General features: G+C 42.1%; 7 protein-coding genes and 1 long non-coding RNA gene across 11 annotated transcripts; 3 read left to right on the top strand and 5 right to left on the bottom strand.

The window, feature by feature from the left end:
- Window positions 1–301: 301 nt before the first annotated feature.
- On the bottom strand, window positions 302–38,924 carry stag2b (stromal antigen 2b). Of its 2 annotated transcripts, none has more exons than XM_035411290.1 (34): window positions 38,725–38,924; window positions 20,993–21,129; window positions 20,707–20,785; window positions 20,456–20,614; window positions 19,243–19,339; window positions 18,863–18,939; window positions 18,083–18,287; window positions 17,663–17,814; window positions 16,644–16,717; window positions 16,075–16,198; window positions 15,860–15,958; window positions 15,375–15,454; window positions 15,157–15,264; window positions 13,631–13,742; window positions 12,598–12,715; window positions 10,357–10,460; window positions 9,893–9,985; window positions 9,568–9,657; window positions 9,246–9,449; window positions 8,930–9,000; window positions 8,756–8,843; window positions 8,480–8,560; window positions 7,708–7,800; window positions 7,418–7,592; window positions 6,989–7,128; window positions 6,792–6,893; window positions 6,405–6,553; window positions 6,124–6,252; window positions 5,539–5,744; window positions 4,938–5,196; window positions 3,619–3,729; window positions 3,194–3,320; window positions 2,774–2,851; window positions 302–2,361 (listed from the first exon to the last, which is right to left on the bottom strand). In XM_035411290.1, exons 2-34 carry the CDS (start codon window positions 21,034–21,036, stop codon window positions 2,338–2,340), a joined length of 3,852 nt encoding a protein of 1,283 aa, XP_035267181.1. In that variant the 5' UTR covers window positions 21,037–21,129; window positions 38,725–38,924; the 3' UTR covers window positions 302–2,337. The 2 variants fall into 2 exon arrangements, with proteins under 2 accessions (XP_035267181.1, XP_035267182.1); XM_035411291.1 differs by lacking the exon at window positions 38,725–38,924 and adding an exon at window positions 38,334–38,617.
- Window positions 38,925–41,056: 2,132 nt separating this feature from the next.
- On the bottom strand, window positions 41,057–50,262 carry xiap (X-linked inhibitor of apoptosis). The gene is made up of 7 exons (XM_035411292.1): window positions 50,111–50,262; window positions 44,515–45,298; window positions 44,050–44,149; window positions 43,864–43,942; window positions 43,461–43,500; window positions 43,083–43,268; window positions 41,057–42,002 (listed from the first exon to the last, which is right to left on the bottom strand). Exons 2-7 carry the CDS (start codon window positions 45,257–45,259, stop codon window positions 41,809–41,811), a joined length of 1,344 nt encoding a protein of 447 aa, XP_035267183.1. The 5' UTR covers window positions 45,260–45,298; window positions 50,111–50,262; the 3' UTR covers window positions 41,057–41,808.
- A 1,092-nt stretch (window positions 50,263–51,354) lies between these two features.
- Window positions 51,355–52,113, bottom strand: LOC118223204 (protein FAM243A-like). The gene has a single exon (XM_035409445.1). The coding sequence runs from the start codon at window positions 52,111–52,113 to the stop codon at window positions 51,355–51,357; it is 759 nt and encodes a 252-aa protein (XP_035265336.1).
- A 5,158-nt stretch (window positions 52,114–57,271) lies between these two features.
- nxt2 (nuclear transport factor 2-like export factor 2) lies at window positions 57,272–61,431 on the top strand. Its single transcript, XM_035407624.1, has 4 exons — window positions 57,272–57,416; window positions 57,574–57,660; window positions 60,055–60,199; window positions 61,145–61,431. The coding sequence occupies exons 1-4, from the start codon at window positions 57,402–57,404 to the stop codon at window positions 61,327–61,329; spliced, it is 432 nt and encodes a 143-aa protein (XP_035263515.1). The 5' UTR covers window positions 57,272–57,401; the 3' UTR covers window positions 61,330–61,431.
- Window positions 61,432–61,484: 53 nt separating this feature from the next.
- On the bottom strand, window positions 61,485–88,242 carry acsl4a (acyl-CoA synthetase long chain family member 4a). Of its 3 annotated transcripts, XM_035407621.1 has the most exons (16): window positions 88,089–88,182; window positions 83,564–83,588; window positions 75,450–76,078; window positions 74,681–74,858; window positions 74,469–74,578; window positions 73,061–73,199; window positions 72,591–72,741; window positions 72,292–72,415; window positions 71,970–72,041; window positions 71,054–71,193; window positions 70,366–70,538; window positions 67,706–67,780; window positions 67,149–67,340; window positions 66,090–66,204; window positions 65,813–65,970; window positions 61,485–65,143 (listed from the first exon to the last, which is right to left on the bottom strand). In XM_035407621.1, the coding sequence occupies exons 3-16, from the start codon at window positions 75,798–75,800 to the stop codon at window positions 64,986–64,988; spliced, it is 2,136 nt and encodes a 711-aa protein (XP_035263512.1). In that variant the 5' UTR covers window positions 75,801–76,078; window positions 83,564–83,588; window positions 88,089–88,182; the 3' UTR covers window positions 61,485–64,985. The 3 variants fall into 3 exon arrangements, with proteins under 3 accessions (XP_035263512.1, XP_035263511.1, XP_035263513.1); XM_035407620.1 differs by lacking the exon at window positions 83,564–83,588 and having other exon boundaries at window positions 88,089–88,242; XM_035407622.1 differs by lacking the exons at window positions 83,564–83,588; window positions 88,089–88,182 and adding an exon at window positions 86,616–86,635.
- Window positions 88,243–89,516: 1,274 nt separating this feature from the next.
- Window positions 89,517–94,670, bottom strand: pin4 (protein (peptidylprolyl cis/trans isomerase) NIMA-interacting, 4 (parvulin)). Its single transcript, XM_035407625.1, has 4 exons — window positions 94,541–94,670; window positions 94,056–94,126; window positions 93,241–93,360; window positions 89,517–90,888 (listed from the first exon to the last, which is right to left on the bottom strand). Exons 1-4 carry the CDS (start codon window positions 94,575–94,577, stop codon window positions 90,730–90,732), a joined length of 387 nt encoding a protein of 128 aa, XP_035263516.1. The 5' UTR covers window positions 94,578–94,670; the 3' UTR covers window positions 89,517–90,729.
- LOC118222220 lies at window positions 90,802–93,239 on the top strand. The gene is made up of 2 exons (XR_004764246.1): window positions 90,802–90,938; window positions 92,811–93,239. It is a non-coding gene; the product is annotated as an uncharacterized LOC118222220 (long non-coding RNA).
- Window positions 94,671–95,412: 742 nt separating the features above from the next.
- On the top strand, window positions 95,413–98,983 carry nek12 (NIMA-related kinase 12). The gene is made up of 4 exons (XM_035408475.1): window positions 95,413–95,992; window positions 96,353–97,559; window positions 97,684–97,884; window positions 98,335–98,983. Exons 2-4 carry the CDS (start codon window positions 96,383–96,385, stop codon window positions 98,487–98,489), a joined length of 1,533 nt encoding a protein of 510 aa, XP_035264366.1. The 5' UTR covers window positions 95,413–95,992; window positions 96,353–96,382; the 3' UTR covers window positions 98,490–98,983.
- The last annotated feature ends 12,646 nt before the right edge of the window (window positions 98,984–111,629 follow it).

Below are 111,629 nucleotides of genomic sequence, written 5' to 3'. Positions count from 1 at the left end.
AGCCATACTCCAGCTCCCCATGGTCATTTCTCCCTTCGGTGCTCTCGGACAGCATCTCCTCGGTTCCTCAAGCCCTTCACTCAAGGGTTAATTTCAGGTATTTTCCGTCCGGGAAATTGGCAAGTATCTTTTCAAGATTATAATAAAAAAGGTAATGCTTGCTAGCCTAAAGTCTAACCTGGAAATGGAGATTTAAAAAAAAAATGATCCCAACCATGTCTCAGTCAAACGGAGTGACAGAGGGAGTGGGTTACAAGGGCACTGTAAAAGATTTCAGACAAACCTTGCCGCACTTCAGTCACACAGTTGAGGAAGGTTTACTTTTATTCAAAAAGTTACTGTCTCCAGACATAAATACAAATCAGAAAAGTACACTGGACGACAGAAGGTAGAGAAACAAAAGGTTAAGATAATATACTGTATATATATATTTATATATGTGGGTGTTTTGTGTGTGCACGTGTGTGTATGTACATTCATACACAAACAAATGTGCACAGTCCTTTCAACAGTTCTGTCAATGCAGTTCGGAGGGACAGAAACACTAGACAGTTATTTTCAAAGCATGATAGAATTTACTTACGTAAATGAATTACGTAAAAAAAAAAAAGGAAACAAAAAAAAACAAAACAAACATATGCCGTTTATCTACTTTTTCCTCAATATTACACTCAACTTGTTTTATTTTATTTTTAGTGGCTGAAACAGCCCAATAATTAAACTTTTAAACATGACTGTTTAATTTACTTAAACGGAAGATTCCTGCATCAAAACAAGTTCTGTATTACAAGCATGTTAAGGCTAAGGCATGGAATGATTATAAAGAATATACCTCAATAGACAAAACATTTCATTAAAATGTACATTTCGTACTATAAGTTAATGTTAGACTTAAGCTTTGTCTAGCTGCCCAAGCACTGCAGAGTAATATTAACTTCCCGATAGGAGTTTAAAGATTGGCTGTATCTTACAGGCTTTCATATCAGGATTTGTGAAAGGACATATTAATATTGGAAAACTTAAAGCTGAATTTCATGTATCCGTTTGTGACTCTTATTGAAACTCATTTACACATAGGAAAAAAGATATAGAAACCTGAAGACTTTGCAAAGACAAAGAAAAAAAAACAATATAAAATACAAATTTAAAAATCTCTCGATGCATGACTACACATGCATTTTTTTTTTAACAGTTTCTTATACATTTCTGGAACCTTGCAACTTTAGGTCGGAATTTGAAAGTAAGAAAAACTAACTGCACAATTATAAAATCAGCACCAATTTATATATAACTTTATTTAAAAGGTAGATACCTATTCCAACACTCTAATAAGCTGTATATCTGTTTTGAGAAAATTATTTTCAGCAAACATACTATACCAAGCTCTGCTTTAATTAGACACAATACAGTGGCACAACGGGAGAGGTTTCCACTGGCTTTCGTAAATATTAGTCTCTGAAAAGGACCGGCAAACAGTTCAAATCTTTGGGTAAGCTTTGTGACTACCGCAATGTACCGACATTCTGCTTCCTGCACTGCGTGGAGATCTTCAGAACTAGCGGGGATTCCGTGTTGCAAGTGATTCAATGCAGAAACCCGCCCAGAGACTGCCACGCTCTGGGGCCTGGCTATTTCCTCAGTTGCACAAGATAGTCAGTGGGGTGGGGGGGTGGGTGGAGGAGGAGGGGCTGGGGGGTGGTTGTCAAAAACACAAACGAAAAAGAACTGGAGACTTCCCTCCATTTTTCACACATCAGATAGATCAGAAGAATAAAATATTTTGATACGCAACTATGATGAGCAATAACCTGTTTATAAATTACTAATTTACACCTAATTACTATTACAAAGGGCTATACATTAAACAAAGTTTTTTTTTTAAGTTACAAAAAAAAGTTTATCCCCTTTTTATATTTTTATTTCAATTTTTTTATTTTTTAGAAAATACCACATTTCCGAAAGATCCCAGGAGAGTTCATTGTTAATGATGCCTTTGACAATAGATGACATTTATCCTCACTTTTTAAAAACAAATTTAAATATATGGCTGCAGACAACCCTAGATTCCATAGCTTTCAAAACTGGTCAGCCACCGTGTAACTAAACAGATAAAGCTTACCCAATGATTGCATGTTTTAGTAGATTTTTTAAAAACTTTTTTTTTCTTTTTTAAGTTTAAACAAGTCCCCTTGTAGGGCAAGCAATGCTGCCTCAGGTGCAGTTTAGTCCATAGAATGTGTGTGAAATATTCTCCACACAACACACCTGCACAGCATCGAGAGGTTTATTTTAACAACACAAAAAACATCCTCTTTCCATACACCTTCCAACATTAGCTTAGAACATGGAAACTCCGAGGACCTACGAGAGAGGGAGAAAAACTCAGCGTTTGTTTGCATCGGACACAGCAAGTTCAAATCCTTTTTGCTAACCATTTCAGCTCTGGCATTACAATTTTAACACAACATAATATACCTAATTTAATGTAAAGTTAGTTCCTGCACATTAATACCCCATCCTCATTATTAGAATTAAGACTTCAGATTTAAATTTCTGCACCAATTAAGCAATTTCTGCTTAATCTACTCTTTCATAACATTTAGTGCCATCTTGTGGGGATAAGAGTGTGCACCTAATGTACACACACTCTGGAAAACCCTCACATCAGAGAATGTGTTTTTGAGAGAGAGAGAGGGTTGTCGGCTAGCTAAATTCAGACAGGCTAACTGCACACACGATAAAGTGAAATCGGGTTAGCACACAGAAGACTTACAGACTCATCCATGATTGAAGCCGGGTCGAAAAAGTCAGGCTTCAGCTCTGATCTCTCCCTGCGATTTTTTGACGGTGGCTGTAAAAAAAACGTAAAAAAAATATATCAGACAGTGAAAAGAATGAGAAGGATAAATAATGACTATAATCCGTTTACAAACAGTAAAATAATAAAATGTTCTCATCTATACATTGATAGCTCCTTTGCTAATATATTCAGGCATGTTTTCATTTGAAGCCACATTTGCATCAACACAACACGCTTTGCTTTGGTTGGGTTGCTATGCGGACAGGACAGGAAATTCTTACTGGCTGTCAATGATTCTATAAAATGTATGAACGTGTGTGTGCACTTTTAACAAAACACAGACAAAGTCAACCTCATCATCATTCAAGGTTCCTTCAGAGTCGCAGATCATACCAGGTCAATATCCATGGTGTCAAAGTCCATCCCTTCATTGAGGTCCTCGATCCTGCCTTCAGATGACATCATCACATCTTCCACAATTGGCTCCTCGTCATCCTCCATGAGTCCGGTTCCACGGCGACTGGGGAAACAAGTAGGCGAGCGGTCATCCATACAGTAACATGCTGGTTTAACTAACATTGTGACAAACCCAAATGGAGGGCAGCTCTGGGGCAGGTGTCTGAAGGCCCATCAGTGGTCCATATTAACGCTCCCTGCATACATTTGTAACTCTTACAAGGCCGACTGATAAATTGCTGACGCGTATAAACGAATCGCACTCCCCAATTGTAATTTTCACAGAGGATTCCTGGGTCGGCCATTACTGGGTTTTGGGCCGTCTGCACGCTTGCGCGTCCACGGGGGGAGGATGCCCTTACATGGCGTGCTGCAGGTTACTCCTCAGTTTGGCGTAGTTCATAGCCGCTCGCTCCTGCTGCTGTCGGACCTCCTCCTGCTGTCTCTGGGCGAGCATCCAAGTGACCTGGGTGCTGAAAGCAGACAGATGAGTTACTAATCAGCGCTCGTGTCCATGGCTACCAAACACCTCTGTTAGCGCCATCTTCAAAGACCTAATTACGTAAAGCTGGGGCCACTGTATTTGTCCTTTATTACTACTTCTGTTATTTACTTCTACAGTTGGGTATTGAATGAAAACAATTCAAGCTTAGTACCTTGCTCAAAGGTGAAACCTTTTTACACTCCAGAGCAATTTAAAGAAGAAAAAGAAGTAACGTCAACGAGAGTGAACTCACAACTAATGTTGTGGTGGTCCACATTTATGGCAGCTTTACGTTTAAAAAGTCGATATCTAATTCTTTTCATCAGTCTCACTCACTGTTAAATGTCAGTACATAGAAATGCAGCCTGGCCACAATCGGCTATTTTATACATTCATTTAGCATGTTAGCTTACCAAGTGGGCCTAAAACTGGGGCAGCGATGCTGGCTAGCAAAGCTGGTTAATAATGGTTAGGGACAGGGGTAGAGCTAAAGGGGTCTAACAGGAAAAGCTTTACCGAGCATTAGTGGGTCTTTAGGGAACTCGGCTTGTGACTGAGGCTGCTGGTTCAACTCCCAGGTGGGGGCACTGTCATTATACTTAACTAGAGCAAGGTACTTAAGCTGAATTGCTTTAGTAAACATCCAGCCATTATTAAAGTCACAGTAAACAAAGAATGTAAGTCGCTCTGGATAAGTATGCCTGCAAAACGACAGAAAATGTAGAGCACTGACACACAGCTATAAAGAAATGCCAAGAGGAAGCCCATGTTGTCTAGGTTGTCTATTTAAGTTGCAAAGGTGCTCGAGTAACAATATTAGATTTCCAATCCAAAAGGCCAATACAAATGGTAAAATACATCATGTGTGTGCATTCCACTAGTGTAAATGCTGTATTTCAATTGCCTTTCTGTACCTGTACATTATTTATACCACAGAAATGCAATGCTAAGTTGATGCCGTCTCCTAGATCACTCCACAATTATATGATTAATCCGTAAATATTACTGGCATGGAGATTTTGTGTGAAGCAGAGCCATTACTATAATGTTCTTTGAATAAAGCTCTACGACTTTCATACAGTCGTCTGGTGCAGCTTTAAGGCATAATCGAGAATAATGCTGCCTTATGCAGGAGTGCTGTCTGTGTTTCTGGGCTAGCCCTGCAGAGGTCCCACGGGAGTGGCAGGGAATGCTTACTTGTAGTCCATGGGTGTTTGATGGTGGTGTGGCTGTGGGGCCTGGGGGTGGGGGTGCTGCTGCTGCTGGGCCTGCTGCTGCTGCTGCTGCTGGTCCGGGGGCAGGGCGTACACCCCCATGTAGCTCTCCTCTGGCCGTATCCTCTTGGGGTCCCTCATGACGGTGGAGGTGAGGTGCGGCGAGGGCATCATGACCGGGGTCTGCATGGTCTGCTCGCGGTTCATCCACATGCTGTCGCCGCTGCTGCTGCTCTCCTCGGCTGCGGGGGCGGAACGGGGAGGGGTTAGCCGCGGGCGTCCTCTCGCCTGTATCGCCAAGCTCTCATTCGCTCAGAGGAGCCGTGAGAAGTTCTATGGCCTACTAGTGTTGCAGGCCATTAACCCTTTGAAGAGGTTTTTTTTTTTTTTTTGGAACGTTTTTCAAAATTCTAAGTCAGTGTTCTAGAATTCTATTGCTTTCAAATACGAGTAGTGATTGTGACATCAGCATTAGAATGCACACTTACAAACATTCTAATCACACATTTGTGATGGTACACCTTAAAGGGGTAAACCTAGCGACACAGCCCCAGTATCTGAGAACGGGGACTACGGCCCCTCACCTTCGGCCAGTTTCCGCTTGCCGGTGGCCGGCTTGGCCTTCTTGCTCCTGACGGTGGAGCCGCGGCTGCTGATGCCGCTCACCACCGACATGGTGTCGTCGTCCCCGCCCGCCTGCAGGGAGTTCCGGTAGGAGATGAGCGGGAGCCAGCAGTCCTCCCTCTGCAGCGCCATCTGGAACGTCATGAACCGCTCCAGGTACACGTGGCTGTTGGGACAGACACACACACACACACACACACACACACACACACGCTCATTAGAGCTCATCAGACAAAGAATACAGCTCCTCTCAGATTTGGGTAAATGCATGTGCAGCCATGATAAAATCTCTCTCACAACTGCCTGAAGCGCAACAATCCTGTGGCGCCCAATGAGATTTACTCCAATACGCGATTCCCTATTGCTCCCTACTGCGTGGGCTGAGCGATACTAAGTTTCTCCTGTGCTTGCACTTGGGTTGCTTGTTAGGCACTTTCCACGCAGAGATAAAACGGTAAACGTTTCTCGGTGAAGAGCCTTCAGGCTTCACAGCGGCTGCGGTCCCTGAACAGGGCTCGTCAGCAGCGCGCGTCCAGATGGCTTACACAGTGCGCTTGTCCTGACGCATCAGTTTGGAGGAGAACTCGCTCAAGATGTCCAGGAAGGCCAGGTTAACGGGCGGGTGTCCTTCTCCGTGCGGACTGGGCTCCTTGAAGGCAAACTCGATGCCGTCCCTGGAAGAGAGAGAAACGGAGATTGCAAGGTTTCCATTCAACGTCACTCAAACGGAAATACACGCTTCTGTTCTCTATATGAACTGACCCAGCTTCAGGGCAGTTCAAAGCCCAACAAGGCTGAGGCAAAGGTGCGCGTAGGGCTGACTCACTTGTGTAACATGGCGATGGCTTCCCTGGTCTTGAGCTGGTCCAGGCCGAAGGTGAGGGAGAAACGGCGGGCGAGCTCCTTGATGCCGCAGAAGGCCGAGGACGAGCGGTCAAAGTTGTACCCGAGGTCCGACAGCATCTCGTTAAACAGCTGCAGAAGAATTACAAGTGTTCATACATTGAGAAGATAACTGCTACACGTTCATACACGACTGAATTTATGCACTTATTTATCTACTTCACATCTAGGCTATGACAAATTGGTAGTCACTCAAACACGAAAGAATATTATTCAAGGAATTTATTCAGTGAATTCACTGGTTGCGCAAACAAGAATTTCACATTTCACCTCAAACGTGCAGGATCACAAACTTGGGCACCGCTCTTACCTGCTGCAAACTCAAAATGAGGGTCTTCGCACACTGGATCTTGTCGATCTGCCTCGTTTTGCTCATGGTTTCCTTGATGATGTCCCCGTAGTCGTTGTAATACTGTTAGGAGGACAGAGAAGTCACGTCAAAGGGGAAAGGAACGGGAGCGCAAACGGCGAGCCCTAAAAGCAGACAGACGGCGAAGGCCCGCGTACCCTCATGTATTGCTTGAATATGTCGGCCCCGGTGTTGATCTCCACCACGTTGTAGATGATCAGTTTGCAGTAGGCCGCCAGCAGGTTTCGCCTCTTGTGCAGAGCCTCGATCTTTCCCGCCTCGTCATCCTGCTGACCATCTGCTCCGAGCGCAGGAGAAAGAAAGCCGTCACAATCCTGCATCGCATTCATTATCGCGTCTGCACCGTTCAGCGCAGCGTGTCCATCATACTGCCTGCATTTCACAAGCACAAATCGCAGGCGTGCTGAAGAACGATTTGTCTCCCTCTAGTGGTTGGAAGGGATTACTGCACAAACCAATGAGCACACAAAACAGGCCGTTGCTTCAAATGAGAGGTGGCGGGTCAGTAGGGCAGCTGTTTAAGAGATCTATGGCCTTGAGCTTCGGCTCGTCCCTACACGATTCACCTGCGCTGTTGGTGTCGTCGTCCTGGTCGATGAAGACGTGGTCCAGGATGAAGCTGAGCAGCTCGGACTGCAGGGAGGAGTCCGGCGTGTACACCAGCGGCTCCAGGACGTCGCGGCCCCCGGCGACGATCTGGTGGCTGAAGATCATCAGCATGTCACAGAGGATGGTGAAAGCCTGCGGGAAAAACCGGGGAGCCAATCGGTGAGCGCGCCCGCTCGTTGCCGGGGGCGACCGGCACCTCCTCCGGAGAGAGGCTTCGACACTGGAGGACACCGAATCCGATACAGACCTGCTCTTTGACGGTGGTGTTCACATTTGTTAGGTAGCGCTGGCACATCAGAGAGAAAGCCCTCATCTGCTTCCTGAGAGTCACCATGTCCTCCTGCAGGGACACGGGGACGGAACGAGCCAGGGATTAAACAGAATCCCTCCTCATCAGCTCACCCACACAGTACCGTTCATTAAAAGGTACCAAACAAAAGTTCTCTCAGACTAGCATGCACTATCCCGGAGGGAAAAGACAAGAGACTGACAGCTTCTCCCAAATGACCTGCAAGCAAGTTCTCTTGCTTTTCCTTTTTCGAAATGCTATTTTTACATCCGATAGACGTTTCTGAGACGCGACTTGAAGACCATTTGGCAGAGGCCGTCTGTACTTTTCCTAGAGCTGCTATACCTACTTAGGGCAAGTAAGCGTTACAAAACGGCAAGTAAAATGTCAATGCAAGTACAAACTGTAGACACCTGTAACATTATTAAAGGTTAAACGAGATTTAGAGGTTATCGCTTGGGAAAAGACTAAGACATGTAATTACATAAGCCACAGTGTTCCAACTACACATAGTACAAACCGACATTGTTAGGGCTACTGTAATTTTGCCGTACTTACAAAAGTAATTTGCCATATCAATTAAAGTTGTCACTTGGAAGTTGGACACACATCTTGAACGTCACAGTAGTCACAGTAAGCTGTGTTTAATAAAAGACTGGTAAAAAAGGAGAGGGGGTAGGCCAGCTCGGGGAGCTCACAGAGCAGCACCGTTTGTTTGAGCAACACGCACCTTTTTGGAGCTGCCCTCCGAGACCTTGGCCAGGTGCCAGAGGATGACGTAATGAGCGCACTGCAGGGCGTGGATGACGATCTGGAGAGAGAGAGAGAGAGAGACGGTGTTAGAGACGCACTGGCGGAGGGCTGGATCTGGGCCCTCAGAGGGCGGAGAGGGGGCTCCGGACCCAGGGCCTCAGAGGAAGGAGGGGGCTCTGGATCCGGGACCCCGGAGGGAGGAGAGGGGGCTCCTGGCCCTCAGTGGGTGGAGAAGGGCCGCAGCGCTGCTCACCTGCTCAGGCATGTCCCCGTTCTCAATGCCCGTGTTCAGTAACTTGTAGTTGCTGGTGAACAGGTCCCATTTGGAGAGGTCGTGCGCGCTGGGAGAGAGGGGACACGAACCAGGTCAAACATCAACCGCCCGCTTGAAGACAAAATGGCGGGAAAATCGGTCACTCTCTCTTACTTGTGGAAAGCGGTGATCCTCTTGAGCGTGGACAGGACCTGGTACGCATCGTCCTCATCGGGCTCCTCCCCCTGAGAACCAAATCAGTCAACATGCAGCCCGTTCACCTCGCTCAGCTCCTTAGTAACCCCCCTGAACCTTAAACTGAACCACTGTCACCTTAACACACCCCCAAGACACATACAGCTCTAACAGTGGCACTTACACACCTAACTACACAGACACATAAATCTCAGTCCATTCGGTTCAGCATGAACACAGACACATCCTAAACAGCTTCACTATCATGTACGCAGATTCATACACACACACACACCTCCTGCAGGAAGTCCTCCAGCAGCCTGTTGAACTTGTCCACCAGCTCGTCCAGCAGCTGGCTGCGGGCGATGTCCACCCTGTTGAAGATGGTGAACTCCTCGTTGCAGAGCGCGTGGTAGGTCTTGGAGCAGGCCTCCAGCACGTCCGTGTCCGTGTGCTTCTCCACGATCTCCCTGATTTGCCGTAACAAAGACTCCAGGTGCTGCGGGGGGGGAAAGACGAGAACGCGGGGCTCGTGGGTAATCCGGTAAAGACCTTTAAAACCGCCGCGCGCCAGGCGAGGTCACGGGTGGGGGGTGCTGTGGCACGCCCGCGCTCACCTTTTCTAATCTCCCTGTGGTGTATATTTCCAGGTCGAAGAACTGAGGAAGATGCAAAAGATTGGTCACCTTCTCAGCATCTACAGAGTACTGGAGAGAAAAGAGAAGAGGAAAAAACATTATAAAAACCTGTGTGCATTTTAGAAGATAAATAACCAGTTTAGACACACTAAGTGAAGGGATGACAATAGCAGTTTTCACTATTCAACGACAGGCATGTATGGCAGTGTACTGAACAGGCTCCGTACACTAGCCGGCTAACTGTAAACCCTGGAATGGCACACAGCGCTACACCCTTCAGGTCCGGTCAGGGGGAAGCACACACCTTGGCTAGCAGAGGGGGCAGAGCCACGGAGAAGAGCTCGGTTATCCGAGTCCGGTCGTCCAGCTGGGTTTTTTTTTCCTTCGCCGTCAAAACCTGAGGAAGAGATTACAGCGAGATCAAAGGAACCGCCGCGCAGGTGCGGCTAACCGCACGGGGCGGTTTACAAAGCCAACATGCAGCGGGAACACCCCAAGAGCAATGATGGGAACACCCCAAGAGCAATGATAGGCACCAAAGTCATAATTACAATAAGGTGCTATTAGGCTGAGGAAAAAAAAAAACATCTAAATGAGATAAGTTTATAGCCAAAAAATGATCCTGATAAGCAATACACTTGTCTGAGCTCAACACCGATTGTACATATAATGTTCTCAGTTTAAGGTGTTTAATGGAACAGCGGTGACTATGTACAGTGCGACTCTGGCGGCGGCCCACCGCGCGGCGCTGCGAGGGCGGAGTCTCACCCGTTTGCCCGTCCCTCTGCCCACGGGGGGGTGGCACTCTGCCGCCTGGCGGATGGTGCAGAGCATGATCTCGATCAGGGCCGTCTCCTGCCGGTCCGAGAGCGCTGGGACACAGGGAGGGGAAGCTTCAGGAAAATCTGGCAGGCAGCTTGCAAATGCCACCCGCCGCTCAGCCACTAAAACCCGTCCAACACTGGCCACACGGAGGCGCTACAACACGGCATTTTACATTTTGGCCACTCTCTCACAAACCCCGAGGCCAAGGGACAGATTCCTCGAGTCGAGCAGAATCCAACACTTGCAATGCCAGCGGTTTGACAGATTTGTCACAATATTTGGGACTCTGACGAGGGATTCTGACCACAGTTTCTTTGCTTTATAGCGCCACCTTCAGGAAAGGTACATTTTCTGTGCATTTTTTTTACCATAGCTCTGGCATTCTTAAGCCGAGATTAAAATATGGCGTCTACACACTCAGTATAGAGGGCTGAATAAGATTTACACAGTTAATTTGCCATGTTGTTTTCCATAATTTAAAATACTGCGGTCCACGGCCAAAATGAACATGTCCGAGATCGATGGGCGAAACGCAGGATTCAGACCCCTTGGATGCTGACGTACTTTAAAAAGCTGGGGCGAATATGAGCAAAAAGAAAGCGATGCCTAACCTCAGAATAACAGGGAAGCCCCCTGAAACCCGGTTCTAAATGAGGACCAGTCCTAAATGAGTAAAACCGGGAGTATTCATAAGTTCCGACTGTTATTGGTTCTGCCATCGGTACTGGAAAAAGTACTGGAGTGAGATTTCCATAACGACAGGTTTCATGGAATTTACAGAAATATCGCAAACATAATCTTTCCGCTTTCTCTCACTGCCCCAGTTCACACCTTGCATTAAGATGCATTTTTCAGTATCCCGGTAAGATATCAAGGTACAGATAGCATTAATGGGATCTCTCTCCCACCCTAATTTGGAATGACCAAATGCCCACGGCCTTAATGGAACAACTCCGCTGCACGAGACACAAGCGGTCTCAAGTGTGTTTACATTTCACTTGAGCTGATGACGACAAGGCTTGCTGCCACAAATCTAATAAAACAACTGCCAGTAAGGGAGGCAAAACAAGCGATATCCAAGCAACCAAACAGATTTTTCAACCGCTTTGCTCGCAATCCTACATTTCTCATCCACTGCAGGTATGTTGTACGCATAGGGGCAAGTACAAAATTCACTAGGCTAATAACGAATTATTAAAAATAGGCCAATGAAAGAAAGCTAATTATTTTGTTAGAAACATATTTTAAAGATTTGGCAACTCATCGTAGATTGTCAGGCCGAAGCTGCAGCCACCGTGACCCAGCCCACCCCTCCTCCCTCTACCACCGGTCCAAGCCAAGTTCAAAGTCCCTTTGTGCCTGCAGCTATTGGGAGTGGGTGGATGACAGAGGATAGCTAATTTTCTAAGTTCTGCATTCTGTTTGTTTGAACTTCTAACCTTCTCCTGTAAAAAAAAATACTGTTTATTTTATTCATTTGTTGTCAGTGAGATATTAGAGTGTCTATAATAGTGACTTAGTTAAACCACTGCTGCTGCCCCCCTGCAGAAGAATAATTTGTTATTCAATTCTTTATTGTTAAAAATAATTTGTCTTTTTTCTTCCAAAGTAATCAAAAACCACTGATAAAAGAATACCTGATAATACCACTGATAATAAGAAGTACCAAACCAAAAGCAGTATTGATAACAGTAGTAGTAGTATCAATAAAAATACTAACGATACTCACCCCCACTGAATAGCGCATGTGACCTGGACGTGACAGTCCACAAAGCACACTAAGCATAAATAGTTGTGGCTCCATAGTGCCACCATCAGATGAAGCATGCATTTTTCATATTTTTAACCAACTCCTCAGCTACCTGGATGGCATTTAAAATCCTTCCATTCCAAGATCGATCAGTTAGGTATTCTGTGTCATTCATTACATCCTGACAAATGATACACAAGACTGTGCAGTTATGTGTGATTTGCTCAACCCTGCTTGGACCCTGTTCACTCCTGCTGGCAGCTATATCTGTTATTAGTATTATTATTGTAGAAGAGTAAGACTGGATCCAAAGACCACTGGACAACGCATCTCAGCTGCAGGAATAACTGAAATCCATCTGTACAAAGAGGCTGGAATATAGCATGACTGTGCGCGACTGGGTGAATCACGGTGGGTGACTCCTGTCCCATTACCTTCCTCCCCGGGCAGGGGCTCGTCCAGCAGCAGGCTGATCATGCACTCCCAGTCCTTCAGCAGCTCTGCCGCGCAGTCCCACATGCTGTCCACCAGGTAGGCCGCGTGCTCGTGGAGCTGCAGGGGGTCAGGGGTCAAGGGCAAGTTAGCACAGAAAACCTCACCGTTTCTCCAACAAGCAGAACGGCGCATTAGTGCAGCATTTCTGCAATCTGTGCACTCATCAACATTCCAACAGGAAAAACAGCATGTTAGCGTGTTGCTGGAATCTGAACGCTCATCAACACTCCCACAGGCAGAAGCGTGCATCCGTGCTGCCCTTACTGCAATTTCTAAACTCAACAACTCCCCTACAAGGGGAACAGCCTATTAGTGCTGCATTACTTTTATCTGTAAAATCTCATAAGAATGTTAGTGCAGTGTCTGTGACCTCATCAACGCTGCTACAGGCAGGATAGCACGTTAGCGCACCACCACAGCCATACACATCTGTCTTCGGCCTCAATCCTTCAGTTACACTGTTCTAACATTACAAGCCTCTCTCTACAATTGCCCTTTTCCTGCTACAGACATTCAGTTTTAATCATAATCAGAGCAAAATCGATAAAATACACACACACACATGCCTTCTTTCCATATGTAGCAAAGTTTAAGCCATTAGAAATGGTGGTGTAAAGTTGAATCTGTGACCCCCTGAACCTACATTTAAACAAAACAACCTTTATCAAAACAAACGAACGCTGCCAATCGCCAACGTAAACACAGCAGTGCACTGAACTTCCTACACGATGGCCCAGCCTGGGTTCATCAGTCTCATGGCTTACCAGTTCTGCTACAAGAGGATCCCGCCCCCGAATGCGTAGCCCCACCCCCGCACTTCCGCAGCACAGTCACGATACAGAACGAGCAAGGAGGTGATGGCGGTTGTCATAAAAGAGCAGTCTCGTGACAGCACGCCGAGACGTATGGAATGAGCTTTTCACCCACACCCTTTTGAGAGCAAAGCCAGTGAAGAGAAGCCGTTAGCCATACCTCGCTCTCCAGGAAGAAGAAGACCGTAGTCTTGATGAGGTTGGCGTTGGGGCTCTGTCTGCCCCTCCTCTTGGGCATCCCGTCCTCTTCGGGGTCGCGCTGACTGAAGAGTCTGGGAAAGACGAACCGCATCGCGACCGTGAAGCACGAGTCGACCGGGCCACAGCGAACGCTCTGACCTCAAAGCTGCATAGGGCAGCCAGGTCGTATGAGTAACACTCTGCCGATCGCGGTGACTCCTCCTCATCATCATTTACTGTTTTTTTTTTTTTAATTTGTTTCTTTTTTTTTTTAGAATGCCCAATTTTGTATTTGACTTGGGTTTTTTTTATCAGTTAAATGAAGAATAAAAATAATGAAGTGCTGCTTGCTTGCCTTTAGAAAGTCTCCCACCTGCAGAGCAGGAAAATAAGGCTAATTTTTTTAAAATTAGAAAATGGGGAACAAAAGCTAAATGCAAACTGCCAAATTCAATTGAGAAAGCAGCTAACGCAGCTATCCAGATAAGCGAGCCTGTTCACAATGATTTTCTCAAACTTTTAATGTTATTATGAAAAATACACCTCAGCTGTCTGAACTAAATAATGAATGAAAATGATAATATTGTGCACGGTTACGGTTTCATTGAATATAGCAAAGCTGACAGACCATTTGCCCACGTAAGAATGGATCATGGCTGTGAACGCATCAATATTATTCCAAGCACAGTTAACCAACTTTGTAGACCAGATTTAATGATGAAACTTATTCATGGTTAACCTATAAGCAAGCGCAAGCTAAACACGCAGCCCCGTTCAGGGCCTTGTCCCATTAGGGCAAGATACAAGAGCTGCTGAGGACACTGACTGAAATGCACCCCCTCTGACATGTCTCGAACATTTTAGGGTACATCTCTGTACCAAGGCCCAGAGCTTCTGCACTATCCAGGGGACCCATTTACAGCTTTGTGCTGTGTGGCAGAGCTCTTCAAGAGGAGCTCTGCCACAGAGCACAGAGCATTAGTCAAGATGCCTGACGCTGCCTCTGCTCACCCAAACTCAAACACAATCTGGCAACCTGCCCTTGCATCTCAAGCAGCCAGGCGTAAAACCCTCACTAATTGGGGGAGGGAAAAAAAAAAGTTACTTTGATCTTTGTCTTGACGGGGTTTGGACCCCATCCTCGTGCCTGAAAATTAAATCCATTTCGCTCGCAGCGGGAAGATCCGCGGGGGCGTTCTGCACAGCCCAGCGCGCTTTCGCCAGAAAGACAAATCTCCTAAACAGCCTCCAGTGAGCACGCTCCCCGAGTTACCTCTGAGGATTCGCTCTCTCTCTCTCCGACTCCGCCCTGTCTCCGCCTCCTCCGCCTCCTGCCTGCCTCCGCCTCCCTATCTTTATCTACCTTCTCTAAAGCAGTCTGTTCTGGGGGGAAGACGAGGAAACCTAGGAATGAGGAATCTCATTTGTTTAAGACCACCGTTCGTCAAATACTGCCTCAGAAATGTGACTGTCTGTCGGAGAATAAATGTCAAACACGCGACTCACTTTTTGTAGAGGAACTCCCCCGCCGCCACAGCTACTGGCCGGTGAGCGGAATACACGAGGTGGTACACACTCTCGCAGTCTTCCGCCGTGAGAACTTCATCGCTGCTACTGTGGGCACAAGGCAAAATGGCGGACGCTCAGCACGCGGCCGTCGAAACGAAAGCCGCATTTCCCAAACGCACATTTCACGCAAGTTCCCGGAAGCCGCGGACACTTACTGTAATACCAGGGTAAGAAGTTTTATTGCTTGAACTGCGACGTCGTATTCCTTGTCCAGTGTCATTGAGACGATGCGGTCCTGTTCAGGGGAGGAAAAAAACCTTCACTCGCTGCACGCTTCAAACATCAGTCAACATGAAAAAACACTCAGAAACGGGTCACATTAAATGCAACTATATCCACTGTTCAGTAAGGAAAAGAGGACCTCCACGGAGATGTAGAGTCATAATGAATACGGCTGACTCATTTTACATTAATCCGACTGAGAGATGATTACACCGCCACACGGCAAAAGACACGCACATCGGCGCAGACTTAGCGCGGTGTACAATGTCAGCAGAGATAAGGGCAGACCAGAGGCTTTTCATTTCAGCCATGGCCCTGATAACGCTGTAGCGGAGAAGGGGCAGTTGGGAGAGCTTTGAGGAGGTGATGCCGCTGTCGCTGAGGAGAAAGGAGGCGGGGGGGTGGTGGGGAGGCTCACCTTGAAGCGGCTGGTGAAGAGCTCAAGCTTGGTGTTGAGCTCGCGGTTGTAGTACAGGCCCTGGAGCGCGGTCAGACACTTCAGCCTCACTTCACCTTGCTGTAAACAGGAGAGGGAGACGGAGAAAGAGAGAGGCCCGTTAGAGCTAACGGCTTTAGGGCTGCGGATAAACGTGCGCGGCGGGGCGCTGGGGGAGGGGCTAAAGGATGACTCGCCTTGTCGTGCATGGTCCACCCCACGTACTTCAGGTAGCTGTCATTGAGAAAGGCGTCGCTGTACATCTTCATCCACACCCCGATCTCCTCGATGCAGATCGCCCGGATCTCTGCGATCGCGTCGCTGGGGGGGGAGGGGGAGGAGGAGGAGGAGGAGGAGCGTTCTCAATGGGTTTTGAAAATAAACGCCAGCACGGCTCCCCCTGAAAAGGACTCTTCCCCCGGGGAGTCGCACCAAAAACAGACTAGCGCAGAGGTCCCACTCCCAATATGCTGACCAACTGAAAGTACCACAGACGAAATCCTCATAGAACAATCTTTTTAAAAGTTTACGTTAAATTTTTCTGCATTTAAATACGACTACATTATGCGGTGTTATCATCAGAATTGACTAATACACACATACCAACACACATAGGGCAGGTAAAAGCATAGATCTCTGTGTGGCTGTCTGCTTGGGCATCAGCATATAAACTCAATCTATTATAATACATCTATTTTTAATACGTAGACAAGTACAATTAAACACAACGAGAGAAAGAAAAGACATTGCTGGTGCCGACACATACCGGTATCTATGAACGAAAACGCCTTTGAATATCGCATTCATCATGTTTTCAATTTCATCCTGGTTTTCTTGAAGCTGAAAGGAAAAACAGATGGCAAGTCAGTAAATAATGCCAGATAAACCCATCCCCCCCCCCACCTCTCTACCTTGCATGCACACGCACACTACACCTGCCAGTATTTTCTGACATAACTCACTTCATACAGGGCCGGCTACTCTGGTTTTGTCATTCACAAAAAGGCTTAATTGGATTTCCAGCGTACGGAAGAGGAAGAGAATCAAGCGCTCGTCGTTAGCAGGAGTTGAAAAAGATTGCGGGCCTCGTTTGCGCGATAAAGACCTCGCGCACCGCCATCCTCCGTTTCATAATTAAAGCAGCCAGCAGATGGTATCCCAGCAGGCAGCGTGGTTATGTAACTCAACGTTAATTAACACTGCCAGCTAAACGCAGATACCGCTACGAGAAGCCCTGGCGCATCCGCACGCGCACGCCCAACACAAACACACACACTGGCCGCAGAGATCAGCGACGCGCTGGCAGGTGATCGGCCGGAGACTCTGGCTCGGTCGGCGGAACGGGTCTCATATTTGACGCAGTGGCGCTGGGCTGGAAGGTCACACTTTCTGCACTTCAAAGGAAGCGGCTACTCCTTGCCCGATACCTTTGATTCAAACTTTTGTGGTGTATTAAGGTCATCTCCCTTTAAAAACTTCAAGGTGAATCGCTGATTTTAAACGCATTTAAAAGAGCCATGCGTGGAGATGAATAGCAAATTTAATCTCGGGATTAAACTCTTTGCGTTTGTTGGGGGAGGGTGGAAAGAGAAAGCACGTCATCTGAAATGTACGGAATCCTTACTATCCTGCGACTGAGATGCAGGCACACTCAAAACAGCATGTAGTGGTGTTCAGTGGGAAGGAGGCCGTGTGTGTTAAGCATGGGGTGGGTGGGGGCAGCGTGTGTGTGTTAAGCATGGTGTGTGTGTGTGTGTGTGTAGGAGCAGGACCGCTGTTCCTCACCTCTTTGCGTTTCTGCAGTAGCAGCTCCAGGCGGTCGTTGGCTCTCTTGCCGATGATCTTGTTCCTCTCGGTCTCGTACTGACGCTGAGTATTGTCCATGTTGATGCTTAGGTTCAGTGCAACATTCACCAAAGCCGTCATGAGCTTCATCGCTGCATGGGCAGGCACACGCACAAACACACACACATTTTAACGTCAGACCTGCACTTCACTAGAAATAAATGACAAATTCAACACAGAAGCCTTTCTCAGACACCCTTATATTAACATTTGAGGATTTTAAAGGGTTTTACGCCGATTCATTCTCCATCATTCTGAATTCATCATAAGATACCTAAAAAAAAAGGGTCTTTTGACTGACCAGACGGTAAACGAATAAACACTTGAAAATACGGAATGCGTGGGGTGGGCGGGGCTAACCTGCCAGGGTGCTGGTGTGCCGGAAGGCTCGGACCTGGGAGTCGGACAGCCCGGTGAGCAGCGAGATGACCGTGTCCATCATGTACTCGTCGTAGATGATGCTGTACTGGCACTGCCGCACCAGGACCCCGATGAACTCGCAGAAACTAGACTTGAACTTCTTCCACTGCGGCCCGGCTATGGTCAGGGGGTAGTCTCCGCTGTCCTGGAGGGGTGGGGAGGGGGGGCTGCGTTTAAACCACGGGCCACTTCGCGCAACTCCATTAAAAAATTTAACAAACACCGGGACGCTTAATTGCGATGGGACGAGCGAGCGGCTGGGGGAATCCGAGGCGCTTTCGCGCGAGCGGTGCAATTATGGCCGATCGATATCCCGTGCGTCGGATAAACAGAGAGCGGGCAGAGAGGCCCAATTAATTCAACACAGGAGCAGAGCCCGGAGCAGGAGGGGATAAATCAAGTGTGAGCACTAAGCTCGGACAGCGCTAATGAGACCACCGCAATCAAATAAACTGCAACAATGGACTATCGAAACGTTACCCCAAAACGCTTTCCGGCTATCGCCAAATAACCTGTCGTTATCCATTACGAAAATTACAACGCTTCAACATTTGGTTTGCGTGTAACATCTCTTCAGGCTGCCGGCGGAAGCAGAGGGGAATGAACTCGTGTCCCCGGCAGCCTGGAGCAGTACGCAGTGCAGTTTCTGGAAATCTATCGTGTTATCAAACACAGCCACCGATCGAGTTACGGTCAAGAGTCGGTGGTTTCCAAGGGTACCTCGTCAAACTCCTCGGTCATCTTGCGGATGATTTCAGAGTTCTGCATGTGTCTGAACATTTCCCCGCTGACCACCCCTACGATATGGATGAAAAAATAGGACAGACAAAAGACATCTCTAAACAGGCTGAAAAATTACAACAACAGCAATTATAACAGTAACAAGTAAACAAAACAAACAATAATAATATTTATCATTTACACTGCTAATTATAATTTTTTACAGAATAATTTCATCTCATTGTTACCACCACAACAAAAACCAAAACTACCTGGACACTGCCAAATTGTCCCAAAGCCATCTCATTACTTCCCTGTTGGTGTAGCCCCGGGATGAAACAAGGCCAGATGGAGTCAATACAGTGCTGACGGTTTCTTACCTTTACAACCTGAACACTGGATGAAGAAGTTGATTAGGTCCAGGAGTGCTATGTCTCGGTCATGCTTGTAGGACTCAATCCAGTCATCAACAACAGTCTATGGGCACAGAACAGTCAATAAGAATTTCAAAAGCCATCCGTCTCCACAGGGGAAAAGACAAATTGCTTGAAATGTACACACATCTTTTTTCATTAAATTGGCAAGGAGTAAGTGCTCAACTATAACACTTTCATACAAGGAAATGGCCATTTTGCAACAATGAAGGCAAAAAAATTCCCATTCAAATTGCATTTTTTTCATGAACCTTGAAAAAGAATGAACATACAATTCAAGAATAAAACATACAACTGCCACTCATTCTACTGGAATTAAAATCTTGGAATTGATTTAAATACTTCTTGAGATGTTACTTTTGCAATATTTTTTAAATCTGTGCAGACATAGTTGCGAATGATCCTGGCAGAGCTTTTAGCAGAGGGTTAAATGTACAATCCAGCCAACTGTCCAGTTCTGACTTGTGCGTGCTGATAGTGCCTTCTAGTGAGCCAGCAAGAAAGATGGATGCAGTTTTACTTCTGCAAAATATTTTTCACCACTTTGCTATGATCCTCAAAGGACAGCAGGGTTTGACTGATTTCCATGACTTTCATCCAAAATACAAACTTTCCACAACTGAGGGAAACCTGTGTGAGCCACAGAGTAAACTCAGTATCCTGAGACCAGAGAGAGAGGAAACTGAGACCAGAGAGAGAGGAAACTGAGACCAGACAGAGAGGAAATTGAGACCTGAGAGAGAGGAAACTGAGACCTGAGAGAGAGGAAACTGAGAACTGAGAGAGAGGAAACTGAGACCTGAGAGAGATGAAACTGAGACCTGAGAGAGAGGAAACGGAGACCAGAGAGAGAGGAAACTGAGACGAGAGAGAGAGGAAACTGAGACCTGAGAGAGAGGAAACTGAGACCAGAGAGAGAGGAAACTGAGACCAGAGAGAGAGGAAACTGAGACCTGAGAGAGAGGAAACTGAGACCTGAGAGAGAGGAAACTGAGACCTGAGAGAGAGGAAACATAGACCTGAGAGAGAGGAAACAGAGACCTGAGAGAGAGGAAACATAGACCTGGGAGCGTGGAAACAGAGAGCGGAGACCAAGGAAACAGGGAAGAAAGTGCACCAGAGAGAAAACAAAGACCCCAAGGAGTCATGAGTCACCAACCTGCATGGCACTCTTGCCAAGCTTCACCACCTCGAACAGCATCATGTTCTCCATGCCATTCTCCTGGTGGTGGCCGTTGATGCGCCCGAGTCCTCCAGCCTTGCCCGAGGCCGCACCCTTCCCCTTCTCCCCGGCAGCCCTCTTGCCCTTCTTCACGGTCTGCGGCAGAGAGACGAGGCGCTCGGTCAGCGTCCGGCTGCCGCGCACGGCTCCAAACACGCACGGATAACGGGGAACACACAGCTCCTTACCTTCCCCTTCCCCCCGGTCGAATTCCTGCCATCCGGATCATCGAAGTCCGTGTCAGAGGAGAAGTGCGTGTCAGTTTCCCTGTGAACAACAATGATTACCATAAATAAACAGGTACGGTAAATGGGAAACTTCAGGGTACTATGCGGGTCTACAACTTGTGTTTTTATGTGGGTACGTGATTAGGAGTTCACACTGGTCACGCTCCCATTTAAATGTCATGATTGGACAAATTTTGAAAAAAGTTAATTGGACAAGAGAAGGCACTGTGTAAAACGCAATTCTTACTGAGGGTAGTGAAACTCTGCTTGTAATTCTGGTGCTGCTATCATTTCTTTAACATCTTCTGGACCACCTCAACTTAGTAAGGACTTCTGCTCCTCATAAACCACAACAGAGGACTGAGATGGCTCTCCAGGCGAGACCTGAAACACAAAAGAGAGCACAAACAGAGTCACGCGAGGTGAAAAGTGGGGCCTGCCCAATGGGCTTTCAGGGTCTTAACAACCGCAGGGTTTTTTGCGTGTTAGCGGGCAGCCAAAAATAAATACACAATTTGTACTGCTCACTGAAATTAGTAAGTTACAGGAAGATGGAAGGCATAAAAATAATCAAACATGGAACACACTCAACTTTATTAAATGATCAATACCCCCCCCCCCCCCCCCCCCCCCCCCCCCCCCCCCCCCCCCAAAAGAAAATTCTCAACATTCGTTTTGTGAACACTTTTTACATTCTGGTATTGTTATCTATTGTTATAACAGTAATGGGCTTCAAATAAAGATTCACAGATATGTAGGAGCATTTTTCTAATTTGATGAATTATGAAAATTAAGTTATTGTATCAAGTAATTTTATCCAGCAAGTGTGCATACACACACACACACTTTAAGTTTCAAAACTTATGCACTCTACACATTTTCTTAACGCAACCAATTTTCTGTTCTATTCAACGGTTGACTTATTTCAGCAAGTCTGAATTTGCCCAATGAGTGCACATGTGGCACAAACGAAGCCTTCTGCTCCCGATCCCCATAGGCTACTGCCTCATACCGTTCTCTCCATTCATGTTAGTGTTTTATTGCCAATGTAAAAAAAAACAATGTGCACTGGCAGTGCTCTGCTTAATCTCGCTATATCTGAACGGGCACCACGACAATAACAAGCTTCAGAGGGACCAGAGTGGAGAATCAAAGCCGGGAAGTGCTGCCACTTAAGCGCTAGTCAGCTTACGGCCACTAGGGGAGCAATATTGCACTCCTTTTGAGCCGTGGTGCCTCGCTATCATTCTCTGCTGCTAATCTACACGCCGCATCCCAGGCTGTGGCTACAACCCGATTCAGGAGATCTTCTCTTAAAGCTACAGGTGATCAATTCTCCAGAAGCCCGCATGTGAACTTTTTAATCTCCTTTCCCATAGAGCAAAAATGAGATTCTGAAGAGATTACACACTTCACCATACATGTATAAATAATATATTTATACACTCACACATATATATGTATATATATGTACGTACGTATAAATCATTAAGCATGTGTACACAGAAGTAATAATATATATTTATACACTCACATTATATATGTAATTTATTACAGAAAGATACGCAACTTCATCTCCCTGTTAACCACATGGTACAATCTAATCTTTGTAGGTTAGGGGAAAGCCATTTTTTGAGTATGCAAAGTCTAAAACGGAACTTGTTCTCAGAGCACAAATTCATTACTGAACCAGCAACTCTGACGAATGGCAGTTACGGCACCATGCTGTTGTTCTGATGCCAAAATGCATATGGAGTACTCCCAGCCCATCCGCAACGTGCCAATATGACGGTGCCTGCGTCACTGCTGGCATCAGGGACAGCCGGAGGCGCATATACCGCAACTGTGAAAATGCCCATTTGTTCCACACAACTGTGTGCTCACTACTCATAACAGGTAAAGTTCTAGTTTTTTTAAGATTCCCCAAAAGACCCCAAACTGAGGAAATTTAAGAAGTGATGCACTTTGCAGTAATCCAAAACATGCATGTAATCAAATAACACTGACATACCAACTAGCAAGAAAAACTTCAATTCTATTAGCTACCCAAGTACAAACGTTAGCTTGTGGCAATCTAATAAGCAGCTCACATAGAAATGAAAAGCACCATCAGCTTGGTCCAAGATGTACAGCAGCTCACTAACTCAGTTATTTTGGCTTATTCTTGAACTGCAGATGATGCTGCTTCATTGAAACAAATGAAGTTTACAGTCTTATTGCTGTGTAATATCATGCTGAAGCTATAGAGAAAAGCCCAAGCTAAAGACTGCAACACCGCCACCCAAAACAGCGTAGTGGTTTTGTAGCCCGGGCAGTCAGGAGGGCAAGTAGTGCTTCTCAACGAGACTAGAAGCATATTTCTCTATCAAACTGGATAGAAAGAGAGGCAGAGAGAGAGATGGAGGTGGAACAAGTAGAGCTAGTACAGTAGCGGCGACAGTAAGCCGTCTTCCACGCTGTGTCACGCGCTTGGGAATCAGCTTCGTAGGGCGGTGAACATGAAGGGGCCCTGGGAACACACAGAGGCCAGGTGACGCGCACGCGGCTTTCACGCGCCGGCTTTAGCACTGGAGTGCTGGCGTAACAGAATATCCCAGGCCGCGCTCCTCCAGGGCTCGGGCTGGATGACGGACGGGCGGGCGGCGCAGGCGCATGGCGAGACCGCGTGCGTGTGCTGCAGCTTCGCCTCAGGAGCAGCGTCTGACTCGGTCCGCCGCTGCGTCGACAGCGCTACGGCTAAAACGACACAGGCACTCAGACTGTGTCACTTCGCTCTCCCGCTGCAGCCTGCCCTCAGGGGTCTGAAGCCTCAGGGACAAGACCACTCTCAGCTTTATTAGCAGACAGGGTCAGTTACTCCAGCCAGGCTCAGTCTTTTCACAGCACATGCTATCCCGCCCCATCCCCAGTGAAGGCTGACAGCCACAATGCAATTTCACTTTGCTAACACAGGCTCATTGCTAGTGTCGTTTTACACCCCGCGACAGCGTTCAGTTTCACTATCTAAACACGGGGTTATTATTTCATTTCGGCTTCTCTGTTCCTCTCATTTCAGTGTCCCAAGCACAGGTCGATTCTGTGATTTTATCCATGCAATACGAGATGATTCTTTTGTTCCTTCAGCCTGCAGGCACACTTTCAGCATGTACCCTGAGGTCTCTCCGCGGTGCCCTCGCCATGTACGTGTCAAGCAGGAACAGAAGACCGGACCCCATTCTCCCGAGTCAGGCCCACGCAGGACAAGGTTCAGCCGGAACATTCCGGAACGGTCACGAGCGCGGACGCCGCGCGCTCAGCACGGAGAACGAAGGAGGCAAATAGCACCGGCTACGGCTCGGCCCTTCCAAGCCAGCAAAACTGTGGCCGTCCTTTCAGATAGAGAGAGAGAGAGAGAGAAAAAAAAGAAAATAAGAGGGAGAAAAAAAAAATTTAACTAAAGCTTTCCGACCGCGAATATTAATCACGGCGGACGTCTTGGGGGCCCGAGCGCCTCGGGATGGAAAAGTCTTAACCGAGACGCTGGGTCGCAGGCGGCAGCCGCGCACGTGCAGCCTGCGCGCAGCAGAGGAGGAAAGGGGCCTGGTAAACCGCTGCGGTCAGGAGAGCGTGTAGCGCGTAACCACAGGAACGCAGGCCGGCTCGGCGGAGAGGGCCCCGTGCAGAGAGCGGCGGGGACACCTGCAGGGAGAGCGGGGCCACCGGGGGCCTCTGCGCCAGCGTAGTCTCAGACGGGCACACAGAAAAAACCCCTCCAAAACCCTGCCAGGCCTCGGGTTCAAATCCCTCGGGTAAGCTCCGCGCATTCCGGCGAATCCCCGAGTCCTCTTTCAAACGAGACGAACGGGCCTCTCACATACCAGCCCTGCCCAACCTCTGAGAAAGCCAGCGCTCATTACTGATCTCCTGCGACATAATTATTCATCAAAACTACCGCAGGAGGGAAGGAAGAGGGTTTCAGTGATTTAGCTGACAGACCTAAATCAAAGAAGGGAACAAGGGAATCCATCTTGGGCCATTAACCTCATTGTTATCATACTCCCTCTGGCTTCACCTTCCGCTGGACAGCAGCCTGCTTCCCGTTTCGTAACCGAGTACCTCCCAGAGATGCTGACTGACGCCTGGGACACACATTTCAGGAAGAGGCCAGCCACAGGACCAAGAGCCAATCAAAACGCAGAGATCAAAAGGGTAGCGGGCTTTGTGACATTGTGTGAACAAGCTATATAAAAACTCCCTAACGTCGTTTTAAGATACTGAGAAACGCAACGTGCAGGACCCCGCTTTCTCCCGTTTTCGGAGCAGTCGATGTCACCTGCTTTTCGGTCCGCCCCCCCGCACGGCGCTGGAGAACGGTACACCTGTGACCCACGAAGCACGCGAACGCCACCTGCCTTCATCAAGCCAACGAAACGGCGCTCTGCCAGGGCTCGGTCGCCGCGGCAGGTGCGCCTTCCGGCAGCTGCGGCTGGCGTCAACAGGAAGCGCGCACGGCGACACGCACAGCGCGCTAGAGGACGAGCCAGACGGTCGCGCGTTCCCTCCGACGCGAAATGGGCCCGCCGTTCTACGCATTTTCCAGCACGGACACAAACTCTTATTACTGATGCTTTCCTTACGAACGCTTTCATGAGCATCACCTCAGCCAGAGGTAATGAGGACTAGAAGCAGAAAGTCCCAGAGTCAACATCCAAAATCACAGCCTTCAAATTGGGAGTCCGCTCGGTGGGTTAAAGCCAATATTCTGAGAGTCAGTGCTAAATAATTAACTCTAGCATTGTTTTCCCAGTCAGCATGAGAGGCAGGATGGGGGGGAAATGAAGAGGGCCGGTGTGTTGACTAAGGCGTACGAGTAAATAATAAACAGAGCCAAAAAAAAAAAGCAAATGAAGGACACTCGACAAGATTGGCGGGCTCAACCGTAGACGCTGGGGTTACCTTGACTGAACTCCTCTGGCTTCTTTTCACCGCGAATAACAGAGCTTATGTCTGCCAGCTCACGTTTTACAAACGATGTCCCTCACCGAATCAAAGGCAATTAGGAAGGCTGGGCTTCAGGTAATTTGACTTGGACTCATTTGCACCGGCACGACGTGGGGACTACTGGGTAAGAGAGCGACAGCGGGACAGAGGAACCATGTGCTTCAGCTGGAAACACTGCAGCCTTCACTGACTTCTCAAACAACGAGCCCCGTTTAATGCATTTTCCCCATTAGCTCTGACTAACCAGCTTACGCGCGCGGTCCTCCCATTTCACAGGCACCAGGAGTCCGGCACTCCGCCAAGCAAACAATACCGCTGAGAAATGAAGACACGTGTCTTGATGCTCAGAGTTAAGGACAAAGTGCACCGCGGTTGGTTAATAAGAGTCATGTCATGACACAAAGCACATCAGCTCTTGCGTCTCAAATGGGCTGGGTCTTAATTTACATGGGATGACAGTAATATGCCTCAGATGGGACTCATTTCCCTATGAACACAGCCATCTCTGAGCTATGGAAAAGCAAGCAAATGAACACGTTCTACCGTTTCAAAAATTCACTGAATAAGAAATAAATTGTGAAGATTTTTTAGCTTTAGTTGTACACCCGTGTTTGACCAATTAAATTGCTTTAAATTCAGTCTGTTAAATGTGTACCAGCTTACCTCCCTTTGACCTCTGACTGCTCACAACCTTATCAGTCTCAACTCAATCAACAGATGTATTCATGCAGGTGCATGAATACATCACACTACTATCACACACACTTGCATGTAATCCAGACCACTGTTTACACAAACAAACAGAGGGTGCAGCATGGGTATATTCATAACCTTCAGTTAGTGACCAGCACCTGCAGCAGGTAAGTCTATACTGGTCAGGAGAGAGGTGCGCGACTACGGACATCCGCTTGCATGAAGGGATTGGTGTGTAGCCAGGGGGTGCTAATGGAGCACTAGGAACAGCAAAATTAAGCCCATCCCACTGTTGTGGGCCAAAGCCAACTAATTCCTGGTCATAGTTTGTTAATGGATCAAACTAGCAATATTTAGGCTAAAAGCAGCTTTTTCCTGCCACATTATATAAAATGGCACCAGGAATGTGAAGCAATTCTACTCAGTACGCACCGGACCCTCACAGTAAATGACAGAATACCAGTTTTATTCTGGGAAACTCAATTGATACAATTTGTACAGCGCAAATGGCTTTCAGCTGCATTGCCATGCAATTGCTGTTGCATTCTCAAATCTATGGTATGAATGCAAATACAAATTTTGAGCATGCACTGCATCAGGACAGACAGATTACAACCGCATTACAACCAAGGATTCTGAAGAAACAGGCGGTAAGACAGTGTAACAAACTCTGAGACTGGCTGGTTTAATGTTTTACCTGAACGATAATTTATGGAATAACGGTCACCTTAATATAACCATTACTTAACATTAGAGATACTAAATTACCTTGCTAATGGTTATGACCCATTCATTTCTGGATGCACTGCTAGTTAACATAAGCAAACTAATGTTAGTTTGTAAGCTATGAAATTAATTAATTTGGGAATTTATATAGCTCATAATTACCTACCCGATGGGGATACCTGAGGCGGGACTAAAATGTTTATCATTGTTTTTTTATATATATGTAAAAACACAACAAAGAAAGTAGCAAAATGCTTCAGTAATGTGAACTTTTTCATTAAAATGCACACAGGTAAACTTCTAATACTCATCATTCCATAGAGGTGGTCAAATGAACCAAAACTGATGAGGCTAAAGTATTACTAAAAACAGGAACGTTAAAGCATGCAAAAATTTGGCATCAAAATGTTTTCAGTTTTATTTACTAAACTATTTTCAAACATGAATTTACATGCACAATAAAGAGGCAACCAAAGAATTCATATTTCAATTAATATTTAATGAGAAATCACAAGTCAATTAAAATTACTGAATTGCTTACATTTAGGATAGGCACTGTCAAATAATCTTGGTAAAATTCTGAAATGTTCATATATTATTAATAATTAAACTAAACACAAAACATTACCAATCTCAGCAAGAACCTTTCCCTCCACCATCATGTAACAATCTACGCCTCGTCAGAACCTGGGAACATCAGAGCGCGACAGTATTAAGAGGTCCCTGTGAAAAGGCCGATTTCTTCCAGCCACTCCATTATGTGCTGTCCTCTCCCTCTTCCATAACTCCGGGAGACACAAGACCAACGCCGAAAGACATAATAGCTGGGCACATTTTGCCCATAAGCCCATGTTTCACAGTGACAGCAAAAAGACGAAATATATTTAAACCTCACTAAATACTACACAAGTAAACGCATGAAAGAGGGAACGTGTACTGTTAGAATAAAATAGGAAAAATCTGAGAGAAAAATACAGTGGCATGAGGTAGGGCCATTTAATGTATGGCAAGTATGCTTGCAGGCTGTGCCAAGGCCTTGTCCCTGATTCCAAACGTTTCAAAAAGTCAGATGATTTAATCTCTGAATAACACCAACAGCAACAAGAGCACCCATGATGGAAAAAGGCTTTATTGTACACGTGCAGGTGCAAGCCGTGAAGGAAAAGCCACTGCTTGAATTTCTACTGAAAAACGGAAAATGATTGTGTACATAATAGATTTCAATTTATTTAAAGATAAAGGAAACCGGATCTTAAATCTTGTAATCGTGTTATACTAGAGGTGTGTTCCGTCAATTATGTGAGACAGTCAACACAAGCAAAAAAAATGATCAACCATGAAAGCTTTAACATGAGATAGCCCTGGGGTAGAAGTTCAATACTGATGGCCTTCCTTTCAGGCCACACGTATTCTAGTTTGCTGGTCTTTCAAACCTTATAAGAATAAGGTGAATCATTATGGGTATATGGTTGATCTGGCTGAATCAAAATAAAAAACCTGCATTGGAAGATTAACCCTTAAAACTGGCCAAACGCATTTGATTGTATTTTGGGGCCTGTCTGACTTGATCCTGGTCGGCAGGATGGTGAGGGCGTTCCATTCATAATCACATCACATATATACAAAGGTGCAGTTGCAAGGTTGCACAATGAACAAACAATAGTAATTACAATATTTGTTCTTTTATATTATTTATTTCATTTTGGCACCATATATACTGATCCTAGGGAATCAAGCTCAGGTTAGTTCCTGTCTAGTTAAATATGTATTTCTATGGTCGTAATCATAGAGCATTAAATATACACGCATGTCTATGGTCGTAACACCTGCTAAAGCGGTATCGACTACCTAACAGTAGCCACTAGCTAAACTACCTAAAATAGTGCAGCTACTGGCATAAGCTCTGCTAGCTTGCTACCTACCTAGCAAGCATTACACTCTTACTGGAAGGTGTTCTTAACTAGCTAAAGCCAGTTGAATAATGAATAAAAAGTTAAGCAAACTCTTGAGTGCTGCATCGAAAACAGCACTGTCATTTGCTTGTCGCAAATTAAAACTAGCTTCTAGTTTCTGACTGTGTTCCAGGAGACAGCAATGCAGTCAGTTCATTGACCCTGGTAGCCTAGCCAGTAACTGTGAGTGGGAGGGCCAGCAGCATTAGCTTCGCTAGCTAGCAAGCAACAGGCTCTTAATCAAAGGTGTTCTTAACCAGTTCAGCTGATGTTTGCTAGGTAGTGAGCCAAGTGGCTAATGTCGTAATCCCAGGCTAAATTCACCAGTGTAATTGTATTCAAAGATTTTCATCATATTCTACCAATTTATTATCGTGAGTGCCATTTCTTTGAGTGTCTACTTTTCTTTTGTTTGACCTTTCTAGAAGACTGACTAACGAGGCATCACTTTACTTGTCATGATGAAGCTTAACGTGTGCATTTTGTTTTCACAACTTGCTTTCATTCCCATAAAGTATTTGTACTCATTCAATATTGTTGTGGATGCATTATTTATTATTTGAGCTATTTGCAGCCTATGTGGAGAATGAATGCGTGGGGAGTGGCTAGAAAAAGTAATAGCTATAGCCTCAGACCCAGGGCTTATCGGACTATACTATAATTTTAACATGCAGATTGATATTTTCTGTGCTGCTGCTTTTGCCAGAATGTGTGAACGACCAATGACCATGAGTAACCCCACCCCATTCTTGTTTCAAAAAGTCTCATTTTGACATGAAAACGGGTGTCTGGAAATAAAAACGCCATTTGAAAATAAGTAATTCGGGAAAGTGTCATTATGAAATGAAAAAAACCATTTGGAAATGCAACATGTAATTACGAAATTCAACAGGATCACTGTCATAGAACTCCATATTTTTCAATTTAAATTGACTGCATTTACATAGCGCTTTTATCCAAAGCGCTTTACAATTGATGCCTCTCATTCACCAGAGCAGTTAGGGGTTAGGTGTCTTGCTCAGGGACACTTCGACACGCCCAGAGCGGGGATCGAACCAGCAACCCTCCGACTGCCAGACAACCGCTCTTACCTCCTGAGCTATGTCGCCCCTATTTACTTAATTATTTCATTTTGGCACATTTAGCCTTCCGTAGATTTCCACATGCCAATGTGTCTGGTAAGTTGGTCCCATTCGCCAAACACTGACATAATCTACCCGCATTCGGCAGGTGGTCAGGTGCTAGTTTCAGACCCTGTTCATCATCATCGCAAATTCATCATATTCATGGCTGCTTATGCTACACTTAGCCAACTGATCAACTTGCAGGTCTGGCCATTTCCACTGCCTTTTGTGGACCATTTAGTGCTGCTGGTGTCAGACTGTTATGGGTGCACAAGATCAAAATTCTGATAATTTTACATTACAACACAAATTCAAACAACCAAGTTTCCACAAGTAGATAAGCATGTCAATGTGACTCATTTTAGCGGTACAACACAATTTTCATATATTGCTTTACTGTTAAACAGAAAGTAGGAGTCTACAGGGCTACCAAGTCTTTGTATAGCTCAGCTGAATTTGGCTAGTAAAAATGACTAATTAAACATAAATAAGAGGCTCAGATGACTGTGATTGGGCTACTTTTTTAACATTTTCACTCAATTTACAGCTTCGGTGTTGCATCAAATACATAGCTTCCTTGGCACACGTGTTGCATCATACTGGTCCATTATATTGGTCAGAAACTTAGCTTACCGATACAACCCCGATATTTTTGTACATCTACAAATTTTTTCCAACGTTCTTACTGTTAGATGTGTAGCTCACTACAATTTGAAACAAAATCGTGAGAGAAACATTTGTAATCCATCCTGTGCCATTAATACAAAATAACAGTTGCCCATAGAAACGACCTTGAACTTTCACAATTTGCATTTCATGGGTTTGAGGATCTGCCACAAATTTGACTCTCCAAGAATAGACAGCTTCTTCGGAAAATGAAGCTTAGCTAGATGAGGTCTTTAAATGGCTGGCTAATCGATGCAAATTGGCTGAAATTTTATTTTCTTCTGTAACAATATCATTAATTAAAACATGGAGCAAACAGTAAGATAACAAGCAACACTCTATGCTTGCTAGCAAGAGAGTACATATCAAGGGAAAGCAGAAACCACAGCTGTATTGCTAATAACTGAATAGCCTCATTTTGCTTCCTCACAGAAAAAGAAACCATTTTATAAATTGCATCAAATTAGCAAATACATGTCCCAGTGTTTGAATTCTAAAAATTGCAAAAAGGGCATGTGTATCCTTCATTCATCATACAGAAGCTCAAATGATTCTTGTATTCCATCTTTACTCTTTGGCAGGCTCAGAAATTAAAGGCCTAAGAAACTGGTTGTGCTTATATTCCCCAGAATTGAAAATTGTGTTCTTTATATTTATTTCAAGTGTTTAACTGAATTAAAACCATTAAATAGTAATAAACACTATTAGACAGTTCAGCAGACAAGGGCAGGGTGGGCGTGTATCCTGAGCTCATTAACATTCATATCCGTGAGACAGGTCATACGTAAACCGTTCCTCATCGCTAGGTTGGAGCAGGCTGCCCCATGCAGTAACATTAGACAACCAGACAACACGAAAGAAAGCAATATAAGCTAGGCTTCAACTGCAGATCAATCCATGTGTAATAAGGTTGTAACACTGAACTACTGTACAAAACATTAGACTAGACTCAAATTCTGGACATTACACCCAAATAAAGAAAGACTTCAATTCCACATATCCAAGCTTGAAGGCTATTTAATTATCACTAGCCAACGGGATGCCTACTTACCGATCCATCACTTGACAACTGCAACAACCGGGAGTATCACTAGCAGCAACAGTTCAGAGGGAGGTGAATGGAGGGAAGGTACCACACCATGCACCAGCACTAGCTTTTAAACAAAGAGCTATTCTTTTTGTAGATAGTAGTTTGTTTTGGAGAAGAAAAAAGCATCTTGGTTTTTCTGCATTCAGAGAAGGTGCAATGCCTAGGCGTTCCCAACTTAGCTTGCCTGCACCAAAGTGGCAAAGGCATCATTTACATATTACAAGTAAAAAGGATTTTGCCAGGCTTACCGTTTTAGTGACGTACATTGTGCCCAGTAATCCCACCCACTGAAAACCTGCCGTTTAGCCAAGGGGGAAAGCAAGCCTATCCCTGCAGAGGCTATTTTACATTTTTTTTGCAAGTATCATTTTCATTTTATTTCTGGGCCATTTGTGAATGTGAAAAATGACAAAAACAACACAATAGCAAAGAATTCAAATTGCAGTTTCCTGGATCTTTAAAGTCGTATTGACCAATGCCAACAGAGGTTCTTCATGCATAAATGGCGAGATGCTTCCAGGCCTTGTCCTCTCAAGACCACTGGAACGGCTATATTAGCAGGGTCAGGAAGTGCTATGGAAGGCCAAGCATTAACACCAACATAGTTGTTTTTTCTTTCTTTGCTTTTAAGTTTATAGGGGTTAGACACCAAATAACACTGCTCAATTCTTAGTTGGCCACTGATGGAGGAGGTTTCCGCACTTATGAAATACGATGACACATTTTAAATCCACGAATGACATGCAGATTAGTTAAATAACATTAGGTTTAACATAACCATCACTGGTACAAACTAAGTTCAATTCTCAGCTGTACAACGCTAACGTTAGTTATGTTGCTGTAACAGGACAAGCCGTATTAAGTTTGCATCAGTGAGAACATAATATAACAGTCACCTTCAATAAACCATGGTGATCAAACCACATTAAGTTGAACAACTGCAAGCACTCCATGTGATGTACATTGATACTTTTTCCAGTTACACAATGCACTAATCTTAAAATATTCCTTGTGTAAGATCCTGTAGTTATCTGTTCATAAGGGGGCAGAAGAGCAAGCCCACAGAAGTTTTTTTCTCAGCAGCAAAAACCAGAGTACAAGGATAACATCACCTCCTCCAGCAATTTAACAAATAGAGTGTTAGCCACCAAGCCCAGAGGTTCCCAAACTTTAGGTTCCTTTTTGCACATTCAATTATCACATTATTTTATTTTCATCATGTGCATGAAATGCATCACCTATCTGACGTGTATTTCTTGCGTAATCATATCGGCCACCATATTTTTCAATACCAATAAGTTTGATCTGAGCAATTTATTTCACATTTACATTGTACTAAACATTAATTTAGTATCGTTCCATGATATAATGACATCATAAGCAGCCACCGCATTGCAACATGTAGGAGACCTTGCATTAAGCAGTCAAGCTTCCATTTTATTCTGGTTAGGGCACCCAGGGACCAGAGGGGTCATTTTAAGGGGCCTGAAGATAAACGTTGGGAAAGCTCAGAACTAACCCACTGCTCTCCTGGAACAACTGTGGCAAAAAGAGACAAAGGGGGTGCCCTCCCATCCGCGCAGAGGACTGCACGCAGCAAAATCTGATTCTACTTGACTCTAGAGGCAAACACTATTTTATGAATTGGGCGTGAATGAGGTACTTGAGTTTGTCGTGAGGTGACTGTTCCAGGGAGAATGATCTGGGCCAATCAGAAGCTTGCGCTGGATTATTATCTGGGTGCGCAGCAGCAGTGGCAGGGCATGCTGCAGTCAGCTTCATACCTACACTCAGCTGTGTGAACTCCAGCTGCCCTCCCCTTTCAGCAATACAGATCTCCCTCCCTCCCTCGCTCCCTCCCTCCCTCCCTCACCAAGGAAAGCCACGCCATCACTGGGCCTTGTGCAGGGACGCACCGGGCATACTATTCCGCGAGGCAATGGCTGCAGCGTGAATCATGCTAGCTTGCATTCTTTAGGTGACTCAAATGTTTTCTTTCTAAAAAATGAGGAGCTACACACAGTGTGTCTCGTAGTATAGCGTAATGAAATTATGTGGGCAGAAGTTAGTTAACTGAGATTCCTGAATAAGATTTCTTCGATAGGACGTATTCTGTTTTCATGCTTTTATCGACCTAAAAAAAAAGTTGAGGTCAAAGACGGGGCTGACTGCTCCCAGCCTTTAAAAGACTCATTAAATAATCTTCACTGCTTCAACACAAACTTGTAGCTGGAATGCATCCATGGCTATAAAAATTTTTTTTTTTTTTTTTTTTAAACCAAGGCCTAACTAAGTATGTGTACCTGCTTTCTGTATATGACTATAAATCATTATATAAAACTGAAGCACCTACTTGAATACTGGTTTATTATAGTTTAAGTCTCAGAAACCTGCCATCTCAGGCTGTGCTTTTTTAGCATGTCATGTGAAGGGGCATCATTGTCCATTTCCAATCACCATGGGTTCAGTTTAAAATCCACTATTACATGTAGCTTTCGCTTGAAACACTTCGAGGGAACCCTTTGTGTACTCAAATTAACTGTATGTTATAAATGTATTGCTCTTTTCTTTGGTTAGGAGATATAAAATAAAAATAAAAACATGAACAATCAAATCTAAAACAATGATGATTTCCTTTGAAAATATTACTCGGGAATCAATGTCAGGAATAGTGATAGAACATTAGATAAGTTTTATGTGAAAAAATAGTACTGAAAACCAAAGGGAAGAAAATATTTTACACCTGCATAACACACAGCAAGACCCATTTACAAACTGAACATGAAAATCAGGGTCATCTGAACATTTGTTTAAAAAAAAAACTCATTTTTAATTCTGCCATAAATTTATTTGGACGTGAGTCGCAACTAACAAAATCTAAACATTATAAAATAAATTTTAAAATTGTCCACTTACAATGTTTTTGTAAGACCACTCTAAGTTCTAATTAATTTTCAGGATTTTAAGTACACTGATTTCTCGGGTCAAACTCAGACCTTAGTAATGAAAAGGCCCTTTTAATAAAGGCTTGAAAATAAAAAAATCATAGCAAATACAGAACACAGAAGAGCTTTCCACATTTTGACCTCAGTCTTCTTTGGGTACCAAATACTGCCTGAAAATACAGCACCAAAATCCTTCCGATCTCTTTTGGTACTGTGGTGGTGTGAGGAGCAGATAATGGAGCTTGAAACCAATCATTTCTAAACACGGATGATGAGAGACTGAACTCACAGGGATGTTATGTAAATCTCTGTGAAGCTACAAGACTTCCAATTTAGGCTGCTGGTTTATACTTTCAAACTTGGTCTACCAGACAAATCTTGTTCACTATTTAACTAAGACATTAGAATTCTGACTGTACCTAACACCTCACCTTAGAATTCTGAATGTATCTTCCAGAGGTGAAGTACTGCCCTTAAGCCTTTGAAGAATAGGGTTTTTTTTTTTTTAAATGTTCCTCCTCCCCCCAAAAGAATTTAACCAAGTGTTCTAAAACTCCTTTCTATAAACAACATCTGAATTAGAATACTTAAGTATGAACAGTCTATCACATATCTGTGATCTTAAAGTGTTAAGAATCAGAAAACAAGTAATTTAAAAAAATACAAATTTATCTGGACTGGCAGATAAAATACTGTTGTTACTGTAATTCCATTGTTATTTTAATACTGTGCTTTAATTGCACGATTATAATTACGGTTGTCGATGGTAGTAGTGCCATTGTTATTGTAACAATACTACTAATGAAAAGTAGGATAACTACTTGTAGATTATGACAACTAATTTGCGGTGCAACAAAACATTTTAAACACTATCATATCTGAACGTGAATCACTAAATGTAAAAGTTTGCATCAGTGCTCAGGAAAAAGCAGGAGTTCTCATCGCACGTTCATTACAGCCCATTAGTGAATGGTTTTTTAAAACACATCAAACCACTGGAAACGGCAGTTATGCTGAATGTCTGCATTAAATTTAATCTACAAATTTTCTAGCCTATAATTACACAGAAACAATGCAAATTTGATGTACTCCTGAGGTTAAATAGAACTTACACATGGTGTACAATTACAGGTTTGCTTTGCTTTAATGAAGTCGGAGCTGAGCGAAAGATAGCCATGGCTGGATATAAAACAGACGGGCGTGTTGAACGCCACTTCGCGTCCGTCACGTACTTCAGTCTGCTTATTGGCTTTCGTTTCCCCCGTTTCTAAGAAACATGGGACAATTGCAAGCGGCAAGTACTGCCTTCTAGCTCCAAATAAGGAGCTGCCCCGTAGTCCCTGCTTCTTCGCCTCAACCAATCACACGAAACCATTAATATTTGCAGACGTAAACAAGCCGAAACAGCAGGAGCAGCAAGCAACAGACTCCGGCCATAGCTGCTATAATGACGCATTTTAAAAGCAACCGGGAATTAAATATTATGGCGGGTATTTCTAAGAATGCACGCATTAGATGACACAATGAACAGGGATGAAATCATGCCTGCGCGTCAAAGATGCGTGTAACATTAAATCGGCTCAAACAACAACAAAAAATCCCGGTTAAGGAAGTGGCTGGGGTAAATCAACCCGCCTTTCCTAACGATGACCGTTTCAAAGCATGAACAGGGTGTGGCTTAATCAGAAGTCAAGTAATATGTATTATGACAAAGAAAATGCACTTGAAAAAGTAGTTGAATGCGTAAATCATTTCCGTCAAATGTGGATTGTAAATATTTAAGTATTTATAAGGACAAACAAGTGGAGCGCAACTTGCCTTGACACGTTGCCAAAACTTAAATCGAACCGAGATTAGTTGATTTCTGCATGCTAGCAAGCTAGTAACCTGCGAACCATGCAGATTGCTAACGTAAATAAAGTATCCCCTGAAAGCCTAGCTATGTAAAACAATTTTAAACGTACCTGGCTGCATAGCAATGAAATTAATCTGTTCGTATCTAGCCTGTTTATAAATAGCGGTGGGTAAATAATATCGAACTAACGTTTCTGTAACTTAGCCGAATAAACACTAGCTATCAAATGAACTGAGTTAATTAACTTCAGAGCATGCTGCTAAATAGACTAACGGCAACTGAAAGGCTTAAAATTTGACATAAAAGGATCCGAAGGACCCAAAGTTATCACTAATTTAAGGTAACAGACATACACTCCTATACTACTTTCAGCATATCAAACATATAAATGCCTAGATAGATAACGCTATTTACCTTATGCCGACGTGTTGGAGCATAACCTTATTCTACTGTAACGTTAGCCTCATGCATGCAACGTGCTAGGTTGAGCGAAAGGCATATTATTCGTTATTTCGCTACTAGGCATTCAGCGTTCATTATGTAAGTAGCCTTCAGGCTTATTGACGTCTACAAAAAAGAGACTTAACAAAAATAGGGAATTAATAGATACGAACCGCAACAACTTGTGTAAAAGTGGCGCCAAAAGCAACAGAACGTATAAGCTGAAGTATTAGCTACCAAGGGAACTTTAACAAAATAATTTATAATAATGGAACGTTACGTTTAGTTGCAGATTTATAGATAGAATGTTTATGGTTGTTAACTTTTAAGTTAGAATATGAAATAAGCTTCAGGCCTTATCTTCAAGCAAACTGCCAGGTACCTGCTTGCTTCATTGCTAGCTTGTTCTCAAAGCTAACATTGCCGCGATAGTCGGTGTAGACAGTACAGTTAGCTACCTGGCTAGCTATCAACAACTTAAACTAAATTGCTAACAGTTCGGCTCGCTAGTTGACGTTAGCTGGCAAGCTAATCTCCATTAAAATGACGGCTCTCCAGTCAGTTAACAAAATGATATACGTTGGCAACGTATCAGTCATTTTACTGTAATGTGGATTATGGGTTACAGTCAAAATACAGGGCAAGGCATGAGCAAAATTAGGCTAATCGCAATGCTAGCTACCGTTAGCTAATATTCGCTAGGTAGCTGAACCTAAGTAGCTAGCTAGCCAGCTAGCTGGCCAGCCAATGAAAACAACCCCCTCCATATTTCCTTTCAATAAAAGCTTATTTCTGGCGGTCCGCTCATTTCACCACACGGACAATCAATCAGTACGGTCAATGATAAGACCAATGACAAAAACGTCCACCGACTACATAACTGATGTTCAGGTTAAAATAATCAGAAAGTGAGGCAAAAAAAAATATTCTGGGGCTCAAATTCTCCATCTTGAAGCCAGCCCAGCAGCTGTTCTCCGATTCTCCATCTTGGCTCACTGTTAAATATTATTTGTTGGCCTTCTTTGCATACCGGTGTGCCAATGACAGTTTTAAAACGCAAACAAATACCGAAGTTGTTCGTTTAAAACTCCATAAATGATTTTCTTGACAACTCACACGGCAACCATAATTCCATTTTTAGAAAACATCTCGTCCTTGTGTCCTCCATCTTGCCTCGGAGTTGAGAGTTTCAATAACTCCGCGGCTGTCACGTTTGTAACATTTCCGATGCAAGTGAGGGGATAAATTATTTTTTTAAATTGAGGAATTGCCCGCCCTACAAAATCCACAATTTCGGCAACAGCTCCGGGGCACTTGTAAAAAAATAATAGAGCTAATTTTACAACGATAGCCAGCTAACCACACCGTCTCTCCCCGTTCCCCTTCCTGACACCGAAACGCAAACCTCCGACACACAGCTAGCCAGCTAAGCTAGCTAGCTTGCAAGCTACCAACAAAACACAAACCAACAAACTTCCAGAACGTTCTCCGCCATTTTACAACTTACCCTGTCGTTGATATCAACCCCAAAAGAGTCGCGATCTTCAGCAAATTTTAAATGCTTTCGATGCTTGCTTTTGTATTTTTTTCTTGGCTATTTCTCAGACGAGTTTGAAAGTGGCGGTCAGAGGCGGTTTTGGACTCTCTTTACCCCGCTTGCTCTGTTCGGTTTGTTGTTTCGATGATTGAGGAGAAGGGATACTTGCGCTGCAGAGGCGCCACCTGGCGACCAGAAGGAACGCAGCCTGTGTTCTGTGGACCGCCTGACATCTAGCGGAGACATGTTTCCACGTTATGTACAGTACGTCAAAGATTAATCTCGGCCATGTTCGAGGATTCAAAGCCTGTCATGTTTTTGTTTTTGCAAACGTGTTTCATAATGTGTTCGTTAATTTTAATATATACTCACTCAATTTGTTACAGTATTCATCAAGTTGAAATGAGTTTATATTGAGGCATTGATCAATACTGCGCTTTCAACTACTAGAAATAGGCTACTGCATATTTAATAAAGCGCTTTATTTTAGTGTTATGTAGGCTTCGTATTGAAGACGATATATTCTAGTTTGCACCTATACTGAATAGCTAGAAGCTAACCGTTTACATTGCACAGCTTAAAAATCTTTTTTACGCACTTACACACGCGCGTATTCTCGCGCAGACACACGCCGTTTGCGATAACCACAGGGACTTCCTGAATATGCCACATCAGTTTTTTTTCTGAGATTTCACTGCCATATTTTGACATCTGTTAGAAATATTTTTATAGCAGTGGATGTTTTCTAATATCCCGAGAGACCATTGCAGCCTATGCTTCAATGAGGCAAGCACGTGTGTAAAGCTTATCCGGCATATATATGAGCTCCATTTAATAACACGTAATGGTCCTTTGGCTCCACTGGGTCCCGGCAAACGAAACATCTAATTGAATTACGAAGGCGCAAGCGTGCAAATAGGTCGGATATATACATCTTCAGTATGACCTTTTAACTCGCTGAACTGGTATAGTTCAAGTCAATAAGCGATTGTTTGTCTGGCCTTTGTCTTTGTTAAAACCATTTATTCCTAATCTCTTTAGATTTGTCATGAGTGGTCACCCTGGCTGACAGTTTAAGGAAGCTGGTGTAGTGACGAAGCTGTACATGGTAAAGCCACGATTCAACATTACTGCGTTTATTGCAAACTGTTAAATTATTTCGTACTTGATAGCATAGGCTATCATCCCCTCACATGTTCAGTCGATATTGTTTGCAGTTCAATTGACCAGACTCTGTTCATTCGTAGTCAGATGTAGATGATGTGTATTCCCAAGGGCAAAGGCCTTATTCACTTTAGGCACTCCCATACAAATATTGTAACAAAAAGTATGTAAGAGATAGGACTTCAGTGGTTTCCCTGACCCAAATTTTCCTAGCCAGGATCGCAGAGGGGCTGAAGCCTATCCCCCCTAGAGGCACGAATACACTCTGGACAGCTCGCCAGTCCATTGCGCACATTCACTCACAAGCTCATACCTACGGGAAATTTTGAGTCTCCAATTAGCCTAACCTGCATGTCTTTTGACTGTGCAAGGAAAATGGGCCACTTACTGTATATGAAACCCACACGGACAGAACATGCAAACGCCACCCATAAAGGCCTGTCGGGATTCAAACCTGGGCCCTTCTTGCTGTGACACAGCAGTGAGACATCTGTCCAGTACACCTCCATACTGCCTGAGTTGGATAGTAAGTGGTCAAAATATGGCTACGGCAGTGTACAAGTCTAGAAATCAATGCAACAGTTAAATATACTAGAGTGTGAGTGACTGCAAGACTAAAATGTGTTGTGTGTTTATGCAAAGCAGACTGCCTTACCACCCACCAGAGGGGAGCAATGTTATTCAGGTAGCAACCTTGAAAAATCGGACAATCTTTACGCATATTAGCAAGCCGTTTTTTCTGTAATGGTTTCTCAGTGGTAAAGGTAGCTGATTCGGTTACACAATTTTGTCCTTGGGAGATCTGAGAACTGAATGAATACCCATTTTAATTAACTAGAAGAAGAAAGTATTTACAAAGTATCCAGCCTGGTATGGCGTTGCAAAACACCACTTATCCACTCCAGTTTGATTGAATCCGTCCATCTGGAGGCAGCAACAGAACAAGCGGAAACAGCTGATGGCTGTTGATTTGAAAGCAGTGAGGTCACACATGCATAAGAACCTCACACAATAATGGCTCCCACAAACAGTAGTGCAGTTCCTGGCCACACACTTAAGACCGTGTTCCAGTCTACAGAAGGGAGCAGCTCGTCAGAAAGACAGGGTCCATACAAAAAACAACAACAAATGAGCTGTCAAAAGTTTATGTGACTCATTTATTTTTGCCTTAGTAAACAGATGTCCTCGTGCCAGAAAGCTGAGAAAATTGATCACTTTAAACCTTCACCTTCAACCATTAAAATCGATTGCTAAAATCTAAGTGAACTATGTAAAACTGTATATAGTTACCTTAAATTTAAAGCGATAATTAACACAAAGCAAAGGCCACATCTACAAAACCAATATGCACACAAAACAGCCACACAAGATGAATTTAACAGACAACAGTGTGATGTATAGTGTATGAATCAAAGTTAAATTTGAAATATATCAAAAATATTATTCAGCATTATGCTTGATTTGGACATAAATAAATACAGAAAGCATCTCACATAATTACACCTCATTTCTAATGTTATTTACAACATGGTCCAAAAAAATAATATGTTCCCTGTTACTAGTTCAATAGCAGCGTTCCAGTAAGATGCTGTAAAGCAAAATAGAGCGCATTAGAGTCATGGATACCTCGTATAAGTATGACAAGGGGGATATAGAAAGCATAATCCTGGTAGAGCTCTGTGCTGAAATCCTAATGACATATTTCAGAGATTTCAATGTTTGTTTATTTACAGTGATTCTGAGCTTGAAAAATTAATAGACCTTAATTATATTTCCTGATTCTCTTACACCATTAGTACCAAAACAAAGGTTTATACAAACTTGTTTGGAAAGCAATCTTAATTCAATGTCAGGCTCTCAGCCCCACAGCAGGGAACTGGGCGAGCGGGTTCAGGATATGTAGGTCTTTATTTTCTGAGTTATGGCACCACAGCAGATGGGGCACTTCTTGAGGGGCACAGAGCATCTCTCGCAGGTGACCAGATGTCCGCAGGGGATGAAGACAATGGCAATGTCCTTGTCCATGCACACCTTGCACTGTTTTTCCATCTGCAGCTTCCGTAACTTCTCCAGGGGGTCTTCATCTGACACACAGGAAACAGCAAGCAAACAGATGTCACTGACCGTTTACTTCAGGCATCGGTGGTTATCTGCTGACAAACCATTGACCTCACACACTGGCCTTGTAAATATGTGGCCAGGTGTTCAAGGTGTTGAATGTGGAAACAAGCCTCTTATAATTTAGTTGCAGGTTGTAATAAGAAAAGAAAAAAAACAAAGGGAACCTGAACACAGTGTTACAAAAATTCACCTCACTTTTCATACAATACACACTGACATTTAACAAAAAACTTTAAACATTCATGAACATATATAAATGCATAAATAAATATCAGGTAAATGGTATGCTCCATGTTCCCAAAGTAGAGCAAGTTTAACCAGTTTTGGATTGCTTATCTGAAGTATCCTTATTGTCCACTAGGGGGGATGTCAGATTAAAATTTGTTATGAAAAATATTTGTAAGACTTCAAGGCATATTTCACTTTTAGTGAAATTTTTATTTTATCTATTTTATTCTATCTATCAAAAGATTAATATAACAGTGTTTACAATAATTAACAAATATCAGTTTTCATATTGTGCCAGTACTTCTTTTCTTACACACGCCATAGAAAATAGTTTAAACTGAAAAGATTAAACATTTTTCTGAAGTAATATACACATGTACAACCTCTGGGGCCTAACATGTAAATGCATTTAAGTGTATTTTCTTGCTTTATAAGCCATTATAAAGCCAACAGCCATTATAAAGCCAAAAGGAATTCTCAAATATCCTTCACTGCACACAAAAACAGTCAAATCATATCAAAACCTGCACTAAAACTAAATTAATATAACTTTTTTTGCATTCTCATATTTATAACTACCCTAAAACTAATGTTAGATTGTTCTATATGCGTGACAAGCATGCCATTTTAAATAAAAGTTACAAATCTCCAACTGATTTTTAAGCATTTATTTGCCTCTAATCTACTAGCGGTCTTTGTGCAGGTCATTATAATCAACGTGAGAAGACAAGCACATGTGTGGAGCACATGACTGAACTGTCCCCGGGGCGCTCTCACACACTGGAATGAGAAAGAGGCACCGCGAGCAAACGTACCATCGTCCTGCTGCGACTGCTCCACATCGGTCTCCATGGCGAGCACGTCCTCCACCAGCACGTCCGCCACGGCGTAGCCCTCGCCCGTCCGGCGGATCTTCTCCAGGATGGTCATCTCCACCTTGGCGGGGTCCAGACCCATGTCCACCGCCCGCTGGGCGATCACCGACTGCATGACGTTGTGCTCTGAGTGGGGGGGGTGGGGGAGCCCTATTAGCCTACAACTGCTCTACAGAGAACCATCAGACTGCAGCACAGCCCATTTATATACAAACCAACGCAGGCACCAAAATCTGGGGCTTTGCATTTCAATTCAGGGATGAAGATTAATTGCAGTTATGCGTTTTTTGGATTTTCAATGAAGAAGAAAATATTCACCCGTTTCGTGTCGCGAAAACCCATTCTGGTGGGACACAGTCTGCAAAATAAAGGTTGTTCTTTAGTCACCTGAGAGGTCAGTCCACGACAATACATTTTACAATCACCTCCACATGTTTGAAACATAATTTCACTTCCATATTAACTTTTGTGAGAGTGGCAAAGCGTCTCTAAACTGGTGTAATACATTATGTTCATGGGAGATTTTGAAAATAAAACGAGCATAAAAATGTAATGAAATGAGTTTAATTGACAGTGCTCTTTTCATATTCTTAATGCATTGCATTAATGCGCGATGCATTTTGATGACATTAATAAAACATTAGGTGAGTAAGTGGTGGCTGGACTTTGGAAAGTGTTAAAAGGTTCGCTGTGGAAGTGGCAGGTGCGTGTGGATTGTTACCGGGGAGCCCCGTCGGGGGTTTCGCAGCTGGACACTGTTCACAAACTCCTGGCCTTTCTCCTCCACCACAAATCTGCATCTGTTTTACATTGACACAGAAGAGAGGTTAAGACACATAAGCCTTTCAGGTTTAAATGCGTGATGCATGTTGTATGCAGTAGTGGGTCCAGGGATATTGGCAGTTACCCTGGGTATTCCTTGGCATGCTCTTCCCAAGGGTCTTCCTCAGGCTGCCAGTCTTTCAGGCCCCCTCCACACTTGAAGCACCTCACACGGTCCGACACACCTGCAGCGACACAGAACAATCGCCTGTCACTCATTAAAGTCCCAGTGACCACGCCCACATTTCTCTTTTGCCTTCCCCGCAGCCATGCTCAAGTGCAGCTACGGCAGAAAGACATACGCCGCCCTGTTCAAAACCGAATTGTACCATTGTCGGCACAGTGAAAGAAGGAAGCCATTTTGATTCCTGGGTTACTTCTATTGATGTTAGTTATGTTTCAGCTCTTGTCTCAACTGCTCTCTCCAGCTTTGAGTGCAGTACACAACCCTGGCTGTTGAACTGCACTTGGCAGAACACCTAGTCCAAAACAAGTGTGCACACGCTCGCCTTCTCCTGACAACAACTAGGCTGTAACGTCGGCGGCCTACCCATGCTGTAGAAGCCCGCCCTGGCCAGCCTCTCGGGGTCCACGGGGTGCGACACACCGCTGAAGCTCTGGAGGCGGTCCTCGAAGCACTCCATGGAGGCTTCCCGCTCGGAGGGCTCGTTCCCCACGTCGTGGCCCAGGATGAAGAAGCAGTTGGGGAAGAGCCTCTCGTGTTCTGTCCAGGCCTCGTCGCCGGGCTCCCAGTCGGCCAGCATGCCCCCGCAACAGAAGCACTGGACACGGTCCCTCGCCCCCAGGTAGTACAGCCCGGCCTGGGCCAGCGCCCGCGGCTGCACGGGGGCCCCGGGGGGCCAGGCGGCGAAGCTGCGCAGGCGCGCGTCCTCGCTGCGCATGTGGGGCGCCAGCGGGTACGTGGACTCGTCCACCACCTCGCCCGTGCGCAGGCGGTACTCCATGTCCTCGGCCTCCTCGTCGTAGGCGGCGCCGTTGACCGGGGGGATGGGGCCGAGGCGGTGGGTGCAGCTCAGGTACTTGCAGGCGGGCGAGGCCTGCTGGTGCCGCTCGGCGGGCACATCCTCGGTGCGCCAGTTCTCCACTGTCTGCCGGCAGCTGAAGCAGCGCACGCGGTCCGCGTCGCCCGTGAAGTAGAACCCCGCCCTCGCCAGCCTCTCCGCCGACACCTGCTGGGGGAAGTCGCGGAAGGATCGCAGCCGGGCGTCCATCCCGGACCAGTCTGCACAGTGGTCCGACTCCAGGTCGCTGTAGTGCTCAGAACTAGCCATCATAAGACAAGGAGAATGACAAGGACCAAGTAGATTTCAGGCCTGAAATGCAAGAAAGACAAAGACATAGAAAATGTCTTGTTATGTCACAAACAGAAAAAATAAATAAATGACCACAGTACACATTTCATGTATGAACGCAATGGAACCTGTAGTGTATATACTTATAAGGGCAAGACAATTTAACCTTCTGATTGGTATACAAAACAGCCATCGTGTCATATCCATACAGAAGTAAACTGCTAAAGGGGGTTTCATTTCAAATTCTGAGAAGAGGAATAATGGAGACATGTCAGAACTTTTAATTTACCAGCATTATAATATTTGGTCGAAATGGCCACGACAGCCCTTAAAGTTTCAACAGCACAGCAGGCCACCTGCGCACTCTCGCCGATCATGATTTGGGGCTACTGTTCCTTTAAGAGTCATTCCAAATTGCAGTCACATGTAAGCCGCGCCTGCAGCATGTGATGGGCGGAGAGAACATTCCGATCTCTGCTCCGGATTGGCTGTCATTTCAGCTCGGCAGAGGCAAACAATGGACGGCCGTTCTTTTCATCTCGGGTGGGTTACCGTCAAAGCAAGACCCCTGCTACACAAAGCGGAATGGAGCCGATTCTTTCAACTTGGCATTTGAAAGCTCGGGTCTCTTAATTGCTGATCGCGGTCTCTTTTCACATAAGCTTTTCCCGTCGATCCGCACATACTCAGCGTATTTGCGAAAGGGGAGCGAGAGGGTGTTACATAATTCCTGCTCGTGATGCAAGCAAAGAGGATTGGCCATGCTGCTGTACACAAAAGACTGGGAAGACTAGGATGTAGGTGTTGGCTCCGTTGCGAGTATGCGCTCCGCTGTTTAGCAGCCAGTCGAAACACCTTTACACACACACCAGCCCTTTGACACAACATAAAGGGTGCGGGTGATCAGCTAACCCATTCACTGCCCACAGTGTTGGCTAACTCTTGCACAAATTCATTCACCACAGAAAAAGAATAATCTCTTTGGCGTTAGGGGGGAAGGAGGTTAATAATTATATATTTCACACTTGTTTCAACTCTAATAAATACACGTTTAGCATTCTTAATGTGTCTATTAAATGTCTAAATTTAAATGACAATTATTTTGCATTAGCCTTTGTATCAGTCACCAGTAAATACAGTGTACATAATCTCAGGAACCTCTAAAATCCTGCCAAATGGGAAAATATTGCTTTGGGAGGTGGGGGTACTTCTGCACCCAAAACACCACGTGGAGGACAACAGAAACCACTTTACTTTCTATTACCATCAAAGGCCTTCAAGGACAGGATTAAGTTAGGCCTCGTTGGAAGGTCAAGGGCATGGATTGCGCAATGACGACACACAGTCAAAGGCTCCTAAACTCTGCAGCACAGGGTGCATACAGCGAGCACATTTATGTAGGTATCGTATACACGTGCAATTTCATTTTCAATTTCAACTACTACCACCCACAAAACAGAAAAAAAATTCCCCAAATTTCAAGGTGGTTATGAATCAAGTGACCACACAGAAAGAAAGAAAAAATCTTCTTGAATTTACAGAGAATTCAATGTAAGGGCTTCGTTTTCAGGAAACCCAGTTTTCACAGAGCATAGCCTAATTCAAGGTTAGTGGTGGTTCCCCACAGTGGAAAGGTTAGTGGTGGTTCCCCACAGTGGAAAAGGGAATGCAGTGCGTAATTCCCCTCACACCACTGCAGTTTCCTTTTCCCCTGGTCTCTCACCCACAGTTCGGTGAGGAGTAACCATGTGCCAGCGGGGCTGCCGACCCACGGCTGAGTGTGGCTTCACCTGGCAACTCAAACAAAAGGATACTGGACACTGGAGTGAGCCTGGTCCTGAAGGCAATGTAAATATTATGATTAAAGCAATATGGCTTGCTAGTCTATGGGAAACATAAAATATTGGCATCAAGTTAACGCAGCTTGCATAACAAGCATATCCACTTATTTTAGCTTATGTTGCAATAAATAGCTATTAAGCATTGAATTCAAAAGTATGAATATTTACATATATCCTTTTCTCATTTTTTTTGGTAGTCTGAATCCATTTTTGAGGTAGTGTGTAAAAATCCTTACGTGACAGGATCAACTGCACCCATTTTCAGGAAGCTTTCCAGCCATCAAACTTATGTAAATGTATTTAAAATACCTCTGCTTCATTTTCTGGTCATTTCACAGCTGCCGTTCTTTCCAGAAAACAAGTCTGACATGTGGCCAGCTAATGCTGTTTGTCATTCAAGAAGATCAATGAAATTGATTTCCTTACAACAATCTCCTTGGAATCAACAATCCAAGTATATTATTACCTAAAAATGGCACCCTCAAGTGGACTATGACACTTCTGTTGGTATCCTCCAGCAGGGCACCGTTGGTTAAACAGAAAAATGGCATAACCACAAATTTGATGTACATATTTCAGAATCTCCCAAGCGTACCAATATATCTTTGGTTTGTACATTACTACTAGTAGACTCTGAAATATGGAAATATGTATAATATATCAATTCATATGGTTTTTCTTTTAACCAATCAAACTTGGCCAAGGGAGTAGGGTGGAAAAGAACATAAAGTCAAATGAAAATCTAACTCCCATATTTAGGAAGGGGATATCAAGCCTTTGTGCGCTGGAACATCCACTTGTGACTGGAGGGAATATTATAAAACTTGGTCCCTTGCACAAGGATAAAACTTTAATTTCCAGGCTTCAGACCCACAGGCTTATGGGTAGAATGGCTATTCCCTGACAACTCAACTGTAGTTGAGTATACATTACACTACATTTTGGTGTTTGATTGCAGTTGAATTGAACCGTAATTGCTGGTAGGATATGAATGGATGAAGACTTAGAAACTGAACATGCACGACCACTGAAATACATCAGTGCTGATGAATGAAATGGAACCGACCACAAAAATTCCCTGTTAGAAAAGGCAAGTGTAGCAGACTTTCTGAGGAAGGTTTCATTAAGCATAAAAAAACACAGTTCACATTGTTCAGTTTCCTTATACAGTTTGAAATGTAATCAATATGGGAATATAAACTCAATTCCACAGTTGTCTGATACTGAACCCAGTCAACATGCATTTGAAACTAAAGAAAATTAACATGGCACTTTTTAATATTTTGGGTATACTGATTATAAGAGGGTATTCACACATTTACCTACATTTCAACACAGCTTACAGTGCAACAACAGCCACTACTTATAAACTTATAACATAGGCTACATGGTACTCAACCACCCACTTTTAATAGGCTATACAGCAGCCAGAACAGCTGTCTTAGATTAAGTTTCAATCGCAGGAGGCAACTTTAATTCAAATGAAATGAGAGGCAATTTAATGAGTTTGTACCTCAAATTTACTAGACAACTCCAAGGTCACAAATAAACCAAAATAAACAGTAAATTCAGCTCACTGTACAAAGTAGCTCAAAAATGTTAACGTAGTGCCCAGAGACATGAAATGACAGCATGCGGAGGAAAAATGATGCAGTTTAATACGTATTTTTATACGGTCTCTGTTTAATACACCATCTTACTTCACCACCACTCCCCTATGATTAATGCATATTTGAAAAATGTGACAAACACGTGAGATATGTCACGTTAGATAGCGCTACTCTACTGTCAGAAACACGAGATTTCAACAGAAGTCAATGAGGTCGTACAACGCAAGACAATTTTTAGGGGAAAGGCTCAGTGCTGTCTAGTGGAATGATTAGACGAATGTGAACATGATTAGATAGGACGATGTAACTTCCATAGAATTATGGCAGCGGTGAACACTCAAGAAAGTTAAAGACAATGTGAAGAATGCCTAGGACGATGTAACTTCCATAGAATTATGGCAGCGGTGAACACTCAAGAAAGTTAAAGACAATGTGAAGAATGCCTAGGACGATGTAACTTCCATAGAATTATGGCAGCGGTGAACACTCAAGGAAGTTAAAGACAATGTGAAGAATGCCTAGGACGATGTAACTTCCATAGAATTATGGCAGCGGTGAACACTCAAGGAAGTTAAAGACAATGTGAAGAATGCCTATGTCAATGCAACTGCGGCCATTCCTGCCCGGTGAAAGCATGATTGGAATTAAAACATTTTATACAGTAGTTTACGTAGCTAGTCTTAATGTCGACACCTTTCACAGCACGATGCATTATAAGCAGCCTTCATTCTTACGAAGGTATACTCGGGTGTCACTTTCTGGTCAGTGAACACTGCGACTTCTGAAGATAAAGGTGTAGGTACAACTTATAGGCGTAGCTGGGCCTGAAATGCATTCATGCAGAGATATTTTATTCGCGACGGAGCGTTTGACGGTTAGCATTTGCTAGATTAGGTACAGGCTAACTTCTACGGGTGTTACGTTGATTTTGCCTTTCGCGTGTAATCTGAAAGCGTTCTTGCAAAGAAAATTCTAGCTAAACTAGCATACATTTTGGATTGTTAAAAACGCAACTCCAAGAAGGCAGGAATGCACGACAACACACCGATGGCAAATACTGGTTACACATAATGGTAGCTAAAACAAACTGACTGACAGCTCAGGAGATCACGAACCCGAAACATTAACTATCTATATAGGTCGCAGGAAAACGCTACAATGAGGATACAATATAGCAAGCAGTATTGCGTAACGCATAAACTAAAGTTGTAGCTCACACTAGCTACTCATTCTCGCTTTACAACTAATTATCCAACAGAGCAACTAGCCAGCCAACAACGTGTTCAGTTCAGTTTCGTTTAGACTGCGTTGTGGCGACAAAGCAATGTCACTGAAAATACAACCATAACGAACGTTCCTATGTCACTAATTTGGTTACATACCTTCAACAGCTTGTACACACAATTGCTTTGCGTCCTTGCTTCGGGTTTGGTGACAGTGTAATAACACATAGGCCGCGACAAAAAGTCAGTCGTAGTACAAGATATAAAGCAGTGGGTGGAGCGGACAGGGAAGTGACGCAGGTATCGTTGATTCCCATTACGGAACCGCTGTGGTTACCATTCTTAAAATAGGGGGAATACCTTACACGCGTGCTGTCATTTTACTTGAATTAAAGTTGAAACTTAATCAAAAATCGATACCTGATCTAAGATGCCGCTATTCTTGTTATATGGTAAGGCCGTAAATGTTTCCTAAAAGTTGTACAGAAAAATTAAAACGAGACTGTACACAGCACTAGATTTGGATTGTCCTATAGCCTATATATCCAGCAACAATGGTACCGACGTTAATTAACCCTCAACTTTATTCAACAATTGCTTTGAGAATGACCGTGTCATATTTTTTGACTGGTTTTGTTACCTAGTTTTAACAAAAAGATGGAATCAGTGAGATATTGACACAATCTGGTGTATGCTCAATTCATGTGTGAGGTTATGGTTTTTGGACAAACAGCTTGACAGACAGTGCCGATTTTGGCCCAGATCCAGCCCGGGGGTAATTTGCTATCTGGGTTACATGTTTAAATTACTCTACACACTTTCTGGACCATATCATCTTCTTTGGACCTCTTCATTATTAATTTGAACCCCATCCTCATCCCTCCCTATTCCCTGCCATGCCTCCCGAGCCACAAATGTTGTCCTGCATCGCCTTGCTTTGGATAGTTATTCAATGGGGCTCAATCTTTCCCCTCCCTGTAGAGGGCCCAAAACCTTTCCAAAACATGTCATAAAACTAACTTTCACAAAGCAATTTAAATCAGATGTCATAAATGAACTTTTACTGGATCTGGCAGAGGCTTTTAAGCCATCCTTTACGGACAGTACTGTTTTCAAGATGATGTGTGTCTAGCTACCTTCATTTGTTGCTCCTTTAAAATCTGGATGAAAGAGTACATGCTTCTATAGCTGTAGGCAAATGACCAAGCTTTACAAAAACTTGTACCAAAATGCAGAAGTAATAAATTGCTGTAATTGCAAAATTGTGTCAGCTTATTGTTACATGAACAAGTCTAACAATCTATATAAATAAATACATTTCTGCTTGTATTCCTTCAAATAAATAGTTTAATGGGTTCATTGCACCATGAGGCAAATAAAATTAATGTTTTTCATTGCTGACATTATACGTTTTCTTTCAGGTAATAGTCTTCAGTCTTCCGCACTCTGGACACTGCGTCTTTCCATTTCCTCTTTGTCACGCTTTTCAATGAATCCTCTATCAGGTCTATGTAGAATATGTGTTTGTGAAACGTGCCTCTGTTATGCACTTCTTCACTATACCTCTCCCTGTTGTTGGAAATGAACCATTTGACTGTCCACCAGGCATTGGTGAGTGGGCTGAGATGTGCACATTGGACTGGGAGCTGTAGAAGCTCATGGCCATAGTCCTGAGCAACATCTGAGCGGCACACCATGGATAGCAGCTCGGTGGGTGATGAGGGTTGGTGGTGGAAAGCACTGGAAGCATTAGAGTCACTGCAGTCAGATGCCTTCCAGCTTTGTGCATTGGTCACGATCAAGCATTTCCCATAGCTGTCTCTCAGGTTGGAACATAGCTCATGAAAATTGTCTCCAGAAGGCTGGTATTTTATCTGCTCCTCGTGGAAAAATAGCTTGTAATTCCATGGAACCCATCCTCGAGCACCTCCTGCATGTATGATTGTCCATGATGGTCTGTGTCTTTGAGCATCTACCATTGAAGAAATATCTCCTGTAATTAGGCCTTCAGGAATTTTTGTTTCTCCTAGGTCAACTCGATAGAACCCTTCTTTCTGTAATTTCCGGATCTCCTTGATGTAGTATGTGTATTCACTGCCATTTTTAATTCTTCTGTGTGTTATTAGTTTCAGAAAATGTCTCAGCTTCAATGGTATGTTCATAATGATATTTCATATTGGTATGTTGTAGGTATGTTTTTTTAAGACTGGTGAAAATGACAAAAGAATGCTCTTATATTGACTTACTTTATTAAATGTAGTCCTATGACCTTACAATCAATGTAGTGACATCATAAGTGATTCTGGTACTCACATAGATGGCATAGAACATGATGTGTATGGTTCCTCATTCAATGTTGAATGTGCACTTATTTTTAAAACGTTTTGCATTAAATGTTCACCATATTGATTCATTTGTTTGTACGTCAGGATAACTTTATAGCTCCTCATAAGAAATAAAAGATTATTGTACTTCATTCAGTGTTAAAAAAATTGTTTCAAAAATTCTTTAAGTGTTGACCATTGTGACTAATCTGCTTGGTTTCTGCTGTACCTCAGTAGCATAGCAATAGCAATTTCAAGATGAACTCATCAACACTGATTTACTTTATCATCACCTTGTCAAATCATATTATTACCTGCACTATCTGAAGCATTTAAGATAACTCTTAATACACACTATAATTGTAATATCTCTTATCATATTACATATGACTTTTTTAATGTATGGATATTGATTATCATATCTGTGTAGCTGAAATTTAAACATGACATGCTCTGGCTGCTGGGAAATTTTAAAAAATGGGAAATGTTCAAACATTCCACTAACAGATACATACATGTTAAGCATTTCCCCTTTGGTACTCAAAGCCTCTCTCACTTCCTAAAATCGCCCCCATGGGTACTTCCTCTGTGGGTTGAAAGCATACGTGTTTAGGGTTGTATAACCCACATCAACAGTACAGGTTTTCGGTAGAGGTTCATATAATATAATTCCCAGTTCCTATTCCGGTTTCGCTGAATCTATAAAAAGTGTTTTTTTTTAAATCAATGCTCTTCATTCTGAGAACTCAAAATAAATCTATACTTGCAAAATTTTATAATTTTCATAAATTTGCAAAGAAATTTACCGAAATAATTACTGCTTTTTAAAATGTTAATCCTGACATACGAATATCTTGCATCTGTCTGGCAAAATTAAGTAATTTTCTCTTAAAAGATTGTGTCAAATCTAAAGCTTGTATTTTCATTACATTACTTTTTCACTTTTCTGCAATGGCTTGCAAAAGTGGAAATAAACGCTATTGTTACACTCATAAATATTAGTGTAATATCACCAAGAAGACAAAGAAAGTCTATTTGTAATTAATATGTGTAAAGTTCGCTGAACAAACCAACTAGTAAACAGAAAATAAAAACCACAACTAAGCTTATCCTTCCACAGCTATAACTATTTGCCCCCTTCCTGATTTCTTCTATTATTTCATATTTGTCACACTGGATGGTTTTAGACAAAATATAATATTAGACACAGGGAAACTGAGTTAACACAAAACCCTTTAAAAAAATCATGTCATTAATTTAATGAAAATAGTTATGGAACACACATATCAACAATGTGTTACTCAATTATTTACTCAATCAACCAATTAACCAAATTTTTATCAATAATTAGATTCAGCTGGTTGAACCCAGCAAGACTTTATTGCAGCTTGCCGTTTTAAATCTAAACTCACTCATATTGAACCTTACCATCAGATTGAAGTAGTCACCACAAAGTTTCTACAAGCACACTATGCCACAATCAAAAGAAATTCCAGAAGAGAAGAGAAAAAAGTTGTTGAAATATATATTTGTAAAGGGTTAGCTATTTATAAGGCTCCGGGACTCTGCCAAACCAAAGTGAAAACCATTTTCTCTAAATGGGGAACACTGGGAATTGTGGTGAAACGTCCCAGGTGTGGCTGGCCTGCCAAAATTTCTCCAAGGGTGCAGCAACGACTCATCCAGAAGGCCACAAAAGATCCCAGAAGACCATCCAAAGAACTGCAGACCTCTCTAGCCGCAGCTAAGGTCAGTGTTCATGACTCAACCATAAGAAAGAAACAAAATTATGAATGGCAAAAATGGGATTCATGGAACAGTAGTGAGGTGAAAACCACTGCTAAACAAGAATGCTCAATGCTCATCTCACATTCCTAAAAAAAAAGCACCCGATGTTCTTGGAATGATGTACAGCACTTCACTGTAAGGACATCATACCTACAGCCAAACATGGTGGTGGTAGTGTGGTAGTGTGGGGATGCTTTGCTGCCTCAGGACCTGGACAGCATGCTATTACTGAAGGAACCATGAATTTTGCTCTGTACCAGAAAATTCTTAAGAAGACTGACCGGTCATCTGTCAGTGAGCTAAATTCCACCACAGCGATGTGAAAGACTGAGAACAGATTATGGGAAGCATTTAGTTGCAGTTGTTTCTGCTAAAGGTGGTGGAACTAGTTATTCAGTTTAAGGGGGTCCTTACTTTTTTACATGGGTGTTATGGGTGTTTGATAACTTTTTTCATCAAATAATAATATTAATTAGAAGCAGCATTCTGGATGAGCTGCAGAGGTCTGATGGGGTACGGAATAGTCTGTATGCCTAACATATTGCCATGTTGTTCTCAGATAGTGACTGTTTGTTGTCGATTACATCTCAAGGGTTCTTGGCACATGAAGAGGCTAACACTGTGGCTTTATCCAGGGTAATCAAAAGGCCGGGGAAAAGCGGGGGAAGGTGTATATCATCTCCTTTTTTAGCTAAGGTGAGCTTCAGACAATGATTTGCGGTCCAGCTAGAGGTTTCTTGCAGGTAAACTGAGGTGTGCTTAGGCCAGTGCATTGGCAGTAGGACAGAGAACACCAAAGAACTGAAGACTACAGGCACTCCTCACTGATGGCAAGGAGGCCTACCTCTCTTGAGTAGGCAGCCCTGAAGGTAGACAGGTGAGGGTTTAGAAGGTCATTTGGAATGTGAAAAGTATGGATTGGGTGAAAACAGCACATTCAGGCAGAAAGACAAGAAGAGATATCAGGTGATAGTTTTGAAGCAGAGTGGGTTTTTGGACTAGGATCATCTTAAATCTCACAAAAGGTTTATTGATCAACATAATTTTGTCCATTTACTAATCACTCATTTTATGTCATATTTTATCCATATGACATAAAATATTTCCTTTGGCCCCGGCACCTATATCATCCAAGGCATCTTCCATAAACCAAATAAGTGCGGCCTACATATATTCACAATGGTAATGAACTTTCCAGTTCCAGCAGACAAAACTTTCCAGTTTGGGGCGCCAGGAAGGGATGTGGGATGCTGCCCTCTAGTGGATAGCGTCGGCCCTATACACAGCCAGTGTGGCAGCTGAAGTTTGTTTTAATTAGCTCAGCCCCTACCCATTGCCTAAACATTGGGCCTCATGAAAACGTCCTACTCCAAGTCCTAAGGCTGTTTTCTGGTGAAACTGCTGAGAGTTGGAGATTGGGATTTTTCTTGGTGAACTTTCTGACTTTGTTTGGACTGTGGCAGTTTTGGTGTGCTTTCTATTTGATGAATAGTTTGGCTATTAGTGTTCTGGGCCTAATAAACAGCAATCAGCCGATTATCTTTTTGTGTACCTGTCTATTCACCACATGATGCTACAGCCACCCCCAATCCTGCATCACAAGCATATTTTTTTCTGTGCTACAATATTATGATTTTTATACTAAAAGGGATTTTCCATGTGCAACAATGTCTTATAGGGTAAAATGCACAATAGTACAGGATGCATACATTAGTGCACAAAATGCAGCACCACAGAGCTCTATACTATGAGGTTACTTGCTAGTTTTCCCTCCAAAATATGCTGTGATAGGTGAAACTATTGATTTGCTTAAATTTGGTTTTAATTTTTGACCAGCCATAGTGTACAACATGATCCACAAAAAGGGCTTTGATGTCATTTGATACATGAGAGCTCTTTTCATACTTTGATGGCCATGCACACCTTCCTCATTTCATGTGCAAATATCTTATTTTCACATGCAAACTTATTCTCACAGGTTCCATTATGTTTGCCTTAGCAAGGACTTCCCCTATGTCTCCTTTCATACACGATTTGGCACTGAGCAGAATTTTGTGCCATTGTATTTGCAAGTACACCAAAATGATTAGCAGAACTGCAACAAATTATTCAGCTGAAAACAATGTGTAAACAAAATATTATGAGTTGAATCGTGTATTCACAACAATGCTTTTGACATTGCATTAGTGTGCTAAGAGTAAAAAATCATGTGAATAAGTTTGGGAATTAGAATTTTGTGTTGTCATTTTGTTTATATTTTCAATCAGCTTAAGCTGAGGTAGCAATCTCTAGACCTGATTTTAAAAAACGTCTTAGGGGTGCAAATCAATGACCTGCTTTATCACAATCCCTCTTCCTGTTACAAGATGTTATAGTTCTCTGATTCTACAGTATCTTTAAACCCACTATCATAATTTGGCAAAAGCTGTACAACCTATTGAGAAAGAACGCCCCCTACAGAAATGACACAATAAATCATAAGCAAGCACTGATTGGAAAACACAAAAAGGAGGGCAGAACAAAATTTATGGAGAAAATAATTAATACTGGGGTCATCTCTGTAGGCATCTCACACTTGGTTAACCTTTGTAGCTGAGACACCAACTTGTTCCCCATGACATCGTCTTTCCAACAGTACAAAACATGATTACACTGTATTATGAAGAACCTGGGTTTTACATAATGCTGATCCAATCGGATGTTTTGCAACTCAGCACTGTCTCTTTATCACACTTGCGGACTCCCTGTCAGCACAGTAAGCACTCTGTTTTCTTTTGGAAGTCTGACAAGGAGCACACTTCTGTAAACTGCCTTACACTACTTTTGGAGCAATTGCAATACTAATGCTATAGTTTGGAAGGGCCAACAGTATTTTACCCTCTCAGTGACCTCAAACATTTTAAAGAAGACAAGACGGTGTTTTTTTTTTTCTTTTCTTGGTAAAACATTTTTTAAACAAATTCATTAATCAATTTTAAGTTTTATCATCGTCTGATTTAGTATTACATGGTAGTCAGGATATATGAAAAAAAAGAAAACTTGGCAGGACTGTAAATTATCAAGCACGACGGGATAAGTGTATGCAGCTTACCCAACGTCCTCAAGATAAGCAGCGTGTTGGATGCTTAAAGCCATAGACATAAATGCATGTCTATGCTTAAAGCTAACGCATATCGTTGGGTGGCTATATCGGAACGGTTCTTTTTTGAGATGTTTCAGTGGGAACTTTATTGTAGGGGGACTATTGCGCATGCTGCGAGTGTTTCTGGGATCAGTAAAGCCAATTCTGAACTAAGGAATCGTTCGCTCAGTAATCATCATTATCGATTAACGAATAGATGGCTTCAACAGTTGTACGTTGTTTGAACATTTTTATCTTTTTTTTTTGTCGGCGCTTAAAGTTAGCTTGCTTGCTAGGTGCTAGCTGAATGACTTCTTAAGTTACATTGTATACTGTTTGCTAAAGCTAGCTGTGAATGACACATTGTTCCATTTCATTTTCATCCACAGGACTTCAGAACTCATGTTGACCAGTCCTGCAGGTACTCTGAAGAATTCGTCAATATTTACTACGATTGTATGGATAAGAAAAGGAGGGTAAGTGGTAGTGAATTCGCCTTTTTGTAGCCTTGATCCGGAGCTCTCAAACTCGCTGCTGGGTACCTGGCTTGTTTGCTTGTTTCTGTTCCAAAGGTTGATTCTTCTGCAGTTTAGATATAAAGTTGAAGTACTATTTACCCGATTGAGGCCACATTATGTAAATAAATATTCATACCATGAAGAATACATGTTTATATTCACATCCAAGGACTGTCAGATCAAATGATTTCGTTTTTTTTATAATGTGCTATGCTGTATTTGACAAATGATTCTATAGAAGGGCTACTGCTTTTTATCGACTAAGTAATATACTGTCAAGTGAAGTTTGTGGGATCCTAATAAACCATAAGCTATGTGGAAAATTAAGAGTTAATGACAAAGCAACTGCCTTTTGGCCAAAGCAGCATTATTTTAAAATACACTCACCAGCCACTTTATTAGGTACACCTATCGAGTACTGAGAAGGACCCCCTTTTTGTTCCAGAACAGCCTGAACTCTTTGCAGTATAGATTCAACAAGGTGCCAGAAACATCCTTTAGGAATTTTTGTCCATGCTGACTTGAGCATTATGTAATCTTTGCAGATTTTTGGTCACAAATTTATGCCATGAACCTCCTATTCCACCTCACCCCAAAGGATTGAGGTCTGTGTACTGTGTGGGCCATTGGAGTAAACTGAAGTCACTGTCATGTTCGTAGAACTAGATTCAGATGTGTGCTTTGTGACATGGCACATTATCCATTTTGAAGTATCCATTTGAAAAAGGGTAGACTGTGGCCATAAAGAGATGCACATGGGCAGCAACAATGCTTTGGTATGATGTGTCATTCAAGTGATGCTCAGTTGGTCTTAAGAAGCCTAATGTGCTAAGAAAACATCCCCACACCATTACACTGCCATCTCCAGCCTGCACCATTGACATGGATTCACGCTGTTTACACCAAATTCTGACCCTACTATCTGCGTGTCGAAGCAGAAATCGAATTTCGTCAGATCAGGCGACGTGTTTTCAATCTTCATTCGGCCAGTTTGGTAATCACATGCCCGCTGTAGCCTTATCTTCCTGTTCTCAGCTGACAGAAGGGTAACCCGGCACAGTATTCTTCTGCTGTAGCCCATCCTTTTCAAGGTTTGACTTGTCGTTCAGAGATTCCCTTCTGCTCACCACGGATGTAAAAAAAAAAAGTTATTTGAGCATTTGCAGCTTTTCTCTTAGCTTGAACAAGTGTGCCCATCCTCCCCTGACCTCTCACATAAACAAGGTGTTTTCGGCTGCACAACTGCCACTCACAGGATGTTTTTTGTTTATCACACCATTTTCTGTAAACACTAGAGACTAGTGTATAAAAATACTAGGAGGGCAGCTGTTTCTGAGATGCTGGAACAAGCGGCCAAAAAATTGGCTTTGCTTTTTTAAATTCACTTCTTGGTCTTGTTGAGAGACATTGCTCCCTAGCACCATTGCAGTTGGCTCCAGAATAGCTCTTTCATCTACCCGTTTCAGGGTATGTCAATGGTACCTATACGGTCAAAATACAAAGTCAATCATTCAATCCCACCAGAACATGTAGTTGCAATAGGTATTTTTTTCCTCATGTGCTAATTTGGTAAGTTAATGTATCGGAGACGGAGTGTAGCACAGTGGGTAAGGAACTGGGCTTGTAACCGAAAGGTCGTAGGTTCGATTCCCAGGTAGGACACTGCCGTTGTACCCTTGAGCAAGGTACTTAACCGAAATTGCTTCAGTATATATCCAGCTGTATAAATGGATACAATGTAAAAATAAAAAAAAAATAAAAAAATGCTATGTAAAAGTTGTGTAAGTCGCTCTGGATAAGAGCGTCTGCTAAATGCCTGTAATGTAATCATTTGGACAGTACCTTAATATTTTGTGGGTAAATCGGTTTGTGTTATTTGCAGTGTCACTGCATGTCATGAACGACCTGGACCGGGCCCAGACTTAATTACCATATAAGGGTCCCTCCTTTTCCCTTCCTCTGCTCCAATTTGTACAACATGGCGGGACACAAACTTTACTTTCATGGTTTCAAAACGCTTTTCACAAGCTGGTGGAAAGTCTTTTCTCTGCAGTCTATGTGCTGGAACCACCATGTCTGGCACCAACAATCATACCACGGTCAAAGTTACTTAGGTCATGCATCTTGCCCATTCTAATGTTTGGTTGAACAATAAACTTACACAACTTCTTCACCATGGCATGCTTTATATATTTAGTTGCAGCCAGCCACATGATTCGCTGTTTGGAGGAGCAGGCTATTTGCGTTAACAAGCTGGTGTACCTAATAAAGTGTTCGGTGGGTATAAGGTTAAGGGTAAAAAATGCTAGAATAACTAAGTTTGCTGTTTGAATTGTATGGATGCTTCTCTAGAACTTGACAAGGCTCTACCTGGACAAGGCTACACTAGTATGGAATGGCAACGCCATCTCTGGCCAAGATGCTCTCGGGGAATTCTTTGAATCCTTGCCGTCCAGCGAATTCCAGGTGCACACTCTTGATTGCCAGCCAGTACATGGTAAGAAAATGAAGCGCAAAAATGTATTTTACGTGTAAGATTTGAATGGGTGAATATCACCATATTCACCTTAAAGCTGAAAAAAATATTTTAAAAGAATAAAATAACTTTTTTGTAAAACTTTAAAATGAAACTGTAAATTGAACTTCCTATGCATAAGTGAGTTCACGGGCTATTTGGTATTGTTTTCAGTAGGTTCATATATTTTGAATGCTCAAATGGCTGTAACGGGCGAACCAGTGCAATGTATATTGCTGCTTGTGGACCTAAATTATGGAGACTTTGTATGTCAGAATATCAGCTTTTTATTTTCATTTTAACCACAATCTCAGCAACTTGATAGTGAAGCCGACAATGTTAATTTAAATGTGAATCACTCCATAAGTATTGTACTCTAATTATTTTTTTATGGAAAATAATTAACTTAAACCAGTCTTAATGTGATTTCCTACTTTGAACAAGCCATGGGATGCACACTCAAAACTCACCCCAAGCATTATCTAGCCCCTCTTTGCTGGTACATCGTTTTAGAACCCAATTCTTGATTTGCTTTGGAGCACAATTTTGGAACTAAAATGCGCTTATCTCGAGTCTGAAAGGTCTGTTTGAACATTGCCGTGTGAAACCTGCCGAGAAGGCTGGTCCAAAAAGGTAGTTACCTGGAGTAATTGCATGTTCTTCAAAATGCACCAAGAACCATTTTGTGATGGAAGTGAATCCAAGGAAATTTGATTGGATGCATCAAGCCATATACATCAGCTTTATAGGCAACATTTTGTTTGGCTGTTTCCAGACGTTTCCAAAAATGTATTGCGTTTTTATTAGGTCTAACCTACAGGTTATTAAATAGGTAAGGTTATGAATTCTTTTTCCAGAGGATATTGGTTTGCCTTAGATAGTCTAAAAGTTAAACCTTGTGATTAATTAGTCTTTCCTACATTTCAGAACAAGCGACACAAGGCCAGACCACCCTGCTGGTTGTTACTGCTGGCTCAGTAAAATTTGATGGAAACAAACAACGCTACTTCAACCAGAACTTCCTGCTTACAGCCCAGGCCTCCCCCTCCAGCGACCAACCTGTGTGGAAGATAGCAAGTGACTGTTTCCGATTCCAAGACTGGGCCAACTGAAGATAGAATTTTTTATTTTTTCTTTTCTTGAAAACTACCTTTTAAATTTGTATGACGATTGTAGAACCACTGTAAATAAATATTTGTGAGTTTCTTTGCAAATGGTGGAATTGTCCATAGATGCTTTTGACAGAAGCCACAACACGTTCAAAACATAATTACAAAAACACTTTATTTACACCTGACCGGCAGGAATGGTTTGTAACCACCCTGTACTTACACATTATACAAGCCCCACAGAATTGAATAAATATCAATGTATTTCTAAACGCTGGCAAAACAAAATAAGCACATATACTTCACATGGTGACATTTGGAAATATGACCTGCTATGCAGAAATTAATTCACTGAGGAATTTGTTTTTTTTTTGTTTTTTTTGAACCCTGAGGACAAAAAAAGCAGATGTATTCCACTTTGACAAGAAACTTCTTCATATAGATAATTACATAATCAAATTCACCAAATAAGTGCTCAAGTCTGCAGTGAAGTCATATACGTTACATTAGAACTATTCAAGGTAGCGGTACTGGAATGTCTTGAAACTAGAACTGTGCTAACAAACTTGCTGATTACAGAACCTGATCCAAGGGTAGGAAACAACCTCTGTTGGAAATATAGATAACTAGAAAATGTTCACATTTAGCCAAAGGTTTGTTCATGTACAATATTTAATACAGAACTGAATTTTATCACAACCCTGTAACCTGTTAATAATCAGATTTTTAAGTGAAAATCAGGTGTACTCCTACAGACTCAAAAAATGTAGTTTTAGAGTTTTATACTGATCTGTAGGCCTCTCCATTTTGGTTTGCTTTCACATATGTGCAACACATTGCAGAGAAATCTGTGTGGTTTGTTTTAGGGGTGGTGTAATCTTTACAAAGATCACAATCTCACATCAGACACATGGTTCAAACAGTAATGCTATACCTCATTGTACGAAATGGAGCCTATAAACCTCACGTGCATGCTACTTCCAGTACCCAGATGTAAACTTGTGTTGTCACTATGATAAATGTTTTAGATAGAAAGCTGAGCTTCTTTAAATTCCCACTTGGCCAAACAATTAAAATGTGAATTTGGCATTGAATAAGATGACGCAACTATGGGTATTATGGGTACCAAGCATATTCTAAACAGGTTGATACAGGGCGATACAGGGGTCACTCAGCCTTAGTTTTTAAAAATCTGATAATAAATATCCTTAGCCCTACAGTGCCTGCACATACATGTTCAAAACAGCTAGAAAGACAACTTCATCTTCATTTCAACAATAGAAAAACTGAAAAAGACTAAATTTGATCTTTCAGGTTCTTTGTCAGATTTAAAAGCAAAAATGATTACTCTGCTACCATGTCTGTAACTCAATCCAATCCTATAAATCTATGGCCAAGAAGAGCCATAGATTTATAGGAAGCTTAAAAACCTGGCTCAAGTTATCTACTTTGCGGGCAACATTCTGTAGGTGTTGTGGCACTGAGTCACTTCTCCCCAAATCTAAACAGAGGGCCCTCAACAGTGCTCCTTGAAATTTCACCATCAGCAGAAGAAACATCCAAAAATGTTCCAAGACAAATTACAGTGATTTCAACTGGTCTTTGACAAAACGTTAACAAAATTCAAACATCTATCAGTAGAAAATGAACTCAACTCTAAACTTTTCAACATTCTAGGGTTGCCATGGCTTTTGAAAGCTGTAAGGAAAAAAAAATACAATTCCTAGAAAGATGAACGTTCTTCAAAACATCACAAAAGTGTAAACATTGGACTGCACTCTTCTGCCCGAACCAGCATTCTATACATAAAAATTCAGCATTTGAACCACGTGGAACATTACACACTTTCACTTCTCGTGCACAAAAGCTAAAGAAAACAATTTAAATGTATTCATTGAGGGTCATTGACATCTAAATATAGAAATGAAAAGCCATATTTTCATTTGGGCATTTAGGAGACAAAAAATAAGCAGCCTTCGCTTTAGTTTCCCACTCAAGTTTGCAGGGCTAATCATGTGATTCACAAGCAGTGTCAGAGTGTTGGCTTTGGAAAGATTATACTGATTTCAATTTAGGCAGTTGGAAATTCTTTATGACATGAACAAAGCGAATGGTATTGCCAGAGACAAAAAGTAATTGCGGTTACCAGCCAATGATCGCCGATAATTCTACATTTGAATCGTGACAGATATTACTACATTAATTTCGCATACACATTGACAAAAATCATCATCGTTTGCAGTAGTTGGATCCAAATTTGGGAATTTGACAGAAATGCTGAATTACTTCTTAAAAGAACAGTAAGTTACACAAACACTGCATATAGATCACCGGATTGAAGCACAGCAATATAGGTCTAATAAAAATATTTGGAAATACTACTTTACTGTACAAAATAATTTATAAGCATAAGTAAGACAAAAAACAGTGCAGCAGACTATATCAAGAGCACAAATGCAAAGGTTAATTTACTGTAAGATTTTTGATGTTGCTATTATACCAGCTGTTCTGACACGTCTGTTGATACATCCATATCACTGTTTTGCAGGTCTACTACCAACCGTCTAAAAATATTAACCTACAAATGAATACCAAATACCTGAGTCAACTAGAAATGGACACATTTCACTTGGTGCTACGGTGTCACGTCAGAACCAAACTGCCGGTGAATTTAAGCTAAACTATAGCTCTATTACAGGTTTGAAATGCACAGGAAAAAAATCTTAATGGTCCCATAGCTCCCTGCACAAATTGTATGCATTGCACATTATTCCAAAGCCACTCTCATGTGTAACAACTTCAGTGGACCTGTTATGCTCATGACCATTTTGACAAAAAGAGTCCATCTCCTTTGGGAATGCACTGCCTAACTCATATTAAACGAGTGGTTAAATACTGAAGCATGCTGCAAATAGACATTTTGTTTCTCAGCGAAGGCACAGTGTCATCATCCCAATATATCACTCACCACTATGTGGCAGCAAAGTTCCTTGCTACAAAACATACTTTTCAAATTCAGCAACCCTGTTTCAACGAGACCTTGCACTGGCAAGTCATTAGTATTCTACCATATCCTTCAGCCAACTTTAGGCCAACATCAGCAACTACATACCTTCCTCCCTTTTCATAGGCACACACAAACATTTTTACAAAGCACAGGAAGCTAATATCCACATATTCCAAAAACCTACAAAATACAAATTCAAAAAGTTTAAAATGAATGGCAGTGGACTCCCTCCCTTGTGAAAGCACAAGTCGCCTGTTTTTTACCGACCGTGGAGGCCTCTTTTAAGGATTTTCATATAAAGCTGGCATCGTTCCCATCCGTACAGTGCGTTGTGCTTCCTATATCAGACTGCACTCCTCACGCTCTGCTGCCAAGACTGACAGACAGAGGAGTGGACAGACATTTTGCTTTGCCTACAGTGAAAAAGAAAGCACACCCTCTCTCCATTCTGTGATTTTAATAAAATCTCTCGTGTAATTTGTCACATGAGTTTACATTTATCTACTCTTAGGACTCAGTCAGGGTTGTCAAAATACAGCATGCTTTTAATATATAAAAGCATAGAATTGAAAGAGGGTGTATTTCTTAGTCACATGACTGTACGTGTATATATAAAAAAAGCTAGAGACATTCCTGGGCCAGGGCTGCAGAACTACTTGGCCCCGTACATCCTCTCGATGTCGTGGAGATAGTGATTCTTCAGCTCCTTCCTCTTCAGTTTGAAGGCGTCCGTGACGAGGCCCGTCTCAGGGGTCCACGGCTCTGGGCTCAAGCGGACCTTGACCGGGATCTCAAACCGCTGGAGTTTGACTGGAGGAGTTTTAAAAAAAAATCGTGTGATAAATGTTATGGCAAAATAACTTTTTAATGCCTTTAAAATATATAATTTGGATCCCAGTTAGGCTCAGCCACTCATTATGACAAGAGGGACCATTTTAAAACTAATAACAAATGTTTATTAAAATAAGTGACCCCAAACTCCCATCTTTTTTAAAAATACAGTCTAATAACACATAAGCTCCCCCCCACCCCCCCAAGTGATAATGGTTGTTTTTGTTTTCACTGCGCCAGAAACCTTTTATTTCTATACCTGGCCCAGGGGAAATGAGGCTGGGGAGTTGTTGGCTGATTGGCTACACCTCCTGAGACACTGTCTGAGCACACACAGTCCCAGCTCTCACTCCTCCGCTCTGCTGTTAAGCATCTGCTAAGTGGAGCCTCATTACCTCGCCCTGGTCCTGCAGGGCCACAGCGTCTGCAGGCCACTGGCTCCAGCCATGCGCCTAATCACCTGACACCACTAACCACTGCCTTGACTGAACCAATTACGCAGCTCTGACAGTGGCCGTGGTTTAAAGAGAGCTGGAGGATATAGACATAGGTAAAGCGCTAGGATAGCAGATCAAGGGAGATCCTCGTCTTGCTGAACAGCTTGGGTAAAGAGTTACGGTAGCGGATCAGGGGAGGTCTTGGCCTTACTTGATTTTGCGACCTCTGTGATCTCCTTCAGCACCTCCTTCTCCATGATGGGATTGTTGCAGATCTCCTCCCAGGTCCCCTCGATGGCCTTCTGATTGGCCCGGGCGGTCAGGCTCTTCTGGTTGGGCACCACAAAGCTGACCACGTAGTTCTGGTCACTGGAGATGGGGGAATTGGGAAGTCATAATGGCGTAAATACGTGACTGTACCCTGTGGAGCGCAGGCTGGTCCCGCTGGTGCTGGAGGAAGTTCCCTCGTGCAGTCAGAGATAGGGTACCTGTTTGCGTATGCACAGATGTTATCGATGAGGGAGCAGTTCTTCAGAGCAGACTCCACTTTGCCCAGTGAGACGTACTCTCCGGCCTGCAGCTTCACCAGATCCTTCTTGCGGTCTGCCAATCGCAACCAGACACAAGAAACCAATCACCTTGAGCAATGAATGCACCTTGACTAACTGACATCAGCCAACACACCACAGCAGAAACGTGCCATCTTCTGATCTTAAATCCTACTGTACAATTTGATGGACAAAAGAGCTGCTGGGTGGCTCATCCTGTTAAAACACTGTTATACTCAGTGTATTGGCTTCACACGCTGGTATCATATTTGGACCGTGCCAGTGCCAACTTTGGCCAGCCACCCAGCAGGCCGATGTACAACTGGCTATAGTTTCGCTCAAGGATGGGAGGGTTTCCGGGTTTTGGGGGGCGGGTTTCAGGGGTTTAAGCAGCCCTGGCTGGGCAATCGGTTGCCTGTAAGCCCGCCTGTTGAGCTGCACATTAAGTGTCTTCCTCTGACTCACATCTGCGTGAGACTTGCAAACTGTGGTTGAGAAAAGTGGAAGCTTCTTTCAAGACAGGATATACTTGTCTGTGCTCTCCCAAACTGACAGTACAGTCTGTGGCGGGACGGGGTGTGTGGGTAAAAAAAAACAAAGAAAAAAAAAAACAGATCACTGTGCATTGTACTCTACATTTTCCTTCACAGTAACCAGTGTGTGACGTCTGTGACCACCTGACCCGTGACCCATCATTCTCCACTTTCAAAATTTACAGGACTGCTGACAGTTTTTGAATAAATGCCACAGACATGCAAAGTTTTACCACAGACACTGGACACACTGCTGACCCTTATACTTGGCAATCATTCACCGCAATGTAGTTCTGTATTGAATTTAATTTATAAACAATAAATACATCGGTAGCAATAAGGGAAAAACAGCAGAAAGGCCATGGGGGTTATGTGGATACTAAGGGTGGCACTGCCATCTCTACCAGTCACAAACCCTGTTGCCCTCACACTGCTCTCCGACCCCCACCCAGCCCTGGGCACTCACCCACTATCTGCAGGCAGCCGTCTGGGTGGACCTCGCCCACGTCACCCGTGCAGAACCAGCGCTGGCCCGCCTCGTCCGTGAAGAATTCCCCGTCCTTGCTGCGCTTGCTTCTGTAGTAACCCATGGTGACGTTGGGCCCTCCAATCAGGATCTCCCCTCGGGGGTGGGGCTTGTCGTGTTTGGTGTAGCCTCCTGAGAACAGCCAAAAGGACCAGTGTGATCCTGCTTTTACTGAGCTGCCCAGAAACAAGGGTGCCACTGGAACGTGTCTGAATGTTTTCAGGACATCAAGCCTAAAAAGTTATGTAATATTTTGGAATTGAAAACACTGTGTAAAAATGAAGATGAATTTGACTGTGGAGGTACAGGTGAGATTATCACAGCGGAGGTACAGTACAGGTGACTGTGTCACCGTGGAGATAGATGTGTGACTATCACAGTAGAGATAGAGGAGTTACTATCATAGTGGAGCTAGAGGTGAGATTATCACAGTGGAGGTACACTACGGGTGACTGTGTCACCGTGGAGGTACAGGTGAGATGATGGGGTTCACCTACCCTCGGCCCAGTCTCTCAGTTTGACCTCGCAGCAGATGAGGGGAGCTCCAACTCGCCCAGTGCTGTGGTCTGCCACTGAACACAAGACACAGGGTTTCTTTAACACTCAACACATCAGCACATTGAACACAGACTCGTCGCACAATTCACAGGAGCATCAAGGAATCCAAACAACACTAACCCAAAGCAAATTACAACTATACAAGAATAAAGCCCCAATGAAAATGACCTGAAAACTTTCATTGTCTATTGCTTAGTGGTTTATATTTTTGTTGTACTGTCAGTTGCAGCTTAATCTTTTCCCATTATTCCATCATTGTTTGATTTTAAATGCGACGTTGTTCTGCCTTACAGCAATGAAAGGTAACTTACTGCCTGTCTCATTGTCCTGTCTGCTTGTAATTACATGTTCAATGTCAGGTCGTTTCTCAAAAATGATAAATTACTCTGAACTGACAGACTTGATTCAGTAAAGGTGATTTAAAAAAAAAAGTCAGATCTCTTAATGAGAGAAGTGCAAGCATTAGGCATTGAAATAAATGCTGTTATTGGGAAAGACTAATAAAATTCCTAAATAATGTCTCATGTATTTATTTAACAAGGGGTACAAAAAAAAAACACAGCAAGCGTGAACGTGTTCAGAGTATCTCTGAACTGCCTGAGCAGAGGATTTCATACACTGCTTACACAACTATGGACTACAGCCTTGGAAAAGCATTAACAGTTGACTTAATTGTTAACACTTTAAACAGGAAATGCTATGAAGAATTACACCTCAGGTCAGTTACAAACATTTAAACCAGATCCCCCCCCTCCCCCCTTTCAACAAAGGATCTCTCTTAGCAAAAAAATAAGATCCACTGTTTTTTCCCTTTGCCTAGAGAAGCTGATGAATCAAATTAGCTCATCCAGACTCAATTACCAATGCGGTTATTGATTCGCCGTTTCACAGCAATGTGGTGGTTCTGTATAGATTGTGGGCGTATGTCTGTAATCAATGAAAATCTTTGGGGAATTTGTGAAATTTGGAACAATTTAAAGCTGTATAGGATTGTTTTCATTTTGTTTATTTTTCTAATTAAATTACCTTCTGTAAATGATGTCTTTTAATGAACACGTAGCCATGACTTTATTATTTTTCCATATTTGATTTTATGTTCTCAATAAAGGTGAATTGTTGAGCCCCACGGGGTGCTGAAAGTGCTTCGCAAATAAAATGGACCGATTATCATTGGTTGTTATTACCATTATTATTATTATGAGAAGTGTTGTGGTTTCTAAATGCATTGTTGCCATGGGAATTAATGAGTCGCTGTGCAGGCTATAGCAGAATCAATGGAAATCACATTTCTAGACCCGAGGCCCAAACCGCCCTTTGGAATGCTGGTTCATCCAGAGCCACAGTAATAACAGACTTCCTTCCTGAACGCATACCTGCAGTAGTACACACGCAGACAAAGACTACATGCCAAGACAAATCAAGGAGGCGGACTACTTTCAATCCAAGCACACCACCTTTCACAACAACGCCAGACAACATACCAGCAGACCAATGATAACCGAAGCAATATCAGACGGCAAGATTTTGCAAACTCCATTCCTCCTCCAACAAGACCGAGCAATGAAGCCGCACCCACAGAATACCACTAAAACACGAGCCACAGGGTTCCTTTAACATCCACATGCAAGGCATTAGCACATTGAAAACAGATCTGTCACACTGAAACTAAATCCAGACAATATTAACCCAAAGCACATTACATCTAGACAAACGCTAACAAATAAAATCAAAACAAATTAAAATGACCTGAAACCTTTTATTGTTGGTTGCTTGTTCTAGGATTATATTTCTGTTGAGTGGTCAGTTGCAGCTTAATCTTTTCCCATTATTCCATCATTGTTTGATTTTAAATGTGACGTTGTTCTGCTATACATAAATGAAAGGTAACTTATTGTCTATCTCACTGTCTTGTGTGTTTTTAGTGACATGGTGTGTGTCAGGTTGTTTCTTGAAAATGCATGCCAAGACAAACCAGGGAGAGGAAGTTCTTTCAACGCAAGCACGGTAATCTTTCGAAACATCAACTGATAACATACCAAGCCTACTTTGCAATGTTTTTTTTGTGCAAACATCACTGATAACGGAAGCAAAAAATCTGACAGCAAAACATTGCAGCCAGGTCCATGCCTCCTTCAATAGGACAGTGCAATAAGAATATGCCCATAGAAGGTTATCCAATGAAGACACCAAACAAAGGTACACACAGCCAAACCCTAATATTGCCTCAACACATCCTCACTTTGCAGCTAGGCAACAGCCCGCAGTGCTAAGAATGCACTAGCGTGTCACTGTATCCAGACTCCATTACATTATAGTACAGACATACACTATTATCCAGAGGCATACAGGCATACACTCTTATCTAGAGCACAACTTTTTACATAGTATTTACATTGTATCCAATTATACAGCTGGAGTTATACTGAAGCAATGCAGGTTAAGTACCTTGCTCAGAGTACAACGGCAATGTCCTACCTGGGAATCAAACCTGCGACCTTTAGGTTACAAGACCAACTCCTTACCCATTATACTACAAGTGCCGCCACTACAGATTCCAGACAGGGTGCAGATAGGAGTGGTGGCATGGCTGCCTCCTCACCTGCAGTGATGGTGCCGGCGCCGCAGGTCTCGGTCAGGCCGTAGCCCTGGCCCACGGGGCAGCAGAAGCAGACGTTCATGAAGCGCTGGGTGGCGGAGGACAGGGGCGCTCCCCCCGAAAGCATCATCCGCACGTTCCCCCCCAGCAGCGCCCTCACTTTCTTAAAGAGGAGCCTGGGGACACACAGCAGTGCACTCTTAATGTGGGGCCTTACCATACATGCTCTCCTCTCCTCCTGCTACACACACACACACACGTGTACACACACACACGCGCGCGCACGGACATAGCACCTCTCACTGACTCACTATCCAGACGCATCACCTCCCACTATCCAGACACACTGCCTCTCACTTTGGGGAATGGTACATAAAGAACAGGCAGGTATGGAGACTTCAGTAGTGCTAGCTGAGTAGGTGTATACGTGTCAATGAAGAAGCAGCAGATACTCACTCAAAAATGAGAAGAATGAACTTCAAAAAGGCCGAGTTACATTCTGTTCTTTCGCTGAATTACGACAATATATACAAACTCTATATATACACTATATATATGCATTCCCTCTCAAAATGCACCTCACCTTCCTGTTGGCACAAATATACACACACATCACCTCGCTCTCAGATATCTACATTCCAAGAGCGTATGCTTGCATGCACACTGAATTAATGTAGGAATGTGTTCTTACATGTTACAGAGAGGTGCGTCATAGCCCCTTTTGACCTGCTCCAGCTTATAGTTATAGGCCAGTTTGAAGAGGGTCCTCTGCACATAACCCATCTCCTGCACCTTGCTCATCACATTCTTGTAGATGCGGTCCATTATTTCCTAAAAGACAGGACAGTCCAGGTTATCAGAAACGGGCACTGGCTGATGTTACATCCAACTGGAGAGGAACCTGGAGCTGAATGTGGGGCAACAGATGTCTCGCATCGCTCTTACTGGATAAAACATGGCACCTGGAACTGGTAAAAAGAACTGATGAGATACTGCTAATCATTTGCAGTAAGTTAGTGGTTAGTGGCCATTGCTAACATGTGCTGAAAAGGAACATGTTTCCCCTTTAACTCAATTTGGAGCTGAAAGTAAACCAAAAGGTGGACCAAACACTTATCTGCTGTTTTCTGGGATTAAAAATCACTAGTTCCCTTGCGGTAGCAATGTACTGTAGTTTTACATTTGTAACTAAAGCCTTTGCTATTCAAATGTATCAGGCTATCTATTTGAACAGTGTGCATCCTTAAACATGCACATAATGCCCAAACAAAATGAAACAATGTAAAAAATTCCAAATGAATACAACAATCATGCTATTCAAACAGGATAGCTAAGTGTGACAAAGACTGGCTCACATCGTCCACTGCCTGAGTACAATAGAGGGGCAATTCCAGTTGGTTTTAGGACAATCCTATTTCCAGTAAGAAAGACAACTTGTCCTCATATTTATGCCCAAACCAAAGGGCAAACATTTCCGTGTGGAATACACATTTCCCTGTTTCTGACTCCACAGTAGTTATGAAAGCCTCTGTAAGCTGCATCAAGGACAAGGCCCTCACGTTACAGGAGAAAGGGGGAGGCGCAGGGAGGGAGAGGGAGTTTCTTACCGGAACAGCTGCCATTAGAGTAGGCCTCAGTACAGAACAGTCTCCCTTGCTGCCCTTCTTGATCTTTGTCGACTGCAAGGAAACAGTGGTCTTAGCACATCTGCCCAACAACCTCAACAGTGATAGCAATCTGATCAGTAATCACATTTAGGGCCTGGCTTCTAATCACTTAGGTGGGCTAATATGAGATTTTCTCAAAAGGAGTAGGTAGTTTAGGGCAGGGGTTGAGCAAATAAAAAGCAGAATACAGATGATGAGCACTTAATTATCTTTCGTTGAGAATTAGCGGTGTGTTCATCGGGACGGATGCGGTGCCAGTAACCTGGTCGGAGAGTGTCTGGGGTGAGGAGTACCCAATCCTGCAGCCATACGTCACACAGGAGATCTCTGCGGTCATCTCCAACACATGAGCCAGTGGCAGGTAGCCAATGTAGGTGTCCTGTGGACTGTAAAAAGAAGGTGACATCATTAAAATGGATTCCCCATTTTGTGTGTGTGTGCGAGCGTGAGAAGTTTCGTTATTTATGGATCGGTAAGTAAAATGAGTTTTGAAAATGATCGTCCTTCATTAGAATAGCCATGCAACATGAATGAATGAATGAATGAATTTGCAGGGCTCACCCCAGCCCTGGGATCCTCTCACACTGGCCCGTCATTCCAGCGATCAGGTTGTTGTGGAGAATCATGACGCCCTTTGGGCGGCCGGTGGAGCCACTGGTGTACATGATGACCGCCAGGTCTGAGGGTTGGGGACGCTCTATCTTCACGCTCACTTCAGGGCAGAGAGAGAACGAGAGAGGTAAACCCAGAGCCCCCATCAAGCCTGCCTTATACAGACCAGCTCAACTCCAGGGAAACCATTTCAGCATCAGGCAAGCAGCTCAGTTCTACGGAAACCTGAGGTTCATTAGCTGTTCTACTCAATATCAACTGTGAGTAGATCTGAAACAACCTATTCAAAGAGTGCTTCTCACTGTACTTGCCAGCTGTATGATAGTGTATGGCTTCCCTGCAAGTTAATGGTCATTATTTTCAGTTCTGAGATCATTCAGTGGTCAAGCCCCTCCAGTCACTCTTGGTCAAGCACTCACTGTTCTCGGGCTTGGCTCCCAGCTCTTTCACAGCCTCCATGCTGTGGATTTGTAGGCCTTCAGGGTACCCAGTCTTATTCAGGCCCTTGGTGTCCACGCAGATGATATGTTTCAGGTTGTGGATCTCAGGAAGCACACTCTGTGCAGAGAGGGAGAAACAGTGCCGCCATACCGGTAAATGCATGACCTTGGTCTGTGCAACATTTTGGGAGGGTCTGGTTGTCATGTCTGGGACCGTTTTTCATGAACATGTACCCTAAGAAACAATTAACCTGTACTTCAGTCTTCACGGTGTCTCTGTAGACACCCAAACTGCAGTTATCTGGGGTAACTAGTCAACAATCTCTCTCTAAATGTCGACAAGACAAAGGAGATGATTGTCGATTTCAGGAGGGCCGGAGCAACTCACTCTCCCCTACAGGTCGATGGTACAACTGTGGAGACAGTACACCGTTTTAAGTTCTTGGGGGTGCACATCAATCTCTCACATCAATCTCTCTTGGAGCTAGCACACCTCCTCCTTAGTGAAGAAGGCACAACAACGCCTGTACTTCCTAAGAAGGATAAAGAGAGCTGGGCTGTGCACATCTATTCTCTCCAGGTTCTACAGGTGTACCATAGAGTCCATACTGACTTGCTGCATTACTGTTTGGCATGGGAACTGTTCAGCTGCAGACAGGAAGGCCCTGCAGCGGGTGGTGAAATCAGCCCAGTACATCACCGGAACCAGTTTTCCCACCATCAAGGACATTTACACAGAAAGGTGTAAAAGAAAAGCCTGCAGCATCATGAAGGACTCCTCACACCCCTTTCAAGGACTGTTTGACCTGCTGCCTTCTGGAAGAAGGCTGAGGAGTATCAAGACCAGAACCACCAGGTTCAAAAACAGCTTTTTTCCACAGGCTGTTGGTCTCCTGAACTGTCCTACCTGAAGGTTTTTTTTAGACTTACATAAGCACTTCAGCACTTTAACAGTCAGACACTCTGCTGTTTTTACACTTCATCTTAAGTGAATTTTTTAGGTTGCTGCTTTTAGTATTGTACGTTCTGTTTTTATTGCTTGTTTAATTTTCTGTTTTTAAGTATTGCACTATGGCCCCGGGGGCACTATATTTCATTCTACTCTTTGCATAACCTGTAAGGAGAAGGAATGACAATAAACTAACTATCTATCTAGTCAAAGGAACATTACCAATTATAAAACTGAGAAGGGCCAATTGAAGACAAGTGCAGCTTTCTAAACTAAGGATGTCCAATCTTATCCAAAAAGACAGATGTTGGTGATAAATGACTGTGGAAAGTCCTGCCTGGTCTTCTTGTTGTTGCCAGACAGAACAACAGGTTAAAACAAGAAAAACATTGAAGTGACCAAGCAAACTAGGTTTACCAGGACTCCAGGTGAACTAACCTTCAGTTTGGTCTCCATGAGCTCCACACTGGTGATCAAGTGGGTGACCCCAGTTTCGTTCAGCCCATACGCAATGGCTTCCTCCCCCAGGGTCGCATAAAACGTTACCACTGCAAAACAGACCCACAAATTTAACACGGACTTCCACGACCCAAAATAGGATTGGAGGGGTCTTGCTAACGATAAGGGGGGGGGAGACGGGGCTCACTCACGTGGGAAGTTGCGTCTGAAGCAGGCCTGGGCGCTGATCATCCACTCCGCCCGCGTCTCGCAGAAGATGGCGATGGTGCTCCTTGGCTGCTGGCCCAGGGCTGTCAGCCCACTGCCAAACTGACTCACCGCCACGTCCACATCCTGGTACGACAGCCACTTGTACTCACCCAGGATCAGCTATAAGGGAAAAAAAGAACACATGAGTCACATGCATTTTGCCAGTCACTCTTACAGGTCACATGATTGAAACAACTATTTGTGAATGACGTGCCAGACCAATTATGAGGCCTGGTCATGTAATTATGGGGTCTGGTATTGCACCACAATGGTTACGCAACTAGGCTCGTTGCACATTTTTTCCAATTCTCAGGTGAAGCAATGCCATTGTACCCTTGAGCAAGGTATGTAATCTGAATTGCTTCAGTAAATATCCAGATGTCTAAATGCATTGTCTGTGTAAGTCTGCTAAATGTCTAGATGTAAATGCAACTGCTCGGTTGTGTATACAGCATTCACTCCATCTCTGTGCAAACAAGGATGCAGAATGTGCTGGCCTTGATCCCTGGTTAAAGACGGATGCATAGTGTTTACAGTAGTCCTGAACCCTGCATAATGAGAAAGGCAGGCTGTCAAAGTATTCAAAACTCAACAAGCAAGGATCCAGTCGGTGTGCTCGTGTGCTTTTCCGCCTGTGTCTAACTGTGCGTGTGCCTGTGCGAACGCGTGCATGCGATTGTGTTTGTATGCCAGTAAATGGGGCCTGCATACCTTCTTGAACACCTTCCCACTGGGCTGGATCTCGTTCTCTGTGCTCAGGACCTCCCTGGTCCCAAGGCAGTCGGCTTTCCCAAAGCGCTGCACGGCGTGGTCACACAGCTTGTCAATGGTGTCCTTTCCCGGAAAGTCCATGGTGGCCAGGGAGTCGAATCGGTCCACAGATCGGTAGGGCCCCTCGGGGCTGCCCGTGGTGGACTTCGCTTTTACCCTCTTTCCCAGGGCTAGCTTCTCGTGGGTATGGGTGAGGATATACCATGGGACAAATGTAATGACCGTGTACAGCCAGATCAGCAGGCGGACGGGGAAGAAGGCGAGCGTATACGCGTTTTCCTTGAGGTTCATTTTGGTTCACTTACAGGACCGAGTTATCGTATGGGGAGGGGCTTATTGAGTTAGTGATGGGGTTGAGCCTGAGAGAGGGGGAGGAGTCTGTCTCAGAGTGAAGGGCTTAGTGCTGAGTTCCTGTGGTCTGGGGGATTGCAGTGAGGCCAAACCCCAAGGTTGATCAAATGGGAGGTGAGGGGAAATTACAGACCAAAGAATCCTTAATGGTAGGAATCTTGGTTCACCTAAAGAATTAGCGGCGTAGATCCAAGTCCACTAGCAGCAGATGGATGGGTCTGGCATATTCAGGGAGCAGAAAGAGAGAGGGGGAGAAAAGAGAGAGGACAATCATTACTGTCATTAATAACGAATACAACAGTAACTGTATGATTTATAGCACACAAAATGATCACTAGAGCTAAATCAGTTTTCCCCCATGCTGTTTTTTGGGGATTCCAGAAGTCTGTTGGTTTTCACTGAAAATAAGCTCTTGACTAGATTTTATTTGATTTATTGACTGAATTATAAGTTGAGTCTGACATCATTAGAAAATTACACGTTTATGCTTGATAGTCATTTGGATAGTCATTTGCAAATGCACAGAGAAGTGAATTTGACTGTTGAAGCACCAGACAGGTGGTGTGAACCCCAGATGAGTATTTTGTTAATCACTCAATCAAACCTAATTAATAAGAAGCTAAAACCACCAATGCGCCCCAGAGCAAAAATGCAAAATGCTAGCTTAAATGATCACCGAACAACCATTTTAAATAGAAGCTTGGAATTAAACTGTAGAAAACAGCCCATATATGAAAATGGGCCTAGGGGAGAGTGTTCATTTGGATGTGCTAAAAGTACACCAAGTTAATGACCCTTATAAAGCAAATTACATTCTTTTGCTGTTGGGTGGAACACCTTGTTCAGACAATGTTTCAGTGTGTGGATACGTGCTACGGTCTGATACTGAATTGGGACTATGTCAGCACCAATCATGGCCAGCAGCCCAGCAGGGTGGTCTAAAATTGGCTGTGGCATCACCCAGGGGTGCATCTCATAATTGGCCACACCCCCAGTCCCCTCTGCTCAAACAGGCCTGAGGTAGAAGCCTGCAGTCTTGTGCTTGGTTTATGATTAAAATTGTCTCGCAAAATTGGGAGAACTGCATTTAGGTAACCTTTAAACCTATGACAAGCAATGGAATACAATCTGTATAAAACCCCAAAAGTAAGACAAAGGCTTATCTTATTACACATCGTAACATAATTTCATAATTTCTGTAAGCTTTCAGACTGAACCACAAGGGCTCACTTCTGCCTCTCATTAAACTGTTGGCTACATCCGCATTCTTAAAGCAGAAGCCCAAAGTCAAGGCGACTGCCTGAGTTGCACTGGCAGCCAACTGGCAGCATGTACGATCACATGATCCTTTTGGCTGACATTGCTGAGAACTTTTCCCTAGTGCCCTTTAACCAGGGTGGGCCACAACAATACTAGCACCTGCCATCTTCCTTTAATTATATTAACCTTTTATTTAAACAGGGTAGGTGACTGAGCATGAATGCTCTTTTGCAGCAATGCCCTGTTAATGCTATCCACTGAACCACCATGCAGTGCGGCTCGAACTTGCAGTCCAATTTGGAAATGTGGTTATTCCGTAATGCTTTAATTAGTGTAAAGTGCAAATAAAAGTGCTTTGTCGTGCTGAAAATGTACGGTAAACACTCAAATGTTCAAACAAAACCACACAAAGAGGAAGTGTAAATACATCAGTCCTCCCATCCCTGCCCACAGCTCACAACTTGAAGAAAAAAAAGATACCAAATTGAAGATTAAAGATGCCTGAAAGCTGAATTTTAAGCTTTGACTGTGAAGCTCTTCTGTATCATACTCAACAGCACAAGACTGAATGCAAACACCGATAAATGCTAGAGGGAAGATCAAAAATGTTCAGCAGAAGTGTAGGCCGATATGTTTAGAAACTAAACCCACACAATACAAACAGAGAACTTACAACAGCTTCAATACACACTCAGCTTCAGGAAGACAGCTCATCTCAGAGAAGCAACATAAGGCTGAACCCAATCTGATACAGAGTTACCAAGTAAAACAAATCGTAAATGTTTGACACCGCAAGAAATTTAAACACACATAGATTGCACTGAAATGTGCATGGTTATGTGTTGGAAGGCCAATATCCAAACTGGATTAAATTCAAACTACCAGTGGCTGATATAATTACATTCCATCCTTGGATTTGTATTGTATAAGTAAACTGAAAAATGTAGTACATTTAAACATGCGCTGGTCCTTCAACCCATAATCACAGAATGATGGTCAATACAGACTTCACATACTGTATAATAACATCAAAAACAATAGCCTACTATTATCAGAGGAACTACAGACAGCCACTAATTTCCTCTTCCCTTGAGCTCCATCACTGGCCTGCTGGGAAATAAGGTCGTAACGTTGCATTTGTGAGAGACCAATTTATTTTGCATGTCTTTTGAATAGAAAAGCAGGCCATTCAGAAAGTTGACCATAAATTTGCTTCCACAGTAACATGGTCTTCTGGATGCATGCTTGCTTTTCATGTAGGCTATATGTAATGTTGAATTCACCCATGGGCAACATTTGAACGTTCGAAACATGAGAATCTGCGATTGAAGCAGGTATTCAATATGTGTATGAACCCAGGATGCCAATCAGAAAGGATGCATTGATCTTAAATTAATATGGATGGCACATCTCATGGTCTAAGCCAGCCCTCAGCCCTTCCAGACTAGATTCAGGCACAGGTCCTGTGTCCTGTGCTCCACTCTAAATGAGAAATCTAATGTTAAACTTTTAGCTCTTCTCTGATAATACATGATTTAGTGGGCTATGTTCACCCACAGATTTACTGCCTATCAGTGTTTATGCTGATCGTGCAAATAATTCATTTAAGTTTCTTTCAGCAGATAATGCTTGTGTTAGCCTACTTCAATTAATGTATTTAGCCTACTTCAATGAAGAGCCTACAGGAATAATGAGCAAACAACTTGTATGTCTAATCCTATTTGACTACACTACAGGTATAGCTGTTAAGCTAATCTCTTCATGAGGTCATGTTCAGGATTCGATACAGGTCTGATGAATGAAGCAGATTCATCCAATCCTGAGCCAATTAAAACAACTGTTCATTCATGAAAGCCAATTAATAAAGGCTTTTTCATCTTTTTGCACAGGAGATTGAGTGCCTTGGAGTTTTCAATATTTTCTTCCATAGGGATAAGAACCCCACCTCACAAGGAGCACCTCTGCATTTTGAAAATATTTCGATACTATTTCAAGCCAAGACAGCATTGCATTTTTTAATCATTTTTGTAAGTGTGATGTAAGAAGTAGTTCGTAAGATGGACTTAAGAGTGCCATATATGAAAACCTTACGGCACCACAATCTTTAAGCTAATGATATGGGTTCCCATACAACAGAATAGTGATGACATAACACTGTTTCCTGAGGAAAACACATGAACACAACTGAACAAACATTCAAACACATATACAAACAACAACTCAACAAACATTCTCTGAAAACATGTAACAAGTAAACTTGAACCAAACAGTCTTTGACTGGAAGTGGCAAATATTTACAAATCCTATTGGAGTGACAAATGCAGCAGGTATATCCATTACAATTCTAAGGACTGCATTTTCTAAATGGATGCCTCTTCTTCAAGACAATGGCAGCTATATACTGACATTGATAAATGTAGATCAATATCCATTCCTAATGCACATCTTAACCTGACTAACAATGAAATGTTGCTATCAAAGCAGCATTACATTTCACAGACAATGAAACAAATGAATTAAATAATGAATTAAAACCATACTAGTTGATAAATGTGGGCAGATGGACTCCGGCAATACTTCAGTAATGAATTGTTCCAGACTCATCTCAGAACTCACTCATCTCTCTTCCTATCCCTCTCATATTTTTCTATGACTATGCTAATCACATAACTGCAAGCCTTACAGGGAGAATCCCCAAGCGTTTTTTTAATGATGCAGAAATGTTAGTCATTTTAATTGTAAAATATTCCCCATTGAAATCAGACCAGAGGAACATCAGCCAAAAGCAAAAAAGGGTGTGTCACTCTCAACTTGTCTGACAGGTTGGTAGACAAAATGGCACACCTTGCACGGTACTAAAACACTGCGGCTGGAAAAATGAAGAATGGAGCTGACAGCAGACTGGCATGTTCTTTGAAGTGTGAACTGTGCAGTTCACGCACTGACTGCGCAGCTGACGCTGGCAGATGACAGGTACCTGACTGACCAGAGGCGTCGCTGTTGAGCAATGAAGCAAGGAGTTCTTTGCCAACTTTAATCCTCCTTTGCAGAGCATTGCTATGGACCATTATGTGCCACCTTGCAGGACTGCCAAGAGAAAGAGCCTTCTCTACAAAAACTGATGCCGTCACACTGAATAAAACACCACAAAGCAGAGCTTTGTAGACGTCACCAGCCTTGTAATGAATTGAGTGCTGCACATGATGTGTAGTGCATTCCGGCTTATTAAAAACCATTACGTTTTACAAAACATTCACTGTTTGGTTTCAATAACATGTGCGAAGGGAAAGCACGTAAAAAGAAAACTAGCCGCAATATTCTCAAGGCAAAAGTCTCTTTTGGTCTCTTTCCCTGCAAACATTCCTGGCTTGGAGGAAAGCAAGGAATTAAACAATACTGCGGAAATTATGTCAAAAGGGCTGGCTGGCTCCCATGTGTGCCATGCCATGTTAGGTTCACCCCACTGATTCCCAAAAAAAACACTCAGCTATGATTTGATGCCTGCGTTGTGATGACATAGGCTATGTCACATGCTTAAAGCAAACCACAAATGACGAAGCGCAGTACAATGACACAGGGCCAGTACAGTGCGGCACCAAAGTAGCCAACGGCATGCAGAGGACCCGAGGCCAGTCACATGGCCAATCCCACCCCGCTCAATGGCCAAAATTATGACCTGAAGGCACGCCGCTCAATATAACTTGGAAATACCCTTGTGCGAAACACAAATCCACACACCATTCGTTCTGTCATCTGTCAGAACTAGAGCAACTACAAGTCTGATCTGAAAGTGAACCAAGTCATTGTTATTAATTAATCTCATGTTGAGCAATGGTACTTACACATACCTTTTCAGATCAATAAATGGCTTTTATCCAATGGATAATGCAATGTTTGTAAATAAAGGGCATCAAGCCCAGGCAGACTGATGAATCTAACCAGCCTTATCAAACTTTCCCCACTGCTGACAAGACACAAAATCAGAGGGCAGTTTTTAAACTAAACCAATCTCCCCATTTAGCCTATAGAGATCACTCGACACATCCTTTTGAAGGTTTTGCATTAGGCCAAAAATGCAGAAACATTTTATTGGAATTTACCAAATGTAAGTGCATGAGTAGCAAAGGAGACACAACAATATCGACCACCTATACAACCTAAGGTCTAGCATGACAAGGATTTAAATCGAATGGAAATTATACTGACAAAATTGAGCAGTAAAAGAAGGCGAATCTATATATGATCTGCACCTCTGCAAAATGAGTGTGAGTCATCATCTGCTGTGCGCATTGCACAACTGTTATCAGCGTTATCAGAATTTAGCAGTAGCAAAAACATTCAAAGATTTCATACGGGGTATCTAGGTGGACTGTATAGATCAGTGTACAGCCATAGCTTTTAGGTCAATGATAGTTAAGCACTGAAGAGAACTACTCATTCAGACAGGGAGGTGAAAGGTTACAGCAGGTAATTATAGTAATTACAATGTACTGTATACCACTTATACAACAGCAGATGTAAGATTATTTATCAATATATGTTAAAGAACGACTTGGTAGCTGTTTACTCACTTCTGAAACAAATTAAGAGCAATTTTTATTCTAGTCAGAAAAGATCACAGGAAAACAGAAAGGTCCCGGTTCCAGAAAATCCCATTACCCAAGAGTACCACTTGGAACAACCTCATTAAGCAACAGTGGCAAAAGCCCCATTCATGAAACCCTGACATTGCCATAAAAAAATCTTGCTTTGGAACTAAATTCAATTTGGTGTGGGAACCACCAGTACGTCATTGGATGATGCACACAATGCACCATCACTAAAGCTTTGAACACCCCCATATACACACGTCACTGTGGATCAAAATGAATGAAAAAGCACATAACCTTGAGTGACCTCTTGAATAACTGCTTTAGGTTTTGGTTGACCATTATAATACAGAACAAACTACTGATGTATGAGAAATGGTGATATCTAGGCTATATGATGTCTAGACCTAGAGTCATCCTTGATGATTAACCATTTATTTTCTAAGAATTAGTTCTAAGATGTGATGTTGACATTTGCCCTTTTTCCCTATAGGGACTTTGATCTAGAGTAGCCTATATATTGGTGATCAATACGCCCACCAAAGGAAATAAAAAGAAGCAATCAAAGAAGATTGTATCAACATGACAATTTAAAATACCACAGCAGATCAATATGCAAGACACACAAGTCCACTGCGGCAGATAAACAGAGAGAGTGGAGGAATGTTTTTTCCTAAGCATCAATTTTGATAAAACAACTGCAAACAGCTTCACCAGATGACTGCAAATTTGGCTTCAAGGCATCAGCCCAAGTATCACTCTTGGGCAACCATAAATCGTACTTTAACCTCCAGGGTAACAGGAGCTTCCATTCGCACATTATGTTGATGCAACACTTACAACATGCAAAATATCGGCACATAGATTATTGCACTGAGGAACTGTCCCTCATCCAGAAAGATCATTTATGTATCAGTTGTACTGCAATTTCCACCAAACTCGATGTTTCTTGATGCACCACGTTTTCCATAAGTTAAGGAAACAAAAAAATCTATTCATTAATTATTAAAGAAAGAAGATTAATCATGTTTTAAAACTCAGTTCCCGTCACATATGTTGCTTAATACTTTCCTATTTTGGTGACTCAAAGCCAACATTACTGTACTATAGAGCATTATCTGCTTACACTCTGTAATGAATTACATTTTGATAACCTTTAATAAATCATTTAGATAAACTTTAACATACCATTGCTATGTGTAATGATCATTATGGTACAGACACGTAATTTATTTTAAAGAAGCCATGAACAGTGAATACATTAGGTTTATATTCTATTATATTTTTCAAAAACAGATTCTAATTTTCTAATGAAACACAAGTCACAATATGTTCAAATATAACAGCAAAACAAACCACATGCCTGTGGTGCAATGAACAATGATTTTGAAAGTACATGATACAGGTTACCTTAGTGATCTGAATATAAAACAAAACATTGTGACTGACACCAAGCAACACAAACTCTGAAGCAAAAACACTCCAAAGGAAATCATTTCCAATGAAAACCCAAAACTAAAGCAAACAAAATCAAATGTATCCACTGAGCTGAGAAAAAACCCAAACAAATAACAAGAAAAAGACAAAACTAGCTATGCGGCTACCCCCTCTCCTTCACATTAAAGAACTACACTAGAGCCTCTCAGTTTTTTCATACTATTCCCATATATAAAACACAAAAAACTTTCAGCATAGCATAGCTTAAATAATTTTCGATGTTTGTGAGAACCTATATATTTTGTTAATGTTCAAAGTGATCCTGAAGTATTATTAGAGAATTCATATAATACAACTCAGCTGCTACAATGTAACATCTTCACTTACAAATGAATGACAACAAAAGATTTCACTTACCAATAAAAAAGTGCTTGACTTTATTCTGCGTTAGGTAAAGAAGAAAAAAATATCAGGTTAGCCATAACTATATTAGAAATTACCCATGAAACGCACAGTATAATTTCATATGGAGAACATAAGAACCCTCAAATAATGAGAAAAAATTCCAGAAAGCTAAAAATTCAATTACTTTTCACAGCCTTCTTATGCCACTGCAAAAGAAATATTCAACTTTAGAAGCCAAGGAAGGAAACCACGCTGGATTCAGTTAACGCTGTATATTAATTCCATAAACCGAGAAGCTATGGATGGTGCATCAAACAAGAACAGGAGGCAAAGTAAGAGCATCAAGAGGCACCTGCTGATTTATTACACCTCAGTCTTGGGGTCACACACAGAAATGGCCTTCCCATAGATACCAAGTGAGACACATTCAATATAGGCCTAAACCCCACAATTCTGTCTGTACACTGCATTCTACCGATCTCAGTGACCCCATGACAAAGCAGATGGCACTGGTCCAGTGCAACCAGTGACGACCTGACTCCAAATGAATGTCCCTGACAGCGCACCACCCTCACCTGACCAATGACACACCGACTAATTCCTTGTGAGTGATGGGGAGACTGAGACAGCCAATTATATCCTTGCTCTTGGCTCAGCCCATACGGGGGTAAGATGCTGTCTGTAACAGGTGGGAGCCCAGTCTTCTCTGCTATATTTAGGCACTGCCAATAACCCACGGGCAAATACCCATAATTGAACTTACACCTGAATATTCAAACACACGTCCTTCATTATGCTGCCATTCTTTTGCATTTTTCAGTTTCCCCCAATGAAGCTCTGCCTGGTAGTAAAGTGGGGTTGAATCATCTACGAGAGGAGGAGTTCTAGACATACAAAACATGGCTTGGACTGCTCAAAAGTATATGCGCTCATTGCCAGGGAAATTTAATAAATTAAAATCTTTGTTCATGTATATTACATTACATTATAATCACATATACAGAACAACTTAGAGACGTGGATGACATCAGTGTTAAGTCTCAAGAATACAAAAGTGCACTATCACCAAAAAGCCACAGAAGGCCCATTTATAATCAATATGTGTAAACTTAACCGAACAAACCAATAGTTTGGATTCTAACAAAGAATCCATCCATCCGTTATCTAACCCACTTAGGCCTGGTCAGGGCTGTGGGGGGTGCTGGAGCCTATCCCAGCATGCATTGGATGAGAGGCAGGAATGTGTCCATTTCAGGGCACACACACCGCACACTAGGGGCATACATCTAGGAGCAATTTAGACTCTCCAATTTACCTAACCTGCATGTCTTTGGACTGTAGAAGGAAACCGGAATTCCCAGAGGAAACTCACAGGGACACGGGAGAACATGCAAACTCCACACAGAAAGGGCCAGTTGGAAGAAACAACATGTATATACATATAGTACAAAACAAATTTTATGCATGGTGTACCTGTGCTCTGGCAAATTATCATGTAAATGAATGGTTATATTTTTTAGAAAGAAGCTAGAACTAAGGCATGAATAAGAACCATATTACAGATGGTTAAAGCCCAGAAACAAAGTAAATGGCAGCATGAAAACACCTCTGGCCACACAGGTTTTTACATAAAACCCCCCTAGCCCCCTCCCATTTAATTAGTAAATGTTCCACAACCTGAACTGAAGTAACACACATGCTTGAGTGTGCTGCAGACTCCATTAGCAGACAATTAAATAGCAACTACTGAACTGCAAGCAACTAGAGAGTTGTTCTTATATTTTATCACCTAGTCTTGCATCAACCAATTCACAGTCACAACTGATTTTACTTCTGAAAATAAACTGCAGTAAAATACAAAATGATAGAAATAGGCATCATCCAATAACATACTACTTCCTATAGGTAAGGAATTCTTGCAAACTATTATTTTCATTGACACTCATTAACTTGTTTTTAACTAAAATTGTTCAGTAAAAATAAATACTGTGTCAGTTTATTTTGAACACAATGCTTCCCGCATCATTGTCTATTGTGCAAGGTTTCAGTTGAGTTCAGACATTAACCTTCCATTAAAGACATCAGCCCTCTTTTTTTTTTAATGAGCCATGAACATGTCCCTGGGCCACCACGGAAACCACGTCAACCGTTAGGCTGTTTTTAAGTTCACTCTCTTCCATGGTCCTTCACCCAATCAATTACAATGATTCACACGTTTGACGTTTGACACATTACACCTATCAAATCGGTTGTGAAAATTATTATGCATATATTTTATTTTTTGTGTTAATTCCCCTGCTGAAAATACCAGCTAAGACCAGCTGGAATTCTAAGATGGTTTAAGATGCGTTTTCAACACTTCTAGCTGGTCTGTGGCTGGTCAAACTAGTCTCCAGGTGGACAAAGCTGATCAAAGCTGGTTAAGCTGGTAGAGTAGGCTGGTGGTAAAACTGGTAGACTAGCTGACTATATGGGCTGGTGAAAATCTGGTCGACCAGCTAGAAGTGTCAAAAACACATCTTAAACCAGCTGGACCCAGTCAGGCTGGTTTAAGATGGAATTTCCAGCAGGGTCAGTAAGGCTGCGGCCATTTTGAAAAAAACTCCTGTTTCCTACTCGTCCATCTGGCCAGTGAAAAATAAAAGCATAATAATTTCTGTTATGTAACAGAAAAGTAGTAAAAGGCAGATGAGCCAACAAGCTCACTTTTCACTTCATCAGTGCCGCTGTGGCCATGTGTCATTTTAGAGAAGGGCCTTTGTGCCACTGCTAGTTTCACATCAGCGGGCATTATTTACGTGGCCCAATTTCCAGATCCTCCCCAGAACTGTGCAAAAGAGCAGGGGCACACGCTGACATTTGCAGCCTTCTGGAGTGCCAGGACATGTACCAGCAGTGGCCCGTAGTAACCCATAGTAGTAACGTCCTTATGCTGAAAATTGAGGGCATTTCATGTAGATCCCTGTTCACTGCCTGGTCCATGGCAATGTAAAGTTATGCAAAAAAGAAGCGTGCAGTAACTGAAACGGATGCAGTTTTATTTAAATTAGAATGAACGGCTCACCTCATTCTCTTAGCCTGCTGCTAGCCCATCCAGTGCTCACCATTTCACTTTTAGAACTGGCTCTGTAAACATACGTAGGCAGCCCTGCTCATCAGCCATGTGTAAAGCCTGCTTTATTCATTCATGGCTTCACAGGTCTGGTAATCAACTCAACTGAGATGCATTTGCGCTGACACAGCAGGATGTAGATGGTAGAAGGAGATATGTGGGATGCACTGAGACACATGATTATGCATGCGGATTGAGCAGAAGGAAACATCCGCTAAATGTTATGATATCAAGCAAGTTAGCACAAGGGCTAAAACAACAGGTCATTTACCACCGACGACAAACAATGCACTACTTCTTACCCAGTTCCATAGCTATACAGTCACTATACAAGTTGACCACCTGGTTCTTATTTTATTATTATTATTTTTTTTTTTTTTAAATCAACAGGGAACACATGGAAACTGCCGATAATCAAAATGTGGGAGAAGCAACTATATTGATTACTTCCGGCGGTTTGTGGCTTGTACTCCTTCCTTCAGCAGAAAAGTAATTTACGTTCAAAAAAAAATTTAACTGGGGGCATAGTTCTGTCTGTTTCTGTATTTTTCTCCCCAGGCCCTGTAAAACACATTATCCACTTAAACAAGTTTACAAATGATGAATGAGATCTGAAAGTCAATATATTATGCTATATAATTTACGATAAACTAATGTCGTACTGGAATGTTCCGAGTATACATGGATTGCGTGCTCTATACTTCATTTATCAGGACGTTAATGTTTCAGTTCTGAAAGGCAATTTCTCCCGTCAACAACCCCAAGGGCACCATTCTTGTGACAGGACCTATTTCCTGTACCTCGCTTACATCTACAGACGTCTACAGAGAGTCCTGACGTGTGATACTAACAAAAGAGGGGCAACGCCAAATGACACATAATCATGAATCATTGTTCACGTCACTAACGTTATTGCACATTACGGATTTTCGACCTGATTTCTAACCTGCTTCCTGTGTGTTACAATAGAAGCCCAGTGAAAGTCAAACTAAAAAAACTAACGTTGCCGGTAGTCATTGGTTAACCACATATCCCACCATACTTGATTATATCCAGAAAATCCAAAAAAGACATCTCGTTCCCCACGATGTCTCACGTTAGCCAAGTTAGATATTGAGCTAACGAACCAACTGTTGTAAATAAAGATGTTTAGCGGGTCTGGCCACTGTTCTGATGACATTAATCAAGTTAAACCCTGATTGTGGAATAACGTAAATGAGTGTTTAAATTCTGCCAGGTGTTAGTATGGTTAGCTATAGGCATATCAAAAATAGCACACACTCATTGATATCAAATGTTGCTAGCTTGATATTCAGGCTGGTGATTAGCGAGTACATAATTGCCTTTAGAATCGCTTACATAGCAAAACATTAAAGTGTAACAATAGCAATATTATAAAAAGGTTACCAAATGATACATCCTTACCCTCAGTCGCTACGCACAGGTCAGAAGCAGGAGCAGATTTCAGACTACACTCATGCGATCGCTTGTCCGAAAGTAACCTCTGGTTTCCGAGAGGGAAATACTCAGTTTATCTCAGACAAACCCGGAAACTTTCGTCATCTGACTCCATTTTCCTGAACCAATAGGCGCGGACCGAATGGCTACGCACTTTATAGCATCATAGACAAATGTTATTCCCGTTCATTTTTTTTTGTGCATCTTGCGCACATCGTGTGGATGACTGGACAATATGAACAGCGTATGAAGCCAGACAAAATGTCCTTCTAAAGGTATACTACTATTCAAATCGTAGCTTGTATTCGTATAAAAAAACATGCCCACGGAAATATACATTAAAAAAATGGTGTGCAGCACATTTGTTATTTCAATTATGATTTTTACTAGGCTATTCTAAAGTCAAAGACTAAGTAATACATTTTGTTTGTTCACTCCTTAAAATCCCAAAGAGACAATTATGATCAATTTTAACGGGAAACAATATTAAAATACAATGAGTACAGTCATTGTTTCATTAGTGTCTTAACCTGCAATCCTGGTCATGACGTATGTTTATTTTTTGCTAAATCCAACTACAACACTGAACCCACTGGTAGCCTAAAATATATAGAGCTGGGGGGTTATGTCCCAAAAGCCAACCCGAGTTCCAATAACCGGGGACAACAACGGGCAGTAACACAAATGTCACAAACAAAACAAGTAAAAATCTACATACAATAAATGATATAAGATTTATTAAAAACAATAAGACAAAAAACAAAAAAAACAAAAAACAGAACACATTACCATGCGTAGGCTAATGCGATGATTCAGGCAGAAAACAGACCAGAGCTAGGCTACTCTTCATCTAAAAGAAAGCACAGTTCTAAACCTCACTACTGGTGCAGAGTAAAAGGAGTGAGTCTTCCAGCAAACGTCTTCTTGCTCTGGGCTAACCATCTAAAAATGTGCTAAAAAAAGGAAACTGCCTGACCACCCGCAACATACAACAGAAAAGTACCAGCACAAAACATACAGAAAACAAAACGTGGCATCAACAAATTGTAACACATAAAAAGGAATCTCTTCCCAAAGGAATCTCTCAAAAGCCCCCTTCAACTGAGGTTTCTTCAGGCTTTATCCAGTTGACTAAGGTGGACACAGGTCATCGTCAAGCACTCAAGCCCTAATTAGCACCACCTACAGGATTGAGACATGCACGCAGACTCAGAGCCAGGGAATGTAACGGGATACACAGAGGTGAACAATGAGGGGCAAGCAATTGATCATTTGTGCAATTAAGAGATGGGTGAAACACTGTACTTTATTCAATTAAGCATCTGCGCTTCAAGGAAGATAAAACAGTGGTAAACAATGCTTAATAATGTTATACGCACACACAAAGGCAGGATAGTGCTAACTATGTTTATTTCAAATGTTAAATTAAAAATATCAATAGTGCAGTTGACAAGTAGAACCTTCCAGAGTCATACTTAAAAGCATGAAATTGATTCACAATCTGTAGTAAAGATGTAAAACAGCAAACCCTGCAATCCAGAATAAGCATCGGAGTATGATTGGTCCTCTGCAGCAAAAAATATTCGTGTTACAATGCTGCAGACCTTTAAATTTGCAGGCCTTTAATCATCCATAAGAGAGCAGTGTTTGTGTGTTACTAATAAAACTAAATAACAGCGTACTATAAGGACCCAGAGTCATGAATTTAACAACCCATTTAAATGAAGACTGATCAAAGGAGTGCAGTACTATTTTGAGCTTTTCTCCTTAAAATCTAGCTGATCTCGATTGTTGGCTTTTAGTCTGAAGACTATTTTTTAGTATATGTATTGCATTTCAGTTTAATGTTTAATAACTTCTTGATTTTTTCATTTATACTTGTTAGTTTTCATAAATATCCCATGCATTGCAGACCACCAAGGATAAAAGGATAAAAGGAATTAAAAAATGAGGTAGAATGGAAACTAGCACAATTCCATCTCAGAAGCATGAGAAGTTTCTTCTTGCAGTATCAAAATTTCACCAACTGTGTCTGCTAGCTGCAGCACTTAATAGCTTGCAGTGTTTGCTAATGGGATAGATGAAGGGATTAAATCAAATACTAATCAGTGTTGCCTTCCCTGGCTCAACTGTGCCAGCATATAAGTGACTAAAAATATTTTATTTTAACCATAGCAAAAACAAGTCAGAAACAGTCATCGTCCGTGTTTTTATTTTCACAGGTCCTGAATTTTTACTTGGTTTACCACAGAAGTGCACAAAGCAAGGAGGAGAAAAGAAAACCAATACAAATCGGTAGGACTAGCAAATATTTCATGCCTTCACAGTCCCACACTGTCAATATACTGTCAATATAAGTCAGATAAGGTCCAACTGTGTCTTACAGTGCTTCGGAAATAAAATTACCAAACTGTAAAGAGACACTATCAGTCATTTGGTTTACCAATGAAATCATCTTCCATCCGTTCATCAAGGGATTGACTAAAAATCTGCAGAAAAAAATGGCATAACCTTTAACACTCAAGTAAGACCATCTCATAATAAAATAAAACAAAAAATGGTACAACAATCCAATCAAAGAATTCTCGGGGGTTGTCAGATGCTCTAATCATTTTTTGCCCTCCACCATGATAATGTGATAGCCAAACTTTGTTTTGACAGGAGGGTCTGTGTATACAGGTTTGTCCATTGAGCTGACCGGCAGGGCAAAGGCTGCGTCCTGGAATGGTCCAACCATGGACCCTCTTGTCATCCAGCCGAGGTCACCCTGTCACAGAAACAAACAGACAAAAGGACTAAATCCAACCAGCTTTAAAGGTACAAATTAAGTGAATTTGTCCTCGATATTTAACGCTCCTATTATGTCTGGGGTCAATCTGACCCCATTCAATGTTTACTGTCTCTAAAAATATGATTACCATACTTTTTTCAGCTAGATATTTCATGACTTTTCCTAACTTTATAGGGAAAACATGGCAAACATGAAATTAACTGAAAAAATTATTTTCAATGTCCTGTACACATGTTGTACCTACGCATCGGTGTTGTTGGGATCATTTTGACCCCAAGCTCTATTGTTATATAAAACCATCATTTTGATCTTGTTTTTGTTGTGTTGGCTGAGGGCACTTTCACATTAATTTGTGTGTTTGTGAGTGTGAGAGTGTGTGTGTGAGAGAGAGAGAGAGCATGCGTGTGTGTGTGTGTGTGTGTGAGGAGAAAACATAGTTCCCACGAGATCTCTGATCATTCTCGCAACATGGGGGCGGGGGCAAACTTATAATAAGGGCAGCACACACAGCCCTCTAAACCATTTCTCTTTGCATTTGTGCCTCAACTAAAGATTTTGAAAATGACCACCAGACAGGGGTGTATATTTTATGCCACTGAGGTTCTGTCACAGATCTTGGAGGGTGAAAGTGATTTAGATGAGGATATGTCTGAGACTGAGGATAATGTTGAGGAAGACCCTGATTATGTGGCATCCTCCTCTGATGATGAGAATGAAGCCTTTGAGATACGACATTCTGACCCTCCTGTTGTTTCTCAACCACCAATAAACCGTCCTGTCATCTCTCAACCACCAATAAACCCTCCTGTCATCTCTCAACCCCCAAGAAACCCCCCTGTCATTTCTCAACCACCAAGAACAAACATGTTCACTTCCAAAAATGGAAAACTACTATGATCCAGATCCCCAGTTGAAAGACAGGGTAGACTTAGTGCTGCTAATGTCATCAAAATGGTTCCAGGCCCCACCAGATATGCTAGCAGTCATGTACAAGACAAAGCCTGCATTTGAACTCTTCATAACACCATCAATGCAAAAGGATATTCTTGAGATGACAAACTTAGAGGGGAGGCGTGTGTATGGTGACAATTGGAAAGAGCTGGATGTGACCCACTAGCAATCCTATATTGGGGACAATATAGGATTGCTAGTGGGAGACATTTCATGTTTTCTCCCACATTATACGCTCTGATGACAGGGAAACAAGGCAGTGTCCACAGGAGTGTGACAAACTTGCACCTATCTCGTCTGAATGAAGAATTGATACCCACGGGTACCTAGTTGAGCTGTTATGTTCAGTTTTTATCAAAACTCAATTCTGATGACTAATTTACTTTTTATTGGTGTTTCTTCATTATTGAATATCTGTCATGTTACTTATTGATTTTCTGAAGTGTCTGAACCTAAACATTTGAAATGTTTGACATTTAAAATATTTTTTCCTGGGGTTAAATTGACCCTGAACATAAAATGTTACTATGCTTGATAATAAAAGGTGTGTTTCTTTCCAAATGATAGTTTTCTTATTTAATGAGCACTTAATACCAACATAAGCCCTGCAAACACCAAAACATACTTTGTTTTCCATTTTAGGTCAACGAATGAGATTGTACAGTCATTTGCATATTTCACAATAGTCATATAAGGAGAGGATGGGGGGAGTCATGTTTTATTTACTGGGCTATAAAGATGGTCAGTAGAAAGGCCTAAAGTAGCTGAGAGAGAAACTTGGGTAACACATTCAGTTACAATTGTTTTCTGCAGGTTTATATTGCTGGGGTCAAATTGACCCCAAACATAAAACTTGTTAGTTCATTTGAACATAATAGGAGGGTTAATCAAGGTGCAACGCCACATTTTTCCAAAAACTGAAACCATCATGCAACTTTTGATTGCAGGAAGTCCCTTGGACCCAGCACATTCTCACAGCAGAGCAACTAGCTCCATCTAGTGGAAAACAGTGGGTACCGGCAGCAGTTTTTGAGGTTTGAATGGAAGGGCTAACTGATCACAAGGACAATAAAAGTAAACGGTATAGGTGATGACTTCTAGCCACTGACGGGCAGGATAGCTATTAATTATAGAATATCAACTGGGAATTAATGATTGAGAACTGTTCCAACAAAGGGGACTTGATCAACAATAGACTGGGCCTCTGGAAACTAGGCCATCAAACCCCCAAACTGATAGTCAGACTAATTGATTTAGGGAAGCCAGATACTGTCAGCTAATGATACAAAGGGATATGCTCAGTATGAGTGCATTTACAGGTTAAACTAAGATCCAAGAAAACAGTCTTTTCATAAACTCCCAATTTTACAAACTTACTCCTTGTCTGGCTTTATCTTCACTGTACTGTGATGCCACCTCACTGAACCGGACACCTGACTTGACTTTCTCCATTGCCTCCATACATTTTCCATGTTTTTCACAAAGGATATGTCGAACCTGAAAACAGATTACATGACATTAAAACAAACAAATTTTAGGATTGAATCCAAAGGTCTGACTTCTGATATACAACAGATATAAACACAACCATATTGTTTATGCTTCTAATTAAAATTACAATTAAAAAATAATAATTTTGCTTGAACTTGGTAAATTACTTGCATGGTCTACCAAGATAATTTATACTAACACAAATGTAGAAAATTTCTAAAAGAAACTTTCATGACATACAATTTTCAAGACCATTGAGCTATAGAAGAATGTCAGTAATATCAAATAATGTGTCATTTTAAATGAACTGAGCAGAGTGTGGGGGCAGAAAATATTTAGCCTTTCACGGGAAAAGTTACATGTATTTTCTCACAGGAGAAAGTCACACCACTTCCCACATATATAATACGATATAGACACTGAACTTATTGACAGCCCTGGACTCCAAAATGATGAGCATACATGAAAGGGGAACCCAATCACTTTATGTTTGTACACTAGAGGACTGTGCCACTGCGTCGAGTAAATAAGGACATTTTTCACATCAAATTTCATCAGCGCTGAACATATGTTTTGGCTTTTCCCACTGACCAGATGGTCTCTGCCACCTGCTCTTGTTCAGGTAAATACGCAAGCTGACGGATAATACTGACACAAAAAACGTTTCTCATTACTGGAAAATTGGATTTTAGTTAAAACACCTTTACAGCGGTTCCTCCTTTCTCTTTCTTCTCTTTCTTATCGGTGTCACCACTTCCTGAAGCACCTCCGCCTGAAAAATAAAAGTTTCGAATGAAGGTTCGAAGGTAGAAAGTGCCCCATTCTAGCTAAGTTAATATACGAGCTATCTAGCAATTAGCCATATATCACGCTGGAACAAAGAGCTCGTTCTTAACTTTCTGTTAAAAATAAAGGTATCGCTACAGAGACAACTTGAAATTAAGCTACGTACACATATAACGTGATATTTTTTAGCCAGCGTAGATACTGTAATATGGATTGTGAGTTAACTACGTCAGCTAGCAAGGCACCAACATCACGGGAATTCTGCTGATTTAGCTAGATTAATTGTTTGAAAAGATAAATTGCCCGCACACTAACATTTCATAACTCCTATGGTATCATACGATGATTTCTCGCTCTTTGTCTCAAAAACAGTTCACTGATTTAGTCAGGGCGTATCTACCTTTGCCAGCCTTACCACCTTTTCCTTTTGGTGGCATTTTTGTTTTCTTATAAGGCCCAAAATTCACGTTTCAGTTAGATTCGACTTCATTGGAAAGTGGACCCATGTCAAGGGGTTTATCGTGAAGCCTGTTAAAATAATTTCGTGTTTGTATTTATTTGGCAAAATAACGAATGAATACGAAAACATGAAAGAAAAAGAAGGGAAAATGCGTACTTAATGCGAAACTATATGTAATACATCTGACATATTTTGTATTTTCAACCTAACTAATATTGCCTCGGTTAGCTATATTTAGGTGAAGTAATGACGTCATTGTAAGTGTATAAGGACCTTGGTTGTCACTACATTGCAGATGCTATTCCTTAATAATGGTGCTAGTAGTACTAAATTGGCACCGTTTCTAGCGGATCATGCCGCTTAGCTGAACTTATATTTTGCTGTAACATCTGATCACACAGAAAACAGTAATTCGCTAATCATATTTTTAAGGGGACCACAGCCGGCGTTTCTGCTTTGTATAAATTCCACGTTGGTATAGATGCGCTGGTGGGAAACCTGGAATCCACCAACTAGCTGTCGAAAGCTAACCCGAATAAATAAACCTCGTATTTCAATCCTGACTGCCCTGTCATTTTTTTTTCGAGTAAAAGTGTCTAATACAAATTATATTGCAATTTGTTAAATCTAACTAACTAACGATAGGTGTCCAAATAAATAAATGACTGATTTCAAGACTGTCTTTCTGTCATTGTTGTACAAATGTCCAAAAAATGGCAATGTCCAAATTATTTTGGTAGAGCTGTACTGTAGCTCCAAATATTACGGATAAGAAAATTAGCCAGGGTCACATGGTAACGGTTGGAAAGGGTAGGTAGTTCACATAAATTGAATTCTTTTTCTGGCTCTACACGTCAGTGAAATGAGGATAAACCGCCTTGGTAGTCTAATGCGGAAAAAACACGAAAACTGGCGGAGCTAGAGAGAAGGCTAATACAGTGAACATGTGTTAACGCCCGGAGGTTTTTTCTACTGTTTCTTTGACGGGACATGAGCACGAAAACGACAGCCAGCTACCCTGCCAAACTAAGAGATTATAAGCTAGCTGGGCTAATTAGACAGCCTATGCTACGGAGTCATAGGTCTAGAGCAGACAAATTTTCCAACGTAATTAAAAATTTGGCAGCATTAGATAAACTACGTGATACTGAAAATGTACTAAAGCACTTTATTATCAACAGTGGGTACATTAGTTAGACTAACTAAATTAGAGTACCGTCGGACTTTTCAACACAATAAATAAGAAAACTGGGCGGGACTGGCGGGAGAAGCTCAGGAGGCTGAGTCAAGCTCTGTAACCATGGAGACAAGGAAACCAAAATACAGACAATGGAAACATGAGCGACTAACAGGTGGACAGAGATAACGTTACTCGTAATAACACTGCATATCGTAAGTAGAAATTTAATTGTACTTGGCTTTCTAGTTAACTAACTTTTAACTGCAGCGATGCAAATGCCAGCATTTACCAAGTGAACATAGACAGTTTGCTTACTAGCATGACTCATTAGCTAAACAGGAATAATAAAGTCAATGCGTTTGTTTGATGGCTAGTAGTAGCCAAGCTTTCGCTGAACAGCTTAGCTAGCTAGGGTCGGATTCATTTTTGTTTGACGTTGTAGCTTCAGCTAACAGCAACACTGGTAATCAGATGAGAAAGGGGCTGTTCTCCACGTAGTAACATAGCTATATTAATTGCGACAGTAATTTCCAATAATGCATGTTTAATCATAATGCATGTTACTTTTGCAGTGATTTACAACATTTCCTGAAAAGTATGCAATGGATAAGTACGAGAACGTTCTTTCGATTGGCCGGGGATCAAGTTCAGTGGTGTTTCTGATGAAACACAACATATCAAAGAAACTATATGCCGTTAAAAGGATAGAGATTGTAAACTCTCGGAAAAGTAGAACCAAAGAGGCTGTGCTGCAAGAAGCCGAAATACTGAGGAAACTCAGGCATCCCCATGTTGTTGCATGCAGCAATAATTTCTTCGATTCGAACGATGAATTCATCTACATTGTGATGGATTACTGTGATGGCGGGACCTTAGATGATCGAGTCAAAGAGAGAAAAGAGGAAGAATATTTTGAAGAACATATTGTCATGGCTTGGTTTGTACAGCTTGCCATGGCAGTGAATTTTATACATTCAGCAAAAATCCTTCATCGGGATATCAAGACCTCCAATGTCTTCCTAACAAAGAGAGGCGTGGTGAAACTAGGTGATTTTGGAATATCAAAAGTGATGAAGAACACATTAGACATGGCCAGCACTTGTGTTGGAACACCAAGCTATATGAGCCCAGAACTTTGTCAGGATGTCCCTTATAGTTCCAAATCTGACATCTGGGCTCTTGGATGCTTGCTGTTTGAAATATGCACCCTCAAACCACCATTTAATGCTAAGAACCTCATTAGTTTGTTTTACAAGATTGTCAAAGGGGAGTACGGCAAGATTCCTGAGGTGTACTCTGAAAACCTCTTCACTCTGATTAAAAAGATGCTTTGCTTAACTCCAGAGGACAGACCCAGTGCTAGCTGCATCCTGAACATAGACTATGTGCTGGAGCACCTTGGACAGTTCATTAAGCACCAAGAGACCCAGCTAACAAAGTGCAGTTCTGTTGCCAGACATGGTCAGAGAAGCGACTGTGTCAGTTGTGATTCCCCAGCTGTGGAACACAAGAGTAAAGCTACAACCCAACCCAATGAATTTGTGAGATATGGCAAGAGCAGAGTGCATTCAGCCCCACCAAAACTGCAGGAGGAAGTGGAGGAGGAGTCTATCCTGAGGAGTGATGGGAGAGGGGAAGAGGGGAGTGTGGGCGAGCCCTCCGACTACTCCGAAGACTTTGAGGAACAAGACAGCTTGTCTTCCATTGAGGAGAACATTGTAGGAGAATCCATGGCTGTGGTGGGTGGGCACAGTGGGGAGATATCAGAAGAACTGGAAGGTAAGGCACATACCTTAAATAATGACAATAAAAAATAATGTACTCTCAATGTTGATCAATGCAAGAAAAGAAGAAACTCGGTGCATTTGACATTTAACCCTTAACCCATGACCCTTGCATACAGCTGTTCGTGATGAGGTGGACCTCAGTGAGTACCCGGATGACTTTGAAGATGCTGATGATGAGGACCTGGTAGAGGTGGTCTGCAATGCCAGGTGTGCCATGGAGCTGACAGCAGAGAATGATGCTTTTGAGGAGGAGCTACAGCAAGGAGAAGGGGGCAGGTTGTCTGAAACCATAAAGACCCTGCGAGAAAAATGTGTGGGTAAGTGTACCACAGAACTGAAGGGAGTAGAATCACCATCACATGTTTTTTGGAATTACAAATACAATAGTTTTGTTTGGTATAAGCAACTAATCTGATTTTCACACAAGATGAATTATTTTTTCAAATAGCACTGACATTTTGAGAAGTACGTAGTAGCAAATATACATCCATAAGACTAATATATGACTTGGAAGGCTGGGGATATTCTCATTATTATGCGCATGTAATATACACCAATTATCTGCTGAAAAATATTATCTGTGGTTTGTGGTTCCAGATCTAGCAGGATTTTATTATAATAGAGATTTATACATTAAAAAGTAGTACAAGTATCCAAATACTGTATAAAATTGGCCATTACAGTGTTCTGCTGATTGATAGAAACAAAGCAGATGTCAGATTATTCTGAGCTGTTTGTAATCATTTTAAATGTTACTGTGTTTACAGAGGATGTTGGAACCATGCTGTACGAGGAGATTAGCTCACATTTCCTTAAAGGTCTGACCCCAGACGACCTGCAGCCACACTTTAAACACAGGTTAGGGCCGGACCACCTAGAAACCTGCTACATCATATTCAACATGGACCAAGAGACATCATAGACAATCTGCCTTGACTATTCAGAGAGAAAAAGGAAATATATCCCAATAAGTATCATGGGGATTAATGGTATGGGGTTGATTTCTAATGCGTATTAATTTGTCGTTTTCAGTTATTTTGAAAACAGTCATAAGGACAGCTTTAATATTTAGTTGATGATTTGGGATTTGTAAATTATTCAAATACACGATGAAAGTATTCCACACAGGGCTTATTTTAGCTGTGTATAACAGTCCCAAAATAGACAACTAGACTGTTGAATTAAATGGTGCATCATATATAGTTTATAAGATTGGCTTATTTTTTTAAGCTCAACTTTTCCTTTGTACTGAGAGAACTTGGAATACTGAGAGATTCTGAGATGTAGAAACCTGTTATAGAAACTTTGTGAAGTAATACATTTTTGTTTGTTTATAGATTGTCAGTAATTTATTTATTAGGTACTGTATGTTGGTTTGTGCATAAATAAACAATTTCAAGTGTACATGACTGCTGCACAGAGAACATTGGTTTGTAGTTTGTGACCACTGGCATCAATGGGTCTAGATAAAAAAGGTTTTTAAACCAAACTATTTGATATCGGGTGGAAGTGTAGTATAATGGACACTGCCGTTGTACCCTTGAGCTAGGTACTTAACCTGCATTGCTTCAGTATATAGCCTGCTGTATGAATGGATGCAATATAAATGAAATGTAAAGTTGTGTAAGTCGTTCTGGATAAGAACGTCTGCTAAATGCCTGTAATATAATATCACTGTTACAGTGATATACACTACGTGGCTAAAAGTATGTGGACACCTGACATCCAATAACTTATCCAAAATTGTGGGCATTAATATGGAGTTTGTCCACCCTTTGCTGCTATAACAACCTCCACTCTTCTGGGAAGGCTTTATAGTAGTTGGATGTTGGAGCATTTGTTTACATTCAGCCAGAAGAGCATTAGTGAGGCCGGGCACTGATTGGGCAAATATGCCTGGCTTGCAGCTGGTTTTCCTATTGATCCCAAAGGTGTTGGATGGGGTTGAGGTCAGGACTCTGTTGCAGGCCAATCAAGTTCTTCCAGACGTTCAAGTTCTGTTCTCGACAAAACTAGTTCTCTGTGGACCTTGCTATGTGTTTGGGGCATTGTCATGCTGAAACAGGAAAGGGCCTTAGCACAGAATTGTGTACAATGTGACTATATGCTGTAGCATTAAGATTTGCCTTCACTGGAACTAAGGGACATAGCACGAACCATGAAAAATAGCCCCAGTTCAAGGGTCGTCCAGATACGTTTGGTCATATAGTATGCTGTAGCTTTGGTTTGTTTCAAAGCATACAGTATGCCAACATGCAAACAAAACAATGGACACAGTGAAAAGGGGAGTGCCATCAACAGTGGTGATGATTGCAAACTTCACTTTAATCTTGTAAATTAGTGTCAAATTTGACCTTGTGATACATTGTAGCCTCTGATACGGAGCCTGTGATACTGAGTTCAATTTCTGTATAACTATGTTGTTGATGTGGGGGGGGGGGGACTGAGGACTGACACTCAATAAGAGGAGAATCTGAGCCAAGATATTCATGTGTAGTGCTTACTGAGATGACTCCAAGACACTTCAAAAACATAGAAATTAGCAGGTTTATGTTAATTGTTAAGGAGGCTCCTGTTTGATAGCTGTTTTAAATGCTGCTTAAATGATTTTTAATGGTACTGATGATCATTTTGGGGAATTGATTGTGTAAGCAAAATAATTGCACATGTGTCCAGTAGGTGGCGGTAGACAGCCATACAAATGAAAAGGTACTCAGGGACTATGATGACAACAGAAAGCTTTCTTAGTTCTCAGTGCACTTCTTTGTTGATTAAATTTTCATTCTGCTGCAAAATATTAGACTTCAGATTTTCATCGCACTTCTGAAAGAACTGGTTTAATCCATGCTTTTATATAATAGCATACACTGATAGACATATAGTATAAACTTTAGTCTGTTTGAAACAACATTCTGTGACGCAACACAAAATAACTCACTCATATCTGATGTCTGCTGCTGACAGTGTATTATGGGTATAGTATGTCCTGTTTGTATTTAGTATTTAGTCATTTTGTGGAGATATCAAAGGCAAATATAATCGCAGCAGAAAGACAGGGACTGAAATTGTGCTTGACACGAGACATGTAGGACAGTTTATGCCACAAGAGGACATTTAAGAAGTTTGCCAAAGACTAGGTTCACATTATAACTGGGAGTGACAAGACAGTGTGGGTGCATACTGTGCTCCTCACTTTGGATTTATACATAGTGCTGTCTGCTGCCATTATTTATTTGCCATATATTTGCATCTGGGACGTTTGTACTGATGATAATTTACTGAGGTAATTAAGGTTACCATGGCCTACCTTGGAATCGAATCAAAGACCGTCAAACTACCACCATCAAGTCCACGGTCCTGTCCGAGACTTGGCTCACCGTGACCCTCTGATGGATGATGCTCTTTACTGGAAATCAATGGACTTCAATCACCAACTTCAACAATCAGCAGACTGACCGCAACTCCATAAGTGTGGGTCAGGACACAAGTCCATGGAAAATGGTTGGTAGTAGTTCTTCGTAACCCCCTGGTCATTATAAACCGTGTGAGAATGCCATGCAGGATATAGGGAAGGGACTCAGACCCAAGTAGTCCCAAGCATCCACTTCTGACAGGTTTTGCAACGGATCATAAATAAAGGTCAGCTGTACATGCACATCGATATCATGAAATAGCACTGCTTATTAAATATGGAATATGCAGTGATCCATCCGAAGATTAAGCACAGGAGCGGCTTTTGGGTGCTCTTTGTTCTAAGGCGTTTCATCTGGTAGCCCCCTTCATTCATAGCATAGCGCGATGCTGGTGCAGAGACTGCGTCATGGCATTCAGTGTGCTGGCATGGCTGATAAAAAAACAGACCTCCCTGGTGCCCATTTCAGAGCCCAAAGCAGAGACAGCAATGCAGTCACATAGTCAGGGACAGAACTGTAATCCTCTCCTTTGAAATGGGCTGCAATTAGAACGAAAACAAATGCAAACATCAGAAGTGCGTGAGTGCCCCCCCCCCCCCCCCCCAAAAAAAAACACTCTCACACTGGCGAGTTGTACCCACCATGGGTGGACTTAATTGCTGTTCCTGTAAGAGCTCTCTCCCTGCTGGGGGTCTGCAAAGACAGCAACAGGCCCAGGACCAGCTGCACCAAGTTGGGGGAGACAGTGACAGACGACCTTGATAACCCATAATAGAGCCTTAGCCCGGAGCCAATTACTCGTTTCACAGAGGCTCTTATGAAATAAAAAAAAGCTAAAGACTGGGGCCAGAACCAACTGGTGAATTGATGAAATTGTTCAATAAATTAAAGAAAGTCTCTCAAGTCCTCCATGTGTTGTCTGTAAGCCTCATAAAATGCCAGAAAAAAAAGATTTGATTTTGGCTTCTTCCCTCGTTTTATGTTTAGTGGAACGTGCGAGTGCGTTTAATTGAATTGGTTGAATCAATAGATGCCAAGGGGACACGCAACCAAAGCAAATGGATGGTACATTGTGTCTAGGAGAAAGAAAATACAGCAATGCATTTTAGAGAGATGTCTGGAAAGCAGAATTATACACAATGGGCTTTGGGGGTAAGGCTGAGTGGTAGACTGTATAATGATGGGATGAGTGAAACTCTGAGGTAGAAAGAAAGTGTCGGTGAGTGATATTAGGCAAGTTGGGCACGTGCTGCAGAACTGTGGAGCAGCATGGGTGTGATGGAGCAGACCACGGTTCACCCGGTAAGTGAGAGGCCCAGCCACTTGGGCATTCATGTGAAATGAGTGGAGTGGATGAATGCTGCCTGAGGCACACACACAAAGCCCCACAGAGAAAATATAAAAAATTTGCACTGCACTTGAACTTGTGTATGGGTGGGGTCCCTGGCACCGAGGAGAAGGTCTCTCCATGAAAAATTCAAAACGAATCCCACTGAACACATCTCTGCTCCTCCAGGTTATGGTTCCCCAGGGGAAAGGGTGAAAACATTAGCTGAAGACCTGGACAGACGAAGCCCTTTTAAAAATCTCAGAAAGCTTGATGCATGGTCCGGGCCTCTTTGTTTATTTATTCACAATGCACATTTTGATAAGAGGCAGGAGAGCCTGTTGTGTCGAATCCAGATCCCGCGACGGAGCCTGAAACTTGCATTCCTGCTGTTGTGGCTCTGTGTGTGTCGCTCTGATGCTGATCAATATTTCATCTGGAGGCAGAAAAATCACTCTGAGAGCAAGCAACTTGTTACTGTTGTGCTGAAAAAGGCATGCTCTTACTTTTTATGTGTTATTAATTAATCTCACTCTCTCTCTGTCTCTCTCTGTCTCTCTCTCTCTCTCCCCCCCCTCACCCCCCCTCTCTTTCTCAGTCCACACCTGCTATATTCAATTAGGAAATATAATGTATAAAAAGGATGTCACCTCACTGTACTGTGCCCATAGTCCTTGTGGTAAATGGGTTTGCAGCTATTGGGTACTCCAAGTGGACTCTCATTCACACAAACACAATTCAGCAAAGGCCCTGGTGTCATGGAGCATATACCTAATGCGCACATTAACCCAACAGTTGAGCACAACCTGACAAAGGCTACAGAGGCATATGAGGTAATATTCATTGTATTGCTGGGAATAAATATGAGATTGTGTAAAATAGGAACAATGTGTCTATTTATTGCTAAATGGCTCCTGATAGAATCATTAAATCCAGTAAAAAAACACCCTTGTGTGGGATTACAATAAGAAATAAATCAAATTTACCCAGGCTGTCTTCCTGTGCCATAAATTCACCTGTATATTTCACAAGAACTCTTGGGATAGAGTATTAGATTACTGCCATAGTAAACATAAGACGATGACTTATGATGTATTAATTAGAGTGATCTTGAGAATAATATCACCAAACCGGATATAAAGGGGTACAGCGTATCATGAAAATACATGGCTTCCTTTCTGAAAATAAGAATAGATAATTAGAAATGTTTCGCTGTTTTGTATTTTCTGGTTGTTTATTAGAATAAGAGTGTTTCTTAATGAAAAGTAAAACAAAAATAAATGGTTCTGAGGCATTTTCTCCACTGTCTACATGAACAAGCGTGATCTATATGGTAATGTAGGACATTGAACACACATAATTAACACTCACTTAAAAAAATAAAATAATAATAATAATTCAGTGCCCTGTCTCACAAGAATCCATGACTGCCCATCATCCATCTATATCAGGAGTAGACAACTCAGTCCTGTAGTTATATGTTTGAATGGAAAAAAACCAGGAACATTTCGGACACTCAAGGACCAGGGTTCCCTTCCCCTAGTCGATATTGATTTAGTTTGTTTCATTTGTTTTCTTGATTTAATGATAGCCTTCATAACAACTGGCTATCCACAGACTATTCGATAAAGCTGAAAGCTTCAATGATAACAAGGGAATAACAAGGTATTGGATGCCTTTGCTGGCCCTAACCCGTCCCCTCACATGCAGGAAAACTGCGGTACAACTTTACACCCCTGCCTTGAACTGAAGACACAGGATTGCATAGCAAATGAAAGCAACACCACTCCAGTTTTTTTCAGGAGAATTTTCTTCATACATTACTGCAAGGTGAACACTCTGTGTTTTCAATATTCTCAGCTGTTCTAGCTTGTTCACACGTGGTCCTACTGGCCCTGACTGGAATCCAGCCCACCTCATGCACTGCACAATTTGTCTCTAAATTTCAAACGCTCAGTACAACCTGAGCCTTCATACTATGTCTTTCAGTCACTGCAGATTTGAGGGATATCTTGTGTGTTAGCAGTGCGGTGCGACGTGCTGGGTCCCTAAGCCAGACTACACACAGAGCCCTGACAGGAGACTATAAATGCACATTGCTGAATAAATCATTTGGGCTGCTTCAGCCCAGTAATTGCTCCTCATTCATCTTTCCTCCCAGGCCAGGGAGTATGCGGCAGCACTCAGGACAGGAGTGCTACCGTGTGACACATAATTAAGCTCATTGTTGCCTGACTGAACCCAGCCCATTTGGAAGTCAACAGGAAAAGGGTCTTCATCAGCAGTTGGAAGTGTGTTTCCATTTTGTGTGGTCATGATCTGTGATTAGCAACACTGCATTCTTACCGCACCGTAGCAACAAGATGAAGAATGAGCCTCAGAAGAAAGGCACATTTCTATAGCCACAAGCTTAGAAGATTCCATGATTTCACAAGCGGATTCCATTATCTTTGTCTCTTTTTTAAAATTTCCCATTCCTGTCTTTAGTGCTTTTCATGATTGTTTGCCAGTTCTAGATGGCAACTATAACGCAGCCTGCTGTCAGTTGTAATAAATTGTTTGACAGTCTCTGTCAACAATCGTGATGCTGCTCGCTCCTTCTCCTGTAGCTACGGTAACATTTTTAAAAAACTTAAAAAAATAAAAACAAACACACAGTAACTCAATTAAAAAAATTATTTTAGCAATGAAATTTGAGCATGCTCTGTTTCTAACAATGTTCTGTTAAAGGCAAAAAAGCATGCGCTTTCCGTGATGGACAAAAGTCATTAAATGTACCAGCCTATCAATGCATTTACTTGTATTACTATCAGAAACTACCACTGATTTTTGCACTTGTTGTTTTCGGTACAGTTGTGCATTTTGTTTCAATCATTTCCTGCCGCTGCATGTGAATGCTATCAGCTAATTTAATAAATACAATTTTAATTTCTACATCTTTTTCAGTTAAGTTTAACAGCTTTGGCAATGACTGCTCCGTGACTTTAACAAGTATGCGGCAAACACCCTGCCTTAATTATTGCATGGCTACGTAAACTGTAGCCTACCATTTCATGTTTTGCTGGGGGAGTTGTGCATAGTGAAATGTCCAGTGTTAATTCACCCTAACAGAGTATTTGTGGTCGCACTCTGGACCAGAGCAAGACCATATGTATGCTGTAAGAGTTCATTTAACACAGGACATTTTACTGTGTGTGATCCTTGTTGCAAAGATTCTCGTCGAGGCCTATACCTGTATCTCCGTCTTGCTTGCATTTATGCCTTCTCTTTGAAGGCGCATAAATTTTACGCAAAAATTGACCCTTGTTAATTGCGAGACCTTTAGTGTATCCAACGGAATATGATCAGCTACACTTAAAATATCTCTGCCTGTCATTTGCGTAATCTTCGCTTAAATGCATATGCATTAAGGAGAGAAGCGCACCTTGTGATGACTCACATAGATGATATGCATACCACGCTTCCAGTCCCGTGCGCCTGTTTGCTAGATAAGACACGTTTCTGGGGCAAAATGCATCATACCTGTGCCTGAAACTAGTCGCAAAAGGCTTAGTAAATCCAGCCCTTAATTTTTAATGCTCTTGGAGCAACCAAATAGCCAGTCTTTTGTGAATGAAAATCTCGGGGGATTTTGAAGGATTAGGAGATCTCATAAATAAGCAGTCAGAAGCCATAAAACCCCTTATAGGTTAAAAGCAACAGCTTGGATTCAACATGTTATTTTAATGGTAGCCAGTGAACAGATGCACAGACTGGTATAATGGGGTCAATCAGGAGCATACCAACAATATTTTGCTTGGGAGTTTAAACATTACAGTTATCTAGACAAAGCAAAAACAGTGGTTTGAGGTAAAAAAAAAAAATTAAAAAAAATTTGGAAATATGTTTTGATTTACTTTCAAAGGAGAGAACTATGTCAATTGTAAAAGAAAGAAAGAAAAGCTGTCTGAGCTCTTTTATGTGGGTGCCTGCAATGCATGCAATTCTCGACATGTTAATTACCAATCTTACAACATGTTCCAGTGCTTTATTCCAAAAACAGCATTAGAGAGAGGGGAATCAGGTCTGATTGAATATCTGTGCTTTGAAAGCTGTAAGCCTCAGTGGTTTTCTTGTACAACCACTGCTTTTTGCAATAGGAAATGTGTTCTAATCTTAAAAGACTATTCATCATGTTCCATCTGGGAAAGGGGAGGTATCGACAAGACGTGCTCTGTTAGGAATTAACTTGTTAAATCAGGGCTGCTCAGCTGTGGTCTACAGGTTCACCTCTCTTCTCTCACCTCTCGGCTCTCTTCAATTACCAGTCAAATAGCACTTAATGCAGGGCCTTAAAACACTCACTCAAAGTGCACAGAGCACTCAAGTGTGCCTTACAGAATGGCAATCCATACCTCAAGCCACAAGACGAATTCATAACTATGCTATGAAGATTAATTTTAGCACACTATATTACTTCCATTAAGCTATATATCTTCTGTGGCCTTCGTGTTGGTAAGCATCCTGAGTGTTATCTGGGGAAAGTGCATTTCTTTTTAATAAGCAATGCTTCAGCTGTATGCTACTATATCTAACAATGTAGATGGTATATCAACGGATAAACAGATTGCATTGCAGCATTATTTTTCTTCATTAAAATGCCAATACATTTTGTATGAATAAGTAAAGTACATGTCACAGGGATAACATGAATCAGAATACATAAAGTAACTTTTGCCCAAGTAGGCATCGTGCTGATTCAGTGTCCTTTCTACATCTCATCATGCAGTCAGTTGCATCTGTGGGAGACGTGCTGAAAAAGTCAACTTTCTCCCATTTTAAGTCGAGACTTACCTGACCTGTGGGGTCCTCACGTCTGCCTCAGTTAGATGCTAAGTGATTGTACAAAGGTGTCCACCACTCCCCAGTTTACAGTTCAGGCAACATCATCAGCAATACCATTCATTAATCAACATTTTGGGTTTCTTCCTAGTTTGGCTGAGGCATTCTGGCAGCTATTAAGCTATTAACAGCTCTGGTGTTACAGACTTTTAATGATGAAAAATACAGTGGCATGGACAAAATTTCAGGTGAAATGTATTATTTCAGTTATTCCTTCAGAAACGTATATAGGCTCTGATATACTGTTGCTAGCTAGTATGTACTGGGTTATGATATCCTAGCATGCTCAGCACCCATCTCTTCTTCTCAGAATGTTTCTGTCTGGATTAGGAAGCAAATGGCTGACAACATCCAGCTCTGAATGTCTTGCAATGAATCTCAATATAGAGATCAAGAATACACAAGCCTCAGGAATATCAGGTCATCAGTGCACCACAAACTAATATAAAAAGGTTGTAAAAAAACACAGCCAGCTGCACCCTACTCATATCAAGTTTAAATATTATATAAACACAGATATCCGTGAGGTTTTTCTGTTATACAGAATGAATGCAATATGATAAACATGACTCTGGAGCCAAAGGCAGTCTGTTCTATTCTCTCATTGAGACTCCTCAATAATTTATAGGCTGTCTTACAGCTTCTCTTCTGGTGAAAGCAGTCTGCAGCTAGCGTGGCATTAGCAGTGTGAAGGAGAAGATAGTGGCAGCAGTCTGTACTTCTGCTCTGTTGCAATCCCAAGTAATAGCACAGGTCACAAGCCAGTTGTTTCCTTTTTACTGCCTCAAACACAAAAAAAAACATTCCCCGTGAAAGAAAAAAGAGGAGGTCTATCAATTTACTAAATTATTTCAAATAACAGGGAAGACATGAACAGAATGTCCACTTGCCTCAACTCAAAAACAAGCCATGAGAATATCAAGTGAAGTTTTTTACTTCACTTTTTTTGGCTTTTGACCTGGCTACAGGCATCTGTAAAATGTAATGTCATCCTCAATATTGCCTGAAAGGGACAATGCACAATATATTGAATATTCAGAGAAATAACCTGAGTTAACTATAAGCATGCATAATCAGGCATCCCCAATGAGTCTTAGTTTGGGCTTTAACATCATATGAAATTCAGATTCAGTCCGAAGAAGCCAGAGTGCTAGTTATCCTATGTAAAAAACATAAAATTAGTTTTATGTTGTTAGAATTAAATTAAGTACAACAAAATCTTTGAGGGTTGAGGGGCCAAATGTAAACTGATTAAATAAATTAATCTTGAGTAGTAACTGAAATAATCTCAATGAAACATGTAGATAGGTATTGGTATATTTTAATGCCTATTGTTGTGCGACATGCATTTTTGTAGTGTATGTGCAACATGTTTGGCACTCAAGAGGACTAATATGGTGAAATGAACAGTATTCTCACCCTCAATATTCAACAATGAATCTTTTCAGCAGTTCATGGACCATTTTTACTTGAAACAAGGTGAGCGTAGTTCCTTCTCACAATGAACTCACAGGCCTAAAAAGTTTGTAATTACAGGAGAGCATTTCCCCACGAAGGCCATTAGAAAGCACCTTGAGGCAGCATTGGACATAAATCTATTTCCTTCAGACATGAAGGAGACCTTGAGGTACGGACAAACCACCTGTCTTGCTTATTAAAGGGGGTAATGAAAATCACTGTTCCCTGCTGATAGGTGACAAAGGAGCCAGGAGAAATGGCCCGTGCCAATGAAGGTCAGGACAGTGCAGGCAGAATGTGTGTGTGTGTGTGTGTGTGTGCATCACCTCATGTTCTGCATCTTGTACAGGAACTTAAAGGAAAGTACTACATGTCATTCCCCATCTTCTAATTTGTGTGGTGAGGCTGGGAATGAGCAGAGTGAGGACATACTCAAACTCAGAGAACATTCTGCAGAACGGCAGTCATTATTGTCTTGTGAGCCAACAAAAGAGGTTTGTTCCTTAGGCAGAGACCTTAGGAAGAGAATGGGGAGGGAACAGCTCTACCAGTGAACAGATTTTTTCTGTTGAAATCAAGCTCTTTTATTCACAAGAACAAATCAGCGCACAGACATATATTTTGATTCACATCTGCAATTGCAAGCTGTTTTGCACCTCCATGGTGAAAAAGAAAATTGTGATGTTCAGAAAACTCTGACATCCAGGGCTTAAATGTCAAAAGAAATGGCTGACTGAACAGAAACATAGTACCTAAGAGCAGCATAGCCTCCGCTCAGCAGTAATAAAATGGCAACAACTTTCTCAGCACAACATAGGAACAACATATACAGTGTGATATTTTAAGGAATCACAACATTATTTCTTCTGCATCTATACATCTGACTGAGCTACTTTCACCATCAAACCTGCTTAAGTGCATACTTAGTGACAGGACTGCCAATTGCAGTGAGTTGAGAAGAGAAATGGTATGCTCTGTCACCACTTAAATTTATTCTGCTGAGTTTTTTGTAGGAGTGGATGGCTGCCCCCCTGAGTCGGGATCTAAGTTTTTTCCTATTTTATTGAAGAAGTTTTTGCTTGCCATTGTCACCCTTGACTTGCTCTTGGGAGCCTGTTCCCAGAATGTGTAAAAAGTGCTTTGAGACATTGATCCTTTGTGAAAAGTGCTATACAAACTAAACTCAAGTGAAATGAAATGCAACATGCACAAATGCAGACAGGAGAGAAAGAGAAACAAGGGTGAGATGCAACATTTTTGCGTCGCTACTCTTGTTTTTTCAGCATGCCCTGGGTTCAGCGATTGTGAGGACATTGTGAACTCTGTGGTATTTGCTGGCAACCTTTCTGATCCACTCTGAATTCTCTGCGGAGCTCCTCGTAGGAGCAGCCTGACATTTGAAAGCAGTTATGGAGCTTCTCCCCCTGAAGGCTGTTGCTTGGATGGCAACATTTCTCCACTCTTCTCTTGAGCTGCAGTAAAACATCTTATTAACGCTGCGGCTCTGTGAGCAGATGTTTGTCATATGAACACGCGGGTTCACCATAGGATTAATTTGATAGATTAATAGGTCTGCATAGGTCGAGTGTACTCGCCACAGTAAATCCACAGGGGGCGTGGAGCAGATGCACCATTTTGGAACAGCAATCTTATTATTACCAGTGGACAACAATGATGGCAAAGGTGACCTAGATCAGAGTTTTGACCACACTGGCTTCCACTATCCTACAGCAGCCTCTCAACATCCTTGCTTTAATCAGTAATGGGATAATGAAGCTCTGTGTATCCAACAGTGGCTGGATCTCCCGTATGCTACAAATCCCTGACCTTTTAATGCCAATCAAATGACTGCTGTCAATAGCAAGAGTAAAAGGGCTCTGCCCTCTTTGGGGCTTGTGAATCCTCAATCTCCCGTCTCAAACCGTAATTCTTAACCTTAGCAGGTACAAAAGGAGGGCTCTTGTGTTTTTTCCTGTCGAGCAGGATATAGTCTGCCTTTCAATATGTAAATGGTGGGGAATATACTATTTGGGTCTGTCTTACAGGGCTTCAAGTGCAAAGGGATGACAGAGGCGGAGGAGCGGTGGATTTAATCAGAGTCTACACAAATCTTAGCACTCTAAAGAGATTATATGGAGCTTGGTGGCTGTCCTCAAAAGACATCCCAGTGGAAGTTGACAGTGCAAATTAGTGCGCACCTTTTCCCCTTCACATTTCTCAAGAAAAGACAGAACCAAAATGCTGTTAATGCAACAAGACACATGTATCTTTCAACCGGTAACACATAATGGTAAACTAAATTTTGCTGTTAACAACCCAGATACTGAAAACAGTATTTAGTGTTTATTACAATTCATACAGTGTGTTGTGGATGTTTTTGCTCTATAGCACACTATTCACATTGGTGAAAATGTGGTAATTATGATACAAATTAAGGGAATGCCATGTAAAAGTGATTAGGACAAATGCGGTTATGATAATATACAAATGATAAATGCAGATTATATGTGTGAAAATATTAAAGGGTCGTTTTACCGGAAAACCAAATTCATGCTTATGAAAAATCAAGATATCACATCAGCAATTTCCCAAATGCTGATGTGATATCATTGTGACAACATTGTCTCCACCCTTCACACCAGCAAAGAGACACAGATTTGAATAGGTATTCTTTACCCTGTTTGCAGTAAATTTAAAGAGTTCACTGTGAGTTGTCATTGAAATGTGTTCAAGAGTATCCTAGATGTAAAGTTAATTACATTGCAATGAGAAGCATTTTGTACACATGACAGACAGTCATCCATGATTCTCTTTTCTCAACTACCTGGTCTTCACCAAAGAAATGCATTGTGGGAGATTGCAGCGTGAGTAAATTGAACAGGAGGGTGATAAAAATGTCTCACGAGTAACTTTATATGCTAAATTCTCTTGTAACCAGAAATAACTAGACCCCATTCACCATATTTTTCTTTTTTTCAGGTAT

This window comes from Anguilla anguilla, chromosome 3 (genome assembly GCF_013347855.1).
Source record: "Anguilla anguilla isolate fAngAng1 chromosome 3, fAngAng1.pri, whole genome shotgun sequence".
In the NCBI taxonomy this organism is placed as follows: Eukaryota; Metazoa; Chordata; class Actinopteri; order Anguilliformes; family Anguillidae; genus Anguilla; species Anguilla anguilla.
Note: the sequence above shows the minus strand (reverse complement) of the source record. Positions and strands in the feature narration are given on the sequence as shown.

Excerpts from the sequence above, each read along its gene's own strand:
- stag2b (XM_035411290.1), bottom strand. The coding sequence starts at position 21,036 with ATGATAGCAGCACCAGAATTACAAGCAGAGTTTCACTACCCTCA. Across the intron at positions 13,743-15,156 it reads GGGGAGTTCCTCTACAAAAA|ACTCTTCAGTCAGCGCGACC; the intron begins GTGAGTCGCGTG and ends CGTCTTTCCCAG. Across the intron at positions 12,716-13,630 it reads TCTTCTTCCTGGAGAGCGAG|CTCCACGAGCACGCGGCCTA; the intron begins GTATGGCTAACG and ends GACCCCCTGCAG.
- LOC118223204 (XM_035409445.1), bottom strand. The coding sequence starts at position 52,113 with ATGAACATACCATTGAAGCTGAGACATTTTCTGAAACTAATAACACAC.
- pin4 (XM_035407625.1), bottom strand. The coding sequence starts at position 94,577 with ATGCCACCAAAAGGAAAAGGTGGTAAGGCTGGCAAAG. Across the intron at positions 94,127-94,540 it reads AGGTGGTAAGGCTGGCAAAG|GCGGAGGTGCTTCAGGAAGT; the intron begins GTAGATACGCCC and ends TTTATTTTTCAG. Across the intron at positions 90,889-93,240 it reads AAGATAAAGCCAGACAAGGA|GGTGACCTCGGCTGGATGAC; the intron begins GTAAGTTTGTAA and ends TTTCTGTGACAG.
- nek12 (XM_035408475.1), top strand. The coding sequence starts at position 96,383 with ATGGATAAGTACGAGAACGTTCTTTCGATTGGCCGGGGATCAAGTTCA. Across the intron at positions 97,560-97,683 it reads GATATCAGAAGAACTGGAAG|CTGTTCGTGATGAGGTGGAC; the intron begins GTAAGGCACATA and ends CCTTGCATACAG. Across the intron at positions 97,885-98,334 it reads CCTGCGAGAAAAATGTGTGG|AGGATGTTGGAACCATGCTG; the intron begins GTAAGTGTACCA and ends CTGTGTTTACAG.
- xiap (XM_035411292.1), bottom strand. The coding sequence starts at position 45,259 with ATGATGGCTAGTTCTGAGCACTACAGCGACCTGGAGTCGGACCACTGT. Across the intron at positions 43,269-43,460 it reads GTTTTCGCGACACGAAACGG|AGCACAACGTCATGCAGTCG; the intron begins GTGAATATTTTC and ends CCCCCCACTCAG. Across the intron at positions 42,003-43,082 it reads GCAGTCGCAGCAGGACGATG|ATGAAGACCCCCTGGAGAAG; the intron begins GTACGTTTGCTC and ends CCTGTGTGTCAG.
- acsl4a (XM_035407620.1), bottom strand. The coding sequence starts at position 75,800 with ATGAACCTCAAGGAAAACGCGTATACGCTCGCCTTCTTCCCCGTCCGC. Across the intron at positions 67,781-70,365 it reads CGCCGGCACCATCACTGCAG|TGGCAGACCACAGCACTGGG; the intron begins GTGAGGAGGCAG and ends TCTTGTGTTCAG. Across the intron at positions 66,205-67,148 it reads CGGCTGCCTGCAGATAGTGG|ACCGCAAGAAGGATCTGGTG; the intron begins GTGAGTGCCCAG and ends TGCGATTGGCAG.
- nxt2 (XM_035407624.1), top strand. Across the intron at positions 57,661-60,054 it reads GTATGGATAAGAAAAGGAGG|AACTTGACAAGGCTCTACCT; the intron begins GTAAGTGGTAGT and ends ATGCTTCTCTAG. Across the intron at positions 60,200-61,144 it reads TGATTGCCAGCCAGTACATG|AACAAGCGACACAAGGCCAG; the intron begins GTAAGAAAATGA and ends CCTACATTTCAG.